This window comes from Dreissena polymorpha, chromosome 16 (genome assembly GCF_020536995.1).
Source record: "Dreissena polymorpha isolate Duluth1 chromosome 16, UMN_Dpol_1.0, whole genome shotgun sequence".
NCBI classification, from domain to species: domain Eukaryota; kingdom Metazoa; phylum Mollusca; class Bivalvia; order Myida; family Dreissenidae; genus Dreissena; species Dreissena polymorpha.
In genome coordinates, this window is record NC_068370.1 from 23373325 (window position 1) to 23495982 (window position 122658).

The 122658-nt window shown below is 36.0% G+C and overlaps 4 protein-coding genes and 3 long non-coding RNA genes across 12 annotated transcripts; 4 read left to right on the forward strand and 3 right to left on the reverse strand.

Annotated features, from left to right (window-relative positions):
• Nucleotides 1-19986: 19986 nt before the first annotated feature.
• On the reverse strand, nt 19987-46767 carry LOC127861979 (RWD domain-containing protein 3-like). 3 transcript variants are annotated; one of them, XM_052400801.1, is made up of 4 exons: nt 46555-46767; nt 25984-26480; nt 24589-24707; nt 19987-20187 (listed from the first exon to the last, which is right to left on the reverse strand). In XM_052400801.1, exons 2-4 carry the CDS (start codon nt 26443-26445, stop codon nt 20061-20063), a joined length of 708 nt encoding a protein of 235 aa, XP_052256761.1. In that variant the 5' UTR covers nt 26446-26480; nt 46555-46767; the 3' UTR covers nt 19987-20060. The 3 variants fall into 3 exon arrangements, with proteins under 3 accessions (XP_052256761.1, XP_052256760.1, XP_052256762.1); XM_052400800.1 differs by lacking the exon at nt 46555-46767 and adding an exon at nt 31765-31953; XM_052400802.1 differs by lacking the exon at nt 46555-46767 and adding an exon at nt 31765-31953 and having other exon boundaries at nt 24578-24707.
• LOC127861978 (ethanolaminephosphotransferase 1-like) lies at nt 35131-65750 on the forward strand. The gene is made up of 9 exons (XM_052400799.1): nt 35131-35287; nt 42798-42866; nt 45331-45523; nt 49004-49266; nt 51684-51789; nt 54402-54447; nt 58960-59140; nt 59381-59563; nt 62452-65750. The coding sequence occupies exons 1-9, from the start codon at nt 35231-35233 to the stop codon at nt 62509-62511; spliced, it is 1158 nt and encodes a 385-aa protein (XP_052256759.1). The 5' UTR covers nt 35131-35230; the 3' UTR covers nt 62512-65750.
• Nucleotides 65751-67014: 1264 nt separating this feature from the next.
• LOC127862655 (uncharacterized) lies at nt 67015-71015 on the forward strand. Its single transcript, XR_008040722.1, has 2 exons — nt 67015-67048; nt 70396-71015. It is a non-coding gene; the product is annotated as an uncharacterized LOC127862655 (long non-coding RNA).
• An 11561-nt stretch (nt 71016-82576) lies between these two features.
• LOC127862479 (dehydrogenase/reductase SDR family member 11-like) lies at nt 82577-91943 on the reverse strand. 2 transcript variants are annotated; one of them, XM_052401631.1, is made up of 7 exons: nt 91833-91943; nt 89514-89717; nt 88693-88787; nt 86164-86296; nt 84196-84285; nt 83417-83482; nt 82577-82824 (listed from the first exon to the last, which is right to left on the reverse strand). In XM_052401631.1, exons 1-7 carry the CDS (start codon nt 91842-91844, stop codon nt 82783-82785), a joined length of 642 nt encoding a protein of 213 aa, XP_052257591.1. In that variant the 5' UTR covers nt 91845-91943; the 3' UTR covers nt 82577-82782. The 2 variants fall into 2 exon arrangements, with proteins under 2 accessions (XP_052257591.1, XP_052257590.1); XM_052401630.1 differs by having other exon boundaries at nt 91713-91933.
• Nucleotides 91944-99122: 7179 nt separating this feature from the next.
• LOC127861413 (uncharacterized) lies at nt 99123-116629 on the reverse strand. 3 transcript variants are annotated; one of them, XM_052399880.1, is made up of 8 exons: nt 116575-116629; nt 115639-115784; nt 114468-114777; nt 113575-113874; nt 113066-113176; nt 109359-109511; nt 107519-107625; nt 99123-99426 (listed from the first exon to the last, which is right to left on the reverse strand). In XM_052399880.1, exons 1-4 carry the CDS (start codon nt 116612-116614, stop codon nt 113663-113665), a joined length of 708 nt encoding a protein of 235 aa, XP_052255840.1. In that variant the 5' UTR covers nt 116615-116629; the 3' UTR covers nt 99123-99426; nt 107519-107625; nt 109359-109511; nt 113066-113176; nt 113575-113662. The 3 variants fall into 3 exon arrangements, with proteins under 3 accessions (XP_052255840.1, XP_052255838.1, XP_052255841.1); XM_052399878.1 differs by having other exon boundaries at nt 109359-109507; nt 112947-113176; XM_052399881.1 differs by lacking the exon at nt 99123-99426 and adding an exon at nt 107310-107328 and having other exon boundaries at nt 109359-109507; nt 112947-113176.
• LOC127861415 (uncharacterized) lies at nt 107542-109626 on the forward strand. The gene is made up of 2 exons (XR_008040209.1): nt 107542-107666; nt 109336-109626. It is a non-coding gene; the product is annotated as an uncharacterized LOC127861415 (long non-coding RNA).
• LOC127861414 (uncharacterized) lies at nt 113735-115394 on the forward strand. The gene is made up of 2 exons (XR_008040208.1): nt 113735-113883; nt 114177-115394. It is a non-coding gene; the product is annotated as an uncharacterized LOC127861414 (long non-coding RNA).
• Nucleotides 116630-122658: the final 6029 nt, after the last annotated feature.

Below are 122658 nucleotides of genomic sequence, written 5' to 3' on the forward strand. Positions count from 1 at the left end.
TGTTTTATAAACATACGAGATCAAAGAACGTGTGCATTTTCACGTATGGAAAGCAGTTATGATGTATTTGATTTTAATGAGAAAAAAATCATTTGTGTATAATTTGAACAATCTTTTAGGGCGAATTTCCATTATAGTAAGAAATCTAAATGGTACCACGTTATGACCATAGTCACATGCACATATGTTAAATGTAACCGTTTACACCCAAAACATGTGGTTTTATTTCTCTAATTACTGCATGCATATGCTCTTTTACTATATCCGACCATTTTCGTTATCGCTTCTGTGTTGCATGTAAGCATTGAAAATTCGATAACGCAAGACTTTAGTGCGAGAAGCATACTCATGTCATTGAAGAAATGCTTTTCTTTGAGGTAAACATTGACTGCAGAAATCGGTAATCTGTGCACGTTTTTTTTTTATTAGATATATTGTCATATACTGATATTCTTAAAGAAGTTTTCCTTAACCTAAGAAGACAACCCTGTGTGTACTAATGATATGCGTGTATACGTATTTTAATGTCATATGACATTTAAAGGGGCCTTTTCACAGATTTTGGCATTTTTTTAACTTATTCATTAAATGCTTTATATTGATAAATGTAAACATTGGATCGTAAAAGCTCCAGTAAAAAATCAAGAAAAAAATTAAAAAAAGGAAAAGAACATAGCCCGGAGCAGGTTTCGAACCAGTGACCCCTGGAGTCCTGCCAGAGTCCTGAAGTAAAAACGCTCCAGCCTACTGAGCTATTCCGCCGAGTACACATGTTTGACGTATTTTATACCGTATATAAGCAATCTTCGTAGTTTCACAAAATTTAACGACAAAAACAGAACTCTCCAAATTATTCAATCGTTTCGCGTTGCAACGCTTTATAATTTTTAGGTTTTAAAATCGTCAAAAGATGCATATTATGGGTATATTAGAGCATGGTTAATGTTCAGTATTACTGTTTCCTCACAAATATCATAACTAAAACGAAAACTTACGAATCTGAAACAACTTTTTTCAATTTTGTCAATTTACCAAAGCGTGAAAAGATCCCTTTAAATAAACAAAAGTTACGTGTGTGTACGATTTATAATATTTTATTAATGTTATTTGTTAAAGTATTTAGTAATGCAACCCCAGCAGCGTTTTAAATCACACCTGGTTAAAGTGTGGATTGATTTAATGCTGACGTATGATGATGTTGCTTTCGATAAATTTATTATCCTCTACCATCGGCGGAGGGGTATTGTTTTGGCGTTGTTCGTCCGTCTTCCCGTCCGTCCGGAGCCATATCTTGGAAGTACTTTGACGGATTTCATTGAAACTTGGTACGAGTATATATATGGATACTAGGATGATGTACGCCAAATGGCATTGTACACCATCTGTTAATAACTGAGTTATGGCCCTTTGTATATTGAAAAAATGCTTTTTTGAGTGTCAAATATAACACTTTTGTGTCAAAAAGCATATTGGCGGGGGATATCAATTCAACGATTTTGCTTGTTATAATAAAGAAAACGTTCTGTTCATGGTAAACAGCAAGATGATGCCGTGTAACAGTTGGATTATGCAGGGCATAAATGGGCCGCTTCTGTTTCCGCATGCAGAATTAATTCACATAATTTGAGCGAGGTCAAATTTTGCAAAGTAATCAGAGGAAAATATGCGCTTGATACATTCATGTATTACGGCATTTATGTGAAAAGTACACACATGTCCCATACAGGTCTTTAAATGACGATGTATACTCGTTTTTCACGGTACCATCGACGATTGGTAGGCATATAAGCATCTCCATGTTCCTAACTTGGTATGCTTTTTTATGTTATTGCTAACACTAAATCAATTCTAAAAATGTAGGACTCATGTGAATATTTAGGAGAGCAACCGCGCATTTTGCAGGCTCCCTGCATGTGTATTGGAGATTTTTCTAACGCAATACTTATCAAACTTGAATATCTCGATTTAGAGTTACAATTTCAATGCACAATGAAACATTTGATCATTTGACTTAATTCGGTGCAAGCTTACGGAACAATTATTCACCCGTGACGATCGTCCGGGCGCACGTGGAGTACCGGTAGGTGGCGTGCAATTTGCCAAAATGCGTGGTTCCGCTTCTTAATATTCATATGAGCCATACATTTTTAAATGAATTTTATGTTTTCCCGGTGTAAGAACCCACCTTAAATGGTGAAATTGAAATTAATTCAGAATAATATAGCGCTTCACCATTTCCACGTGCAAAAATATGATACCATACATCCCCCATGTTCTAAAGCGTCCGATCGTCACGGATGAATGATTTTATCGTCGGTTTACACAGAATGTAGTCAAATGATCACATGCAAAAAAAAAAATATTCAAAATCTAACTTATAACTGAGGTATTTAAGTTTGAAAAGTGTTGCGTTTGAAAATCTCCAAGTGCATAATCTTAGTTTTCCTAAATTGGTATGATGTTTCTTAACAGTTTATAACGTTGAGTCGTCAGTGTATCAGCTATATAATTATTATTATTATGCTTCGTGATCCTATATCGGTATAAGGTTTCCCATGATTTTTGTTTTGAACGTTATTACACAGAAAGTCCCGTGACGAAAGTTTTCAGATAACTAGGCTTAGTATGTCAAACATTTAGTCGGTATGTTTTTTTCTTGTACAAGCTGTTGCATTGAGTCGTCCCGTCCACGTAAACACGAAGTAATAGTATAAGAATGTCGCGTTCTGAGAAAACTGGGCATAATGCATGCGCGAAAGGTGTCGTCACAGATTAGACTGTGCAGTCCGCACAGGCTAATCAGGGACGACACTTTCCGCTTTTATGGTATTTTTCGTTTGAAGGAAGTCCTTTCTTACCGAAAATCTTGTTTAGGCAGAAATTGTCGTCCCTGAATAGCCTGTGACAACACTTTATGCACATGTATTATGCCCAGTTTTCGCAGAAGATTAGATGAAATATATTGCCTCTAGAGTGGCAGTGAGCTCAAAATATACAAATACACCGGGCACAACAATGAACATGGTGCTGTACATTCGGTGATCGCGATAGCTCTACTTGTGCACTTTTTTTCCGAAAAGCATACATTGTGCAGAAATCAAATCTGTCAAATTGGAATAAAAATGAAAGTCATATTAATCACCTTAAAATGTTAGTGTAAAAATTGATTTAAATATATTATACATGATGTATTAAACGTATACAATAATTTTGTATGCTTAAACAGAGAGATTTATTTTTGATATTATAAATTGTGGTTTCAAAGAATGGAAGTCTGTGGATTTTCATTTCCTTGAAAGAATAGAATAGATCTAGTGCTTGTCTATAATATAGGAATATACAAATAATCCCAATGCTATACATTGTTATATGCATACAAATGAAAACAAGATGTGTTTGTGAAACACAATGTCCCCCTATATGACGTTTGACCTTGTAGGATGACCTTGACCTTGACCCTTTACCACTCAAAATGTGCAGCTCCATGAGATACACATGCATTTCAAATATAAAATTGCTAGCTTCAATTATGCAGAAGTGACAATACATGAGCAATTTTGACCCATATATTTGACCTTGAAGGATGACATTGACCTTGACCTTTCACCACTAAAAATGTGCAGCTCCATTAGATACACATGCATGCCAAATATCAAGTTGCTATCTTCAATATTGCAAAAGTATGCATAAAATTAGCGATTTGGGCCACATATATTTGACCTCTGACCTTGAAGGATGACCTTGACCTTGACCTTTTACCACTCAAAATGTGCAGCTCCATGAGATACACATGCATGCCAAATATCAAGTTGCTATCTTCAATATTGCAAAAGTACTCATAAAATGAGCGATTTTGGCCACATATATTTGACATCTGACCTTGAAGGATGACCTTGACCTTTCACCACTCAAATTGTGCAGCTCCATGAGATACACATGCATGCCAAATATGAAGTTGCTATCTGGAATATTGAAATACAGTCAAACCTGAATTCAGCGGTCATTCAAGGGAAATGATCAAAGTGACCGTTGTCAACAGGTGACCGTTGAATTCGGATCACAATTTTAAGATGGTTTGTCAGTTGTTAGTATTGCTACGTCGTTATCTCACCCAGTCGTTTGCATACAGTGTTAAACAAAGGCTCATTGCCGTTAACTAAGCATAATAAGAATTAATTTACGTGTGTATATTGACTTATACAGAATAATATCTTATATATTGATTTAATTTTATATTGTTAAATTAAAGCTATGTTGTTTTCAACCCTCGAGTAAATAATTCACTCATGCATTTCGCTCATTTAGTAAATAAAGCTTGTCACGTGCCGTTGACGTCACGTCCGTACAAGTCTTAAAAGCGGATTCGCTGTCATAAACCGATAGTACGGTGTAATTGTACCGTTCTAAAAAGACGCAAAAAGTTTGTTAAAATTTATTCGTACAACAAACATCACACAAAAGCATTTTTATTCAACAACCTCATATAAAACACAAACATTCACTCATTCTTCATCCAAAAAAAACATAGCGCATCATGCACAAAAAAGAAGATGACTTATCACGCAAAAAACTTAAAAACACACACAACCATTATCACTCGCAACAAACAAGACAATTCACTCCATTCATTCTTTATCCAAAAAAACAAAGCACATCATGCACCAAAAAGAAGATAACTTATCACGCAAACAAACTTAAAAACACACACAACCATTATCGCTCGCAACAAACAAAACAATTCACTTGGAATTTCATAATGGAGTCATGAAAATAAAAAAAAAACGTTTTCAATTTCAGCTTTATTTACATGAACAAATAGTCTTTCATAAATGCCTAAAGCTTGTTATAAATGTTGCAAATCATTCCATGTTTTGCCATTAAAGCTGATCACTAATCCTCTTATCGCCTTCTTATCAAAACACTCGCCAGCTTAAAGGGATCTTTTCACGCTTTGGTAAATTGACAAAATTGAAAAAAGTTGTTTCAGATTCGCAAATTTTCGTTTTAGTTATGATATTTGTGAGGAAATAGTAATACTGAACATTTACCATGGTCTAATATAGCCATTATATGCATCTTTTGACGATTTTAAAACCTAAAAATTATAAAGCGTTGCAACGCGAAACGATTGAATAATTTGGAGAGTTCTGTTTTTGTCGTTAAATTTTGTGAAACTACGAAGATTGCTTATATAAGGTATAAAATACGTCAAACATGTGTACTTGGCGGAATAGCTCAGTAGGCTAAAGCGTTTTTACTTCAGGACTCTGGCAGGACTCCAGGGGTCACTGGTTCGAAACCTGGTCCGGGCAATGTACTTTTCCTTTTTTTAATTTTATTCTTGATTTTTTACTGGAGTTTTTACGATCCAATGTTTACATTTATCGATATAAAGCATTTAATGAATAAGTTAAAAAATGCCAAAATCTGTGAAAATGTCCCTTTAATGTTGTTTTTAACACTTAATCAGCGATACAGATCAATTGACTTTGTCACGCGCTAATGCGTTATGCATGCAGACGATAATTGCTATTAATACACATTGTTATTGTTAATGTCACCTGTTTAAAGTGATATTATGGGCATCTAACAGTTTATAAAAATGCATTTGAATATCAACCGTCTTTTCGTTAACCAACTGATCATGCATGTACGATGTGAACCTAAATTTAGATTTAGTGCAGATTCGTTCATACGACACAAAGACACAATTTTGTTTTACGGATCATTTCGGCTTAGAGGAGTGGGTTAGTCATGTAAAATAACGAATATAAAATATATTTTTAATAAACAACTGGTATCAAAATGAGTTGCATATTTGCTTTTGAAGATACCCCCACAATTATCCCCGGAAAAGAAACCTTCTCAACACCTTCTTGTTTGTTTACTCGCAGCGGGCCGCTTTTATAATATCTAAGACAATTACCGCTATCAGACGCTTTGACCGCAAAATAGACGGACACATGATGTGCTGTGTTTTTAATTTTTGCGACTCAAGACGACTGACGCGTGACCGTTGATTTCAGGTCATACATGAATTTCGGAGTGGATTGTAGTGGCCGTTATGGACAGGTGGCCGTTGAATTCAAGTGTAATATCAATCTGAACGCATCGGACAGTGGGCTACACCACACCGTCTCTCTGATGTACGTAGGCGGCCGGCATTGTGTCACACCGGTCTTACTGACAATAACGTAGTGACGTCACCATTTATGTATAGAATGTAACGTAGTGACGTCACCATTTATGTATAGAATGAGGCGGCCGGCATATTGGATTTGGAACTACTTTAGAAAACAAGATGGCGGCCTCCTCGTAAAGAGGAAAAATTAAAATGTGTCTTTTAGCTCGTCTTTTTCAAGATAACATTCTTTAAGTAATAATTTAATGTAGATCTGTGAATTCCCACAACGTACCTAAAAACTTGTTAAAATTTAAAGATGCCATTACTGACATACTGATAGGAGTACTTATAGTATTGACATCGAGTAAATTTAAAATTAAATCGACTGTTTTCGTTATATTTTGAATTTTTGTGAGATACGAGGATTGCTTACATAAACATGATAAAGTATGAAACACATCACTCATTGTATGAGTATGGATGGCCGAATGGTCTAAACGGTAGACTTTTACTCCATGGGGTCAATACGCTATGGTTCAAGCCCGTTTGAGGATTACTTCTATATTTTTATTCAATTTTTTTCTTGTCTTTTTTATTGCAGCTTTTCAGATCCAATGTTTGCATTTATCAATATAGCATAGAGTCTACAGGCCCGTACCCAGGCACAGGGGCCCGGGCCCCCCCAGCTGGCTGTCGAGTTATGATTTTTTAATAATGGGCCTAATGCAAATTTTTCTCACATGAAAGGGCCCACAGTACACTTCCCCGCAATACAAATGCGCAGATGTGTTTTATTGCCCCTGATACATAAGGGGGTAAGCGCTAATTTACTCACCAGTGGAGATAAGCCCCTAGGCTATGTTTTCTTATCACCTTGTACACACATCCCCAATCTGTCAATTACCCGCTGCGCTCAATGCTTCATCCATAGATGGTTGGTGTAATACGTAATTCGCGAAGGAAAGAGAAACAGCAAATGGACGGAACTGATACAGAAGGTCGTAGGTCTGAACGATTTTAGTATTTTCTCTTTGAATTCAAATCTCCTCTAGAGTCATACTTTATGAGACATTTCTGTGAAAACTGTGTTTTAGATGATAAACATTTTAATATTAATTGACTTTGAAACTTTAGAGGAGGTTTGGTTTCAAAGAGGAAATACTAGTAGGTTAGTTACTGACATATAACAATAATAGTATTTTCTCTTTGAAATCAAACCTTCTCTAGAGTCATACTTCAGGTTACATTTCTTAATAAAGGTTTTTTTAGTTTCAAAGGTTGCTTTTCCTTCTTCATAAAACATCATACATTTCTGAAATCTTAAGCTTTAAACATGTGTGTGAATTTCGGGGTACGGACGTAAGCCCTCTCGGACATTAGCCCCCATTATATATAGGAAAGATATATACGTTTTGAGATTAGGAATGGGGCCCAATTAACTATTTAGTTTTTTTTACTTTGAAAGGTGTTCATATTTTTGTTTCTTCTTTAACTACAAGATACAATGAAAATTGCATATTTAAAGTAAAACACGGTTTTATATACCTATACTAAGAGCTCTGTTTGTTACTAAACATCTTATAATGTCATCTTGATATGTATATCACTTTCTACCTTTTAATTGCATTTCATTTTAAAAAAGATAAAATTAAATGCCTAAAAAATGAATTTAAAAATAGTTAGGGGCTTTTGTCCAAAGGGGCAAATGTTCTAGGGGGCTAATGTCATAAGTGGCTTTTGTCCTAGGGGCTATTGTCCTATGGGCTAGGGGCTAATGTCCGAGAGGGCTAATGTCCTACACTCGTGAATTTCACACCAATGGTTAAAGCTTTAGACGTAAGAAAGGTGCTGAATTACTTGTTATATACCATAAATTTATAGCAAAAAATAAGGTTTTTATTCGCATTTAAAATCACTTTGAACAGTGCTAATAAAAAAAAATCGATTCAGGAGGGGCAACCCCTCCCACCCCCCCCCTTGGGCCCCCCCAGTCAATATTTTCTGGGTACGGCCCTGGTCTATAATGAAAAAAAATATTTGGGGAGTTCTTATGTTATAGTTAGATTTTGTGACTTATCAATTTAAAGTATTTAATAACAAACTGCAATACATGTCTAATCGGTGAAAACGTCCCTTTGAAATTGCTAGTTTTCCTCTTACATGCCCTTGTATTTTAAGATAGAATACTTTCCTCTCCAGAGGAAAGAGGTATGGGTTTGAATCCCATCGGGGGCTTCAGAGGATGATCCATTTTGAGACAAATGTTAATATTTGCTTTAGTGTATCCCAAAATTAACCTAATATCAAATATATAACTGTGAAAGATAATTCAAAATAATGTTTGTTTCTATATACATTGTGATCCATGGACATGAACATTCAATTATGCAAGAAACATGTATGATTTAAGGGAAGAATACGACAGCAAACTTAGAATGGACATTTATTTTAGATTGTTAAGTAACTAAAACTATAAATGTTGTAAAGCTTGTCAAGTTGTGTATGTCGTCCTTGCTTCTGTACAGCAGAACAGTTAAGGCATAAATGATTACTCTTTTTCTTTAGAATCAACATTGATGCATTATTACTTAAGCAAAGTTGAACTTTTGAAAAACTCTATGAATTGGGAACTGAATTTTTCGTGTTTCTCTGCTTTTTATTTACCTGTCATGAACATAATGTTACTGGTGAACAAATGCCTTCTCTCTTTACACTTTACAAGGAAATGGTGTTTTTCATAAATATCCAGGTTAATTTGTATAAATACCGGGTAAGACCTCGTAACATATTTATATACATGTAAGCAATACATTTATGATGATGACATTATGTGTTTCGCTGTAAATTTACAGAGAAAATATACTACAGCCGCATTTCAACAGAGTTGTTAAAAGGGCATTTAGACAGTATTGTCCCTGACTTTTGCCCATTTTGACATATTCTTATAAACAAGAGGGCCACGATGGCCCTGTATCGCTCCACTGCTAAAAAAAGGCTAAAACAAATATTTCTCAGCATGTGCAAATACTTAAATATAGGCCCTATTTAAGCACATGAACAATTTTGTGACCCCCTGGGCTGGGTAAAATTTAACCCCAGGGGCATAATTTGAGCAAACTTTGTAGAGGACTACTATACCTCACTACTTCCAAATGTGGTAGCCCTTGGTCCTAGAGTTAAGGATAAGAATATGTTAACAGTTTTCACAAAATAAGCAAGATATAAGCGTATATAATGTTCAATTTTGTGACCCGCGGGTCAGGGTCAAATTTGACCCAAAGGTCATAATTTGAACAACCTTGGTAGAGGACTATAAGATGTTACTGCATACCAAATTTGGAAGCTGTAGTACGAATGGTTTCGACAAGAAGATTTTTAAAGATTTCACAAAATAGGCGCTTCATAAGCGTTTATTCAATTTTGTGACCCCAGGGGCAGGGTCAAAGTTCACTCCAGAGGCATTATTTGAACAAATTTGGTAGAGGTTTATTAAATGCCACTACATACCAAATTGGTAGCCCAAGGCCCAATGGTTATGAACAAAAAGATTTTAAAAGTTTTCACAAAATAGGCCCCATATAAGCGTATGTTCAGTTTTGTGACCCCCAGGCAGGGTCAAATTGGACCCAAGGGCTAAAATTTGAACAAATTTGGTAGAGGACTAAACACTGTATTATGTGAATTGGGAATAAGACATCAAACTGGGAATGGACATCATTTAGGTGATTTTCTCAAACAAGACTATTCATTTCATGATCTACATATATTTTTGTAATATATTATCTATAATTTAAGCTTAATAAGAAATTTTCCATGACTTTTTCATTGACAGTGATTGAATTTTTATCATTTAAATTGTATTTTTAAAATGTGTCCATGCGCTGCATTGACACAGTTTCATTTCATGAGGATTTTTTTTTAATTAATATAAAATCCAGTTTTGAAGAAAAATCAATTTAAATGATGCTATTATATATGCAAGTATATGTTTTAATCATAATTTGTAAAACTAGATAAATACAACAGATAAAACTGCATATTATGCACTTTTGATAAAACACAATTTATTCCCAAATTGATGTCTTATTCCCAATTCACATAATACAGTGTTACTATTAGATTTCACTACATACCAAATTTGATAGCCCTAGGCCGGATGGTTATGGAAAAGAATATATTTGAAGTTTTTACAAAATAGGCCTTGAATAAGCATATGTTCAATTTTGTTACCCCCCGGGGCAGGGTCAAATTTGACCCCAGGGATAAAATTTGAACAAATTTGGTAGAGAACTATAAGATGTCACTTCTTACAAAATTTGGTAGCCCTAGGCCAAATGTTTATGGACAAGAAGTTTTTAAAGTTTTCACAAAAAAGGCTCCATATAAGTGTATGTTCAATTTTGTGACCCCCAGGGCTGGGTCAAATTTGACCCCAGGGGCATAATTTGATCAAACTTGGTAGAGGACTATAAGATGTCACTACATACCAAATTTGGTAGCCCTAGGCCCAATGGTTATGGACAAGAAGGTTTTAAAGTTTTCACAAAAAATTAGCCATTTATAAGCATATATTCAATTTTGTGACCCCCGGGGCAGTTTCAAATTTGACCCCAGGGTCATAATTTGCACAAACTAAGAAGAGAACTATTACATGTCAATACATACCAAAATTTGGAAGCCCTATGCCATACAGTTATGGACAAGAAGTTTTTTAAGTTTTCACAAAATAGGCCTTATATAAGCATATGTTCAATGTTGTGATCCTCGGCGCAGGGTCAAACTTGGCTCAAGGGGCATAACTTGAACAAACTTGGTAGAAGACTATAAGATGTCATTACATACCAAATTTGGTAGCCCTATTTCCAATGGCTATGGACAAGAATATATTTGAAGTTTTCACAAAATAAGCACTTTATAAGCATATATTCAATTTTGTGACCCCCGGGGCAGTTTCAAATTTGACCCCATGGGCATTATTTTAACAAATTAAGAAGAGAACTATTACATGTCACTTCAAACTAAATTTGGTAGCCATATGCCATACAGTTATGGCCAAGAAGTTTTTAAAGTTTTCACAAAATAGGCCTTATATAAGCATATGTTCAATTTTGTGACCCTCGGGGCAGGGTCAAACTTGACCCCAGGGGCATAATTTGAACAAACTTGGTAGAGGACTATAAGATGTCATTACATACCAAATTTGATAGCCCTAGGTCCAATGGCTATGGACAAGAATATATTTGAAGTTTTCACAAAATAAGCACTTTATAAGCATATATTCAATTTTTTGACCTCCGGGGCAGTTTCAAATCTGAACAAACTTGGTAGAGGACTATAAAATGTCATTACATACCAAATTTGGTAGCCCAAGGTCCAATGGCTATGGACAAGAATATATTTGTAGTTTTCACAAAATAAGCACTTTATAAGCATATATTCAATTTTGTGATCCCCGGGGCAGTTTCAAATTTGACACCATGGGCATTATTTTAACAAACTAAGAAGAGAACTATTACATTTCACTTCATACTAAATTTGGTAGCCATATGCCATACAGTTATGGCCAAGAAGTTTTTAAAGTTTTCACAAAAAAAAGCCATATATAAGCATATTTTCAATTTTGTGACCCCCGGGGCAGTGTCAAATTTGACCCCAGGGGCATAATTTGAACAAATTTGGTAGACTACTATTAAATGTCTCTACATACCATATTTTATAGCCCTAGGCCCAATGGTTATCAACGAGGAGATTTTGAAAGTTTTCACAAAATAAGCCTTAAAGAAGCAATTTTCAATTTTGTGACCCCCGGGGCAGGGTCAAATTTGACCCCAGGTGCATAATTTGAACAAATTTGGTAGAGGACTATTAGATGTCTCTACATACCAAATTTGATAGCCCTAGGCCCAATGGTTATGGACGAGAAGATTTTGAAAGTTTTCACAAAATAGGCGTTAAATAAGCAATTTTCAATTTTGTGACCTCCGGGGCAGGGTCAAATTTGACCCAGGGGCATAATTTGAACAAATTTGGCCAGTGGAGCTAAAAACTGATTCTTTGTTTAGCGTGCAACGAGGATGGAGGAACATTTGTTGGTGCCTTTTAAAAAAGTTGTTTCATTGTGTGGAAAATTGAGTTAAAAAATGTATACACAATGCCTAATATGTGGCAAATTCCAACAATGTCTGTGGTTTTTCATGTAAAAACAAGAGATGTGTTTGTCAGAAACATAATGCCCCCTATTGCACCGCTTTGAAGCCCTATATTTCAGTACTCAAAATGTACAGCTCCATGAGATACACATGTATGCCAAATATCAAGTTGCTATCTTCAATATTGCAAAGGTTATAGGAAATGTTTAAGTTTTCGGACAGACAGTTAGCACATATAAGTTGGTTTTACAAATTCACTGAGTGTAAACATTGGGCACTTATATAGCTCAAAGTGACTGGGAAACAAATTCTTGTGTTCTGATTTACATGCATGTATTTACACTTGCAAAATTCAAAGTAAAGAATGGTAATTGTTTTCTTATTGCCAACAACTGCATAAATCTTAACATTGTAAATTGGTTGTTTTGTCTTTATTACTACTTTTGTACATTCTTTTGTATTGCCCTCTTTATATTAACTTTCAACATGTATATTATATCCAGTAATTGTAGATATCAGATGTTTTGTGATGTAAATGTGTAGGGTTCTTGTTACTTTTCACACCCATTTCCATTTCATAATGCCTTAACACTGATATAGGATATTAGTGATTTTTGATTATTGTATTTATGTAAACGTATTCTTTATGCTGATGAAAGTGTCATCCTTTATTTTCACAAAGATCCTAGTATCATCAGTAGTGTTTTTTGTAAAGAACTTGAATATTGTATTAAATGGTTAGTGGATAACAAACTGCCTTGGAAAAACTGGATGTTTAGTGTTTGGTTCCAAAAGGAAATTATCTAAACTTCATTATTTTAATGTAAAATGTAATGATCACACTATTGTTTCTCAATCATCTGTTGAAAACCTTGGTTCAATATTCGAAGCTGATCTTTCTGCTACATCTATTGTTAATAATATTATTAAAAAGGTGAACTGAAGAATAAGATTCTTCAGGGGCGTAGCTAGCATTTTTTTTGAGGCCTGAATATGATATATATATATATAACCGGTATATATATTACTGTTGTTCAAATAAGTCATCAATAAAGTATTTTTACGTACATTTAAATGTGATGACAAGATAGTAGTAAACATTGTGTAACTAATGCTCTCTAATAATATATGCTAATTACTATTTGATCTCAAGACTATAGTCTCATGTTTAAATTAACGATATTTTTATGCGTATTAATGCCACCATTTTTGTACATTTTCCATCCATCTATAGGGCCCCATTGGAAATAAGTTGCAAACCTTTCATGGGACATCCTGTGATATATATATTATGTCTTGATTTAAACATCTTGTAACTACTTGTTATTTCAGATTTCTGCCAAATACACTGACTATTTACTTGTAACTGAATTTAAATGATTAACTTTGACTGTGATATTCAAAATGTGATATATCAATGCATTGTGATCCAAAACCTGTGATAATTGTTTTCCAATTGCTAAATGTTCTAAATTGACTGTATTGTGTGATCTGTACTTGTATGACATATATATACATATGCATGAATAAATCTTAATTTAGAACAGTGTGACTGACACTGTTTCCAGACATATTACAGTTAAATTACTTCATGTCAGTAATGGCAGTCAGGGATGGAAAATATCTTTTTACAATTGTTGCCTGCACTGTCGACCATATTTAGTGCTTTTGTTTCTTATCTAAAGAGTAAAGACCCAAAACCATGGGCATGCCTGTGATATGTATCTTAAACTTTCTTAAAAGATAAATAATATAAATTTTAACAACACCACTGCTCAGTTTTAACATTTCCAGTGCAGTATGTCTTATTTTGAGAGGCCATTCTGAATTGAGTTCATTTCCAAGGGCAAAGTTATGCCTTAATATATTAATATTACCAAACTGAACATTGTTACACTGTCCCTAATTTTAATGGCACTGGATTGTTTAAGGCTTTGAAAAGCTAGTTGCCTGGCCGGGGTTATAACAACATCTGGATAAATGCCTAGGATAAAATATAAACGATATCTGCCAGAAGTACTGTATGGTTGCCATCATCAAATGTACAGAAAGAATCGTTTTTGAAATTCAATCAAGCCCCACTCATTCCATTCCATGAAACCTTTCAGGTGTCTCAATACTGATAATAGCCCCACTGAGGGCCTTATGGCTATGGTCCATATACAGTTTGTGACTGCCTGGCGGGTCACTATAATGCCATTGGGACCAACGTGGAGTTTACTATTTCTTATATTACACCGAAGAGTTTACTCTGTACCATTGTACAGTGTTGTACGATTGTTTATGGTATAGAACATAAACATATTGATTAAATCTCAAAGATTGTTGCCGGCAGCCGAACATCAGCAATTTTGCAATTAATATAATTTAAGAAATACTGATTCTTTTAAGTTTGAATAATATTGTTGTTTTCACTTCAATAAACAACTAATTGGCTTTCTTAACATTTTATTAAAATTTGAAAATTTTGCATGCAATAATATCTAATTTTAAACATTAACATTAATGAATATTCTATTATATTACTCCTTAAAGATATTGGTCCTTATATATCTGTATTACCGGTTGATTTAGTGCAAATTTGTTGGTGTGTAACCCGAACTATATTTTCGGTGTAATATCTTCCGCCTAGAGGCGTTAGACATATCCTTCCACCAAATACACCCGAGAGACGATCGCCGATATGGCGGAATTGTCCGAGGTGTCCCGATTGGTGTAATATAGAGTGTTTTTCGTCGGGGGGATTCCAGACTGACCGTTGTCTGCAGGTGACCGGTAAATTCAGGTGGCCGTTAGGTCAGTTTCGACTGTAATGCAAAAGTGTACATTAAATGAGCGATTTTGACCCATATATTTGACCTTTGACCTTGAAGGATGACCTTGACCTTTCACCACTCAAAATGTGCAGCTCCATGAGATACATATGCATGCCAAATATCAAGTTCCTATCTTCAATATTGCAAAAGTTATTGCAAATGTTAAAGTTGGCGCAAACCAACCAACAGACCAACCAACAGACCAACAGACAGGGCAAAAACACTAATATAGTGGGGGACATAAAAAGAAGTGTTAAGTTGAAACTTTAGCAAGGCAAATATATATGATATATAAATAAACATTTGACATGCACAACTTAATGTCATATGCATGCATAACAAAACATCAAATTTAGATGCTTGAATTTAAAAATTTGCAGTTTACATGCATTTGCCAGATAAACAACAAGAGGGCCATCAGGCCTTAAGGCGCTCACCTGAAAGCCAAAGGAACTAGACTATTCTGAAAAAAATGCAAGCTGATATATGAAGATTATTTTGGACCCAAAAAGTGACTTTTAACATGTTTTTTTTATATTTGACCCTCTGACCTAGTTTTTGAGCTCATATGACCCAGCTTCAATCTCTGGCAAAATTTCACTGACAATTGATCTGACCAAGTTTCATGAAGATTGGCTAATAAATGTGGCTAATATAGTGTAAACAAGTTTTCACTAAACCCATATAAGGACAACTGCCCCATCCCTGGCGACCATGTTTTTCAACAAACTATAACCATTTTCAAACTCACTCAAGCTATTGTTAGAACAAATGTTCTGATCAAGTTTCATAAAGATTGGATAATAAATGTGACTTCAAGAGTGTTAACAAGGTTTTGTAGTAAATAGCCATTTAAGGAAAAATGCCACGCCCCCTTGCGGCCATGTTTTTTAACTGATCTCAACCATTTTTGAGCCCAGATATTATTAGTTCAAATATTCTGACCAAGTTTCATGAGCATTGGACCACAAATGTGACTTTTAGAGTGTTAACAAGGTTTTAGAATACAGTAAAGCTATATAAGGAAAACTGCCCCGCCCCATGGCAGCCATGTTTTTCATTCAACTGGCACCGATTTCGAACTCGTTCAAGATATTATTGGGTCACATGTTTTGACCAAGTTTCATGAAGATTGGACTAAAAATGTGACTTCTAGAGTGTTAACAAGGTTTTACTATAGCCATATAAGGAAAACTGCCACGCCCCCTGGCGGCCATGTTTTTCAACCAACCGGAACCATTTTCGATCTTGTCCAAGATATTATTGGGACACATGTTCTGACAAAGTTTCATGAAGATCGGACAATAAATGTGACTTCTAGAGTGTTAACAAGTATAATATAAGGACAAGAGGGCCATGATGGCCCTGAATCGCTCACCTGACTCATTAAGATCAGATGAAAACTATGACCTCTATTGTCTACACAATGTTTTTCTATGATTTGACCTAGTGACCTAGTTCCTGACTCTAGATGACCCAAATACAATCCCAATCCAGATTTCATCAAGATAAGCATTCTGACCAACTTTCATAAATATTGGATGAAAACTGTGACCTCTATTGTCAACACAAGGTTTTTCTATTTATTTGAACTAGATTTTTACCCCAGATGACCCAAATACAATCCCACCCAGATTTCATCAAGAATTCTGACCAAATTTCATAAAGGTTGGATGAAAACTGTGATCTCTAATGTCTACACAAGGTTTTTTCTATTATTTGACCTAGTGACCTAGTTTTTGACCCCAGATGACCCAAATAAAATCCCAACCCAGATTTCATCAAGATAAACATTCTGACCAAATTTCATAAAGATTGGATGAAAACTGTGACCTCTATTCTCTACAGAAGGTTGTTTTATTATTTGACCTAGTGACCTTGTTTTTGACCCCAGATGACCCAAATACAATCCCAAACCGGATTTCATCAAGATAAACATTTTGACCAAATTTCATCAAGATTGGATGCAAACTGTGACCTCTACTGTCTGCACAAACAAATTGTTGACGGACGGACGCACAGACACACGCAGGCACGCACAACGGACTCCGGACATCACACGATCACATAAGCTCACCGTGTCACTTCATGACAGGTGACCTAAAAATATGTGTCGGAGATAAACATGAACAGTTGTGGTTAAAATCCCATAGAAACAAGGGCTGTTTGTAAAACATGCATGCCCCCCTATATGGGCTATAAGTTGTAGTAGCAGCCATTGTGTGAATACTTTTTTTGTCACTGTGAATGGTGGTGGTGGTGGTGGTGGTGGTGTAGTAGTAGTAGTAGTAGTAGTAGTAGTAGTAGTAGTAGTAGTAGTAGTAGTAGTAGTAGTAGTAGTAATAGTAGTTGTAGTAGTAGTAGTAGTAGTAGAAGTAGTAGTAGTAGTAGTAGTAGAAGTAGTAGTAGAAGTAGTAGTAGTAGTAGTAGTAGTAGTAGTAGTAGTAGTGGTAGTAGTAGTAGTAGTAGTAGTAGTAGTGGTAAAAGTAGTAGTAGTAGTGGCAGTAGTAGTAGTAGAAGTAGTAATAGTAGACGTGGTGGTGGTGGTGGTGGTGGTGGTGGTGGTGGTGGTGGTGGTGGTAGTAGTACTAGTAGTAGTAGTACTAGTAGTAGTAGTAGTAGTAGTAGTAGTAGTAGTAGTAGTAGTAGTAGTAGTAGTAGTGGTGGTGGTAGTAGTAGTAGAAGTAGTAGTAGTAGTAGTAGTAGTAGAAGTAGTAGTAGCAGGGGTGTGATTGAGGCAAAGTCAGAGGGGAGGAAAATTCTGTTGACTGATTTTGACTACGCGAATGGCGCGCATTACGCAATGACAAACCTAAATACAGACATTAAAATAAACAACTTTTTGAACTTCATAACAATATTTCTTTATAAAAACCTGTTAAACTTCACATTTAACATACTGAGGATGCAAAGTAAACAGTTAAGTATTTATTGTGATCATTAGCAGCAGTTTTTCAATGTATTGAATTACAGTTAATAGACTAAATATAAACAAACACACTTGAGTGTTCTTCTGGTGTTAATGATGTATTAACTGAGTTAAATTAATATATTTAATTTGTTTACCTTTCAATATCTTGCTTTTCACATCTTCACTCAGTTCAAAGCTATTTCAGTTAACTGAACAGCGTGACAAACATAATAAAGCAGAATATGCATATGAATCTGATTATACACAGACCCACAGACATATAAATCAAATCATGTTTGTCTTTTTCCATGTTCGAACGATACTCTTCTAAATTGTTTTACTTCGCGAGTAGACTAAACTCCAATTTGCAAACACTGGTTTCCGTGACACAAATTCAGTGGGCACATTTCTTAACAAATTATGTGTTGCTTGTATCTAAAACGTAGTCTTTTTTTTTTGACAAACACATTTCATTATTCCTATCAGACTAGGTGATGTCAGTCGTTTATTCGATTGCTATTTGTTATTTCAATAATCTTAATTTTCTCTTCACAACGGCGCCATTTGCAAACAAATCAGCTACGTGCATTTTAAGAACACGATTTTAATTGGAAGATTGGGAAACGACAGCCAATTATATGGCTCGTTTTAAAAATGCTTAGGCAGATTCTACCAGTGTAAAATGCGGTGAGATTTTGCGGGCCGCGGATATTTCGGGCCGCTTATGAAATACGTCCGCGGAATCGGTGGTAGCCCCTCTCCCCCACATTTTTTAAAACTAATTTACGCAAATCTCAGAAGTGACATCCGGGACAACCTGATCCGCGGAAATCCGCGGATCCGCGGAAAAATCACACCCCTGAGTAGTAGTAGTAGTAGTAGTAGTAGTAGTAGTAGTAGCAGTAGCAGTAGCAGTAGCAGTAGCAGCATTACAAGATCAATACTTAAGAATGATCAAATGGGAAAAGGTAACATAGCACCAGCAGTAAATATGGGGCTCATTTACAGGTCAGATTTGGAATCTCTGCTGTAAAATGAGATTTTGAATGAATTAAAGGGAGGCAAATCTGTAATAAAAAGAACATGCATAAACCGTAGTTGTTTCCCTTGTTTGAACCATGCTAAATCCTTACAAGTTTGGAAAGAATTGGATGAAAAATTTGGACTTTATTGCATAAACACCATTTTCTCAATTCAAGGGGAGGTAATTCTGTACTTCATGGACCAATAATGCTCATTTTTTGTAGGGTTCGTGTCCTCATTGATATAAAGACACTGTGCAAATTTGGAAAGGATCGGACAAAAAATGTGGAAGATTTTTGAAAGTTTTCACAAAATAGGCAAAAACGAATAAACATGCAAAGTTCAACGAGCTCCTGCGGCCATGTTTTTTGACGAATCAAATTTCTTTGAACAACTTTTCAGGGGAGCCCTCAAAGGTCATCCCTGTGAAATTTTTTGAAAATCTGATGAGCGGTTTCTGACAAGAAGATTTTTTAAGGTTTTTACCATATATGGTCATGGCTGCCATCATGGTTATGCGATCAAATTTTTTTTAACAATTCTTTTGTCCCATGACCTAGGGATGCTCCACATGAAATTTAGTTGAAATTGGCTCAATGGTTTAGTAGAAGAAGATGTTTACAAATTGTTTACGGACGGACGGACGCCAGACGCTGAGTGATCACAATAGCTCACCTCGAGCTATCGCTCAGGTGAGCTAAAAACTGCCAAGCCCCCTGGCGGCCATGTTTTTCAATCAACCGGAACCATTTTCGAACTCGTCCAATATATTATTGGGACACATGTTCTTAGTAAGTTTCATGAATATTGGACAAAAAATGTGGCCTCTAGAGTGTTAACAAGGTAAATGTTGATGACGCACGACGCACGACAGACAAAAGGCGATCACAATAGCTCACCATGAGCACGTTGTGCTCAGGTGAGCTAAAAAGAAGGCAATTGTGAACCCAGTTTATAACATAATTGTATTGGGGATATTTTATTTCAACAAACTAACCTACATCAAATCAGAATGCATTAAACAAACAACTACACGATTACTGGTACCATTGCTTATGTAATGTAACAATATAGTTGTCATATATGCCTACAAGTCCTGCATGAGAAAACAGCTCCTTTATGTCAGCATATTTTTCCAAGTTGTAGTGAGAAAACCCTTCCAACCTGAAAAATTAAATTAAGAAAGCATTATCTTGATTAGGTACATGTTTGATGTAATGTCAAGTAATTATTATATTGACACCTTTCTTACAAAGTACATCCATGCAGTTACATTTTTATTAATTTGGAAGAAAATATTAATTAAGAATTCAATAATTACTTATTATCAACCTAAAAAGCAATTGTAACTAATTAAAGTCAGTTGATTTACTTGTTTTACCGGTTAATGCTCGTATTTTGATGATTGCCCTTTTATGAACAGTGAGAGGTATCACAAATATATTGTGCTCACAGGGCTCCTGATGCCATTTGCGATTGTTAGCAAATGTAAATGTTTTAGAAAAGAGAAAATATAATCTTTCAATTTGCTAATGCAAGTGGCGATTAAAATTAATTATTTGTGGAGAATCGCTGGTCAATAGAGAAGCCTTTGAGGAGTCAGTCTTTAATAATACAACTTAGAAATTAGAATAAATGCATTTATTGCATTGAAGTGTATGATTTAAGAATTGTTAAAAAGTGGCTCATATTTCTTAAAAGTGAAAAATAAGAGATGTGTTCGTCAGAAACACAATGCCCCCTAATGCGTCGCTTTGAAGCCATATATTTGACCTTTGACCTTGAAGGATGACCTTGACCTTTCACCACTCAAAATTTGCAGCTCCTTGAGATACACATGCATGCCAAATATCAAGTTGCTCTCTTCAATATTGCAAACTTTGACCTTTGACCTTGACCTTTGATCTTGAGGATGAACTTGACCTTGACCTTTCACCACTCAAAATGTGCAGCTCCATGAGATACACATGCATGCCAAATATCAAAACACTCTTCAATATTGCAAAATTTGACCTTTGACCTTGATGATGAACTTGACCTTGACCATTCACCACTCAAAATCTGCAGCTCCATGAGATACACATGCATGCAAAATATCAAGTTGCTCTCTTCAATATTGCAAACTTTGACCTTTGACCTTGACCTTTGACATTGAGGATGAACTTGACCTTGACCTTTCACCACTCAAAATGTGCAGCTCCATGAGATACACATGCATGCTAAATATCAAGTTGCTATCTTCAATATTGCAATATTTGACCTTTGACCTTGATCTGTCACCTTTGACATTGAGGATGAACTTGACCTTGATCTTTCATCACTCAAAATGTGAAGCTCCATGAGATACGTATGCATGCCAAATATCAAGTTGCTATCTTCAATATTGAGAAATTTGACATTTGACCTTGAAGGATGAACTTGATCTTGACCTTTCACCACTCAAAATGTGCAGCTCCATGAGAGACACATGCATGCAAAATATCAAGTTGCTATCTTCAATATTGCAAAATTTGACCTTTGACCTTTAAGGATGAACTTGACCTTTCACCACTCAAAATGTGCAGCTCCATCAGATGCACACGCATGCCAAATATCAAGTTGCTATCTTCAATATTTAAAAAGTGATGGCCAATGTTAAAGTTTTTGGACGGACGGACAGCAGCATATATTTGAAATTTGACCTTGAAGGATGACCTTACCTTCACCTTTCAAAATGTGCAGCTCCATGAGATACACACGCATGCCAAATATCAAGTTGCTATCTTCAATATTTAAAAAGTTATGGCGAATTGTAAAGTTTTTGGACGGACGGACAGACACCATATATTTGACCTTGAAGGATGACCTTGACATTCACCTTTCACCACTGAAAATGTGCAGCTCCATGAGATACACATGCATGCCAAATATCAAGTTGCTATCTTCAATATTGAAAAAGTTATGGCCAATGTTAGAGTTTTCAGACGGACGGACAGACTCCATAAATTTGACATTTGACCTTGAAGGATGACCTTCACCTTCACCTTTCACCACTCAAAATATTCAGCTCCTTGAGATACACATGCATGCCAAATATCAAGTTGCTATCTAACTTTGAAAAAGTTATGGCCAATGTTAAAGTTTTCGGACGGACAGACGCCATATATTTGACCTTTGACCTTGAAGGATGACCTTGACCTTCACCTTTCACCACTTAAAATGTGCAGCTCCATGAGATGCCAAATATCAAATTGCTATTTTCAATATTGAAAAAGTTATGGCCATTAAAGTTTTCGGACGGACGGACAGACTGACACACTGACTGACTAACTGACAGACAGTTTAACTGCTATATGCCACCCTACCGGGGGCATAGAAATTTATTACCATTTAAGTTTTCGGACGGACGGACAGACTGACATACTGACTAACTGAAGGACAGTTCAACTGCTATATGCCATCCTACTGAGGGCATACAAAACTAAAATGGCAAAAAATGGGAAGCGAAAGAAAATTTTAACCCAGCAAAAGACCTGGCTGCAACAGTACAACATGGCAATAAAATAAATAATGGACACACAGAACTTTTTTTCAAAACATGACAATTAACAATATCACATGCAACAAGCCAGCAGATGTTGAACATCAGGCATAATAATCACACATCAAAAGTATGTATTAAATAACACATGTTGCACTGTTCTATGCCCAGAGCAAAGATCTTTGCCTAGAATTATATCCTACTCACTGGTATATATGGGTGAACTGTTTTACCATTGTTCTATTATGAAATGTATTATGAAATAGACTACATGTATAGCTCCACTGTTTATATTGTGAAACAGACTACGGCTCCCGCCAACCTTAACCCTGTACCCTGCTTTCTGATGCCGCACTTCTATATTAAACGTCTAAGCAGTAGCACGTGTTGTGTTGTTATTAACATTAGTTAATGCTCATTAGAGTTGACGTTTATATAAGTCACATATACAATAGTGTCATAAACATATAACATGGTGTCAGAACAGAAATGTGTACCTCCAAAAAATCGGATAACTTAAAACAAGTGAACTTATTTGTAATAAATAACCTACTGACAATTACAAAATGGCTTTATCTGGAATAACACCACCAGTTATGGACTGGGACAGTTCAAACCTACCATCCACGCAGGAGAAATTCGAACGACACATCAAATCAATATTTTCTGGACCATTAAAAGAAAAATCAGAAGAGGAACAGATATCATTCTTGCTTGTATGGGTCGGCGAAAAAGGCCAAGATTTTTCAAAAGCATGGGCAATGACAGAAGAAGAAAAAACTCAACTAAAACATATTTTGACAAATTCCAAAAACACGTGAAACCCAAATTAAATCCGGTCTTTGCAAGATATTAATTCTACAAGGAAGAACAGAATGATGAAAACATTGAACAATTCATAACAAGGCTAAAACTTAAAATTACTGACTGTCGATTTCCAGCAATAGTGAAAGATGAAATGATATGAGATCGAATTGTGTTCGGTGTGAACAATCAAAAACTTAGAGAGAAGCTTATAAATGAAGGCGAAAATCTGACGCTAGACAAAGCGATACAGATATCTAAAAACTTCGAATACTGCAGACAACAAATGTTGCTGATCAACCAAAAAGACGTACACCTCATAAGCTCATGTGACAAAGGGCACGTACATGGCGGAAGAAGAGGTCGAGAACGTGATCGATACCCAGCACAGAGGGAAGTTCAGCAAAAAGCCGATCAAGACCAACCATCGTATAGGAGAGCACAGCAAACAGCCCCTAATCGTGGAAATGGACGCGATCGACGGTGCGTGCACTGCGGAATCCCGCCGCACAAAGAACGGACACAATGCCCCGCATGGGGAGAGACATGCAACAGGTGTCACTAGAAAAACCATTGGAGCCGAGTGTGTAAATCAAAATACTTTTACTTTGTCGATAATAGCGACAGTGATAGTGAAAATACACAGGATGATTAGTGATTGACAACTGTAAATATGCAGGAAATGAATGGACGAAATAGAGAAAATTAAAATCTCACAAAAGAAAGGCATCTGAATCAATAGTTTGATTATAAACTAACATTTATGATTCGTCAATATTTTGTTGAAAACTCTGATTTATGATCAACGTTTTGATATTATCATACCATATGTATTATACAAACATGTAACGTATTATAACAACATAATTATATTTGGTTTTGCTTTTTAGAAAAAGAGGAGGATGTTCTATTATGAAATATTCTATTATGAAATAGACTATAGCTCCACTGTTTATATTGTGAAACAGACTACGGCTCCCGCCAACCTTAACCCTGTACCCTGCTTTCTGATGCCGCACTTCTATATTAAACGTCTAAGCAGTAGCACGTGTTGTGTTGTATTAACATTAGTTAATGCTCATTAGAGTTGACGTTTATATAAGGCACATACACAATAGTGTCATAAACATATAACAACCATCTAAAAAATTACTGCTACAAACATGTATCACTTAAGCTGTTAAAAAAAAAAAAAATGCATTTGGTTTAAAAATAGTATGCTTTAAATACCTAGATACTACCTTAGGTAAATCTGAGCTTCTATACTTTCTTCGCAAAGAACTGTCAGCATTCGTTCCTTACATGGGTGCCCAGTGGAGTCTACATCAACGTTGGTGGTTTTTAAACGAACCATAAAACCCTGAAAGAAATAAGTAGCTGTTAAAATACTTTGAGAAAACATTTACAAATAAAACACACTTAATATATGTATATGCATGCACAATGGCATTAGAAATTAATAAAAGTATATATCCAGAAGATTTTTAACTTCTACATTATTTGTTTTTGCACAAGTTCAACTAAAACAGTGTTTTTATATTCTATGTAGTGCTTGTTAGTAGAGCTTGATTGGTCATTGTCGGCTCGGCTACTACTTAAATGTACCCCATATACAGAAAATATACCGACACATATTCGGCCAATTTAGACTGTACCCGAGTTTTATTTCTACTAAAAATCAGATGTAGTAAAACTAGCTACGGTATACGAAACAAAATTCTCTTTAAACAAAACCTGCCTCAAAATGCTTTTTGAGTAGGTGTTTCGAAAAAATATAGGCCATTTTACATTATATTGAAATAATTACAAACATAATTGATTTGAAAATAAAAATAGCTGACAACAACTAAATGCAGTGTTAGAATTCCTTGGTAGGTTTCAGTATATTCTCCCCACCCGAGATACATTAAAGTAAACTCACCCGGGATACATTTAAGTATACTTTAGGGACGGGGTACATTTAAGTAGTACATGTACCGAGCCGACAATGATCAATCTAGCTTCAGTAGAGGAACAATTAATACAAAAACACATGGATGACTTGATGATACGTCATTAAAGGGATCTTTTCACGCTTTGGTAAATTGACAAAATTGAAAAAAGTTGTTTCAGATTCGCAAATTTTCGTTTTAGTTATGATATTTGTGAGGAAACAGTAATACTGAACATTTACCATGGTCTAATATAGCCATTATATGCATCTTTTGACGATTTTAAAACCTAAAAATTATAAAGCGTTGCAACGCGAAACGATTGAATAATTTGGAGAGTTCTGTTTTTGTCGTTAAATTCTGTGAAACTACGAAGATTGCTTATATAAGGTATAAAATACGTCAAGTAAGTGTACTCGGCGGAATAGCTCAGTAGGCTAAAGCGTTTTTACTTCAGGACTCTGGCAGGACTCCAGGGGTCACTGGTTCGAAACCTGGTCCGGGCAATGTTCTTTTCCTTTTTTAAATTTTATTCTTGATTTTCTACTGGAGCTTTTACGATCCAATGTTTACATTTATCGATATAAAGCATTTAATGAATAAGTTAAAAAATGCCAAAATCTTTGAAAAGGCACCTTTAATCTTGACAATTACATACACAACATTTAAATTAATACTACAAAATGTAAGCACAATTATACTTACACTTATCTGTTCTTTTTCTCCAATCAGTAATATTAGTATAAGTTTATTGCAAAATATAAGACATCCATGCAATGCGAGATCAGTTACCCATCTGTCAATAAATTTACAGTACTTTGACTTTGATCTCATATGGTCAATTCTTATCAAGCACAATATCTTTTCACTACACAGTGTTTGAGTGGTTTTCATTTGACTGGAAGATTCTTGTTCACACTTAATCTTTTCAAACATTTCTTTGAACAGACACTCAATCTTGTCTCTGAGGAATATGGCTAGAGAGACCAGCATTGGCTGGCCAATCAAGTCTGTACAGAACTGTGCAGCTTCCATTTTCAGGGAGGTAATACATTCTTTATTGATATCTTGAGATATGATTGACAGTTCAGGCAATTTAAGTGGATACCCTGGAACTAACTGTATGTTAACTGTCGCACTGGGAGTATCCCTCTTCACTGCATTCATACTGTCAAATCTTAGATGTAAGGTTATATTGCTAGCTGAAATAAGACAATGGAGATAGAGTTTTACACTATGTTATTTTTAAGATTTAGTAATTGTAGTCAATGAAACAAAGAGATTGTTGCAAAGTGTACCACTGAAATAAAATTACAGCTTGTAATAGCAGCACATTGATACACACATCAACATTATTGACTGATTTATCATGTATCATGTTTATGACATCATGGTTAATCTTGTTTTCATGTAGAACTATACATAACTGTAAACTTAACGGCATAAAATATCTCAACCTTATCACACCCAATTGATGAATAATTTTTGCACCAAAGTGCAATAATAACTCGTGAGATATTAATAAGACAATTGATAGTTCACACCGATTTTTTTTAGCCCAATTGGGAAATGTACCGGTACCAGCCCAATTGCGAAAAATAAGCTCAAAACCCCTGAAATTTGGTAAATTCAGGTCGTGAAGTTCGATGCAATTATTCAACTCTCAGCTTTATAACCCAAAGGATCCCAGATCAGCCATAGCAAAAATCATCAAAGGCTCTGTGAGTACGTTTATATGGACTTGTCATGAAGTCTTCATATTGGGAAATAGGTGTATTTGATTTTTGCTCACAAATACTTTAAAATTGATAACTAAGTTTTGCCAAGTTGTCAATATTTCATTTACCTAGGTTTAAGCTATAGAGCTGCATTGGGAAACTTAGTTCTTCTTGAATGCTCTGAGCTTTTATGAGTACATATCGTTGCATAGTCTAAGTTCGTGGATAGCGTAAGTTCGCGGATTGTCAGTTTGGAATAACTACACGCGCTAGATTTTGACATCCTGGAGACGAAAACCTGAATTGTGTATTGCAAACTATCTTTTTACAACTGAGAACAAAATATTTGAATGAAATGTGTTCTAAACAAGCAAACAAATTAAATAATGGCCATAAGTGTATTTTACCTCCATTTTCATAATGCACAAATTTCCTTTGCCAAAAAAAACCGTAACAAAATACATAAAACCTATTTTGCTCACTTTGTTTATATACAGCTTTCTATTGTCACTGAATGTACACAGCCTCGTACTCGATTTTTAAATGCTTTTTAGGCAACGTAAAATAAGAAGTGTTTTACGGTACCTGATTCCTTATGCCTTTTTATTTAATGTGCACATGTGATTAGCGTGTGGCTTTGATATTTTATTAGAGAAAAAATGGTTTTTAATGGTAAATAATCAAATTTCAACGAAAAATCAACTTTTCTGAAAAAAAAAATTTCACTATCATAGGTATTTAACTCAAAATGACCCAAAAGCGAGGTGCATCGCTTTGAACAGCCATATCATCATCAGTTGTGCACGAACTCAGTCTTATTCAACGCAGAAATGAATTTACTTTCTGGAAATGTACATATCTTGCCAGATTTCTGCAAATGCAAGGAAATTTATTTCTGTGTAACATTTATAAGACTGAGTTTGTGAAAATCGCTGTACACTTGATGAAGTTATGCCTGTTTTCGGATGATCTTGAGTTGGATACCTTATTATAATATAAATTATGATATATATATATATATATATTTATTTGATACTATATCATAGTATGATAGTGATTTTTTTTCCAGAAAGTTGATTTTTCGTTATATTTTGATTATTTATCATTCAAAATGATTTTTTCACTAATAAATATCAAAGCCACACGCGTACTACCTGTGTTAATTTACAGGCCAAACCAACTCCATTGAAACATTAAATATTTCATAAAATAATGTTCTTTATAAATGTTCAATGTTCAGTTACATGTATTTTTTTTTTTGTTTTCATTCACGTATTAAAAAATGTTTAGAAAGCACACATTTCTACATTTGGCCTCATCAGCTGTTCTGTAGTAATGACGTCACATGTGTCATCCACGAACTTACATGAATTCAAAATGGCAGTTCATACTGATGGATGGTGTTTGTTAACTTGAATTTGGAAGACAAGATTACAATTGAATTTGATTCTTTGTTATTATTCACACAGGCGAGGATTTAAATTATGCTTAATTATATTAATTTGATCAAAATAAAAATATAATTACTGTTCTATTTGTTATATCCACGAACTTATCCGTTTTGTATATGATGATTATTGTAGTTCCTATGATCAATTACTTAGTAAAGCAAATCTACCTAGACTGTATATCAGAAGAATCAGATCTATGGCACTTGAAACTTTCAAAATTATAAATAACATGGCACCACCTGTTTTAAATGACCTAGTGTTTAAACGTGACTCTTGTTACCATTTCAGGTACACCAACTTATTAGAGATTCCCCAGGTTAAGTCATCAAAGTACGGTAGTAACAGTTTCCGGCATGCGGCTCCAGTTCTGTGGAATTCCTTTCCAGAAAGCTTCAGAAAAAGCGAGCAATTTTAATCAATTTAAGAGCTAAATTGTGCACTGGAATGGTAAAGAATGTAAATGCTCAGCATGCAATGTCACATAGGCTCGCATAGCTGGCACACAGATCTGGAGCGGCATGCCACACTGCTTCCTTTTGTTTTGTTCTTCGGCTGCTTGTGCTGTCCTTATTTCTGCTTTTGTATTTTATTTTTGCTTTTGTACTTTATGTTGCTGTAATATATTAGTTTGCCTGTGCCTGCTCATAGTTGTGTTGCTCATAGTTGTGCTGCTTTTCGCTATGTTACTAGTTTTATTGTGAGAAAGCTGCTGATCAGTTCACCCCAAATCTGATTTGAGATGATATTCGTTCTTAGATAAGTTTTATCCGGTCGCACTTTTGTGTTTCTTTTTGTGTTCAGTTTTTTATTTCCTTTTCTCTTATTGCAGTTTTTAGTCCTATCCACAGGAATAGATCAGCAGCTTCCTACACAGCTTTTAAACTCTCATATTGTTTTATTTGTGGTTGCAAATGTACGATTAATTTTGCTTTATATTGCTTCTGGTTTCCATCGATGCTTTATTACTACCTGGTCATTTTAAATAACTTCTTGCACTGACTCTGCTGCTGGTCCAGCTAATCTACATCCTTACATTGATTTGTTTGTTTTAAACATATTTCAGGGTCTTTCCCAGGCCATTTAAGCGCCACTTGCCGGGACGCTTGAATTTCGAAATCAGAGTTCCCGGGGCGCTTGAAATTTTCCGATCAGTGTATTCTTCAGTAAAAGAAAGTGGAGATTGTCAAAAAAAATCAAGGTTTCCCTATCAGTGTATCAATATTCCCTGTTTTAAAAGAGCACTCGGTACCTACTTTCACAAGTAATCGCAATAAACACCACATGGGGTAATGGATAATCCACTGATAAGAGAATAGCATGACGCGCGTATCGATTATTCTAGCCACATTACACGGTCATTTAAATGCTGACAAGGATGTATCTGGTAACTTTCCAGTCGTCAAACTGTGAAGTTCATCGTCCAATCGGTTACGCGAATGCTTATGAGGGCGGGGTTAACTATCTACCATTATTTTTTATTGACGTCGGGCATGAAGTAAGAGTTTATCGCAGCTTGATTAGCAAGAAGTTGTACCATTTGAGTAATATAAAACCGGTAATTAGTACAGTACAGAACATTAAAGACGGTTTCGGGCATCATCATCACACCTTTTTACTGTAAACAAGTGTTACCTATGACTCATAATTAATACGAGAAATTAATTGCAAGTGGTAAACAATTAATTATTATAGCGAGTAAGTTGTGCAAATGACTCCCAGTTACAATTATGTGATAACAATTAATTTAATTCCAGTACATGTATATTTCAACATGTCCATTTAGAGAACTGATTTACCTCGTTTTTCTGACATTTATTCGACACGTAATGCGCTTTAACAAATTTTCGTTGAATTAATTACGCACACTTGTAAATGTTTCGTCCGATAATCGATAGTTAGAAGCCTGATGATGGCAAACGGCCGTGATCCTCGTGGACAACGTGAATTTCATGCATAATTCCGTCAAAACATTTATTTGACTAGTAAAGTGTGTAAACAAATTATCGTTGAATTTATAACGCAACGGTTAATATTTGTTGAAATCTCAAATGGGAATAATAAAATTTGTAATCCAAAACCCATTACCGTAAGTCGATGTTAACGCGTTTTTAATCCGAAACACACTTCCGAATGTAAATGTTACCGCAACGTTAAATATTTTTGCTTCAAATTAGCAGTGCAAATTTATTTTGTGTCGAATCTTTTTCTCAATTAAAAAGAGCGCGAAAATTATGCAGCATGTACAACGTCGCGTCTATTGCATACAAATGGTGTGTATTGAGCGTTTTAACAAGCACACAACAGGTCAGGGGTTTGACGCATATTCAGAGGCAATATTTCATCAAATCTATAAATAGTCACTTAAAAAATGGCAAGGTTTGTGTTAAAGAAATAACTGAAAGCTTTTATCGTAAATATTTACCAGAAAGAGATTGATAAAAACGGAATAAACGGGATTATCGGGTAATAAATAGAAACTTGAAAAATAGTAAGTATACAGTAATAGAGTCGGGTTGAAACGGATGTATTGGGGAATCGTTTGAGTCGGGAGTTTACTATCTGTGCGGAAAAGTTTTAAAACAATTAAACAATATAAAAAATATATTTTTAAATGACTGGGGGATTTTTTTTTAAGAGTCATAGCGCACCAAATGACGTCTTTTGACGCTGTTTTTTTAGTTATAACGCACCACAGAACGTGAATTGACGCGTTAAATTTAAAAAAAAAATCAACGTCGGCAGGGGACACCCCTCCCGAACCCACCCCCGGGGCGCCTGAACAAATTCCTGGGGAAGGCACTGTATTTTACCCTGTGCGTGCCACGATGATGATAATATCATGACTTAAATTGCCCCTCCTAGTGCAACACCAGCAGGAAAGTAAGGAATATGTCTACTGTAGATTAATTTGTGTTGTATGTCTTAAACTGTATCGACTGTTTGTGTATTTGTATTTCTTATGATTATGTATTTTAATACCCAAGTAATTGTCTTTCTTTTAACTAGCTTCTTTACCCTTGTTACCGTTTACATTTGTTGTATAGTCGGTTCTAAAGCTTCACAGCTTATGTTATTTGTTATTGTCTTGCCGACTCAAAATAAAATTTATTTGATTTGATTTGATTACGATAGACCTGGATACATACAGCTCAGCAGGCCGGAGGATCAATAGCTGGGAGTTGGATTATTGCAACTAAGGGAAACTAAGCAGATGTTGCATTCCTTTTTTCCCAAAACCTTAAATTGGGATAAGGACATTTTTAGTTTTTGCAAATATCCGATAAAAGCCATCCGAAAATACATAATATTGAACGTACATAGCAATTCGCATTCGCCGGGAAGACAAAATATTGATAGTAAAGCTTCATATTCTTCATTTATCATATTCCTTCAATTATAACCGCTTTTTATTTATATATTGATGTATAATAAGCGTAAATCACACGTTTTATGTCACGGACTTGACAGAGTTAGCAGACCACTTAAACCGGAAGTTCAGATGTCGAGAGACGGGTACGACTAAACTGCGTGTATGACTCATATCCACGGATATGAATGAAAAGTGCGGATATGAATAGACAACGGCTTTTAAAATGTATTTTCCTTTATTTTTGTATTATGAAAATAGTTCTGTGACAAAAATACACGTCGCTCATGTGAAATGTTCCGATCGAATGAATTTAAAAGCGTTTTTTATTGGCATTTTAATTGAATTTGGAGTTCCAAATTCATATACGCGAATATGAACGGCCAGTCATGACACCGTTTTTATAAAATTGCTATATTTTGAGGCAGTCTTAACAGATTTTTTATCACATATTGTGAATTTTTAATTCAACAGTGATATGTTCATAAAAAAACTGCAAAAAGTGAAAAACGCATAAATATTGCCTATATTCGTTCATATTCGCACTTTTCGTTCATATCCGCGGATATGAGTCATATACGCATTTTAGACGGACCGCAACGAATACAACAACAAGGGTCGTGCTAAAAGGCGGATAAAAGAGCGGATGATATAGCGTATATAGTAAAGAGCGGATAATATAGACAAAGAAGGATTATCGGAAAGAGCGGATGATATGAACAAAGAAGGAAATAGGAGACGATATGGATTGTTATTGAACGATTGTTTTGTAATTGTTCTTGCGTTATGTTTTGGTACTGCAATATTTGATAGTAAATATTAAGTTATTTAAGTTTAAACATAAAGCACAATAGTTTTTTTAGGCTACTAAATATATATGTATTTAGTAAATAATAACTTCGTTAGATATTGACTTAAGTTTAAACAAAAAGCAAAATACTATTCAATTTCTCTCTAAATATACATGAGGTAGTTTGCCAACAAAATGAATATGTTGCCCAGCTCTTGCCACGTGGAGGCCACCACTTGTAAGCGCCAAATTTTGAAAAAAAAAGTCCGAAATCGTCAATTGTATAAACAATAAATTAAATGTTGAAGCAAGTGTAGTTAAATATATAGTACATAATATAAATACATATAATAAAAAATGAGTCATACATTGCTATTTATCCCGTATTATGTTTTAATATAATAGAAGTTATTACATGTTGCAAAAATTAGATAATTATCTATGGCGATCAGCCGCCAAAAAAATCTGTAAAGAGCGGATAATATAGACAAAGAAGGATTATCGGAAAGAGCGGATGATATGAACAAAGAAGGAAACAACGGATGATATATACAAAGAAGGAAATTGCGGACAATATGAATAATTAATAAATCTGCGGATGATATATACAAAGAACGAAACTGCGGATGATATATATAGTCTGCTAATCTTAGTATAAGTGTACAAAGTATAACGCACCAATGGCGGCCGAGCGCAAAATTTTGCGATCAGCCACCAAAAAAATCTGTAAAGAGCGGATAATATAGACAAAGAAGGATTATCGGAAAGAGCGGATGATATGAACAAAGAAGGAAACAGCGGATGAAATATACAAAGAAGGAAACTGCGGATAATATGAATAATTAATAAATCTGCGGATGATATATACAAAGGACGAAACTGCGGATGATATGTACAAAGAAGGAAACTGAGGATAATATGAATAATTAATAAATCTGAGGATAATATATACAAAGAACGAAACTGCGGATGATATATACAAAGAAGGAAACTGCGGATAATAAGAATAATTAATAAATCTGCGGATGATATATACAAAGAACGAAGACTTGGATGATCAAACAAAATTATCAATAAGCCATGCATTTTGGTGGAAATGTGAGAAAAACATCGAATTAATTAATACATTTATAAGTGAGCATATGAATTGCGATTACATCGACATATTGTGAATGTCGGTTTTTTGACTTAATTAGAACGGAAACAAACAAAAATTAAAACAACGACAAATATATTATACTTTTTTTTATTTCATGAAGTTTACATATTCATATTTGCTGCACATAATACATACAGCATTTATGTACTTTTACTTGCATGTGCAATTAGTGAAGATGTCATTAGAAAATATTTCCTTTGAAATTTGTTAAGTTTAATATTTACGTTATCTCATTCATATATTGGTAAAACCGTTATGCTACGCTTTACTGATCTGGGTAACTTGTTCTCAAGATTATTATCAGCTTATCAACAATTAGTTTAAAATAACATGCCAATTTCTTGTGTACTAGGAGCAATCGATAATCGATAATGCGTTAAATAGCTTCAGTAAGGACACTAAGGGTGCGTATTAATGATAACAATAGGGATTCTTAACAGTTGTTGTTTACTTTTTCCAGAAAAAAGATATATATATATATTATGATGCTTTTGTGGATAAAAATGTAATTCATTTTATAAATCTAACATTACTGATGTGTTTATCACCAATAAAGTAATGTCTTCTGTTAAAATTGGATGTGCAATAAAACTTGGTTTTACCAAAAAATAATAATTTTATCATCCTTTTTAATCGAATCATAGCCAAACATATTTTAAATACTAATTCTTGTTAGCCAGTCACACCATTCAGTGTAATATGGTATATTGTCTGTCCATTATCATGTCCACAGTTTCCTTATTTGTTCATATCATCCGCAGATTCATATGTCCGCAAATTTAAAAATTATTCATATATCCGCAAATCCCTTCTCTGTATATATCATCCGCTGTTTCCTTCTTTGTTCATATCATCCGCTCTCTCCGATAATCCTTGACTATATTATCTGCTCTTTAACATATACCCTATATCAAATATATCATCCGCAGATTCCTTCTTTGTATATATCATCCGCAGTTTCCTTCTTTGTTCATATCATCCGCTCTTTCCGATAATCCTTCTTTGTCTATATTATCCGCGCTTTACTATATACCCTATATCATATACCCTATATCATATACCCTATATCATATGTATATTATGATGCTTTTGTGGATAAAAATGTAATTCATTTTATAAATCTAACATTACTGATGTTTTTATTATCAATAAAGTAATGTCTTCTATTAAAATTGGATGTGCAATAAAACTTGGTTTTACAAAAAAATAATAATCTTATCATCCTTTTTCATTGAATCATAGTCAAACATATTTTAAATACTAATTCTTGTTAGCCAGTCACACCATTCAGTGTACTATGGTATATTGCCGTCTTTGTTTATCATATCATCCGCTGTTTCGTTCTTTGTTCATATCATCCGCTCTTTCCGATAATCCTTCTTTGTCTATATTATCCGCTCTTTACTATATACCCTATATCACCCGCTCTATTATCCGCTTTTTAGTACGTGCCCAACAACAACAATCATGGCGTTCCAACAAGTTCTGTCCGACAAAATATTGGCCGGGTTCGACAAATATAAGGTATTCTTCATTTTATGAAAATTGTGTAGTAAAAATTGTATAGTTTATAATTTCATTAATGGATATAGTTTCTTGTTAATCTATTTTTTATTTGATATTTTTTTACCTGTCTGCAAAACTAACATGTTTGTCTTCATAGCCAATGTTGAATGTGGCTATGAAAGTTCAAACTTTGAAATATCATAGCTAGAGGAAAATGTTCATAGCCAGAAAATTATCGGCAGCAAGTATTTAACTGTAAAAAACCAAAGCCGGTGCTCACGGGAATCGATCTTAATATGAATGATAAACACTATTACTGTTACGGTTATTTCGTAATTTAAAAGCTATTATGGTGGACGAACCAGTTATCGAACAGCTAAGAAATTACGTTAAATTTCCTTAAAATTGAAACACTTAAAATGACAAAAACATTTTGTTTTAACAAATGACTAACAGTTCAATCATTGAATGATTTATCTGTAAAGTTTTCCAGCAAACTTCCTTCAAGAATTTATAACAATGATTCCCTGGTTATTGTCACCTCTAGCAGACAAAACAAAATGGCGGCCAATGTAAACATGGCCTTTTACCCGACACTTCATAAATACTACTCCAGTATATACAAAGTCACATGACTATCACGTGACCCGGACTTGGCGAAAAAATCTGCGTCTGCTGCAATCAAAATTGCAAACGGAAATATGCTTTTTGGTGTGTAAATGCACGTTTTGATAAATGCATTCAAAAAGTAATAGCAAAAAACACATAAAACGGTGTTAATAACAATAAATGCATCCCTTTAACCTGTTTTGAGCGCATTTGTTTCAAGCTAAGTAGGCAAGTAGGTCATGGACTTCATGTGCGACCATTTGTTTATCAATGTGACGTCATGCGCACTTTTACGCATGTGCATACAGAACCAAAACAAAACGTCCGATAATAGGTGTTGTTCGATAACAGGTACTTACACAATAATAAGGCCAAACAAGAAAAATAGGTCCGTTTCTGGTCGCCCGACCGTGTCCTCCAAAACAGCGCCGACCCTTAACTTTTAAGTGGGTCGCCCCAAAATAATAAAGAAAAAAATCGTTCATTTTCGTTCATTTTGCATAACTTTCCGCTCCAATTTCGTAAATTGTGCTTTCTGGCGAATTCATTGGACAGTCTGCAAAATTAACCCATCGCCTGGGTGTCAGATCGTCAATATGATGAAATCTCGGCTCTGGCTATAGAAAAATTGTCTCATGAAAAAAATCCGAAAAGACAGTTTGGAAATAAACCGACTAATAATTAATTCACGAAAATTTGTTGGCGTGCGTGATCATTTGAGAACCAAATTAATATTCGGCATTCTTTCCCTGTTATTTTATTTATTTCTTTCCGATTTGTTAGCAGATGGCACGGACATGAACTTCAACTGACGAAATATCTTCGCTAGTTTCCGCAAATCTTACAAGTCAAATGTCCGCCGTCTTGAAATATTTAAAATGATCGATTGGTTCTGGCAACCATAACTTTTAGTGCTGAAACAATACGCCCAAAAACCGTATTGCAATATATTGTCAGTTCAAAAACCCGTATTGCAATATATTGCTAACCAGGGCTTAACACTAACTTTTTTTTCAACTAGCCCATTCGGGCTAGTAAATGCAGAACCTACTAGCCCTGACCAATCTTTCATGTGCCCCGACCAAAGTATTATCAAAACCTTTATATTTATCATTTAACTTGTATTTTCTTGTGTGTGGAGATGCGCAATTATGATTCAATCATTCTTATTAGCTTGCCTTAGGCCAAAAAAAAAAGTCTTGGTTCAGGAAACATGGCCAGAAAAATGTAGGAGGGTAGGTAGGTTTTTTCTTTTTTTTTATTTATTTTTTTTTTTTACCAGTCGACTGATTTCAGGGTGAAAAAGGGTCAGTTAAAGCACCCATGATTGTTTAAACACTGACCAAATGATTAATATTGCACATGTGGTATTTAGTCGTTGTATATTATTCAATATTCCTAGCTCTTTATGCACTTCTTCAGGGCTAGCGCTGGCCCAAAATTTCTTTTAGCCAACCATTTTTTCTTTGTCTGTCTGTGATAGTGTGACCTTCATATTCAAAAGTGAACAAGCCATCTTTATGAGTCTCTGGTGTTTGGGGTGTGACCTTCAGAATTTTTTTCATCATGAGACCTGACCTAGTCTCCGACAGGTGCTCAAGAGTCTGAATAGTGGCTGTCAAAAGGAGGGTAACCTCAGAATAGCACAAGTCTTTCTTCTGGTACATTTTTTGATAAAATGGCAATGGGTTTGAGCGCATCGCACAGGAAGTGAGCAGTGTACATAAATTTGAATGTTGCTATTGGTTTGTACAGGCTAAGGGCGTCACAGTACATTGATTTTGATTTATTATCAAAGCGAAGCCAATTGTTGTCAAGTTTCCATGACTCTTTGAATGTTCTAGTGTTTTGTGTTTTAATTATTTTTTTTTGTTATGACTCTTTTTCGTCCAACAACGCTTTAAGGTTAAAGACGCCATGTTAGCGACTTTAGAGACAAAGTGGTTACTTCCATTTTTATAGTAGTGTAGATGAAGGACTCTTCCTATGTGTTAAAAATTTGAAATGTTAATTAAAATTAAACCGCGCGTGTTTTTCACATTTTTATTTGATTAAAATACGCTGCTGTCAGTTAGCATAGTGTGCGAGTAAAACAAACAAATTAATTATCATCTTATCATTTCGATCGGAAATTGGCAGAAAGTTGTAACATCATCGACATAGAACTAATTATTTAATTATCACTTTTAAATTCAGATCAATAGACAGCTTGGAAATAATTAAAATATTGTCACGCTTCTTTTCATTTTTAATCTATAATAATACGACATTTGCGACCGGCCGCTATTTTGTTTGCAGACGACAATATTAACTGTGTATTCAAAGTGCACAGTGTCTGCGCATGAATGACCGAATATTACTCCATAGCTCCACCCATTTTTACATTTCATTTAACAACGTCATTTCATGTGTAAGCGAGCTCAATGTTGATTGGCCAGCTAGCATGCGCACTTCAATAACAATAAGGTCAAGCGATGTCTCGTATACACGTGCAGACCGGTTATTGTTCACTGTTCAAATTGCGAACATTTTCATTGAAACAAAGAGAAAAATATAGAAAACCAATCCAGGTTTAATTGGTGGCTGTTTTCAATGAAATTTTACGAGATTTTAGCATTTTCTTCATCAGATTTTTTTCCATGGACCAAAAAAATCGTTAGGGTCGGGGGCAAAAAATAGGGTCGGTCGGGTTCCCTGAACCAAGACTATTTTTTTTTTTGGCCTTACTAATGCTAATGAATTCAATATTCATCTACTGAAGACATCTATTTGTAATCTTCACACCATTTCGGGAGAAATGTCCTGATTTTTTTTCCTCATACTTTCTTTTACTTTCCTCCTTCCCTTTTCTTTTTTTTATCCAAGGAACCCCCATCCCCACCCGTAAAGCCAAACTTAAACAAAGACATGAACGTTAAAACCTTTTTACATAGATTGCAGTGGTTGCCGTTCGACAACAAACGGTTAGTGAATCTTAGGTGTTGCAAAATAACAAATAACGTGTTACGGTAGTCATAACAATTGTACAAGGTTAACTCTCTACTAAAAGCCGGGATCGACCATTAATATTAGTTTTGCTATTTGAATTGCGTAAAAAAGATTGCCAAAACACTTCTAATCGATCAAACAAATTAAAATTATTTAAATTTGATAAATAAATAAAAATTTAATATTAACTTTGTGTTTATGTCGAGTTTTATACCTTCATGGATCCCGGACAATCCTGGGAGATCCCGGCTTTTAGTTTAAAACGTATTTTTATCGAGAAAACGCGTCACTTCGAGGAAACAAATCAGAACCGTATCTATCGGAATTCCGTTTAAAAATAGGTACTGACGTGTTTAACCAGGAAACCCCCCAGGGATTTCCTTAATTGTCGGCCTCTTTTTGATTGCAATCGGGGTGTTCCAAATCTATTTCGAGTTACGATCTGTTTGTAGTCTCTGACTTCAATCTGGGATTTAATTGTCATCTGATCATACTGTATTAAGATTTTTGCATCTTTCAAAAGCTTATTTAATAAGCAGTTTATTGATATAGAACACATAATCCCGCCAAAAATACACACGACTGATCGGGCATGTTACTGGAACATTGGCTAGCCCGGACCTAATTACAGGCAGTGAATGTCGTTCGGACGTGCCTTAGTGTTAAGCCCTGCTAACTTGTACCAGAATAACTCGCCAGCTTATCACCAAAAACAAATTAATTACATGAACATGACCTTTGTACATTGTACGTTTAGGTTCTTGTTATATCCTATTGACAATTCTAATCTTTGTATGCCCCCGGATCAAAAGATCGGGGTTATATTGTTTTTGGCCTGTCTGTCTGTCTGTCATTGTGTCAGTCAGTCATTGTACATGTATGTGTGTGTCACAAAACTTTAACCTTGGTTAAACTTTTATAACTTTTGCAATATTGAAGATAGCAACTTCATATTTGGCATGCATGTGTATCTCATGGAACTGCACATTTTGAGTGGTGAAAAGTCAAGGTCAAGGTCATCCTTCTAGGTCAAAGGTCAAATATCAATGTATTTTTCGTTCTTTAAACTTTAACCTTCGTTAAAGTTTGGTCATAACTTATTGAATATTGAAGATAGCAACTTGATATTTGGCATGCATGTGTATCTCATGGAGCTGCACATTTTGAGTGGCTAAACGTCAAGTTCAAGGTCATTGTTCGAGGTCAAAGGTCAAATTTATGGCTTCAATGTGGCGCAATAGGGGGCATTGTGTTTCTGACAAATACATCTCTTGTTTACATAATGCTTTATAAACACAATTAACTCTTTTTTATGCCCCCGGATCGAAGGATCGGGGCTATATTGTTTTTGACCTGTCTGTCATTGTATGTGTCCGTGTGTGTGTGTGTCCCAAACTTTAACCAAAACTTTAACCTTCTTCATAACTTTTGCAATATTGAACGTAGTAACTTGATATTTGGCATGCATGTTCATCTCATGGAGCTGCACATTTTGAGTAGTGAAAGGGCAAGGTCAAGGTCGTCCTTCAAAGTCAAAGGTCAAAAAAAATAATTCAAAAATTTTAACCAAAACTTTAACCTTCTTCATAACTTTTGCAGTATTGAACATAGCAACTTGATATTTGGCATGCATGTGTATCTCAAGGAGCTGCACATTTTGAGTGGTGAAAGGTCAAGGTCATCTTTCATGGTCAAAGATCAAAAAACAAATTCAAAGCGGCGCATTAGGGGGCATTGTGATTCTGACAAACACATCTCTTGTTTTGGCTTTACAAAGCATTTCGTCTGCCTTTTTGAGATTCAGAACTATTATAAAAGCCGACAAGAAGAATTATAACCCGAAAGAGAATTGTGGATGTTTAAACGCCGGTCATGTAACTTATCAGAATGCTGTTACGTAATTTTTTTTTATCATTATTACCGGTACTTCTGTTTATTATTACATTAATTTACATTTTTATTATGTAAATAATTGTTTTTTTTTCGTATTTCCACAAGCTTCATCTTAAATTTAACAGTATGACATGCAAGAAAAGATATTGAGGTTTCCCATGTAACAAGGCTACTCCGTGTAATAGACTTTTTAGAATGCTCAGTTTACGTTACAATTTATTTATACTAAACACCAATTTGTTTTGTTTACCTTGATATCATTATTTCGGATGGCTTTTCTGGAAGAAATGTGGATGAATTTTTGTATAAATTTCGTACCGGTATGATGAAAATCGTATCGCAATATAATATGCAGATTGGGTATTGCGATATATACCGATATATGCCGGTATATTGTTGCAGCACTAATAACTTTAAATGTCGCTTTTTATGATTTTTGACCGGCGCGACTTTACAGTTCTCTCAATACTATATAAACTGTACGCTGAAGTTTCTTTAGCTAGTGATCGATAAGCAAAGTAAAGTAGTGCAATAGCATATTGTAAAGCGATAAGTTAACCAAATTATATATTGATTACGTATTTGATGAGTAATTAGTTTTCATTTTCTGTATAAACGATATGCACATATTATTCCATGTGCAAAAGAAAATACATCTTTTTGACAGTCTATTTCGGATACAGTTTTTTTTGCCGATCATAATTTTTTCCGACGTTCTTTATAAACAAAAATAGGATAATGAATACACATGGCGATGCGGTGATACGTCGGTTGGTCTGGTTTATAGTATTTTGCATTGTATTTACCAGAAATAGCAAACAAAGCAAATATTATACATATATTTCTCATTATAAGATATAATATCAAGCAATATAAAGAAGTGAAAAAAGTCAGCAACAAAGCATATATAATATGTACATGTATTTCTTATTACAAGCTTAAGTAGCCTTCCATTCCAGTACATGTGTAGCTGGAAGACAAATTAAAAAAAAAAAATCCCTACCTACTGACCCTGTTGTTTTTTTTCCAAGGAGACCCCAAACGGACCTATTTTTTGTTGTTGGTCAAACACACATTCAACCGTTTTACTTAATTTATAAAAACCCTCGCACTATTATTTCATTTATCGGCTTAGAATGCAAGTTCAGTTTACCAAACGCATTACGACATTTTAAATACGCAAGCCGGACTTTACACTCTATTATAACATCTAAGGGAGATCACTAATGATAGAATTCTAAAGGAAGTAACCAAGCAGTGTCACTGTAAGAATTTATCATGTAAGTACCTGTTATCGAACAGCACCTATTATCTGATGTTTTGTTTTGGTTCTGTATGCGCATGCGCTATAGTGCGCATGACGTCACATCGATAAACAAATGGTCGTACATGAAGTCCATGACCTACTTGCCTACTTAGTTTGAAACAAATGTGCCAAAAACAGGTTAAAGGAATGCATTTATTGTTATTTACACTGTTCTATGGGTTTTTTGGTATCACTTTTTGAATTCATTAATCAAAACGTGCATTTACACACCAAAAAGCATATTTCCGTTTGCAATTTTGATTGCAGCAGACGCAGATTTTTCCGCTGAGTCCAGGTCATGTGATTGTCATGTGACTTTGTATATACTGGAGTAGTATTTTTTATCCTTCTTTGAGAGCCGCAAAATATTGACCCTTTCCCTTATAGGTACATGTATTTTTTCCTGCAGAAATTTTCCGCAAAACAATGATACATGTATCTAAAAAAAAATTATATAAGTTAACCTGATTCAGTGTAGAAAGTAGAAAAATATTGGACAATTAAATTATCTGTTGCCTTGAAAATGTTTTAAAAACAGTAAAATATGTTAATTGATTATTTGAGACTTTCCTTATTTTCCCCCCCAAATCCGATGTTTCGCGCGATTTTTTTCCCCTCAAAAAAGGCCAGGCCCTTTCCCCAAAATCAGATAAAAAAAACCTGAAATACTGTTTAAGTGCTTTAGGATTGTTTATAAATGTATTACCTGAACCAGCTGTATTTTTGTTGCAGTATAGTGCAGTTGATACAAGTCCACTGTCAAATTATGTTATGCATCCATTTTGGAACGGATGTGTTAAGGTAAGTTCCAACAAATTTCTCACAAACTCAAAACACTTAAGATATGATACTGATGTTTAAATTTTTGTATATACACATGTATGTATCTGTTATGCACTAATGTTTAAATAGGGAAAAAACTTATGAAAGTTGTTGAAATGTCAATCTGTTTGAGAAGGTCCCATACACATATGAACTCATCTTGGGCAGACATGTTAAACTGTCGTTTGTCTTACTGTTATTAACCTGCTTTAGCAATAACATTACTACTAGCCAAATAACAATCTAATATACAACTGTGCTTAACAGCAAATAATTTCATTATGAAGCCGCCACATTTTAATTCTAAACAAAGATACACCATATCTTTCTGTCAGATAACATCATTTATTTTGAAGTCATAAAATTGGTAATTTGTTATTTTTTTCAAAAGAGCTTTTTTCCCCAAGAAAATTCTACGTTTATGTTTATATAAAACAAGTTCAATCAAGTGTCACCAGACTGGCCTTTAACATTGTTCTAATATTTGTGTGAATCTAATTAATTTATTCAAAAACAGTTCTTACAAAGGCCAGCTTCATCATTTGACAATTAAGGCCAGCTTCATTATTTGACAATTAAGGCATCTCTTATAATGCAATTCAAAGTTTCTCTGTAAAATAATTATTTAAATATGTGATTATTGATAAAAGCATAATTATTATCTAATCAAGATTTTGCATTGCGATTTTTGCAACAATGTCGACTTTAATCCCCTACATTCTGACCCATTATTTCACTTCTGTTGAATGCATGATACTGGTGTGAAGTACAATAACAAATACATGTAGGTTGAATAGTCGCTGTGGCAATGGTAGATGAACAAAACTGGGCTATCTTATCTATTCACCCAGTTGACCGAAATTGATGTCATCTCATGTCCTGTAGTAAGATTAATAGGTTATTAAGCTGAATGTGACAAGTACATTTTTTTAAATCCTGAAATTTATGTCAGATGTAGATCATAATGTTGAGATGTTAACATGTCGCTGTGAGACAGACTGAGGGCTTGAATGTGGCTCACTGCATGGCTAATCTCAGGGTTGAATTTAACCCATTTATGCCTAGCGTCCTGAAAAAAGGACTTTGCAAACAACGTAGACCCAGATTAGACGCCGCATGATGCGGCGTCTCATCTGGGTCTAGGCTGTTTGCTTAAAGGAATTTCAGTAAGTAAAATTCTAAATATAGAAATAAATATACTAGACATCCCTAATTTTGGAAATAAAGTGATCCAATTTAGAAGAATGGGAGAGTCCACTGGGCATAAATGGGTTAAAACTGGCAATTCCAATACCCACATGCTCACCTTGGCAATGCATAATTATTAATTATTGGCTATAAATAATCACGCATTTTTATCAGAAGGCTTCTTGAATATTGAAGGTATCTGTATAGTCAAAGCCTAAATGTTGACTTGGCACTGAATTTTATGCATGAATATCTTAAAGTACTGGTACGAATGATATATTAGTTTTCATACTGGAAGTGATTTAAATTGATTGGAGCGTACCTCACTCAGCACGCTAATATGGCCTCATTAAACCTCGCTAGAAATGTGCATGAACAAAACTGAATGCAAAGATAAGCACTACAATATGTATGCTAATGGAGTTCATGAGTGCCAGTTAAATGTTTTCAAGCTATAACTATTTTGAAGAAATTTTCAGTCATTCATGTGCGTTGTTTGTCTTAAGGTTTATCATTAACCAATTTGATTATGCAGTCATTTGCTTTTCTTTACCACTACAAATATAAAACCTTGACTGTTACATGTAAATTTGCGCTTTGATTGGCAACTGTGTACTGGTCAATAACTACTTGTAAGTCTATTGCTCTTATTAATTATATCTCGTCAAAGTTTGGAAATTATTCTTGTCTGTTGAAAAACATGGCATATGGGCAGTGTTCTCTGGAAGTACTGTCAGCCAGTGATTTCACAGGTTACTTACAATCTTGGTGCAGGCTACTGTCTTTTTTTTCAAAATATCAATTCAAAATAGAGCACGAAATGTATGTTTTATTTTATAGTCCCTGGCTACTTTGAAAATATAACTGGCTATTCAAATTTTTAAGGAGAAGTTCAGAACACTGGCAATTTTCCTTAAATGACTTTAGTGAGGCATTACCAGCTCAGGGGTCGTATTCCAGAATCCTCTTAAGTTAAATTTTATTCTTATCCTTAAATTGGGACATTTTCTTAAGTGTTTCATTTCATATTGCCATAGATTGGCATCATTATATACATTTAAATAACATCATTATGCCAATGTAATTTTAGGAATACCAAAAAACATGTGTTTCCTTATTAAGAAATTTGTAATTTTAACTTAAGTGAAATTATTTAAGAAATGACTTAAGATGTTTCTGGAATACCACCCCACAATTAAGTTCCTTTTGGTCCCAAGTGAGCACTATATAGTCTTTTGGCTTTTTGTTATTTTAGCTGGTTCCCATGTGGGTAGCGCCAAATCTCCTAACACTGACTGGTTTTCTGCTCTTGGTTGTGAATTTCCTGTTCATGATCTATTACGACATGGATTTCTATGCGTCCAGTAGAGACCAACCAGATTTTCTGCCCATTCCAAACTGGCTGTGGCTCCTGTGTGCTTTTAATAACTTCATGGGACATACTCTTGGTTAGTAAACAGGTTTAGTTTCATTAAAAAATATGATTAAAATTGTGTGTGTGCTTTATTTCTTGGTACATGTATCTCAATACACTGCAACTTAAATATATCGCGGTTGGTTGGGTTCTAAAGATCGCGAACATGATATATCTGGCGCGCGATATAAATTGTCAGTTCATGTATGCATGTATATGATTGCATTGACATTGTTTGGCAATCTCAAAACACGCTATTTACTACAGCGAATCCAAAATTTCAATTGGATCCGGATTCGAATCCAAAGGGACGGATATTGAATATCGGTTTGAATCCTAATTTGAAAGTAAAAATACGCAAAATAAATTATAATTTAAATTGCTATAACCAAAATTATGTTTTGAAACACCAGAACTTATATATTTCTTATGAAAAAAAGTAATTAACTTTTTTTATTATTATAAACTTTACAGCTTCTAATATTTATACTACTTTAGCAGCATTAGTAGATGCATCTGCAGCCGCGACAGCAGAAGTGGAAGCAGAAAAAAATGACATCAAAAACAAAAACAAATACTAAGTAGATGAAAACAAAAATAAAAATGACTAACGTTGTTCGAACAAACATTTATACCCGGGTCCAGATTCCGCAAATTTCTCAAAAACTATCAAAATCACACATATACCAAAAAGTGTAAGCATTTTAATTACAAACATTAATAATTTTATTAATTAGTTGAATTCATATTGGCTTTGTTATTGTTATTGTCTGAAGCTCAATAATAAAGCCAATATGAATTCAACTAATTAATGACAATTTTATTAAAATATTATTCACCAAGAAAAGCTTGAATTTCACTTTTGAATTACACATGTACAGGTTTTTTATATTACCGGTAAATGAAGTATGAAGTTTTGAAAAATAGCAAAATTTCTGTTCTATACAATATATTGGTGCACAGAAACAAAAGCATTTAAACTAAGTATATGACGAAAGATGCTTCCTTGACATTACATGATGCAGGAACACAATTTGACAGGTCGCGAAATTCTGCAAAATTTACCTGAATAACATTTCAGCCACACTGGATCCACTGCCGTTGTTTTAAATACAACTCGGAAAGAGGATTTAAAACTTACTTATCGCCATTAGGAATTGCATTTTTAATTTGTAAATCCTCCATGATATCGAATTAGGTTTGCTTTGGGCACTCATTGTAGTTCATTGAAAATATTTAAAGTTGTTATTTTTTTACACTCAAATATTGAACCTTACTGTTGTGGTTACACTGCACTATTGTTATTGTCAAAAAAGGGAGCTGATTATGCTTAAAGTATATTTTTAAAGATTTAAACTTTTGCACCAAAACTAAGCATACATCTTCCAAATGGTGTCCAAATTGTCGAAAGTTGAGATTCTCATATAAGGCCGATTTTTACCTGGTTTCTGATTGGCCGACCTTTTTCCGTTTTGGCCGTGTTTTTTTCATATTGGACGCATTTTTCTTGTATAAGGCGAGTTTCGAACTTTATTGGCGAGGCTCAAATTGTATTGGGCGAACAAATTGAACACATTCTCGTCTAATATTATAAATTAATAATGTCTCATATTAAACACATCTATGTCAGTCGGATATAATATGAATAACGCTGTACTTTAACAAGCAATAAACGCATCACACGCAATCTGCAATAAGTATCAATAAAATACTTCATAACGACCACTTATAAGCCAGAATTAGTATGCTGATAAAACCTGAAATGCTTCCCCACTGAGGATTTTAATTGTTAAGGTGCATCATGAATTTTCTTCTGCGCCATTTTGCACCATCGAAAACAAAAGTAGACTGTGTAGTACCATGTTTTTGTCGAAAAAGTAGCGATAATCGTGACAAACTACGTACCAGTCAGCCTTGCAAACAGACAGAAAAAAATTAACGAAAAGCATTAGGGGGAAAGAAACAATTACCGCAAAGGAAAGGTTAAACTCAAAAAAGATTCGGATTCGAAACCGATTTTACCAATCACAATTAGATATGCGAATCCCATTTTAGATCCGCGAATCTCGGATATTAAGGATATCCGTTGCAGCCCTTCTATTTACCTACCTTATTGCATTATGTGTTATATCCATATGTTATACATTGGTATAACACAAAACATATACCAATGTAAGTACACAGGTGTTAAAGTGATGTACAATGAAAGCAAATAATCTGGACAAAACTGGATTTATGAATGTCGGATAATGCAGAAAATTCAAGTGGGTGAAACAAAGGGTGAAATACTAGGTAGAATTGTTTTTTTCTCAGCAAAAATGTTCGTCAGATTTTTGGGAGCCATAGCCGATTTGCGATATCTTGGACAATGCGATAAAACGGACCGTGATATATTGGAGTTACAGTGTAGTGTGTTTTGTTGACATAAGCATGTAGAAAATTAATTATCTACACTTTTGTCTTGTTGAACTTGTTATTTTATGCAATAATAAATACCTCAGTCTTGAATTAAACAAATTCAATTTTCTTTGTGTAATTCTTCCAGATAGTAACTTGTAATGCTAGTGTTAGAAATTTTTTGAACTTAATATTTAATTAAATTAATCATTTTAGTTATATTTGCAATGACAGTTTGCTTAAGTCTTGTGATAAAAGCTCCATATAAACAAACTAGTACAACTTAACAATTTGTGAATAGTTTGTAGTAAAAAATACATATATGAACATATTTCAGTGCAAAGTAGCATCACTGAAGTTGATCAAATGAGATATTAAAACTAGAATTGGCGCGGCAGAGGCCGACGCGTATCACCACGCCGCATGTTTGACCCAGGGGCGCCCCAGGGTTGGTAATTGGACCATGCATAGTTGAGATTTTACCGTAATGTCATAAGAGAAGTTCAGTGGCCTATGTGGGTGGGGTGCCTCAGGGTTGGTATGGGGCTATGCATAGTTGAGATTGACTGTATTGTCATGCATAGTTGAGATTGACCGTATTGTCATAAGAGAATTTCAGTATCAATTTGAAGTGAATCGGTGTAGAATTCAAGAAATTAGAGTAAAAGGCAATTTTGGGTGGGTGTGGTCTATGTGGTCGGGTCCCAGGTTTGGTAATGGGGCCATGCATAGTTGAGATTGACCGTATTGTCATAAGAGAGGTTGAGTATCAATTTGAAGTAAATCGGTGTAGAAATGAAGAAGTAAATGTAAAATAACATAAAAAATGAGTGAAAATCTCTGACCCGGCCCCGCCCCAACCCCCATTACTTTTGACCCAGGGTTCAGATCAAAATTCCAAATAGTGCAGGGTCGCACATATGCTCATAGCTACCATGTGTGTTAGATTCAAGGTTCTAGTGCTTATAGTGTAGGAGGAGATAGTGGCCAGGACGGACAGACAGACGGACGGCGGAGATAACCACAATATCCGCACGCTTTTCAAAAAGCGTGGGGATAAAAACAATTCACACACAAATTTGTGATGTCATTTACTGCAGTATGAAATGATTTACAGATGGAATTGACGGGAAGCAAGCTAGACGGACAGGAACCAGTTCACCGCTTGGCGAGCTATTTGACCATGGACTGGATAGTTGGGCTTCATTCTTCCTTCCTGTTGCAATGTACTCAGTGTTTGGACGGGGTGAGCACGGAGTCGGCGTGTATAACGTGTACCTGATCCTGCTAGGAGTGAACTTCTGTTTTATGGCATCCCACTGGGAGAAGTACAACACTGGAATCCTGTTCCTCCCTTGGGGATACGACTTCTCCCAAATTGTGAGTCTAGAGGCTATGTTTTTTGTGTGAAATTTTATGAGTAATTGCATATAGAAAAGGCTTTTATGAGCTAAATGTATCTCAACCTCTATCCTAATGCAAGCATTATTTCTGTTTCAGGAGAAATAGTAAACATTGAGTGAATGAATATGTTTTAATTCAGAGCGATGACAGTGGTATCTGCTGTGCAATAATGAGACCAAGAGGGGTTATTTTGTCCCTTTGCTCAGCAAACATCTTGTTTATTGTCCCCTACCGGTTTCACCGGAGGGGACTTAAGGTTTGCGCTCTGTGTGTCCAACAGTCTGTGAGACTGTCACACTTTTCTGGATCCTGCGATAACTTTAAAAAGTCTTTTTTTCAAGAAACTTGAAATATGGATAGATGGCAATATGGACATTATGCATGTCATTTCATTTTGTTCCTACGCCAAAAATTCGGGTTGCTATGGCAACAAATAAATTTTTTCAAAATATATTTCTGACAATGGTGGAGCTTGTAGTGGAAATATATTGCTTGGCAATAGTCTTGTTAAATTTTACCCTTTCACCCATAAGAAGCAAGGTGAAAATGGCTTTTGCAACTAGCATAAAACCAGAACAGCCTGCAAATAACTCGCCGTCTGTTCAGGTTTTATTATGTTTGCTGCTCAGCATAACTAAGGGTTGGAAATAAAGCCTTTAAAACTTTAACTTAGTAAGAACGGTATTTAATTTAATGTAACTTTCTTAAGGACTACAAATGCTTCAAATTACATATATAAGTGGTAAAGGGTTCAGAAAGTGTTCTCACTCTGTAAAACATTGTTGTGAAATTTCAACAATACTTTAAGAAAGTCTTATCATGCTAACATACAAAATCGCATGTCAACGAGTTTTTACAGACATAAAAGAATGGAATTTTGGCTTCGACCTATTTTGGGATAATTATGGTTGTTTTTTTAACCAGGTTTTCCGAAGGAAAAAACTGGTAATTAGATTGGCGAATGCGGGCTGGCTGGCTGGCTGGCGGGCTGGCGGAACAAGCTTGTCCGGGCCATAACTATGTTGTTCATTGTCAGATTTTAAAATCATTTGGCACATTTGTTCACCATCATTGGACGGTGTGTCGCGCGAAATAATTACGTCTATATCTCCAAGGTCAAGGTCACACTTTGAGTTCAAAGGTCAAAAATGGCCATAAATGAGCTTGTCCGAGCCATAACTATGTCGTTCATTGTCAGATTTTAAAATCATTTGGCACATTTGTTCACCATCATTGGACGGTGTGTCGCGCGAAATAATTACGTCGATATCTCCAAGGTCAAGGTCACACTTTGAGTTCAAAGGTAAAAAATAGCCATAAATGAGCTTGTCTGGGCTATAACTATGTCATTCATTATGATATTTTAAAATCATTTGGCACATTTGTTCACCATCATGGGACGGTGTGTTGCACAAAAGAATCACGTCAATATCTCCAATGTCAAGGTCGCCACGACTAAAAATAGATTTATTTTAAAACAAACTTACAAAGGGTGTTAATTTTGTTTGTTCATTTAAAAAGTTCAGTTTGAGTTGTCTCCCTTTATCAGATTTTTTTTCACAATGAAAACCTGGTTTTGTGACAATTTTGTCCCTTGTTTTATCTACTGTAGTATATATTGTTTATTGTCCCCTACCGGTGAAACCGGAGGGGACTTATGGTTTACACTCCGTCTGTCTGTCAGTCAGTCAGTCCGTCACACTTTTCTGGATCCTGCGATAACTTAAAAAGTTATTCATATTTTTTCATGAAACTTGAGACATGGATAGATGGCAATATGGAGATTATGCACGTCATTTCATTTTGTTCCTACGTCAAAAATTCTGGTTGCTATGGCAACAAATAATTTTATTTTTTTACTGACAAATGGTGGAGTTTAACCGGTAGGGGACCATATTGCTTGGCAATCTCTTGTTAATTTTGTCTCTGGCCAAAGGTGTTTCTTGCAATCATCAGTGTCTGTGACACTTTTATAACGGTAGTTGTCTACATCAGTCACTATATTAATGCTAAGTATGCATTTCCACTTTTTACCACTTTGTTGAGACAATCAGGAAATATTGTGTTATATGTCCTGATTCCAGTTAGTTGCCTTCATCAATATTAAAATGTTGTGCAATTTAACATTGTGGCAACAGACAAAAGACAGTCCCAACTTTATGGTTAATTTTAGAGTTTTGAGTCATTTCATTTTTAGTTGGTTTAAAGACAGATATTTGATTGGTATTTGGAAACAGTAAAATTATGTTCACTCTGTTTAGTGGGCAAAATATTAAATTGTTGATATTTTCAATAATTTGACCAAAGCTAAAGGTATAATATTTATTCATGGTCGATTAAGTAACGGCCCGACTGTAAACCATAGGATGCATACATTCTGTCTCGATTTTCAGGCGATGACATGTGTCTACCTTATTACATTCATGTATGGATATGAATTTTGGAAGTTCTCTCTGTTTGGATTCACCACTGCATATATTTTTGCCATCACCATGTATGGTAAGTTTTAGGAAAGTCCAATTGGTTTGATAAGCTGATGATCCTTAATTGTGTAATAGGATTTTGATACGCAGGCAATCATATTCTTTCGTTTATTTAGACATACAGAAGATAAGAGCAACATTTACCTACATGTATATTTGTCATACTATTCAGTTTAACAGAACAGAACATGTAGAAATCTTTTAATCTCTATTGAACATCGTTTTGTTTTATTTTTGTTAATGTATACCCCCAGTGCATAATAAAAGGGTGGGTTGGGGGTGGGTACTTGAAAGGTTGAAAGGCCAATGGACATCTGTCTATCTGTTTGTAGACTGAAATGTTGTAAAGAAGTGCTTCTTCACTTTTCAACTTATAACATTCATGCTTGCAAGAATTGTATAACATGAAATGAAGTACTTATTGTGCCATTCTTATCATCCAAGATTGAACATTACAAAAGTTATGCCCCTATATAATATGTGTATTTACCTTCAATTAGCATCATCACTTGTCAACACAATATCCACAGATGTTTTATTAGGTATGCAATTTTGTGTACTAGTAATTCACTAAGTTTATTCAAATTATATTTAGGGTAATAGCTATGCTGATTGTAGTCAGAAGGTTAATAATATAAACATGTTTAGTACAATAAGTGTAAAAGTTCTTTTCTAGAAGCCACTAGGTCCAGAGGTTTAGTATTTCATATTTATAATATCATCAGGGTCCTCCACAAAATAAGCTAAAATTATGTACATGTACCTAAAGTCTGAGTCAAAACTGGCCACAGCCTAATGATTTATATTTATATTTCACAATATATGTTCAAAGCTTTTTGCTTGGAAATGACAGTGTACTATTTGGTATATAACATGGCAAAGTGCACCTGTAATGCAGTAGGGCTGCAACGAATCCAAAAAATTTGTTAAGATCCAAATCCGAATCCAAATATGGTTTCTTGCAGTTTTTCGGATCCGGATCCCTCAGATAAGAGAAAATTAGAATTTTCTGTCTAAATTAAAGTAATCATTGTTTTAGAAGTATAATTTGACTAAAAAACATTAAACATTTATTAACAAAAAACATAACACATTTCTCGTGTAACATTGTCGCGATGTCCAAATAAAACGAAACCTTAACACTTATTCACTTAATAGTATGCTCGTTAAAATACACTTTTCACTGTTCATAAGTTTGATGTTTGTTTTCACAAAAGTTAACATATCAACATTGCCCGGGTCCAGGCAAGCCCTATGAGCACTGACAGGGTCTCCTGCTGTGGAGAAGATTCTCTCACTGGGTACTGAGGTACCTTGCATCACAAGATAGCATTTAAACTTAGTATGTGACAAAATATGCTTTCTAGACAATACATTATGCAGGAACACAATTAGTTGTAATAATTCAACTCTCAGCTTAGGCTGAGAGTTGCAATGTGCTCTCTCTTGTCCATGGGTGCAAAATGTTATCAACAGTTCAAAGGTTAATTAACACTGAAACTGCAAGAGCTTATTTAAATTTACCTATCTAAACCACAAACTCATCCAAATGGTACCATTAAAGCAAGAAATAATTGATTTGTATTGACTAAGGTTTTGTTTTGTACGCTGTATCCGCCATATTGGAAAATTTACCCAATATAGGTCAGGTCGCATTACACCAATATTTTGTACGTCACGTTATGTGTTGGAGCCAACAAGTCGATAAAGATGTGGTATTCGTTACAGAATACACTGTTTCAAATTTAAACATAACAATGTCAGTGAGAAAAGTGTGTTGAAACATTGTCGTGTTTTTATCGGATGCATGCAAAGGATAACATTCTGTAGGTTTCCATTCAGGTAAATTTAACATGGTTATGAAGTTTATTCATTATTTTCCTCAATTTGTCTAGAACGAAGTCTGTAACTCTGTTTAGTGAAGCGCACGGATTCCGCGCGCTGAACTGCACCCATGTGTATAAAGGAGTGCATATGGACTCCCAGAACCGCCATAACAAAAATTCTCAAAGGTTCTGGGAGTCCGTTTATATGGACTAGAACACAATTTGACAGGTCGCGAAATTATACAAAATTTACCTGAATCAACTTAAAGCCGCACTGGATCCACTACCGTTGTTTTTAATACAACTCTAAAAGACAATAAGGATTGAAAACTTACTTAATGCCATTAGGAATTGCATTTGTAATGTGTAGATCCTCCATGATTTCGAATTAGTTTTGCACTCGGGGCTCATAACGAAATGTCTAATGACAATAAAGGATCTCGAATGATTTGCTATTTGACTGTCACTCGTCAATAAGTATCCACTATTACACGAATGATTAATCTTTTTTAACAGAACCAGTCTGTATAAAAACAATACTTTTGAAAACAGCGCTAGTTTACATACAACTGTGAAAATAAATATCCGGAACCAAAATGTTCAGGGGTGGATCCATACCCGCGAATCTGAAGTTGGATCCGATATCATCGGATATTTCGGGTACCCGTTGCAGCCCTATAATGCAGTGTTTTAAAATCAAGTTCCTGTCTTTACACCTATAAAGCTGCAATTGTCAGTCTCATTGAATTGCCTAAGTGTGATTTTGGAGTGTACAATAATGGTTTTTGTTGGATCTTTTCAGTTGGCTTTGCTGTGTCCATTCCAATTTCCTTGTGGAATATATATTTGTAAGTATAGGTCTGTTTGTTATACTTCATAACTCTAATTTTCCAATTAAATTTTGAAAATAATATGTTAATAAACATGACGATATGAAATAATCTTTGCCAACTATTCCTGTACTTTCTAGAAAATAGTCAACATGTATCATAATTGTCGCCAACCGGTGAAACCGGAGGGGACTTAAATATTTTGTGCTTTGTGTGTCTGTGAGTCTGTCACACTTTTCTGGATCCTGCGATAACTTTAAAAGTTCTTCATATTTTTTCATGAATCTTGAAACCTGGATAGATGGCAATATGGATATTATGCACGTCATTTCTTTTTTTTTCTACATCAAGAATTCTGGTTGCTAGGGCAACAAATAGACTAGAAATATTGCTGAAAATGGAAATCACCAGTAGGGGACCATATTGCTTGACAATAGTATTGTTTAAAATGAATTATAATTTGTAATGTAAAGTTTTTGAATGTTTCCTCTTAATGTATCTTTATATATTTTACCAGTTGCAAAAAAAATGAATCCAGTTTCTTTCTGTTTGTTTACGCTTCTTTTTCAAATGATATACAGTAAATTCATTGAATAATGAAATCATGTGCAATTAAAGGTATATTCGAGTAAATATGTTGATACTTGGAGGTATATTTGAGTCAATATGTTGGTTTGTCAGTCTATTGGTTGGTCCACATAGGTTTGTAGAGCTTTCTTGTTTCTTAATTTGAATCATTATCCCCACGCGTTTTGAAAAGCGTGGGGATAGTGTGGTTATCTCCGCCGTCCGTCTGTCCGTCCTGGCCACTATCTCCTCCTACACTATAAGCACTAGAACCTTGAAACTTACACACATGGTAGCTATGAGCATATGTGCAACCCTGCACTATTTGGAATTTTGATCTGACCCCTGGGTCAACAGTTATGGGGGTTGGGGCTGGGCCGGGTCATAAATTTTCACTCATTTTTATTTCCACGCTTTTTGAAAAGCGTGGGGATATTGTGGTTATCTCCGCTGTCCGTCCGTCTGTCTGTCCGTCCTGGCCACTATCTCCTCCTATACTATAAGCACTAGAACCTTGAAACTTGCACACATGGTAGCTATGAGCATATGTGCGACCCTGCACTATTTGGAATTTTGATCTGACCCCTGGGTCAAAAGTTATGGGGGTTGGGGCGGGCCGGTTCAGAGATTTTCACTCATTTTTAGCTCATCTATTTTTTGTTAAAAAAAGTTTGAGCTATTGTCATCACCTTGGCATCTGCGTCTGCGTCGGCGTCGGCGTCCGGTTAAGTTTTGCGTTTAGGTCCACTTTTCTCAGAAAGTATTAGTGCTATTGCATTCAAACTTGGTACACTTACTTACTATCATGAGGGGACTGGGCAGGCAAAGTTAGATAACTCTGGCGTGCATTTTGACAGAATTATGTGCCCTTTTTATACTTAGAAAATTGAAAATTTTGGTTAAGTTTTGTGTTTAGGTCCATTTTATTCCTTAAGTATCAAAGCTATTGCTTTCATACTTGCAACACTTACTAACTATCATAAGGGGACTGTGCAGGCAAAGTTATGTAACTCTGACTGGCATTTGGACTGAATTATGGGCCCTTTATACTTAGAAAATTGAAAATTTGGTTAAGTTTTGTGTTTTGGTCCACTTTACCCCTAAAGTATCATAGATATTGCTTTCATACTTGGAACACTCGCAAACTATCATAAGGGTACAGTAAAAGGACAAGTTGCATAACTCTGGTTGTCATTTTTACGTATTATGGCCCCTTTTTTGAATATATGGTTAAATTATGTGTTTCGATCCACTTTACTTCTAAAGTATCAAGGCTATTGCTTTCAAACTTCAAATACTTTCATGCTATCATGAGGTTACTGTACCTGGCAAGTTGAATTTTACCTTGACCTTTGAATGACCTTGACTCTCAAGGTCAAATTATTAAATGTTGCTAAAATTGCCATAACTTCTTTATTTATGATTAGATTTGATTGATACTTTGACAAAACTACTCTTACCTGACATACCACAATAGACTCCACCCAAACCATCCCCCGTGCCCTCCCTCCCCCCCCCCGAATTCCCCCCCTAATTTTTTTTAAGATCATCTCGCAAATGACCACCACACCCTTACACTATACTCCCCCCGACCCCACCCCCCCCCAATTTTTTTTAAACGGTTAAAAAACACAAATATTTATTTTTATTATTTTATGTTTGAAATACCGTCCATCCATCGCACCCAAGAATCCCATCCCCCACCCCCCCCCCCCCGAATCCCCCCCTCCCCGATTTTTTTTGGTGTCTAAGATCATCTCACAAATGACCACCACACCCTCACACTATACCCCCCACCCACCCCCACTCCCAATTTTTTATTTTTTGGAAACGGTTAAAAAACACAAATATTTATTTTTATTATTTTATGTTTGAAATACCGTCCAACCATCGCACCCAAGAATCCCCCCCCCCCCCCCCCGAATTTTTTTTTTGCATTTTTTTTCCACATTCTTGGAAGATAATGTAATAAATGTCCACACCCCCACACTATACACCCCTCTTCACTCCACCCCTCCCTCCTTTGTGATTGAAAATGAGAGTCCCTTCACCTTTAAAAAGAAAATAGATGAGCGGTCGGCACCCGCAAGGCGGTGCTCTTGTTTTATGTTATTTTACATTAACTTCTTCATTTCTGCACCGATTTACATGTACTTCAAATTGATACTGAACCTCTCTTATGACAATACGGTCAATCTCAACTATGCATGGCCCCATTACCAACCCTGGGGCGCCCTGCCCACATAGACCACACCCACTCAAAATTTCCTTTTACTATAATTTCTTCATTTCTACACCGATTCACTTCAAATTTATACTGAAATTCTCTTATGACAATACGGTCAATCTCAACTATGCATGACAATACGGTCAGTCTCACTTATGCATGGCCCCAATATCAACCCTGAGGCGCCCCACCCACATTGGCCACACCCACCTCAAATTGCCGTTTACTATAACTTCTTCATTTCTACACTGATTCACTTCTAATTGATACTGAACTTCTCTTAGACAATACGGTCAATCTCGACTATGCATGGCCCCATTACCAACCCTGGGGCGCCCCGCCCAAATAGGCCACACCCACCCAAAATTGCCTTTTGCTATAATTTCTTCATTTCTACACCGATTCACTTCTAATTGATACTGAACTATTCTTATGACAATACAGTCAATCTCAACTATGCATGGCCCCATTACCAACCCTGGGGCGCCCCGCCCACATAGGCCACACCCACCCAACATATCCTTTTACTTTACTTCTTCATTTCTACACTGATTCACTTCTAATTGATACTGAACTTCTCTTATGACAATACGGTCAATCTCAACTATGCATGGGCCCGTTAACAAATCTGGGGCGCCCCTGGGTCAAACATGCGGCGTGGGGATACGCATCGGCTTCTGCCAAGCCATTTCTAGTTTTAGGTTATTTTACTATAATTTCTTCATTTCTACACCGATTCACTTCAAATTGATACTGAACCTTTCTTATGACAATACGGTCAATCTCAGCTAAGCATTGCCCCATAACCAACCCTGGGGCACCCCGCCCACATAGGCCACGCCCACCCAAAATTGCCTTTTAATATAATTTCTTCATTTCTACACCGATTCACTTCAAATTGATACTGAACCTCTCTTATGACCATACGATTAATCTCAACTATGCATGGCTCCATTACCAACCCTGGGGCGCACCACCCACATAGGCCACGTCCACCCAAAATTGCCGTTTACTATATTTTCTTCATCTCTACACCAATTCACTTCAAATTGATACTGAACCTCTTTTATGACAATAAAGTCAATCTCAACTATGCATGGCCCTATTACCAACCATGGGGCGCCCCGCCCACATAGGCCACGCCCACCCAAAATTGCCTTTTACTATAATTTCTTTATTTTTACACCGATTTACTTCAAATTGATACTGAACCTCTCTTATGACAATACTGTCAATCTCAACTATGTATGGCCCCATTACCAACCCTGGGGCACCCCGCCCACATAGGCCATGCCCATCCAAAATTGCGTTTTACTATAATTTTCTTCATTTCTACACCAATTCACTTCTAATTGATACTGAACTTCTCTTATGACAATACGGTCAATCTCAACTATGCATGGCCCCATTACCAACCCTGGGGCGCCCCTGGGTCAAACATGCGGCGTGGGGATACGCGTCAGCCTCTGCCGCAGCATTTCTAGTTAAATATGTCATCACCATAATATGTATGCTAGACACATTTTTCATGCTCACTGATTCACACATTCCTGAATTATTTGCCCTTGAACATAGCTGACAAAGTTGTGCTTGAGTGTTAGTCACATTTCTGACAACAATCTAGTGAATTATTTTGCATCAGATAAGTTATTCCCACAAGAAGTGCATTATTATTACATGCAAATAAAATTAATGGAGCTACATAATTGATATGTTTATAAGTGTGCTTCTTACAGGGGCTACACAAATAAAACTGGGAAAATGCTGAGTTTGCATGAATCTGTTCGTCCGCTGGTTTCTACCCTGCTGCTATTTGCACTAATGCTTACTTGGGCAAATTACTCCTCCTACAACATACTTGAGCAACATCCAAGAATATTTTTCACCGTGACTGGAACAGTATTTTCAAATATTGCTGTAAGTCCCTGGTTATAATTTTAAAATGTTTTTTGTTAGAATAAGTTGCTAAAATTGCTTATTTCAATCATAATTTAATTTATTTTTTTAGTTTTAATTTTTAAGTTATAGTATATGAACATAGTATATACAAGTATTAGCTTGATGTTGCACATGCACTTCAATTTAATCATAAACATTGCTTCTGCACACGCGGTAAACATTTTTTGTGTGATCTTGGTTTTTGGCCACATCTTTCAGTGTCGGCTGATCATAGCCCAGATGAGCAATACCAGGTGTGAGCTAGTCAACTGGCTGCTGGTGCCCCTTTTCTCCATTGTGATTATCCTGTGCTTCCTGAACCTGGGAGTTTTTGAGTTCTACATTCTAACCGGCTACTGCATCTTTGCCCTAGGCTCGCATATTCATTTTGGAGTCAGTGTGGTGAGTATGAGGGGCATTCAGGGTGGTTGAAAGTTGACGAAAACTATGTGTGCCAGTTGAGTGTTTGTAAAAATTAGATTTCAGGCTCGTACATTTCTTTTTTCAAAGCCATTTTTATACGCCCGTTTTAAAAGAAACGGGAAGTATTATAGTTTCACCTTGGCGGCAGGGGGCGGGCAGTGTCCACAGCAGTTTCCGCTCTCTAATTCAAATAGTTTTTATCCGATCTTCACCAAACTTGGTCAGAAGTTTTATCTAGACAATATCTAGGTCAAGTTCGAATATGGGTCATGCCGGGTCAAAAACTAGGTCACATGGTCACTTAGTGCATTTCAAGCATTAAGCATGGTTTCCGCATTCTAATTAAAGTAGTTTTCATCCGTTCTTCACCAAACTTGGTCAGAAGTTGTATCTGGACAATATCTAGGTCAAGTTCGAATATGGGTCATGCTAAAAAAAACACTAGGTCACTGGGTCACTGAGTGCATATCAAGCATTTAGCAAGGTGTCCGCTCTCTAATAGAAATAGTTTTCATCCGATAATCACCAAACTTGACCAGAAGGTGTATCTAGAAAATATCTAGGTCAAGTTCGAAAATGGGTCATGCTGGGCAAAAAACTTGGTTACAGGAATATTTAGTGCATTTTTAGCATTTAGCATGGTGTCCGCTCTCTAATTGAAGTAGTTTTCATTTGATCTTCACCAAATCTGGTAGAAGTTGTGTCTAGACAATATCTAGGTCAAACTCAAATATAAGTCATGCCGGGTCAAAAACTAGGTCATGAGGTCACTGAGTGCATTTCAAGCATTAATCATGGTGTCCGCTCTCTAATTGAATGAGTTTTCATCTGATCTTCACCAAATTTGGTCAGAAGTTGTGTGTAGATGATATGTAGGTCAAGTTCAAATATGGGTCATGGTAAAATTATCAAGTTGTCCAAAACCTTCAAACGGGCGTATTTTGTGACAGTTTGGCACTCTTGTTAACCCTTCTGGCGAGCTCAGTTATTAGAAAGCTGGACTACGAATCTGAGGATTGTAGGTTAGATCCCTGACCCAGCAATATAAGTTGTGTGGGGAATGGTCATGCAATTCTTTCAACAGCAATTACCTCCCCCCCCCCCCCCCCTCACACACACACACCCTACCTCTGATTCAAGTAGCGCAGTTGTCAATTACTGGCATATGTATGTTCACTGAGTACTAGACACCCAGCCATCCCTGGAAAGATGTGGGTTGGTAAACTGACTTCTGTGATATGACTTAATACAATTGAAAACAACACCCCTTTCTCCATAGAGCTAAAATAGATTTACAAAATTAAAACATATCAAAATTTCTTCTCTGAATCCACAAGGGTCAGGAGTTTCTATTCGGTGTGTAACATCATCTAGCGGTCCTCTAGTAAGTTTGTGCAAATCAATGCCACTTGGGTTAAAATCTCATAGGAAATCTTTATCTTTCACACACAGGCTTGGATTGAACAAAAAATCTGCGATCAGTACATTTTTATGCTCCCTAAAAAAATTGTAAGGGGGGAGCATAAAGTCGCCGCTTCGTCTGTCCGTGCGTCCGTGTTTCCGTGTGTCCGTGCACAATTTTTGTCCGGGCTATTTCTCAGCAACTAATGACCGGAATTCAATGAAACTTCGTGGGAAGCTTCACTACCAAGAGGAGATGTGCATATTATCAGCGGGTTCTGGTCGGATGATTTTTCACAGAGTTATAGCCCTTTGAAATTTTGTATAAAAAAATGTTTGTCCCCCCAAACTTCTGTGCCCTCAAGACGTTTCCTTTTATCTGAATATATAGTGCAATATTGTGACAAAAAACAACTTTGGGGAGCATCACGCGTCTCTGACGGTTTCTCTTTATTAACATTTGCAAGAATTATCAAATTGTTTGTAACATAAGAGAATCTGTTTTTAGAGAGGCTGTTTTCGAAGAAAACCCGAGCTATTGTCATAGCCAGTTTGTCCGCCATCCGCCGTCCGACGTAGGCGTCGTGCTAAAACCTTAACATTGGCTCTTAAATCAAAATGCTTCCACCTACAACTTTGAAACTTCATATGTAGATGCACCTTGGTGAGTTCTACACGCCACACCCATTTTTGAGTCACTAGGTCAAAGGTCAAGGTCACTGTGACCTGTATTATCAAACTTTAACATAGGCTCTAAAATCAAAGTGCTTCCACCTACAACTTTGAAACTTCATATGTAGTTGCACCTTGATGAGTTCTACATGCCACACCCATTTTTTTGTGTTACAAGGTCAAAGGGTAAGGTCACTGTGACCTCATATATAAAACTTTAACAAAAACCTTAACATTGCCTCTAAAATAAAAGTGCTTCCACCTACAACTTTGAAACTTCATATGTAGATGCACCTTGATGAGTTCTACACGCCACACCCATTTTGGGTCACTAGGTCAAAGGTCAAGGTCACTGTGACCTCAAAAAAAATAATTCTGATAAGCTTTTGCAGCCGAGCGTGGCACCCGTTATGCGGTGCTCTTGTTATCCCTCGAAATAGGCGAAGGGATATTGTTTGGCGTTGTCCGTCCGTTCTTTCCTCCGTCTTTTATGTCCGTCTGTCTTTCCGTCTGTCCGGAGCTATATCTTGGAAGTGCTTTGGCGGATTTCATTTAAACTTTGTATGAGTATATGTACATAGATAAGAGGATGATGCACGCCAAATGACATTGTACACCATCTGTTAATAACGGAGTTATGGCCCTTTGTATCTTGAAAAAATGCTTGTTTGAGTGTCAAATATAACACTTTTGTGTCCAGAAGCATATTGGCGGGGGATATAAATTCAACGAATTTGCTTGTCATTAACAGTTTTGAGATATTTAGGCTGAATATCTGATTTTGTCTCTTTCAGGTGAAAGAAATGTGCAAGCACTTCAAAATCAATGCATTTTCCATTCCCAAGAAAGAATAAATGCAAAGGTGTATTGTAATCTTATGGTTGTTAAACAACAGTTAACAACTTTTGTTTACTTTTAGCTTTAGTAGTTCAACTCATTGTTCCAATTGAAATGACAGTTTGTTAAACAAACATGTAATTATACACAAATGCACTTAAAGAAAATTATCTTGTACTGATCTAAAAAAAGTTCTATTTTCATTTATAAGGCTTAAACTTTAATATTTGTAATATTGTTCAAACTGTTTTGGCTACTTGTTAAGTAAACATTTAACATAGATAGGCACCAAATAGATATTTTATTGATACAGGGTATTAATCCCATACAGTACATAATTCGGTATACGTGCTTATTCACCAAAGAACTGCTGTTATTAAGCACCATTTGTTACTGCTGAAAATGATGTGCCAGTTTGTATGTATGTTAGGTAAAATTTCTGTCCTGGCTATATAATTATGCGACAGTAAAAAGCTATCCTTACTGAATGTACAGCCTTTTGCGCCAGCAAAAAAGGGGTGCTGGTGTATTTCAATATAAACCTTTCTCCCATGTTAAGGTGTTTTATGGCAAACTGAACCATTTTCTTACAGGAAATGACAAACCGGTGTTAGCATTTATAAACTTTTTATAGAACCCACAAACCTCCTTCATTCTTATAAAAGTGCAAAAACCATTAATATGGGTAATTTGTGTAAAAACCAGAATTGTTATGCTCCCCATATATATATATATATATATATATATATATATATATATATATATATATATATATATATATGGGGAGCATATAGTTGCCAGTTTGGGGTTCCTTACTTACTTTTGTCACACTTTTGTTACCGTTTCTCATAGCGCCTTCAATATTTTACCGATCTTTACATATTTGGCATGTAGGTACCCTGCATGGACCTCTACCTTTTGATGATGTTTAAGGTCACTTGGGTCAAGGTCTAGGTCACTGAGGCTAATAATAGATTTTCCGTCACAATTTTGTTACAGTTTCTCATAGCACCTTCATTATTTTTCCGATCTCGTACACATTTGGCATGTAGGTACCCTGCATGGACCTCTACCTGTTGAGGATGTTTGATGTCACTGGGATCAAGGTCACTAAGGCTAATAATAGATTTTTCCGTCACAATTTTGTTACAGTTTCTCATACCACCTTCAATATTTTACCGATCTCTTACATATTTGGCATGTAGGTACCTTTCATGGAGCTCTATCTTTTGATGAGGTTTGAGGTCACTGGGGTCAAGGTAAAGGTCACCGAGGCTAATAATAGGTTGTTATGCCCCCGGTAGGGTGGCATATAGCAGTTGAACTGTCAGTTCGTCTGTCTGTCTGTGTGTTCGTCCGAAAACTTTAACATTTGCCATAACGTTTGCAATATTGAAAATAGCAACTTGATATTTGGCATGCATGTTTATCTCATGAAGCTGCACATTTTGAGTGGTGAACGGTCAAGGTCATCCTTCAAGGTCAAAAGTCAAAAAATACCATCCAAGGGAAGTAATCAGCTTTTAAAGGGAGATAATTTCTAAACCTGCCAAATCATATATTGAAATTTTATTTCAAAGCGGCGCAATAGGGGGCATTGTGTTTCTGACAAACACATCTCTTGTTCTGTCACAATTTTGTTACAGTTTCTCATAGCGCCTTCCATATTTTACCGATCTCTTACATATTTGGCATGTAAGAACCTTGCATGGACCTCTACCTTTTGATGAGGTTTGAGGTCACTGGGGTCAAGGTCACCGACGCTAAAAATAGATTTTTCCATCACAATTTTGTTACAGTTTCTCATAGCGCCTTCAATATCTTACCGATCTCTTACATATTTGGCATGTAGGTACCTTGCATAGACCTCTACCTTTTGATGAGGTTTGAGGTCACTGGGGTCAAGTTAAAAGTCACTGAGGCTAATAATAGATTTTCTCAAGGTCACACTTTGGTTACAGTTTCTCATAGCGCCTTCAATATTTGATAGATCTCTTATATGTTTGGGATGTAGGTACCTTGCATGGACCTCTACCTTTTTGATGAGGTTTGAGGTCACTGGGGTCAAGATTAAGTTCACTGAGGCCAATAATAGATTTTCTCAAGGTCACACTTTTTTCCACACGATTAAACCATATATTGACAAAGCATCAATGGGGAGCATCCATCAGTTTTACTGATATCCTTGTTTAATCATACATCAGTTAGTGTTTTATAATAACAATTATACAAAAAACATGTAATATACTATGCTTTATACATTATATTAGACTGTGTGTGAGAGATGTTTTTGTAATTGCTAGGCAGTTAAATGGTAAAATTATTATTCTTTAATTCTTGTATTTAAGTTATTTATTTATTTTTTACATTATGTGATTTCAATTTCATTACCATGTATGTTATTTGGTGTTTTTACTGTGTTCAATGTTGTCTGTGATTTGGTTATTTTATGATGTTGCCAATTTGTTTACTTTACATTGACACTGCCAAATTGTCCATATCTTTTTATTATTAAAAAAATATTAAATTTATGGAAAATTAAAAGGGAAAACCAACACATATTTAATGCTTGAAATAGTTTTCAATCATTTTTAATTGCAACTACATAATTTACATATATGTGTTGCTTATAGCTTTAAATGTGTTAATGATATTGTTTTTATATTAGCCAAACCCTGTAATAATATATTGTATGTTGGTAATTGGACTTGATGATGCTTTTGACAATGTCTATGTTGATATATACAAAGAAGGAATCTGCGGATGATATATTTGATATAGGGTATATATTAAAGAGCAGATAATATAGTCAAAGAAGGATTATCGGAGAGAGCGGATGATATGAACAAAGAAGGAAACAGCGGATGATATATACAAAGAAGGGATTTGCGGATATATTAATAATTTTTAAATTTGCGGACATTATGAATCTGCGGATGATATCAACAAATAAGGAAACTGTGGACATGATAATGGACAGACAATATACCATATTACACTGAATGGTGTGACTGGCTAACAAGAATCAGTATTTAAAATATGTTTGGCTATGATTCGATGAAAAAAGATGATAAGATTATTAATTTTTTGTAAAACCAAGTTTTATTGCACATCCAATTTTAATAGAAGACATTACTTTATTGGTGATAAACACATCAGTAATGTTAGATTTATAAAATGAATTACATTTTTATCCACAAAAGCATCATAATATATATATCTTTTTTCTGGAAAAAGTAAACAACAACTGTTAATACTCCCTATTGTTATCATTTATACGCACCTTTAGTGTCCTTACTGGAGCTATTTAGCCAGGGACCTATACAAACAAGTATAGGTCCCTGATTTAGCGCATTATCGATTATCGATTGCTCCTAGTACACAAGAAATTGGCATGTTATTTTAAACTAATTGACCAGTCGCCAACTCCGCCCACATTTTGTCGATCAGCCAATCAGATATCGATTTTTCACACACCCCTCAGCAACGCTTATCTGGCCGCCATTTTGTCCGACAAACAAAGCGTGTTGTACATATGGAATGGACGTAGTTTTTAGGAGTTTACACAGATTTTATATCAAATGCATGATCATTACTGTTTGATCATTATTCAAAATTGTAGGTGCTATACATACTTTATAAAAGGTTATTATTTTATCTTTATTTCTTGAACATATGAACGAGTAATGAGAAAACAAACACAATAAATAGTTTAACCACACCAGGTGTGTGTTCTATAAAACGTGTTATACCGTTTGATGCACAATATTATTAAGCAGTTTGGGCAACATAATAATTGCCACACGTGCTTATTAATCTCAGCGTAATTGTCGATGATTAATAAATTACAGTGTGTTGCGTGGATCTCAGAATAAATGAACATTAAGGCATTGTTAGGTACTGTACACAAGAAAAGAAATATTTAATTACTTAAATGATTTCCAATTATATATTTATTTTCTGTGGATCATAAACAAGGGTTATCATTATAAATTGTTAACTTAAATATTGTTTTAACTAAAGTTAAAACAACACAAAGGTGATTTCAACGCGGCTTAGCCAGCTTAAAGCGACTTCAAGTGTAAAATGTACGGCTTATAATACAACAACAACATGACTACGTGACTAATACAACATATATTGATAAGGGGAGAAATGTGAAAATTGCAATTACCATATAAGGGCCATCTTGTTAAAAATAAGCAAATGCATAATATGCTAAATGTATTCAATTCGAATGTTCGTGAAAAGCACCGATATACCAACATTTCATTTTTTGATAGTGAAATGTAACAGGTTCGCATTAAACATAAATGAAAGAAAATGCATATTAGACTATCTGTTAATGAAACCACGAAATTAGGCCTGTATTAAATTATGGTTACAATCAAAATTTAATTTATATCCAAATAAAAAAAATCGGTGTCTTTTTAAAAATAACCCAATAAAACAAAGATCTAAACATTTTTAATAAACAAAAAACCCATCATGATATGGATATGTCATTTGCATTTAATAAAAATATTTTCAAAATTATATATGAATAGCCACCGGGTTCACTGTCAGACGGTTGAAGACAAGTTCAAAATCAATGAAATAAATGCTCATTTTTACAACGGATTTTTCATCACCTCCCTATATAACATGTAGAAGAAACGTTTCTGATAGTCAGTCTGCCGTTAACTCATTTATTTTGATTACGCCATTTCTCTCTAAAGTTTTTATGAGTGTATTAACGTTTTACAAAGCAGTTTAGGTTAGTGTGCGGCTTTAATAATTTATTTTATAGAAAAGAGCATAATACATCATTACAAATATATAATTTCCCTAACGTAATCCGCTATAATTGCGATCTGCTTGTCGGAGTTTTCCAATCACTAGACCACGTGACTATGTGGGCGGAGCGATCGATAATTTGGCGACTGGTCAATTGACATGACGCCTTATCTGTGATCGCTCCGCCCACTAGAATTGATCCACCAATCAGCGATCGATTAATCGGGCGCACTCGTTAGCAACGACCTGTTCGCCATTTTCTAGACAAGCTACATGTTTAGGTTCACTTTTATTCCAACGAGTTTCTTTGGTTTTCCTCTTTAAAAAAAAACGATTAAAAATGGTTAAACGGTGTCAATGGGGATTATGTAACTCGGACAATCGATATCCTGACAGATTAGTTTGTGACATTGAATTTATTTCGAGAAATTCACGGTATGGGAATCCTCTCCCTTTCGTTGACTTCTGAAAATACGGGATTTGACGTCGATTTCATCGTTATTTCCCCTAAAATTTCGGACAGAGTCAATGTACGACTCATTAGCAAATTTTCTTCCTTGAATTCGTTGACGTAGAGAGCATCTATACGGCAAAAAATGTTCACCAAAATCATTGGGTATATCGCTTAACCGTATCATAGACATGTTCATCTGCATTACTTTACGAGAACTGAAACCCAGCATGAAGCCTAATTCATGCTGTGTTTTATTACTCTGATAGTAATGCACTTAAAGGTTATTTGAAGGTGACATGTGATATATTATCTTATTAACGGTATCTACACATTTGCAGTCATGTGGTGTCACCATTTTTAAACGAGTTTCGTTTATTTTGTTCGGATTAAAAAACGGAAATGAAATATGGCAAAAATGGTGTAAAAAGGGTTAATGCAACTCTGACATTTGGTATCCAGAAAGATAAGTTAGATGAATTAAATTTATACCATTTCCAACGCGGCAATGCGGTCTTGACAAGAGCGAGTGGAAGCTTCAAGAATTATCGAGATCCCCTTTATAGAACAATAATTTATTTCACAAACTTAAAATGTCATATAAGCAATAACTAAACATTATTAAGTATGTATTATGTCACGTGTGCATGTAAAATAATTGAGAATTTTGGTACCCATTTCGTGTAACTTTACGAAATCCCCGTTAAAAATCGCGTTTCTGTGTGTGTCAGAACCAAGTGAAAACCATTTTGTTATTATTTCAATAAAGACGTATCGATAAATGCTATTGTAAAAGAGTTATTATTACTGATATTAGTTAACCAATAAATGCGGTAACTTTGGGGAAGTCGGTACCTGCGCGAGCGTCTAATATTGGTAGCCTTATTAATTTATAATAGCCTGACCGTATTCCATTTCGTACAACGCTTATTTTTTATCAGACAATGCCCAAACTGACTGTGTTGTTTTTGCGCTTTAAATTATGGTGATTGATAAATGTCCCATAAGCTATGTTTGATATGATTAATATCACTTTTACGCAATAACATGTGGGATTGAGGTACCCACCCGGCGTCAGAAAGCGCGTAAAATTTCACCCAGTTATAAAGCGCTATTTCGTGTCAAATACACGGGTAGGAGGGAATGTTTCGGTAATAATTTTGTTAATAACACGGGTAAATACCGGTGAAGTGTTAATTTATTGCAAATACCACCATTACACATAATAACGGGTTCGATTTCGGTAAGCGCGCAAGCGTTTGAGAGCGTGTTTAATGTACCAATTTACCCGTTATAAATAGCTGATGTTCTCTTTAATCGTATATTTTTTGCATTTGCAGAATAACTAAATGGCATCAACCCCTTTACACGTGTAATATGGTGTTAAACAAGTCCATAAACTCATCCGGAATATCGCGTAAATCTATATGCAGTCTATAGGCAAAGAAGCCATTTTGGTGTTAGCTTGTCTAGGTTTTCTTCCCGCTGAGCCACGTGATTAAGTGGGCGGAGCGATCACTGATAAGGCGTCATGTCAATTGACCAGTCGCCAACTCCGCCCACATTTTGTCGATCAGCCAATCAGATATCGATTTTTCACACACCCCTCAGCAACGCTTATCTGGCCGCCATTTTGTCCGACAAACAAAGCGTGTTGTACATATGGAATGAACATAATTTTTAAGAGTTTACACAGATTTTATATCAAATGCATGATCATTACTGTTCGATCATTATTCAAAATTGTAGGTGCTATACATACTTTATAAAAGGTTATTATTTTATCTTTTTTTCTTGAACATATGAACGAGTAATGAGAAAACAAACACAATAAATAGTTTAACCACACCAGGTGTGTGTTCTATAAAACGTGTTATACCGTTTGATGCACAATATTTTTAAGCAGTTTGGGCAACATAATAATTGCCACACGTGCTTATTAATCTCAGCGTAATTGTCGATGATTAATAAATAACAGTATGTTGCGTGGATCTCAGAATGAAGGAACATTAAGGCATTGTTAGGTACTGTACACAAGAAAAGAAAACTATTTAATTACTTAAATGATTTCCAATTATATATTTATTTTCTGTGGATCATAAACAAGGGAAATCATTATAAATTGTTAACTTAAATATTGTTTTAACTAAAGTAAAAACAACAAAAAGGTGATTTCAACGCGGCTTAGCCAGCTTAAAGCGACTTCAAGTGTAAAATGTACGGCTTATATTACAACAACAACATTTCTAATACAACATACATTGTCACTGGAGAAATGTGAAAATTGCAATTAACATATAAGGGCCATCTTGTTATAAATAAGCAAATGCATAATATGCTAAATGTATTCAATTCGAATGTTCGTGAACAGCACCGTAATACCAACATTTCATTTTTTGATAGTGAAATGTAACAGGTTCGCATTAAACATAAATGTAATAAAATGCATATTAGACTATCTGTTAATGAAACCACGAAATTAGGCCTGTATTAAATTATGGTTACAATCAAAATTTAATTTATATCCAAATAAAAAAAATCGGTGTCTTTTTAAAAATAACCCAATAAAACAAAGATCTAAACATTTTTAATAAACAAAAAACCCATCATGATATGGATATGTCATTTGAATTTAATAAAAATATTTTCAAAATTATATATGAATAGCCACCAGGTTCACTGTCAGACGGTTGAATACAAGTTCAAAATCAATATGAAATAAATGCTCATTTTTACGACGGATTTTTCATCACCTCCCTATATAATATGTATAAGAAACGTTTCTGATAGTCAGTCTGCCGTTAACTCATTTATTTTGATTACGCCATTTCTCTATAAAGTTTTTATAATTGTATTAACGTTTTACAAAGCAGTTTAGTTTAGTGTGCGGCTTTAATAATTTATTTTATAGAAAAGAGCATAATACATCATTACAGATATAGAATTTCCCTCACGTAATCCGCTATAATTGCGATCTGCTTGTCGGAGTTTTCTAATCACTAGACCACGTGACTATGTGGGCGGAGCGATCGATAATTTGGCGACTGGTCAATTGTTGATAAGCTGATAATAATCTTGAGAACAAGTCACCCAGATCATTAAAGCGTACCATAACGGTTTTACCAATATATGAATGAGATAACGTAAATATTAAACTTAACAAATTTCAAAGGAAATATTTTCTAATGACATCTTCACTAATTGCACATGCAAGTAAAAGTACATGAATGCTGTATGTATTATGTGCAGCAAATATGAATATGTAAACTTCATGAAATAAAAAAAAGTATAATATATTTGTCGTTGTTTTAATTTTTGTTTGGTTCCGTTCTAATTAAGTAAAAAAAAAAAACGACATTCACAATATGTCAATGTAATCGCAATTCATATGCTCACTTATAAATGAATTAATTAATTCGATGTTTTTCTCACATTTCCACCAAAATGCATGGCTTATTGATAATTTTGTTTGATCATCCAAGCCTTACAACTTACCAGTTAATAAGTAAGGAACAATTAATTTGTTAAGAGGCAACTGTAGACAAATACTCAACATATCAAATGTGATAAGGTACCATGGCTGTTAAACGTTTGTAATTATTCACAGATTGATACTTGGATTTGTTGTGATCTGCTATAATGATTGACAGTTTTACCTTTAATTTTCATTAACAATTTTATGATTAAAGCCGCATATCACACCTTTAACAAACAGTAATGATTGTCAGTAAGTTGTACCGGTTAAGTTCCACTAACAAGTATATGATCAAAGCCACAGGTCACACCTTTATCAAACTGTAATGATCGTCAGTCAGTTGTACCTTTAATTTACATTAACAAGTATATGGTCAAAGCCACATGTCAAACCTTTTACCAGCTGTAATGATAGAGTAAATGTCGACTGCGTATATATATTTCAAAATCATCAAGTTTTTTTACAAACCTTTACAGCATATCTATAGTATAGTGAGCATTACACAGTGTTTTTTTTGTAATAAATATTTATTATTAAAGCGTGTGTCTTTGTGTGTGTGTGTGCAGAAATAGCGTCATTATGGCCATGATAATTGGACACTCACAGACTAAGTATCTTAAGTCGAGCACTTTGTGCCCATTGTTCCCAAACCCTGGATTTAAAGTGAAAGATTTCATGCGCGGTCACCTGGAATTTTACAAGCAATTGTGCCAGAAATCGGTGAGTTCATTTTATAGTAATAGTTTTGTACACATTATCCGCAGCTTCATTTCTTATTTGCATCAGATCATTATTATTTATTTAAAGTGCATTTCTATAGTGATAGTTTTTTACACATTAGCCCCGTTTCATAAAAGAAAATCCGAGCGTTTCATAAAAAAAAACTTACGCAACCACCTGCTACGAATTCGTAAGTTCCAACGTTAAAGTTACGCATGGTCTAGGCTGTCGTAGCGTTCGCAAATATGGCCGCCTTAGCTATTTCACGTCTTCACAAATTTTCCAAAATAATAAAAACGATTTTAAGCGCATTTTCGACAAAAGAAGCGTGACTTTTCTCTTGAAAATGACAAAATCGGTAAATTGTGGTACATTTATCTTTATGAAGTTCATTAAAGAGAGCACAGTTGTTTCCCTTGTTTGCGAAATCGCGAGGAAAAAAACAATTTCAAATGTAAACAAAGTTGAATGGATTTTTGTTTTAAATTACCTCTGGTCATGCTTTGTATTACGGGATAAGCATTGTGTAAATACAGAAGAGAGGATTGTTGCAGAAGTAAATTGTATATGAAAGTTTGGTTAGATCTATGTCAAACTGGAATGTATATTTACAGAGTGCAGGGACCTATACAAGTATCCCTTTGTATAGGTCCCTGTTCTGAGATAACGCCTCCCAATAATAGGAGTACGTGTATTTAAGTAGAATTATAATCCTGCGGCGTGAAAAACCTGCTGACCAAATCAATTCAACTATTTTAACTACTTCAGTGCTGGAACCGAATTTTGTAGGCCTTTGCAAACAGTTTGGATCCAGATGAGACGCCACAGAAGTGGCGTCTCATCAGGATCTAAACTGTTTGCTATTCTGATAGAAATTCAGCAGACGACATTTTAGCATACGGCAAATTTCCCATCATGCAAAGGGTTAAGGAAGATGTGTGTAGATAAGAAGTTTATTTACAGGTCGTCTCTGAGTCTTCACAAGAACTTTTTAAGTACGGACCTCATGCCATTCAGGGGAAACATGTAATGTTGAGCCAATGTAGCTCAAATTTACCCCGGCTGCCCGGGTGTCACCCCGCCCCCCCCCCCAAAAAAAAAACAACAACATCTTTAAGTTAAACTTTATTTTATCGATTTAGTATATATGCCACAACACAACCCATCTTCCTTAAAATAGGTTGTGTGGTGGCATATATTCGAGATAAATACAAGAAAGTTTAACGGCTCGTTCAAGTAATATTGTTTATGAATTTAAGATACTTCATGACAAATGTCGATCTTGTGCTGATACGAACCAGGGTTCCCGCTGTCGATCGCCATTGGCGCCTATTGCGACAAAATAAAAAATCTGGCGACAAAATTTCGTAAATGGCGATTTTAAAAAAATCGGCATTTTTCTGCGTTCATATTTTCTTAAAATGACAAAAGACGCTGTGTTTAACAGCCGCTTTACGGCAGTCGTAATACTATAGATTTCCATGGTGTAAGCGATACAGCTGTAATCAATGGAGCGTGGTGCTGATTGCCGACTACCGCAAAGTGGAATGTTATGGTGATAATTGCGATTATCTGGGGTGTTGTTGCAAGTTATCTTAATTGGTCGGCAGTTTTATTGCTTCAGAGATAAGGCAATATTGAAATATACCGACTTTGCGCTTAAATGTGAAACAACAGGTCCCACCTATAGGAAAATATATCTCAGCGAGCTGGCGGATCTGGTTGCTGAGATAATAAAGGACCAGAAAAGGCCCACTGGGAGTCGAGTTATATCTTACATTTATAATAAAATTGATTCTCGATTCAAAAATTGCAGAGAATCAATAACAAAGGTTATCCCCCCTGATAAAATTTTAACTAATAAAATCCATTCTGGAACTGGGGATCCTCCAATAGTAGTAGCAGATCCAGTATGCCCCCCCCCCCCCCCCCCGGCCAGCGGTACCCTCCCCGCAAATAAGAAACACGTTCGGCTTGCCAGGACCCCCGCGAAACTCAAAGGGGCCTGTGCAGGCCACAAACTAGGAGTTAAATCTCCTCACCACTCAATTAATCAGATTAAACGCAAGTTAATTTCGCACCACTATGGACAGTAGCCTGCAAATAATATCATTCAATGTTGGTGGTCTTTCCGCCAACAAATTAACTGAATTAAAATATTTTATTGACTGCAACCCTAATACCCATATCATATGTTTACAGGAAACTAAATTTTCAAATATTTCTGTAAAACAAATACCAGGGTATAACTGCGAATTTAAGAATTATGTTACTTCAAACCAAAATATTGCTGGTGGTCTTGCCATATATATTAAAAATACAATTAATTATGAACACCTGGGAGTGAACAACCAATTTAAATCTGATGGTAGCACTGCTATTGAGGCATTAGCAATTAAATTGGTTATTGACAAGAACCGGCCTCTTATCCTGGTCAACTTATATTCAAGAGGATGTGATCTTGAAACCCTGAACGGCCTCTTTAAGGAATTAAGGACCATTAAAGGACCCTTTGATGTAATATTCACAGGCGACTTTAATGCACATCACCCTGCTTGGGGTTCCATAAATTCAGATGCAGAAGGTCGGGCGGTAATAGAATGGTTGGACGAGCAAGATCTTATACTGCTCAATGACGGTTCTCCAACCAGGCTTAACCCCACTGGTTTAAACTCCCACATTGACCTTACTGCTGTTAATGCCAGGATAGCAAGTGCGTCTGCATGGGCAACTGTTAAAGATACCATGGGATCTGATCACCTCCCACAACAGGTTACCCTGCTCAACTATATTGCACAGGGAACTGAGGCCCAATGCTCAGGGGAGCAAAAGTTTTTATTGGATAAAGCTAATTGGGCTCAGTTTAGGGACCTCTGCTCAGATCTCTCCCTTGCAGATGTTCACTCCCAGGATCCAAATCTGTTTTGTATTAACTTAACCAGCAGGATACTGTCCATGGCGGAATGTAGCATACCGGTCTCCTCCGGCAAGGTCAAAGCCAGAAATAGGGTCCCGTGGTGGAATGAGGCGTGCTCCAATGCGGTACAGGATCGTAAAAATGCTTTAAAAATTCTTAAAAAGAACCCCGCTGAGCATAATCTTCTTAATTATAGGTCCCTCGAAAATCAGGCAAAGCGGGTTATTTTGGACGCAAAAACTCAAAATTGGAAAGAATTCTGTGATTCAGCTATCATTAATAAGAAAAATACTAGGGATTTTTGGCAAAAAATTCACAGAATTAAAGGAAATTCATTCACCCCTGTACCGCTACTTAAATACAAAGGCGAAATTGCCACTACCCCAAGGGACAAGGCTCAATTTTTGGTACGACATTTCCAATCTGTCTCCAGTGACTCAAACCTTCCCGTTGAAACTCTGAATTATCAAAAGCGGTTTGAGACTGAGCACCGAAATATTTTAAATGAGCCTGGGGATAATAGCACGCCTCTCAATTTACCTTTCACTATTACAGAATTATTAAGTGCCATTAACAGCAGGAGCAACACCGCCACGGGGCCTGACAAAATAGCATATTTAATGTTCAAAAATATGCCAGCCATAACTCTAAAAATCCGGCTTAACCTATTCAATCAGGTGTATAGGACAGGCAGGATACCACCCGAGTGGAAGCAGGCCACAGTGATTCCAATTCCTAAACCTGGTAAAGACAAAAATGATCCAAACTCATATCGACCAATAAGTCTAACATCACATGCAGGTAAATTACTAGAAATAATGGTCAAAAATAGATTAGAACACTTATTGGAATCAAATAACATACTAAACCCCTTCCAGTCTGGCTTTAGGAAGGGGCGATCTACTCTTGATCAGCTAGCTAGATTACAACATGATATTCTTTCTGCAAAAAATCAAGGGCAATCAGTATTAGCAATTTTTTTGGACCTTCAGGCCGCCTTTGATTTAACATGGACCTTCGGCATACTAAAAAAGCTAGCTGACTATGGAATCACTGGATACTGTTTCCACTACCTCAGAGCATTCCTAGAGGGCCGTAAAATCCAGGTCAGGGTCGATGGGGAGTTATCAGAGGTAGCCATAACTGATCGCGGAACCCCTCAGGGGTCCGTAATATCCCCAACTCTGTTCTCCCTCATCGTAAACGGTCTACCTGATGCCATAAAAGACTCAGGAATGGTTATCTCCCAGTTTGCCGATGACTCAGGCACTTGGTTAAAGGGGTCTAACATGTTACGCCTGCAAAAGAGAGCTCAAGCAGGCTTAGACTCCATATGGAAATGGGCAATTGAATGGGGATTCAAAATTTCTCCAACCAAAACAGTAGGAGTACTATTTGGCGAACAATTCCAGCACTCTTTGGACTTAAATTTAGGCGGCACCAAAATTATCTTTGAAAAAGTGGTGAAATTTCTAGGTATGTACCTAGATAAACAGTTAACTTTTACTCACCACTTTAAATATTTGGCAGAAAGGTGCGAAAGGGACCTAAATTTAATGAGAATGTTAAGAGGCACAGGTTTCGGATCAGATAAAAATAGCCTCTTAACACTCTACAAGTCCCTTATACGTCCAAAGCTAGATTATGGAGCCCAAATCTATGCATGTGCTAAGCCAAACGCCCTAAAAATGGTTGATGCCATTCAACACAAGGCCCTAAGGATAGCTCTGAGAGCCCTAAACTGTACACCGGGTGCACTGCTAGAGGAGGAGGCCGGTGTGTTGCCTCTTGACTTGCGTAGAAAACAACAGTCCCTCAATTTCTGGGCCAGGGTTAAGTCTCGGCATGGTTCAAACCCCGTAAACAAACTTGTCGGGACTGGCACCTTCGTCAAGCGGAAAATACTTAAGCGTAAGCATGTCGCCCTACCTTTTGGTGCGAGTATTAGGACCCTGGTTGAGGATGCCGGTCTCGACAAGGTACATGTAGCAGACCTGAGGCCCTCCAAGGCCCCCCCCTGGACGCTTGGACCCATTGATGTTGACCTATCACTCTCTAATAAAATAACGAAAACTGACTTGCCACAACTCATCAAGTCAGAAGCTCTCTCTCTTATAGATAATATGTATGCTGAGCATCTAAAAATCTACACTGACGGCTCCAAATGCCCCAACTCTGGTTTGGTAGCCAACTCTTTTGTAATCCCTTCAAAAAACATTAGTAAAACGCACAGGCTCAGCAACAATCTCTCTATTTTTACAGCAGAACTTTTGGCAATTAAATTCTCTCTGTGCTGGATATTGGTCAATAAACCTACTAAAACTGCTATTTTATCAGACTCAATGTCATCTCATGAGTCCATAAAAAACAGAAATAGCAGATCTAGGCCTGATATTTTAGCTAGCATTTTGGAACTTCATCAACAGTGCCTAGATAAATCTTTAAAGGTCACATTAGTATGGTGTCCAGCACATGTCAACATCAGTGGGAATGAACAGGCCGACAAAGAAATTTGTTTTGGGCGAGTGGAATCTCCGGACCGACAATTTGTCTTCCCGTCGACATACTTTTACTAGACCTGCGAAAACCCTCAGGCCGCCTGACAGATACTCGGCAAGCATTGTGCTTGACAGAGCCATCACGCGCCTGAGGATGGGAACCACCCTTTTACCCGGTGGCGCAGGAAAGTATGTCCTCGGTATAGAACCTGCATGTCCTAGGTGCCAGGAACCTCTCACTGCGCCCCACATGCTGCTACACTGTCCTAACCATAAGGCGCAGAGGGACCACCTTGAAGCTGCATTGCACTCCCATGGACTAGTTTTTAACCTTACCAACGTGCTAGACCCCAAGGGAGCAGCTAGGGGCCCGGTCTTATCTGCCCTTGCCAAATACTTACTAGATTGTCAAATAACTGACAAAATCTAGGTCATTGGGGGAGGGAGAGCAGCCAACACCCACCTTATTATACAGTCTTGTGACTGTTTTCTTTTAAAAATGTGTAATCTCTGCACAAACCTGATGTAATCAAATAATTGTGTTGGATTTGTGTCGCTTTTACACAACCTTTATTTTAGTTTTTAATGGGTTTATTGTTCTACCCCGCCCTTTCTAAATCAGGCCAATGGCATTGACCTGGTCTTCTTTATTTTAATACATTTTTTATGAGAGCATGACGTTAGTCCACCATTTACATTTTTCAGTTTTTTAATATAATCATATTTTATGGCATCTCTTACTTCAAGAAAGGACGAGGCTGTCCAGTAACCTGGGATTGTTGGCTGCATTGCACCCCCTCCCTTCCTCTTTGACACCCTACCCTTTCCCCTTCAAACTCGAAGAACCATGTCGGACTGGAGTGCACGGTGCAGGGCCTTATACCATTATAAACACCTATTTAGCCCTATCTAGGACAAAGTATTGTCGACCTTGCTGAAAGTACTAATCTTGTACCTTGGAGCACATTAAGGATTATTATAACTGCTATATTGTGTAGCAATTTCCTTATTTTTGTGAAAACTGCTATTTTATATAGCAAATTGCCTTAATTTTATTATTATTGCATTAACTCATGTTTAAATTGCTACTTTTATAGCAAATATCCTAATTTTTTATATTAAATTGCTATTTTATATAGCTATTCCTTTTCTCTCTACTCCTTAAAAAAACAATACAAAGAATAACATACAATAACAACATCATATGAATGATATAAATTAATAATAAGTACAGTAACGTAACAAAAACATAGTAATCTAATACTAAAAAACAACTCCAAGTTCTTTTGGATTAACTCATTCTTGTTCTTTCATTTATATTTTTGCATATAAACCATTATTGTTTACTTTTTCTTAAAAGTACAAAGTCAGCCGTGGGAAAATCTATTTTAAAACGGATTGACCTACTGGCAATCCTTAATAAGAAATTTCGGCCAATCAGCGCCATCGTTATATAAACGCATCAACCAATTAAAACGCCGCTTTTTAACCGCGTTAGGCCTATTCACTGTATAGCACTGCGTCTTTTTAACGCTTCATATAAAGGTTATATATTTTTAAACCAATAGATTTTTATTAAGGCACCGCACCAACACTGCAAAGTTTTATATTTATACCAATGGTACAGCCCAGTAAAATCGGGCTGTCCATTTTATGGCCGTTTTCGGCTTTTTATGCAGAGTTCTATGTTAAGCAGTGTGCTCGGGCAATGGTTTTTAACCGAAGTCCCGAGGGTAAATAACCCCAATAGTCAGTCAGTTAAATGTGAAGTGTTTGTCACAGTGTTCGAAGCAGATTCAAAACCGTTAAATTGACAACAATGACAATCAAAAAGGTAAGTATCGATTGTTTTTAGAAAAATCGGTGTAATAATAGAAAATAGTAAAACATTTTACATCTATTGGTTCTATTTAAACGGTGACATATTGCTGTTTCACTCGTCAAAATGGCAAGTTCAGAGTGTAAAACGACTTTTAGAAAGTGAACATTAGATGCTGCTTATTTTGAGACTCATTCAAAATGCAAACGTTCCTACCGCTATTGTTCACCAGCTAACAAACAAAAACCAAACAAAACAGTTGTTTATCAGAATTTCATTTCCTTCAATATGATATCCAACACACAATCTATGCTGTGTGAACTCTTTATATCCTCAACACTTATCAATTCATTCACTACCGGATGTACCTTAAAAAAATATGCTAAACATAGTTTAGCACATGGAAATCAATTTGACATTTGATATACACAAATGCTTATTTTATTTGACTGTTGTGTTAAGGGCTCTATGTAGTAGATCATATGCTAGCACACATTTATATTATTTATATACTTCACATTCATTGATTATTATTAGTATTATATTAATATTATATTTCCCTTTTTGTATTTTCAGAATACCACAAAGCTTCTGAAGCACCAAAACTGGCAACATATTCAGGCTGCTAAGAAGGTGTCAATCAACAAGAGTTACAACTGATTGAATGTGCCTAAATATTTAATTAACAATGTTAAATGTGTTGTTATTATTAATACTACTGTTATTAAATCAATTCCTTTAACATACTGTAAATGCTCAGTTTTTGTTTGTATTATAATAACATGATCTTCATTGCCCAAATGTAGCCCCAGTGTGGCGACAACTTTTTAAATTTGGCGAAAGTAAGTGGCGACAACTTTTGAAAGCCCAGAGGGAACCCTGCGAACACATATTTTAATCTGTTTACGGTCGTTTAAAATTATGCACGTTTCATAGAACGATAATAACTGCATCATTAAGTTGCAGTATATGTTATTACGAACTTAAAAATAGTGGAGGACCGACATACTATTCACCATTCATGGACCACATGAGTTTAAATATGAAGAATATGCAAGAAAAAAATCCTTCCCGAGACGGCATAAAACATCACATAAAGACACGTGTCACTGATCCGAACAAAAATACGGGCGGCTGATGTTTGTAGTTTTATAATAAATATATTCGTTATGCACTGGACATATTCACATATACTTAAGATTAGTAGGTAATGTTAGGAACCAAATAAATAACCGATCTAGATTAACCAATACGCTGTTTTCTCAATGCAATTAAGTGTCTCAAATGATATGCATTCACACAAGTTTCAAAGAAAAATAAAATACATGCATATACTGATCACTTCTACATATCTTGTTTTGTATTTGCACAACTCTTTCTATCCACTACACTTTTTTTATTATATGTACGTATGCATTTCTTTTGATCTTGCAGTCAAGGATAACCCACGAAAGTGCAAGCACTTATTTCCAATGGGGTCCTTTGGGGGTTTTTGCTGAAGAGACAGCAAGCAGAAGAGACAGTATTGAGATATAAGGAATCCGGGTGCGATACCCTACCTCTTTGCGAATAGATCCCTTGGTTCTTTTACGTGCTCAGTGTATAGCACCGATACACGCGAGAATTACCTGGGTACGATATAGATACGATAATATAATTTGGCAATAAATTTATTACTGAAATGCATCGGTTCAGTTCCAGCTAACTTAACTAAATGCAGTCAGCTCCCGTTTACGCATGCCCGCCCCCCCCCCAGTTTTTGGTGGACATTAAACAAGTGTTTGAAGTTTGCAATTCATATTTTACTTATAAACTTTGCGCAAAAATGTTAAGTCAGCTACGCCGAAACATAATTTTGTTCTTATTTAGTCTACTTGTATCAAAATGTGCCTTATTTTACCACGGCATGCTCTTTTTATGCCCCCGTAGGAGGGCATATAGTGATTGAAGTGTCCGTCCGTCTGACCATCACACTTTGCGTTGAGGTTAAGAACAAGAGCTGTCAGAGGACATCGCGCTCAACTATTCCAGTGCTTGACAGTATAACATAAGCAATCATGGGGAAATTATTCATATTTAATAAGGTCAATGTAATATAGTCATATTCTAAGTGGAAGATGACCAAAATTGAAACATATTGATCGCTTATGTTTTAAAGAAGTTGTACTTTATAGACGATTCTGAGTTCAGGTATATTTTCCACAATCTCTTGAACATCTGTAAGACATAAAACAAACTAATAAGATTTTATTTCAAGTTTGATAGCAATAGCTTGGATGGGATGGTTGGACGATCCTTCAAAAATAAAGTAAATAAGTATTTGTGTTTTTTTTAACCTTGTTACAAAGAAAAATAAATATTTTTGGGGTGTGTGGGGAGGGGGTATAATGTGGCGGTGTGGTCATTTATTAGATGATCTTTCAAAAATAAAAAAAAGGAAAACAATTAATTTGGGTGGGGGATGGTTTGGGTGGAGTCGATTGTGGTTTGTCAGGTAAGTGTTGTTATGTCAAATGATGAATCAAATCTGATCATAAATAAAGAAGTTATGGCAATTTAATTAAAATTGTATTAATTTGACCTTGAGAGTCAAGGTCATTCAAAGGTCAAGGTCAAATTCAACTTGCCAGGTACAGTACCCTCATGATAGTAAGAAAGTATTTGAAGTTTGAAAGCAATAGCCTTGATGCTTAAGAAGTAAAGTGGATCTAAACACAAAATTTAACAAAATATTCAAAGTTACTAAGACAAAAAAGGGCCATTATTCCGTTAAAATGCCAACCAAAGCTATGCAACTTGCCCTGTACAGTCCCCTTACGATAGTTAGTAAGTGTTGCAAGTATGAAAGCAATAGCTTTGATCTTTAAGGATTGAAGTGGACCTAAACACAAAACTTAACCAAATTCTCAATTTTCTAAGTATAAAAAGGGAACATAATTCTTACAAAATGCTTGATACAGTTGTCTGCTCTTGTTTATAGATTGTGGTCATGTTGGTAAAGACTAAAGAAGTATGCAAAATATAAAAGCAATATAGGAAATATTTGAGGTGGTACGCAAACTTTAACATTCTAACGCTAACGCCGGGGTGAGTAGGATAGCTCTACTATATATATATTTCATATATAATAGTCGAGCTAAAAATGCTCATAACTTCTATGTCGCTTCAGATGTAACCTTCATATTTGGTATGCATGTGTAAATAGACAAGGCCTTTCCAAGCGCACACACATTTTGACCCCTTTGACCTTGACCTTGAACTTAGGGTCTGCGTTTAGGTTTCGAAATCTGCATTTTGGTTTCGAAAAATGCTCATATCTTCTATCAAAGCGGGGGCATATGTCATCCTATGGAGTCAGCTCTTATTTAATAAACTTTCTTAACTAACATGTTTGCTTGACAAGAATGTCACAATGCTAACTACATATTTAGAATACTTAATTTATTATTCGCATATTTGATAACATTTATACAGCAGACTGCCGACTGGCGAAAAATTAATTACAGATAATAGAAAAATCACATATTTAGAACACACCACTATAGAGGGCAAGTACGGAAATGATATTGCAACATCATTATAATATACTGCATGTAGATTATAATTAAAATGTAGTTTACTGCATCCGTATGTTAAGTCGTCCCCTCAGTTGGTCGTATAAGTATATCGTGGACCTGAAATATGTGACAATATAAGTGTGTGAAAATAATACGCTTTAAGATTACGTAAAATATTACTTTTACGTCGTGCGCTGGAAGACGGACGGTTCAATTGACATGTTTGTTTATATAGTGATAAAGTATTTAAATTTTGAAGAGAACACGTGTCATATAACTAACTCTTTGGCAAGGTGGTACTTGGGCAAATGCTTTACGAGCGAAGAAGGATATGCACGGGTTGATTAGCACATGCGAGAATCAATAAGAGTCCCCAGCTAAATCCCCATGTTCTGTAAACAAACATTTTCTTACAAAAAGATAACAATTAAAGGTTGAAGGTTGAGGCGCGTTATTGCAAAACCCATCGCCCCAATCAACACTGTACATACCGCCAACGCTACAATTTATTGCCCCATTCGTGCACAAAGGTGCCATGTGCCTTATAATTTCAATGTCACATGGTACCTTTTTTTCACCAAGGGGGCGATATAGAAGCATAGCGTATTTGAGCTAGCGCCAGTTCCGGCGATGTAGAAAACCGGAAAATAACGTTCGTTAAGACCCGCCTCTGGTACCTGTAACACCATGGCAACAAGCAACAACTTGCCTGAACTCTAGGTGGGGCAGACAGGGCATAGATCAGACTGTCCGTGATGTCTTCTGCAGTCATTGTCTGAAAATCAATTCAAACAAGAAATGTAAGTCGGAGTTGAAAATCATTAAATTGCATTTATGTCCGGATTATGATAAAAGAGGCGAGAAATTAGAATTTGTGAATTGTTCAACCCCATCGTTCGGTCGTTACAGAGGTGACAGGAGGCCGATCTCGATTTTGTTTGTCATAAGAATTGAGATGTAATATGCAACAGTAAATTGTTTACCTGAAATCAGTGGTGTAAGTTTATAGTCCGTACAAAATATTTAATTTGTACATTTCTTTATGCTGATAATTTCATCGTGCACAAGTAATACTGTATTGCAATAAATCTGGGTCAAAACTTATCAAAATCTTCTACGATAGAGCCGATTTGAATGTAATCCCCCACAAATGAATTGAGTAGTATGACTTATGTATCAGACTTATTATTATTACATCGAAGCCTATTGTTTTGACCACGAAAAGATCAGTATTAAGTTCCAGCAGTGATTGGACTAACTTAATAAACTGAATTGTCATAAACTGTTAGCATGTTTCATTTTACAAAGAGAATCACATTTTCAAAAAATTGCATTTCAAATACTAGTTAAACTACCAAATGAAATATTCAAGTTGAATCAACCGACATGGACATACAATGCGAGCGCTACCAGAAATCAAGGGAGATAAACGATGAATTACGGGATATCCCGATTCAATCCCGAGACGCCTCGCATGATGTACCTTACCTCAAACCGTGAGTACACTTGGTCTGCGAGCGAAGAGTCTTGTAGATGGCGGTACATGAACTCTGTCTTCGCAAGTCCTGGACTTATGGACTGAAACAAACAATGACGTTTTTTTAAACTCTGCCTTTGCAGACCCGGGCTTTAGATCTATCGACCAAAGACAAATAATGATGTACATAACATTAATTATGTCTCCGTAAACCCGAGCTTATCGACTAAAGAAGCAAGGAGGTCAATTACATCTGTCTCGCAAACCCAGGAGTAATCAACAGATGTAAACAATTATTCCATTTTATTAAAGTATGCCTACGCAAACCCGGGTTATGGAATAAACCAATGGCGTTATGAAAATAAACTCTCTGTCATATACATGAACTCGGGGCATTACGACTGAAATAAACAATGATGTCGTATACATAAACTGAATTTTCTAGCGCGGGACCTATCGACTAAATCAAATAATTATGTAAATTACACGGAACTATGTAATCGCAAACCATTGGCTTGTCTCCTTTTTAAAAACAAGCAATTATGAAATATGCGCATATATACGGGGACGCAGCAAACTTCTCGCTGTATTTACATCTGCATGCAGAATAACGGACATTTAGCTCACAAGTAAATACTTTTAAATCTAGATTTAGTAAAAAACGTTTATTAGGGTTTACATATGCATGTTAAAACTGAAATAAACAAGAGCACCGCATAACGGGTACCAACGCTCGACTGCGAAAGCTTGTCAGAATATTTTTTTTTAGAGGTCACGGTGACCTTGACCTTTACCCTAGTGACCCAGTGTGGCGTGTAGAACTCATCAAGGTGCATCTACTTATGAAGTTTCAAAGTTGTAGGTGGAAGCACTTTGATTTTAGAGCCAATGTTAAGGCTTTAGCACGACGCCTACGGCGGACGTTGGACGGCGGACGACGAGCTGGCTATGACAATACCTCGGGTTTTCCCCGAAAACAGCCGAACTTAAAATAATACAGTTTTTAAATAACATGCAATGACAATGAAAGTTAATGACAATGTTAAGGTTTTAGCACGACGCCTACGGCGGACCGCGGACGACGAGCTGGCTATGCCAATACCTCGGGTTTTCTCCGAAAACACCCAAGCTAAAAATGGGTGTGGCGTGTAGAAATGAGGAAGGTGAATGTACATAAGAAGTTTAAAAGTTGTAGGTCGAAGCACTTTTATTGTAGAGGCTATGTTAAAATTTTATATTAGAGGTCACAGCGACTTTGACCTAGTGACCCAAAAATGGGTGTGGCGTGTAGAACTCATCAAGGTGCATGTACATATGAAGTTTCAAAGTTGTAGGTGGAAGCACTTTGATTTTAGAGCGAATGTAAAGGTTTGTGTTCAAGTTTTATATTAGAGGTCACAGTGACCTTGACCTTTGCCCTCGTGACCCAAAAATGGGTTTTGCGTGTAGAACTCATCAAGGTGCATCTACATGTGAAGGTTCAAAGTTGTAGGTGGAAGCACTTTGATTTTAGAGCCAATGTTAAGGCTTTAGCACGACGCCTACGGCGGACGTTGGACGGCGGACGACGAGCTGGCTATGACAATACCTCGGGTTTTCCCCGAAAACAGCCGAGCTTAAAAAAATACAGTTTTTAAATAACATGCAATGACAATGAAATTTGAATAGACTATCACCGCATGATGTATAACGGAGGCATGAATATGGTAGAGCTTTTCTCGGAAACAGTGATATTTCTGCACGGAGGTTGCGCGTTGATTTATATATGTCTTCGGTAGCAACATACTTATCTCGTTATCTCGTAAGAACGACGAATAAACTAAGCGAGTCGTAACGACATACATAAATCGTGGATGCGGCGCACGCAACGTTTATTTATTTATTTCCATTCCATTTTATCCATTTCGTCTTTCAGATTTGTCTGAAACATTAACAATCGTTTTGCTACCTTAATCTGTGTTTGGCATGAAATCACTTACTGTCACTCGTATATGGGTTTTGGCCGCCAAAAGCTCGTTTCTCAGCCCCTCAGTAATGGCTCTGACAGCAAACTTTGTGGCGGCATAACAGTGGATTCCGGGGGAGTTGGGTACCAGCCTGTGTCCTGACATACTGCAAGTATACAGGTCTATTGAAATCTTTGGCAGCGTTTAAGGACTAGTTTAATCCTTAACAATCTGTAAGAATTAGCTGAGTCGTTCGCAATACATGTATTCATAGCCTAGCCTTGTCATTTGATATGTTTAATAAAGGTCATGTTTTATTATTCTCTACGTTTAAAGGGGCCTTTTCACAGATTTTGGCATTTTTTAACTTATTCATTAAATGCTTTATATCGATAAATGTAAACATTGGATCGTAAAAGCTCCAGTAAAAAATCGAGAATAAAATTAAAAAAAGGAAAAGAACATTGCCCGGACCAGGTTTCGAACCAGTGACCCCTGGAGTCCTGCCAGAGTCCTGAAGTAAAAACGCTTTAGCCTACTGAGCTATTCCGCCGAGTACATATACTAGAAGTATTTTATACCTTATTTAAGCAATCTTCGTAGTTTCACAAAATTTAACGACAAAAACAGAACTCTCCAAATTATTCAATCGTTTCGCGTTGCAACGCTTTATAATTTTTAGGTTTTAAAATCGTCAAAAGATGCATATAATGGCTATGTTAGACCATGGTAAATGTTCAGTATTACTGTTTCCTCACAAATATCATAACTAAAACGAAAATTTGCGAATCTGAAACAACTTTTTTCAATTTTGTCAATTTACCAAAGCGTGAAAAGATCCCTTTGAAGCCTAGCTTAGTCCTTCAAAATGTGTAATGAATGGAAAGTTTTATCATTCGCTAGGTTAAAGGTCTAGCTTCGTTCTTCGTCAAGTTTAATTATGGTCATGTTTAATTTTTAGTTGGTCGCGTTAGCGGACAACTAAATTTACAGAGCATATTTTGCAAATCAGTATGTGCTAGCTACGCTTAGGACCGTAACTGCAAGAAGGAACGATTACCAGTGCCTGTTTATACTTAACTGGTACACTGCAGCAGACGACAGCCTGTAATTATGTAAACAATAGGTTTAAGAGGTTGTAGGACATATTGGCCAGTCTAGTGTTTATAACAGCTTGTGCGACGAAATTGGTAAGTTTATCATTGAAATCTGTACATATTGGCTGCTTTCAGGGAAAACGGGGCTTAATGCTGCATTAAAAGTCTGTCATGTGGGCAAAATTGTTTCTCAATAATTTATAAAGAAAATAGATAAAGTATTAGATACACATATCACAACATGTCCATGATTATAGGCTTGTTATTCTTTAGCAAGGAAACCACAATTCTAAAGATGGTTGCCAGTGCAGCAATCAATTGTGAAAAAAGACATATTTAAGGTCTGCGTTGATCCTTCGCAATCTGGAAGGCCAAGTTTTACCCTGCCCAATATTTGACGTTCGCACGTTCACCTTCGCATTAACGCTTAGTTAAATAATTCTTGCCAATTTGATCTAACACTCTTTATAAAGCTGTGTTGTCTCGTGTATTTGCACTCATTGTGGACCCAAGACAGCGAGTCGTGTCAGCTGATATAAACATTTTTACTCTTATTTAAAACAAACATCAAGAAAACGACGTTGAATCTTCGACAATTTTTGTTTAAAATTATCAACTTGCCAAACTTTAAACAAGCCTCGCTAATTTAAAAACAAACAGCAGATGCTAACGCGACTGTATCTCTGGAATTTCGTATATTATACATGTAGTTTAATGTTTTAATCTTTAACAACTTTGTGCTATTAGTTACACTGTAAGTAACTGATGGTGTATGGGATATACACCCTCAGTAATTTCATACCATTCGAGAGCGAAGCTCGAGTGTGGTATGCAAGTAAGGAGGGTGTATATCCCATACACTTTCAGTTACTATCTGTGTAACAATTATATCTCAACCGACTACTCGATCACTCGTGGTGTATGGACATTAATTGGGCTCGATTGGTCATTGTCGGCTCGGGTATTAGTTACTTGTACCCCGAGTACTCCTAAGTATACTTACATATACCCCGGGTACGGTAAATATACTTAATAGTACCCGGTCGATATTAGACTGTACCCGAGTTGTCTTCCCGCCCAAAATCCGATGTCTTAAAACGCGCTACCGATTATCTTAAACAAAATTCTCTTAAAAAAACTGCATCAACAGGCTTTTTGAGTATGAGTTTCGATATTATAGAGGCCATTTTACAGAAAATTGATATAAATGTGAACATAATTAATATAAAGAAATAGCCGACAACGACCGATTTAGCGTTAAATTTCCCGGGTACGTTTTAGTATATTTACCGTACCCGAGGTACATGTAAGTATACTTAAGAGTAACCTGGGTACATGTAAGAAGTACCCGAGCCGACAATGACCAATCGAGCATTACTCGGGGTGTATGGAAAATACACCATGTGCACGTGACCGCTCTAAGCCAATCGGATTAGGTCTCATAAGTGAGATATATGCCAATAACCTGTTCATGAGGAAGATGTGTCCATCATCAACTTCTCTCTCTTGCATGGACTTGAATGCTTCCCTCGAGCACACCAGCAGCCCTATCACGTTTACCTGAATTTATGTAAGCCCGCGTAGATAAACTGGTATAACTGTGAATGACAAATCTGCGACGACTTTGTGTAGCTTACCGAGTAACATTTCTCTAAGCGTTGTTTCAAGATTATGCCTCAGCAAATGGGGTCTTAAATGAAAGTAGCGACTCAAAAGCACGTTTAACGAAGATTGACGTTGAATCAAGTACTACCGGTACTTCAGTGTTGAACGGAACGCAAACACAGGCAGCAGTATCATAAATCTACCCCCCCCCCCGAGCTTACCCCAGGGGTTCTAGATTGTTAAATGTACACCTATTGTGTATGGTTTGACTTTTCAACAACGAATATTGACAAAAAATACATAGTTTGAAAAATAACCCTCGTATTTGTATTATATGTATATACAAGAGTTATTTTTTCAAACTGTGTAATTTTTGTCAATATTCGTTGTTGAAAAGTCAAACCATACACAATTGGTGTACATTTAACAATCTGGAACCCCTGGGCTAAGCTGGGGGGTGGGGGTTAGGGTCCGGGGGGATTTATGATACTGCTGCCTGTGAACGCAAACTATGTTGTAAAATGGAGTATACTTGTGTATATGTGTACATTTTATTTGTCGGATGTCACTTTAAACTGGCTTTGGTAAAAATTACACCAAGAGCACTGCTTGTGAAAATTTCAGTCATGAATTCCTTATAATTTTGTCTGAGCTTATTAATATGGAGAAACCCAACGGTACCTCAAACATGTTCCGCCATTGTTCCGTTTCCCCTGACAATAGCGGTGCATTGTGGGACAGTCCTGCATTGTTGACACAAACGTCTACACCGCCATATTTGTTCTTGATCTCGCTAAACATCGCGATAATCTCGTCCTCTTTCGCGACGTCACACGTAATGGCTTCCAATGTACCCCTTGCATGTTTCAAACTTTCGGCTAAGACCTACATGATGAAAACAACCGACCGTTATTGTGGCTGATTTCAATAATACATCTCATAATAACGGTTAAGAGGGGCCTTAACTTCACAACAGAACAAGACAGAACGAAAAAATACGCACAGACACGTCGACTACTACTACGACTGCTATTGCTTTTACAACTGATACTACTGCTGCTAGTAATGCTGCTAACACTACTCCTAATGCCACTTCTACTACTACTTCTATTACTGTTACTACTATTACTACTACTACTACTACTACTACTACTACTACTACTACTACTACTACTACTACTTCTACTACTACTACTACTACTACTACTACTACTACTACTACTACTAATCCTACTACTTCTACTACTACTACTACTACTACTACTACTACTACTACTACTACTACTACTACTTCTACTACTTCTACTACTACTACTACAACTACTACTACTACTACTACTACAACTACTACTACTACTACTACTACTACTACTACTACTACTACTACTACTACTACTACTATTACTACTACTACTATTACTACTACTTCTACTACTACTACTATTACTACTAATCCTACTACTGCTACTACTACTTCTACTACTACTACTACTACTTCTACTTCTACTACTACTACTACTACTACTACTACTACTACTACTACTGCTACTGCTACTGCTACTTCTACTACTGCTACTACTGTTACTACTACTACTACTACTACTACTACTGCTACTACCGGTACTACTACTGCTACTGCTACTGCTACTTCTACTACTACTACTACTACTACTTCTACTACTACTACTACTACTACTACTACTACTACTACTACTACTATTACTTCTACTACTACTCAGGCCTTTTTCTGTCTTTTTTGGGAAAAAGTACCTAGCAAAATTGGGATTTTTCGAGTCGCGAAATCTTCCAAATTCTGAATAATTTTCATCGACAAAAGCATTATTTAGGTAGGAAGTTTTCCAGTCATTTTGGATAAAATTCATATAAATTATTGTTATATATTTTGTAGGTTGTTTACAAAATAAAATTGAGATATAGAGTCTAATAATCATAAGTCATAAGACACTTCTTTCTAAAAAAAAAATAAATAAATAAATTGGGATTTTTTTTTAGAATTGGGAAAAAATATGCATATTTGGCATTGGGAATGGGTCCGACTATCGGACCCGTGCGATAGGCAGAAAAAGGCATGCTACTACTACTACTACTACTACTACTACTACTACTACTACTACTACTACTACTACTACTTTTCTACTACTACTACTGATACTACTACTACTACTACTACTACTTTTCTACTACTACTACTACTACTACTACTACTACTACTACTACTACTACTTCTACTACTTCTACTACTCTACTACTACTACTACTACTACTACTACTACTACTACTACTACTACTACTACTACTACTACTTCTACAACAACAACAACTACTACTACTACTACTACTACTACTACTACTACTACTACTACTACTACTACTTCTACTACTACTACTACTTCTACTACTCTTACTACTACTACTACTACTACTACTACTACTACTACTACTTCTACTACTACTGTTATTTCTGCTGCTGCTGAAGCCGCCCGCCTCAACCACCAATAACACTTATAATACATATAATACTGCTTTTAGTACTACTTTTACCTATGCCACTTATATAGTGTAATAAAGCTTAAACACCAATTTAACAACTATACTACTGTACAGTGGAAAGTATCAATAAATTGTACAATACTTAAAAATGTACATTGAATACATCTTATCGGCGGCGTTAGAATAACTGACTGGTTTCACAGGTTCAAATATAACAGCTCAACCTGAAAGTTTCAATAACCAAGTGTCAATTCTCCAATAGCCACATTAAAATACAAATAATATAAAAACAAAATGCTCACACAGAACTACCCATATGAATAATCTACCCTCACAACATGAAGGTCAAAATCTAGGACGCAAACAAACCCGAATTTTCTCCACATTCCGTGCGCATCCTATTACTTTCATTCCACACTCTGCCAGACGCCTTGCAATCGCTTCCCCGAACCCCGAAGAAGCGCCAGTCACCAATGCGACGCGACCTACCCAGCGTTCCATGTCGGTTTCAGAGATGATATAGCAACCGGAGTACAATACTATGGGACTAGTACTATATTATCATTGAACGGTGACCACGCAATTAACTCCAATAATGATATATCCGTATGTGGGTTTAAACGGATATACATTACGATGGGGCGAATCGACGACTAGCCTAATAAAGTATTTACAACATAGTTGAATATTTCGGTAATATTTAATGAAACTCATATGATTTCGTACCAAAATAATTAAGCAAATCAATACGTTTTAATGATGTAAACGTTGATACCGTGATATCTTTCACCCGTGGGAAAGTTCGTAGGAGCGATTCGAATGTGAGTGTGATTTTAAATAAGGTGCATCTGGAATGTGCGGTTAAGTAATTTATCCTTTTATGTTAGTGTCAACCTCGCTAATAAAACACCGAGCTCGCTTCGTTTGTCAGTTCAGAGATATTTTCCAAATTTACAATACATATCCTGCATGTCCTGACTAGTATGACAAGCGGTTCGGCGCATAATCCCAAGAAACTAGGTTTCTCATGAGGACCTAGGTTGTCAGAATGAGAACCTAGTATTTCATGAGAACTATGGTTCCCAAATGAAATCTTGGGTTCTCATGAAAACCTAGGTTATCAGAGAGAACGACGCGAAAAGCTGTCGAGAACCTAGGTTCTTGTGAAAACCATGGATATCAAACGAGAACTTAAGTTCTCAGAATGAGATCCTAGGTTCTCATGAAAACCTAGTTTCTCATGAAAACCTACGTTCTATGTGTCTATGAGAGCCAAGGTTCTCATGAAAAACCTAGTTTCTCGTGAGAACCTAGGTTTTCTAGCGTAAACTAAGGTTTTCAAATGAGAACCTAGGTTCTCGTGAAAAACCTGGTTTCTTGGGATTTCATAAACCTAGTTTCTCATGAGAACCTAGATTCTCATGAAAATCTAGGTTTGCATGAGAACCTAGGTTCTCATGAAAAACCTGGTTTATTGGGATTTCATAAACCTAGTTTCTCATGAGAACCTAGGTTCTCATAAGAAACCCTAGTTTCTTTGGATTATGCGTCGAACCGCTTGCCATAATTAACCTCCAGTTGTCTCCCATTGCTTGGTACACGCTGGCGGCATATGTGTAGAATGCAGAGGCCTGTTGGTCCACGGTCGCCCAAATCATTTTGGCCAATCAGAACACTGATCTTGAATCAGGGGAGAGGATAGGCTATAGTAAGTGGTGGTGATCTCCCTTTCTGTTTTGAACTTGTTTAACAAGGGTTTTTAGAGAGTCCAGAGAATTTTATTCTCGTCAGTATTTTAACGTTATACTGACCAAAGCTTACATACTATAAAACAGCTGTTGTTGACCAGAGACTACGTTGCAGTTTAAGAGAACCGCGTTGCGTGACATTTAATCGTTTGAAAGTGCTCGTTTAGAATTTGTAATTTGATTTCGCGACGTTACCTATTTAAAAACTGACGTTGTTAAACTTGTTTGGAAAATCCAGGTTCGGATTGTATTTGAATTCGGGCGTTTGTTTGTTGTCGTGTTGTATTTTGAGTTTTTAAACTTCCCCAGGGTTCGTGGAACGATGTCCTTTGTTATCCTCATACCGACAATAAATAAATTTTGATTTGATTTGATTCGGGAAGCCTTTTGTTTATTCTGGAATCCGGAGAACTGCCCCCTTATTTTAAAGGTGGCGGAGAGGTGCCCCCCCAGCAAATCGGTAGGGGCGGAGAACTGCCCCCCCCCTGTCAGAATTTAGTAGGCGGATATCTGCCCCCCCCCCCCATCAAATCTGTAGGGGCGGAGAACTGCCCCCCCCCCCCCCCCCCGGTGTCATATTAGTTATTAGTTACGTAGTGAAAACAATACTTACGGGTAATTTTACGTTATCGGCGTACACATTTTATCCGGTAACAAATTAATTTAAGTACAAGTATATTGCCATTTATCGAACTGAATAACACAAATTGTCTAGAGGCATGTGATAATACTGTTTAAGGCCCTTGGTACGCATCTTCACCACTCACTATACATGAATGCCATGTAAAAGTCGTGTTTTAATAAGAGCGCGAAACATAGTCGAGATCCACACAGGAAACGCATGCATGTTAATACTGGCCATGTGTCGCAACTATATATAGACGTGCAACTCAGTACTTATGGAGGAAAAGTTACATCGGAATTAATTTACATTATAAAGATAGTATTGACCCATGGAAAAAAAAAACGTAACTAAACGTATAAAAAAGTAAATTAATAGGCAAAGCAAAGGCAATAATTTAGCTGACTTGAAGAAAAAAGTAAAGTGAAGTCGAATTAATAATCAATTTATTTATGTTGTTTAGTTAATTCATGTGAAATACAAAATAACATACATAAATACACACATTACATGCATACATACATTCACAGTTACAATCATACATACATACATTCAGACATACATTAAAAAATATATACATGCTTACATAAACGTTCAAAACATACATTCATACATACATACAATCTGCAACAGTTAGCATTTTGAGCAGATCATGTCGACATGCCAAACAAACAAAATCGGTAACAGTTGCTTTAATTAGCAGCTAATTAGGCAGGCAGAAAACTTGTTACCGTTAACGATAAGCACCGCGATCTTTTAATTGGTAGACCGGACCGACCTTAATTGTTAAGAACTTGTTAGCTTTGAATAAAGCGGCATACGGGTTTATTATATTGAACCGTCCAAATCCGTAATTGGCGAAAACAAACAAATAAATTATTGTTTTCAGCTTGCATACGGATGGATTAAATTGCATGCTAATTGTTTGTTTTGATTACGGGGAAAATATCAAATAATTCAGCCGCGAAAACTTTTTATTAGCAAAAAGTGATTTGTTTTTCTTTGTTAACATAGACGAAAATCACGTGATTATCAAGATGGCGACGTCCATGCCGAGGCAGGTATTTTTTTGCCGTTTTATAACTTTAATACTTGTACAACTTTATATTACTTTTGAAATTTCACTCAATTTCCAGACATAATAGCAAGAAAGTTACTGGCGTTATTGTCATTATAATACTCGTTTTATATATAGCCGCGAAATTTCTTTAATTAGGGGGCACTTCTCCGGGTCATCAATTCTGACAGGGGGGCAGTTCTCCGCCCCTTATTAATCAGCAGGGGGGCAGTTCTCCGCCCTATAAAAAAAGAGTGAGGGGGCAGTTATCCGCCCAGTGAAAAATCTTTGGGGGGGGGGGGGCAGTTCTCCGGGGGGCACTTCTCCTAGAGCCGTTTATTCTGTTTCAGGTGAAGAACATGTCTGGTGCAGCAGCGATGTTCGTGTTCTTATTGCCGGGGATTCCAATGTCCATCGTTTGAAGTCTGCATGTCCTCCAAATGCAAGGATTGACTTTCTGCCCGTATCTGGTGAATAATTTTTAACTGTTTATAGTTGAGTGTGAGACCCAACATGTTTCTGTGGCATGCTGCTTTATATTACCCCTTTTACTGTCTTAAATAGTCTATATAAATTGCCGCCATAATCTTTTGATGATTTTTGCGTTGGCATAATTATTTTAGCTACTGTCTTATACTGCAGTGGGGACGATTGAACTTTACCGGTACGCAACACTTAACATCAAACAGCGTACTCTAACCCTTAACACCTAACACATAACAACTTACGCAACACCTTATTATCCTTTTATCCTATATATTTCTTTAGTATCGGGGGCTACTGCCCCCAAACCCCCGCTTTGTCGATGGTTGTAAACAACTGCGTACCGGTAAAGTTCAATCTAGCCCTGCAGTGTTTGTTGCTGCCTTTGGAAAAAAGGTTGCTAATTTTAATATTTATTTGAAGCTTTGTGTACCAAATAATTGTTTTTATGCCCCCGGTAGGGTGGCATATAGCAGTTGAACTGTCAGTCTGTCCGTCCGTCCGAACACTTTAATGGTCATAACTTTTTCAATATTTAACATAGCACCGTTATATTTGGCATGCATGTGCATCTCATTGAGCTGCACATTTTGAGTGGTGAAAGGTGAAGGTCAAGGTCATCCTTCAAGGTCAAAGGTCTTATATATGGCATATGTCCATCCGTCCGAAAACTAACATTGGTCATAACTTTTTCACTATTGACGATAGCAATTTGATATTTGGCATGTATGTGTATCTCCTGAGGCTGAACATTTTGAGTGGTGAAAGGTGAAGGTCAAATGTCTAATATATGGCGTCTGTCCGTCCATCCGAAAACTTTAACATTGGCCATAACTTGTTCACTATTGATGATAGCAACTTGATATTTGGCATGCATGGGTATCTCCTGGAGCTGAACATTTTGAGTGATGAAAGGTGAAGGTCAAGGTCATTCTTCAAGGTCAAATGTCAAATATTCCGTCCGTCCGAAAACTTTAACATTGGCCATAACTTTTTAAATATTGAAGATAGCAACTTGATTTTTTTTTTTATGCATGTGTATCTCTTGGAGCTGAATATTTTGAGTGGTAAAAGGTGAAAATCAAGGTCATTCTTCAAGGTCAAATGTCAAATATTCCGTCCGTCTGAAAATTTTAACATTGGCCATAACTTTTTAAATATTGAAGATAGCAACTTGATATTTGGCATGCATGTATATCTCATGGAGCTGCACATTTTGAGTGATGAAAGGTCAAGGTCATCCTTCAAGGTCAAAGGTCAAAATTTGTAATATTGAAGATAGCAACTAGATATTTGGCATGCATGTGTATCTCATGGAGCTGCACATTTTTGAGTGGTGAAAGGTCAAGGTCATCCTTCAAGGTCAAAGTTTGAATACATGTACATGGCTTCAAAGCGGTGCAATAGGGGGCATTGTGTTTCCAACAAACGCATCTCTTGTTTTTAAAGAAATGCTTAAAACTCCACTGAATATTGCTTCAATACCCAAAAAGATATTTTACCCTAACAGTTTCATGGTATTTACATGTACACGTCATGTATATTATTACACTGATAAAACATGTATTATGGAATCAAGCAAAATACCCTTTCTGCTGTAACCAAAATGGGGAAAAAGATTGCAAATCCAGAAATTTGACGCAACATAGAACAAGTGAGATAAATATTAACAAAGATAAGCTTGCTTGTCTCGAACATAGCAATGATGACTATTTTTCATAATATTCAATAACAAATGACAACTCAAGAAAAATTATTGCAAATGAAAACCAATTCCAAATGGAAGATCTTATTTTACTATGCAGGTGCAAAGTATGTGTCTGACCGGAAGGGCTTTAGAAAGCTGCTGCATCAAGAGCTGATGTCAGGTTGTTACGACATATTGTACCTGCATCTTGGCTCTAACGATGTTTGCTGCAAGGATAGCAATTTCTACCGGTATGTTGAACAGTAATTTTTCAGTTTTAGTTTTTATTTAACCTTTTTACCTTAGCTTTATTGCAGGGAACGCACTATGCTTATTGAGACACTCGAGTCTGTTCCTGGGAAGAACCAGAACTTGGTGTTTATGGAGAAGATAATGAGAACCTCCTAACTCCCTATCACTAGGCGGACACCACATCCACTACACCATTATGCTTTTACATTGGCCTGTGTTATTGAATGTCCACACCAACCCCCTAACTAGAAACCCTGGATCCGCCACTGAACAGCTTAGCAGCATGAATAAAAATGAGCTTGATCAACTTAGTATCACTTTCTTATTAGATTTTTTTGGATTGGCATTTTAATGAAATAAAATAAGTTAGTTTCTCAAATATTTTTGTAGTTGTTTGTAACTTTTTATGCCCCCGGTAGGGTTGCACATAGAAGTTGAACTGTCCGTCAGTCAGTATGTGTGTCAGTCTGTCCGTCCGTCGGGAAAAAAAACTTCAACGTTGGCCATAACTTTTGCATTATTAAAGATAGAAACTTGATATTTGGCATGCGTGTGTACCTCATGGAGCTGAACATTTTTAATTGGTGAAAGGTCATCCTTCAAGGTCAAATGTCAAATATATGGCGTCTGTCCGTCTGAAAACTTTAACATTGGCCATAACTTTTTCAATATTGAAGATAGCAACTTGATATTTGGTGTGCACGTGTATCTCATGAAGCTGCACATTTTGAGTGGTGGAGGTTCAAGGTCATCCTTCAAGGTCAAAGGTAAAAAAATAAATACAAAGCGGCGCAATATGGGGCATTGTGTTTCTGACGAACACATCTCTATTTAATAATTGTTTGTGATGGGAAGATAATACAATGAGCAACTAATACCATTACCTTATTATCCCTTGCCATAGGAGGATGGATATTGTTTTGGGGTTGTCTGTCCGTCTGTCTTTCCATCTGTCCGTCCAGCACTTTTGTGTCCAGAGCCATATCTTGGAAGTGCTTTGGCGGATTTCATTGAAACTTGGTATGAGTATATATATGGATAAGAGGATGCTGCAGGCCAAATGGCATCGTACACCATCTGTTAATAGCAGAGTTATGGCCCTTTGTTTCTTAAAAAATGCTTCTTTAGTGTCAAATATAACACTTTTTTGTCCAGAAGCATATTGGCAGGGTATATCAATTCAATGAATTTGCTTGTTATTTTTAGTTGTGTGACTGAGATCCTTGATGTTGTATTCAGTGTGTGCACTGAAATACACGTGGTGCTTTGCGTGATTCTTCCACGTGATTTTGATGTGAGAATGTATCCCCGATGGCCACTCTCAGGGGCACAGTTGAGGAACTACTGCCAGTGGATAAGGAGCGCAAACAGCATGCTGTGGGAACTGAGTCACCATGTGCCTTCTGTGAGATACATGGACTATGCAGCAACTTAACAGGTATAGGGAAAGATCTAGAGTGAAATAGGAAGTTTCTCAGCAACTGTTGCATGGAATTTCATCATCATGAAACTTAAAATAAATATATGCATCATTATACTGCGGTGGACCAATCCCAAATTCTGTTCAGACATCCTTCTTTGGTCAAGAGATATGCCTCCTTAATTGGTGAAAATTGACTCATTGAGCAGTTTTGTTGCAATTACTGGTTTCTTAATAACTTTTACATGAAATATCATGAATTTTAAAATAGATGTATTACTTTGTGGTGGTACACTTGCACGTTTTGTTGGTTTCAGCTCTAGAAGTAAAGCCCCATAATTAAAGATATCTGCCTGTGCTGTAATATGGAAGTTAATGAAATGTATTATCATTTTTTTAGAAGTTCTTGTATAAGTTTTGTCAGGATGATCATTTTGGTCAGTTCAGAGTTGTACACTCTAATTGATTGAAACTAAAATATTTTTTCATTCGTTGAGGGAAACCAGTTCATTTAATTTGCTGCTTTAATATCTTAGTTATGTTTAAAACAAATTAGTACGGTAACTATCAATAATCAAAATTTAATTTTAAGAAGTCCCTGTACTTGTCCCATGATGGACTACATCTGAGTGCTGAAGGGGCTAGGAGGTGTTTAGCATCCATACATGACGACCTGCCAAACCAGCTGTGTGTGGAGGCTGCTGTTCAAGATCCTACAGAATGGCCAGCTCTCTCAGCCACGGAAGTACCGGTTCAGGAGCATGACAGCACCATAGCACTCTTTTCGGATATTGTGCAGACTGTGAGTTTAGTGCTACAACAAAGTGGACTGCATTTATGAGCCATAAGCAAATGTGATTTATGCACAAAACTGCAATTCTGCGTCAGGCTAAAACCTTAACATTGACTCTAAAATCAAAGCGCTTCCACCTACAAATATTCCTAACAATTTGATTTTGCTGTAATGTTTATATTTTTGATTAAAATAAGCCGTTTAAAAAAAGTATAATACCTGTATTATGGTTAAATAAATTGTAGGGAGCTCAACCAGAGATTCAAGACAAGGTGGATGCAAGTGAAGTACCAGTTCCCAGGGACATTAAGCCTCAGACACATAAAATAACGGTAACTTTTCTATGCATTTAATCGTACAGATATTTCATCATTCTTAATGAACATTTATAAAGTGATTGCAATCCAGTATTGATTGCTCATATGGCTTGTTACAGCCTATAAATTAATGTTATGTCTAGAGCCGTAAAGCTGGGCACCCTGTCATGTCTCTTTTTTAGCCTCGCCTTTTTGCCTCTGATCAGCACCATAATGCCCTTCATTATTGGTAGCTGTAAGGCAATAGTTGGACTGCAGGTCCTATACTTTTAAAGCAATGCCTTTAATCATCAAAGAGCATTGTTTGTCATTAAGTGGTAAACATAAAAAGTTCAACAGATGTCTTTGTGTGAAAGCCAGACCATAGAGTTGATGTCATAACCATTCAGTTATATCAGAACATAACATTCTGTAATTGTATAAAAAATAAACTAGTTAGTTTATATAATTTTGTTTTCCATATTTTCACACACACAATTCATTCTCAGGTTGTCACAGCCAGAGCTAAGAGGTCTGCAACCAGAAATGTCAAAAGATATGGAAAGAAGGTAAAAAATACTGTTAATTTCAGATAACCCTCACTGTTTCATTGTGGAAATGTCCTACTAATTCTTAAAACAAGTTTTTTTTTGTTGAAAAAAAACCCACAACCAAACCTATTTTGAAAGTAAAATATAAGTAAAAGACCATATTAGTGTTATTATTTTGAGGACATCTTTCCTTTCTGTTGTCTTCTGCATATTATTATATAATTGTTGTTATTTTTCAAAATAGTCAACTTTGGTGGATGAGGTTTTGCACTTATGCCATGCCTGTACATGCATGTGTAAATTGTTTCAGTTGGCAAAGAAATGCCACACAAGGTATATAAAGCTTGATTGGTGCATTTGTTATTGTTGAAATTTTTGTTTGCATGTACATGCATGTGTTAATTGTTTCAGTTAACAAAGAAATGCCACAATGTTTAATGTGCTTCATCCTATAACTTTGAAACTTTATATGTAGCTGCACCTTGATGAGTTATACATGCCACACCCTTTTTTGTGTCACTAGGTCAAAGGTCAAGATCACTGTGAACTCTTAAAAAAAAGAAACTGCACCTGCAGCCGAGCGTTGGCACCTGCTATGCGGTGCTCTTGTTTTTATTCATCATCATGTTACTGGTAGTGAAATATGTGTGAAATAAATAGCCATAAAATACCGATAGGGAAAGCACAGTAAATAAATGCAGATTTATACATGTTATCAAGGAATAGGAAGCTTGTTTGGTGCATTTTGTTTTGTTGTTTTTGCTTTCGTTGAAAAAAATCTATTTGTTAACATTTACATGTATTATATCCTTGAAGTCATTAATTTCTGGCACATCTTTTTATGCCGCCGAAGGAGGGCATATAGTCTGTCTGTCACACTTTACGTTTAGGTTTCGAAAAATGCTCATAACTTCTATGTCGCTTCAGATAGCAACTTCATATTTGGCATGCATGTGTATATTGACAAAGCCTTTCCATGCGCACACAAATTTTGACCCCTGTGACCTTGACCTTGAACTTAGGGTCTGCGTTTAGGTTTCGAAATCTGTGTTTAAGTTTCGAAAAAAGCTCATAACTTCTATCAAGCGTTTATAGGGGGCATAAGTCATCCTATGGTGACAGCTGTTGTTTACCTATATATACATAAATGTAATGCATTCTTAAGTAGTTTCATAAAAATCACCTTTCTTAATGGAATTACATACAACATAAACATATGCCAACATAAGGCACTCATTGTTGCTTTATTTTTAGACACCCCAACAATATTTATTAGCGAGGCTGTTTTTGGAGAAAACCCGAGGTATTGTCATAGCCTGCTCGTCGTCCACCGGCGTCGTGCTAAAACCTTATCATTGGCTCTAAAATCAAAGTGCTTCCACCTTCAACTTTGAAACTTCATATGTATATGCACCTTGATGAGTTCTACACACCACACCCATTTTGGGTCACTAGGTCAAAGATCAAGATCACTCTGACAAGCTTTTGCAGCCGAGCATGGCACCCGTTATGCGGTGCTCTTGTTTTATATTAAAACTTGCTGCATGAATGCTATTACTGCAGTAACTCTCTTGTTAGTTTCATGTCAAATAGGTTTAATCGTTTTGTTAGTTTTATATTGACGGTCATTGGAATTAGTGGTCGTCCAATATTGTCCGGGACAACAAAAATATAGTTCAGACATAGTTTCCCTTTTTTACTGGATGGCAATTTTTAGCCTGAATGAATATTAATTTTACATGATTATGCATTCACAGACACTGCATTAATGATCCTGTTTTTTCGTCATGCATTAAAGGTCATGCTGCAGTGGATTTGTTTACCTTGACATTACTGAAGATGTGGCTGTTTTCCTGCCTGCATACAAGTTGAATGGCTTATGCTTGGTACTAATTTTATGACGATATGCTCCATACTTTTTAACACTTTCCATCTTGACAATTTACATAAATATTTCTTTCATAGGTATTTTCATTACTTTGATTTTAATATAAATCAGCAGAATGTGTGTTTGATTCATCTGTGTCCTATTTGTATGTATCATAATATAGTAATTGGTTCAAGCATGAAAGACAATGATTGCCCTGTTTATATGACAATATATTTGTAGCATGCCAATTGATCTGATAGCATGGCACAATGCTATAAACAAATTTTATGTTTTCATTAAAAAGAATGAATTTAATGAAAGAGATGTATTCACATTATTTCAAATCATCTTCAAAGGTATACGCTTTTCAAATTATATAACCGGTAGTAATTTGTAAATATATATAATGAAAAAAAAATCCAAAAAAATCTGATAATGGTGGAACCTGTAGGGGACATACATTGCTTGGCAATAGTCTTGTTTGTCTAGTAAGTATTGTATTAAAGGAAGGGTTATTCTATTATAGGAAGATGAAATCAACGTGCCATCCAACATCCATTGCCACCGAGACACTGAAGAGACGCCCCAACAAGATGACAACGCCGCAAATGAAGATAAAGTCAATGTGCCATCCCACTTCTTTTTCCAACGAGACACTGACGAGACGCCCCAACAAGATGTAGACACTTCACAGCTTCTTCTTATTCTTTCAAATGACGTTGAACTTAACCCTGGACCGGTGAGATATTCCTGCCTTATAATAAACAATATTAGTGGGCAAGTTCCTTAATCAGAGGAATTTTAACCTTGTTAATGTTCTATAAATAAATAAATATATATATATATATATATATATATATATATATATATATTATATGTGTGGTTAGGGTAATTTGAGGAAGGTGCTAGTTTGAAATTATTATCTTATATATTGACCATTTTCTATTTGTATGCCCCAAGATCAAATGATCGGAATATATTGTTTTTGGCCTGTCTGGTTGGTTATAAGAGAAATATAAGTACTTTACTAAATTCGAAGGTTTGTAGGCACTTAAACTTATTTAAATCATATACTCACATGTGGGAAGATTTAATTCATACAAATATTGATAACAATGATGATGAAGAACAGCAGTTATTTGATGACAATATTGATGATGAAATGCCTGTTTCGGTTACATTAAGTACTGCTGCATACAATAACTTCAATGAGGAATCTGGACTTTGGAATTTTAAGTGTAGAAGTAAACATTCTCCCAGACTTAAAGACAATAATGAGTTAAGGAAAAATATCATAAAACGTGATCAGTGGAATGATTCTAACCTTGTTCGATGTTCAGATGGCTGCCTAAAAGGACCTGTATTATTTCCAGATATTCCAGACAATACCGGTCCCTGTGGAAGCGGTTGGCTCAAGCGAGAAGATGACGATAATTACAGTGAAAATGGACTGACCATACACGAAAGACAAAGGACATTAAATATTTACACAAATTTTGCACCTGTAAAATGTGACATTCATATACGTGAATGCTATAATTCAATTAGTAAGCCATGCAGAATTCTTTGGGATGAAGGGGACTTAGATTGTTTACATGTATTAAGTAGGGATACAGCAGCAGGAGATGAAATAGGGTGGGAATTTGTATCTATGGTTATGAATTCTAGTTGCACTTTTTCCTCTTACTGCCAGTTTAAAAATGAGATGTATAAAACTCGCCACAATAAGGCTAGGTTTATGGATCAAACAGTTTTTTTTAAATTTTGGTTCAGTTGGGCTTCAAACATGAAAATAGATTATTCTAAAGTTGAAACTTCTGCTCGAGGAACATCAACATTATTTCTTTGGTTCTGTGCAGACCATGGACATTGCTATGGTTTCCACATGACTGGGGCAGAAGGAAGAAAAGATCCCGCATTATCACTCTACAGCTATTTAGAAACCCCTCCACAAGACGTGTTTTATGACTTTGCATGTAATTTACAAGAATATTGCCTAAACAGAGAAAGTGGATACTATAAAAATGAACTTTTTTTTCATGACATTTTCCATGGCTACTCCCACAAATGTTCTAGTGCTTTTACAGCTAGCAGACTTCAAGGCTTTGAATCTGTAAAATCTGAAATATGTGAACAATTCAACAGCTTTATACAGTGCATTAAAAGGTTGGCCCGTCAGATGTCACAGTCACACTTTTGCTTTTACCTACAATTCTTTTTAAATGAATGGAATAAGAAGAAAAAGTTATCATATGAAAAAAGATAAGAATTGCTTTAGCTGGGTTAGTTTAATGTGATACTTAAATGATCTATAATTTTAAGTTCATCTGAACTTTGAATACTTACTATTGCATCTTTTGATGCTTTTTTCTATTTAAAGACTGAGCGAGTAAACACATACTATGTATTATTATGCAATAATTGTTTTGTGTTTATATCTCAACTGAGCATAAAGTGCTCAGGGTGAGCTATTGTGAATGGTCTTGGTCCGTCATGGGTCAACATTTTTTACTTAAACAACATCTAACCTCTGTGCCAATCTTAATGAAACATGGCACGAGTTTTCTTTCATGAACCTCTTTCAAAGTTGTTAAATGAAATGCATTCCATGCATAAATCTGGTTGCAATGGCAACCAAAAGGAAAGCTTATATATTTGGCATAAAACATCGTCTGGTTGACCTCCTTCGTGAATTTCAAAATATGCTATACCCAACTCACAGGCAAATTTGTCCTTATTTGCTCATAGTGAACACTTCTTTTAAATGGCCAGGAAGAGAGTTCAAGTTTATAGACAAGAACAACAGTCAGATGAGCGATATAGTGTCATCATGGCACCTTTATAGCTGAATCATTTATGAAAAATTGTCAATTATATGTTCTGTGACTTGTATGATTTGCAGTATTCATTTCGCTGTCTTCATGCACCTTACAAAAGCCATTTTATTATCAGTGTTCCTGATTCTGTTGTAGCATTTATTCTTGAAATTCGTTATTTTTCATATTTTTCCTAATTGTTATGCTCCCGAAATACAATTTCGCCGGAGCATATAGTTTCCAGTTTGTCCTTCCTCACTAGTTTCCCATAGCACCTTCAATTCTTTACCGATCTCTTTCATATTAGGCATGTAGGTACCTTGCATGGACCTTAACCTTTTGATGAGGTCACTGGGGTCAAGGTCACCAAGGCTAATAATAGATTTTTCCGTCACACTTTTGTCACAGTTTCTCATAGCACATTCAATACTTTAACGATCTCTTTCATATTTGGCACGTAGGTACCTTGCATGACCTCTTCCTTTTGATGAGGTTTGAGGTCACTGGGGTCAATGTCACCGAGGCTAATAATAGAATTTTTTAAGGTGGTTATTAACACATAGATTGACATAGCGCATCATCGGGGAGCATCCATCAGTTTCACTGATATTCTTGTTGTATGTTATATACGTGATCATAGATACTGTAAATTTTGTCTTATGCGACATGTTTATAATGTAGAAGATGAGTACCCTGTGTTTATGCAGTGCCCATTATATAACACAGATATGATTTGTTTATTCCGCTGTGTTTGAATGAAATGGAAACTTTGGTTTGTTCAATATGTTAATGGCCGATGAAAATGACAAGCACATATTTTTGATTGCAAAATGTGTGTATGTGCATGCTAATATATAACAACTACGTAATTATCATGCAAATTAGCTGTCATTTTAATTCTGCATGCTTGTATTGCATTGTTTATTTATATCTGATAAAAAATACTGATTCTTAGGTTACTTTATAAGTATGTTACTATTTTGCATGCTTACATGTTATAGGTAGTTAATTATAAAGTAATCCTTGTTTTGGTGGTATTATAATGTATAGCAGCATTTGTTCTACGAAAGTGCATGCGTGTTGCATCATATGACTTTGTTTTCTTTAACTATTCAGGTTATTTTATATAATTATGAAATTAAACTATGTATTATGGCCCTGTGGCCTGACTGCAAATAAATATTCGTATTTGTATACAGTTTTTGTAATGTGATGTATGGTGGTATCATGTTGTTTCACTTTTTGATCAATATAACTATTATGCATACAATGTGTTATTATTCTTACCTCAAAGGAGCCATATCAATACAAATTACAACTTTCCTTCAAGTGAACAGGTTGACACGAGTGACTGGTGTATCGGGCATATCTAGGTTTTAAAAATGACAATGAGATTTACTATACGGTTAAACATTGTTATAACTGGTGACACGATTACAAGCGGTACATTTACCGGTAGTTTCATACAAATGTTACATAAATTCATGTGCCATATCAAGTACAAGCGGCACGTACATCGATAGTTCGCATACCCATGTTCAAGTAATATCTATTACAAGAGACAATTGTACCTTAGTTGGCATAGTCATGTTCAAGTGAACAATGTCGCATGCGTGATATCATTCAAGCGTCACGTGTATCGGTGGTTTATATACGCATATTCAAGAGATCCATGTCGCATGCGTGACATAACAAGCGCCACGTGTACCAGTAGTTTGTATACCCATGTTCAAGATACATAACGCACGTGTGATATCAATTACAAGCGGTACATGTACTAGTACTTTGATATAAATGACGAGCGTCACTTGTAACGGCGGTTGACATACGCATGCCCAAGAGATCCATGTCGCCTGAGTGATGTTCATGGCAAGCGTCACGTGTACCGTTAGTTGACATACGCATGCTCAAGAGATCCATGTCGCCTGCGTGATGTTCATGACAAGCGTCAAGTGTACCGATAGTTGACATACGCACGCACAAGAGATCCATGTCGCCTGCGTGATGTTCATGGCAAGCGTCACGTGTACCGTTAGTTGACATACGCATGCTCAAGAGATCCATGTTGCATGCGTGATATTAAAGGGGCCTTTTCACAGATTTCGGCATTTTTTTACGTATTCATTAAATGCTTTATATCGATAAATGTTAACATTGGATCGTAAAAGCTCCAGTAAAAAATCAAGAATAAAATTTAAAAAAGGAAAAGAACATTGCCCGGACCAGGTTTCGAACCAGTGACCCCTGGAGTCCTGAAGTAAAAACGCTTTAGCCTACTGAGCTATTCCGCCGAGTACATATTCGTAAAGTATTTTATACCTAATATAAGCAATCTTCGTAGTTTCGCCAAATTTAAAAGAAATATTTCTTAGTGGCCTAGGACCTTTGACCTGAAAGTATAAATTCAGCATATAACCTGATTGTAGCGAGTTGTTGAATGAGCTTTCTTGCATATATACTGGTATGTGAAAATTGAGTATTAAGTGTGACTTTGACCATGAGACGAGTTATTCCAAACCTAAGCTTTCCATTTTGGCTCGTTATGCATTTATACTTCACATTGCACCCTCTTTCAATTACCTTGAAGACTCTCGTCACACCTTGGGGAGGTTGCTGCTGGGAGATAATTTTTAGGTCCAGGAAGCGCTCGGAAGCAGTCAATATAGCAGTAAGCATCTTCCAGCACCCTGTTATGGAGAGAAGAGTATTGGGGTTTATGGTGAGAACTGTGAGTGTCATTCTTTTGTACAGTTGTAGTGGCAGCCATTGTGTGAATACTCATGTAATCACTCTCACTTAAGTATCAATAGCTAATTATATATATATATATATCATTCGGAAACCATTTTACTGCTTCAGGTCACTGTGACCTTGACCTTTGACCTAGAGACCTGGAAATCAAAAGGGGTCTTCTACCAGTCATGATCAATGTACCTATGAAGTTTCATGATCCTAGGCTTAAACTTTCTTGAGTTATCATCCGCAAACCATTTTACCGTTTCGAGTCACTGTGACCTTGACCTTTGACCTAGTGAACTGATAATTGAAGGGGTCATTTGCCAGTCATGATTAATGTACCTATGCGTTCTTGAGTTATCATCCGGAAACCATTTGATGGACGGTCTGACCGACATGTGCAAAACAATTAACCCCCTCTTTTTCGAAGGAGGGCATAATAAATTAATTTTGTTCAATCTATCTATTTATCCATTAAAAAGTTCACACTTTCAAAACAAATATAATACAAACTTGGTCATCAACATTAATAAAATACCCCTGCTGTCCCTGTGAATGTTAATGAGCGAGGATCAAGGAATCAAGACCATTACTCTTGGATGTGAAATCAATGCAAATAAAAATTGTGTTTTGAAAATCTTCTTTTCATGCTGATCACATATTTACAAGTTTGAATGGATAGACAAATCCACAACAGACCAACCAACATACAGACTCCAATATACCAGGAATAACCCCACATACCGCATTGACACAGAATATTTTGCATGCTGTCTTCACAAGATAAGAAAAACATATTTACATGTTTGGCGATTTTAAGAGTTATTATGCAATTGTGACCTTGACCTCAGAGATATCGACAATTCTTTGGCATGACACACCGTTCAATGATGGTAAACAAATGTGCATTTTTTTTGTTTAATCTCACAATGAATGACATAGTTATGGCCCAGATAAACTCACAACCAAACTTAGATAGATATTCAGTCACTATTTATTCCAAAAAATTGTGTTGAAAACCTGTCGACAGGTGTCGCAAGCCAGTGTTATAGGACCTAAAGTCAAAATCAATGTGACCTAATTTTTCGGCCCGGCATGGCCCACGTTTGAAGTTGGCCTAGAGATCATCTAGATTAAACTTTTGACCAAGTTTGGAGAAGATCGGATGAAAACTACTTGAATTAGAGAGCAGATACCATACTGAATGCTAAAAAACGCACAAAGTGACCCTGTGACCTAGTTTTTAGTCCGGCATTGCCCATGTTAAAACTTGGCCTAGAGATCATCTAGATAAAATTCTAACCAAGTTTGGTGAAGATTGGATGAAAACTACTTAAATTACAGAGCGGACAGCATGATGAATGTTTTAAACGCACTAAGTGACCCCGTGACCTAGTTTTTGACCCGGCATGACCTATATTCAAACTTGACCTAGACATCATCTACATACAACTTATGACCAAGTTTGGTGAAGATCCAATAAACACATTGAATTAGAGAGGGGACACTTAATACAGAGCCATCGACAGACAGACAAGGTCACTCCTATATACCCCACTATACTATGTTTCTGGGGATATAATAGCAAATAATCAAGAAATATAAAACAAGATAATCTTGATAATAATAATTAATACTCAAGCAACAAACATATGAACCAGGTATCGCATTGTGGAGCACTAACCAGTTTTTACTGCGGAAGACGACAAGCTTCATTCTGTGTGTGATGGGCGGTTGGGAACCATACCCTTCAATATGAAAACTTGCCAGCTTCTAAGTGTTCCACACAGAGGTCAGCACCTTCACTGTCTCCAGCTCAATCTCTAGGTACACCTACCTATATATGCAAAAATCAATTGAGTGAAACCACTAGTTTGATTATCCATTAGATGCATTCTTGATCAAACATTAGAGCAGTAGTACCCGTGTGATTTACAATATGGGTATTTTTACTGGATGCTGTAAAAATAACAGTTTGCTTTTGTTCACGTCAATGACCATGATAACACATTAATGGCTATAAAAGAAATAATGAAATTAGCTGAACAAACGCGAGTTATCAACAACCTATGGCATAACTAGCAAAACCATCAGTACAGTTTACAAAAAAAAATGCTTCTTTTGAAAAATGGGTTGTTTGTACAGTAACTGTAACACTATTTACTTACTTACAGTTTCGTTTCACATTCATATGCATTTTCTAAATTTTGGCATTTAAATTACATAAAAAATATGAGTGAAAATAGTTTCATTCATCGTCAGTTTTAAACAAGAGTGCCAAACTGTCACAAGATATGCCCTTTCGAAGGTTTTGGACACCATGCTCAATGCTTGAAATGCACTAAGTGACCTCGAGACCTAGTTATTGACCCGGCATGACCCATATTTAAACTTGACCTAGATATCATTTAGTATAACATCTGACTAAATTTGGTGAAGATCATATGAAAACTACTTCAATAAGAGAGCGGACACCATGCTAAATACTTGAAATGCAATATGTGACCTTGTGACCTCGTTTTTGACCCTGCATGACCCATATTCCAACTTGACCTACATATCATCTAGACACAACTTCTGACCAAATTTGGTGAAGATCGGGTGAAATCTACTTCAATTAGAAAGCAGACACCATGCTAAATCCTTGAAATGCACTAAGTGACCTCGTGACCTAGTTTTTGACCCGGCATGACCCATATTTTAACATGACATAGATATTGTCTAGACACAACTTCTGACCAAGTTTGGTGAAGATCGGATGAAAACTATTTAAATTAGAGAGCGGACACTGCTGTGGACGCCGTCCGCCAAGGGTGAAACTATAATACGTCCCGTTTTTAAAAACGGGCGTATAAAAAAAGGAGAGCATAAGATTTGGCTGTGTGAGAGGGTGTTTTGCTGCGTAAATGCGCGACTCTCACGCTGAATGCCCGATACTTGACAGGCGCATGAATGTTGATGCAAACTACTTCAATTAGAGAGCAGACACCATGCTAAATCCTTGAAATGCACTAAGTGACCCCGTGACCTAGTTTTTGACCCGGCATGACCCAAATTCGAACTTGACCTAGATATTGTCTAGACACAACTTCTGACCAAGTTTGGTAAAGATCGAATGAAAATTATTTGAATTAGAAAGCGGACACGAAAAGTGTGACAGACTGACAGACAGTGCGAAAACTATATACCCCCTTTTCTTCGAAAGGGGGCATAAAAATAACTTATCCATAGACATCGGATGTATTTTGTAATGGGAATGCTTTGGAGATTACCATAACATTCTGTGCACACGTAAAACCTTTATGAAGAATCCTCAACATTAAAGATTTATTAATATTTTTGAAAATTAAGCAAACATTCATTTTTTTCCATGAAAGCATTACAATTATGGCTTTTTATAAGTATAATATGATGTATGAAATAGTTTTTTTCTTTTTAATTTTAAGTTAATGTTGAACCATTCAATCACTTTAAAAACATTGCAAGTTATTGCATTTCCACAAAGCAAATGAATCTTAGCAGGTAAATTCAATGAATTTATCATTGGTACCCCCAGCTGATAATTTTAAAAATCTGTATAGAAGTTCACCAGATGATGTTTTATGCAAAATATGTATGTTCGCACTGCAGTTTTTGAGAAGAATATTTTTAAGTGTTCATTATATATATATTATAGAAGGAAAACAAATTTGATCCGAGGGTGGGGCAAATATGATCCAATGATACTTGAACAATCTTGGTGAAGGTCCACAAGATGAACTTTCATGCCAAATATCTTTGCTCTAGGCCTTGTGATTTATGAGAAAATTTTTGTTTTTGAGGTTTTTTAATATACTAATAAGGAAATTACATTTCCCTCCCCAGTGGGGCAATTTTGACCCCAGGAACATAGTTTGAACAATCATGGTACAAGTCCCACCAATTAACCTTTGAACTCTTAAGTGTAATCTTGAGTTTGGAGATTTTGACGTAATTCATTCTTATGACACACCGTCGAGTGATGGTGAACAAATGTGCTTAATGATTTTAAAATCTTACAATGAATGACACAGTTATGGCCCGGACAAGCTCATTTATGGCCATTTTTTACTTTTGAACTAAAAGTGTGACCTTGACCTTCGAGATTTCGACATTATTCCTTCCCATGCAACACCGTCAAATTATGGTGACACATGATTTTAAATTGAATTTAATTCTGACAATGAATGACATAATAATGGCCCAGACAAGGTCATTTATGGCCATTTTTGACATTTGAACTCAAAGTGTGACCTTGACCTTTGAGATATTGACGTTTTCTTGAGCAGTGACCGGCCGTGTCATGATTGTGAACATTTATTGTAAGTTATTTGAAATTCCTCCAATCAATAACAGACTTACGCTCCAGACAAGCCTAACCCGGACTTTCATACTGACGGACTGATCCACATACACCAAACCGCCAACTGTGACAAATATGTCGAGCTCTCCATAAGTGGGCTCGACAAAAAATCGACTTGCCCACAGGTAAAGGTCCACCACACAATGTTTCATGCTAAATATCTCAGCCCAAGGCCTTGCAGTTTCAGAGTAGATTTTGTAAGTTTTTTCTTTTGGTTGCCAGGGCAACAAGGATTTCATGGAAAACAATTCTTGGAGCAACATTGAAGGAGCTTCATGCCAGGAATTTTCCTGCCAGTTTCATCAAGCTTTGTCCAAAGGTTTAGTAGGAGATATTGTTTAAGTAAAAATGTTGACATATAGACACACATCGCAAAACAGACAAAGACCAGCAACAATAACTCAAGTTGAGCTATAAAGGGTACATCTCTGAAATGACTAAATCATCCTGATGACTCTTATGCAAGAACCACTGAAAAATGATAACAAATTTGATCTAATTTGAATTTCACTAAATTCATACACCAACATATGCAGACAGAAATTTGACATTTTCAATCAATTAAGGGGCCATAACAGTTTAATTTTACAATGGCTTCAAGGCCTTTCCCCCATTTGGAATGTCAAAATGAACTTTTGCATTATAGTTTATATGTCTTCAAGGTAACAATCTGGTAAAAATATTATACATAAGACAAGTCGGTCAATTAACAGGCGAACAGCTTAGTTGTATACTTAAATAAACCCAATTTTAATGCCTATTAACTTCAAGTTTCATTCAATTCTATGCAATTGCTACTGAAAAACAACTCTGGTCTGAAAAGTAATGTAGGGTTATCTTTTCGAATCAATACTAGGCTTATTTATATTACATACCCTCAGGTTTGTATACTTGCCAGTTCAGGAGGCGTTATAGAGCGCTATCAGTTAAATGATTATTCCCCGAATATCTTTCAGGTGTGCCAGCTGGGGGCTCCTGGATCACCTTGATCGTTTTCACTACATGCTCACTCTCAGTGAAGTGGCGCTCCAGGTTTGCGTCCGTCAGGATGGCCGCACTCTCCTCTACCCTCCGAACAATCTCGCGACGGCTCTTATCCAGGCAGGTTGAGGTCAGGAAGCCTGTGAGAAGGAGATCGGCCGAAAAAAAAATAAAGCTAAACAAGCAAATTTGTTAAATTGATATCCCCCGCCAATATGCTTCTGGACACAAAAGTGTTATATTTGACACTCAAAAAAGCATTTTTTCAAGATACAAAGGGCCAAAACCCCGTAATTAACAGACTGTGTACAATGCCATTTGGCGTGCATCGTCCTCTTATCCATATATATACTCATACCAAGTTTCAATGAAATCGGCCAAAGCACTTTCAAGATATGGCTCTCGACACAAAAGTGCTGGACAGACGGAAAGATGGACGGAAGAACAGACAGAAAGACGCCAACGCCAAAACATTAATAAGTAGATGTCCAAGAAGAATGAATAATTTACATAAATCAAATCCTAAGTTTACGCTTACATTGTTCAATGTGCGGGCGTCCGCTAGACCATTCCCTCGCACCACTTCAGGAAGTTCTTGATTGCCGTTAGTGCATTCCGCACCGTCTTCAGCTGGTGAGTGGTGTTGAGGAACTGTCGTGGACCTCCATATGGCCCATCCACAACAGCATGTCACTCAACACCACTCCTTCCAAGTAGCCAGACAGGGCCAGGAACCGGTTGATCTTCATGTTGACCTCTTGTGTTTTCGACTCGTTTGCCAACCCACCTGGCCTGCTCCGCAGGAACATGTAGTCTACATATGAGTCAACGATTGAAACTGCAACAAGTATTATTGGATGATATTCTATGCTAGATGGTGAAATCGCATATAATTTAACTAACAACCAGTAATTCCAAAGTATTATAAATAAATAATATTTATCTTAAATTTTAATGTACTATATATTTCCTCACGGTTTTTAATATATACATGTAACAATAATAATGACTATCAATTGAAATGTATATAATTAAAAAAAAATCTGGGAAAACAGGGCTTAATGCACCAAGTACTGGTTCTACCCCGATAACGGACTCAAAACTTTACACTATATAAGCAATCCATATTGTTACTTGCAGCTTCTCCGACCATGCATCACCCTTGCATTGGGTTCCAGGCTCAGGCAGTATTTCGGCATTAGGAATGAAAAGTCCTCTTCCTCCTCCTCCTCATCCTCCACCTTCTCATCCTCCTATGCCGAGTCATCATGAGTGGCGAGTCTGCTGGTCACCTTTCCTGAAGTTTTCGCGTCCTGTAAATGACGTTTAAATGTAAAAGTTACAAATCGTTTGGTATGGTTTTGTATTAGACATTGATAGAAATATGAGAAATTAAATACAAAAACCACACGAACACAATTTAACACTTACTTTCCGGAAACGGCCCTCTTGTGTAAACAAAATTGAATGTCCCAGCCTCCATTTTGTGCTCCTGTTCTAGATGACGCAGCCGGTCAATCACCGACCGGTCGCACAGCCAGCAAGAGTAGTAATTCCTCGGCTTTGTCTTCTTCACTTTCCGACCGGTCTTAGCACGTGCCTCTGACATCAACGGCTTCATGGGGTCTGCTGTCAGCGCTTGCACCCAGCGAACGTGGTCTGTTACCCGGAGGTACACAGTCGTGTTGCCTTTTACCACGCAAATGGGGCATTGCCTTGGGATAGGCTTTGCGTTTGGTGTCTGAAATATTAGTTTGAAATGTGTACGAAGCAGGTGGCTATCAATATATATGATTCATTAAGAGATGATGAGATAACGGACCCAGTTAATTGATTGAAATAATGATTATGTGATTGAAGCTGTTATGCTAGGGTAAAATACCAAGGAATGTGTATAGATATTGTTAACTTTTTTTTAATGGTGTTAAAAATGAATATTTTATTGCAATATTTGCACATGCTTTGTTTTATTTTACAAAGTAATCACTATTAACCTTAAGTTTATTCTCATGAAAAAAACATACCATTAAATAGCAATACTGATTACTTTATCTATTTGAGTGACATTAAGAGTGACCATGTACATGTATATATCAATCTATACTGTCTAACCCCCCTTGCAGATATTATTGACAGGTAAATATAATATTATATACCGTCTTATAACGATTCAAGACTTGGCCAAAATAAGGCCCCATTCCCTCAACAAAAAAGTATTAATTTTTCCCCAGATAAAAATTCACCCGACACTCAAGCAAATTAATTGCCCTAGACCCAGAATTGTCAAGTTTAAAATGTTTAAAACTAAATAGAATTGTTATGTATTTAATTTGGCGGTGATTAAAAAAACATATTATATTGTTTCTCATGTTTGGTTTAAAGTCCAATTTTTTTTTAATGATGCCCTATTTCCCCCGCCTCAGGGTACAGGTATCATTAGGCATTCTGAATCAACATTTTCATCAAAAACAATGATTCTTCATTCTTTACAGGCTGGGGGATTAAATTTTTAGAAACAACAATAACCTTTCAAATCGCATACCAAACGTTAAGACTTTTTAAATGAAAATGTGGATTCAGAATGCCTAATGATTCGGAATACCTTGACAAACTGTACCGTTACCCCAAACCCTGAGGTAGCTGTGGCGTAAAGGATATGGTGTCCGCCTAGCAACCAGGAGGTCACGGGTTCGATCCCCACTGTGAAAGCGTTCTTTAGATCTTCCCTATAGACACTAAGTACTGGTTCTAGGCACCGGAAACAAAATTTACAGCTTTTTCAAATAAGTCCTATGCAATCAAACTAAAATATACAGGTTTGAACTAAACCAGAGGGAGATCTCTGCATGATGCATGTTAGTCTTATTTATAAGACGCGCGAGATACTTTACCCATATAAAAAGTAGCTTAATATTTAAGAGCGTCAAAATTTGGACTAGATGCATGTATGCAATATCCCAGTGTGACCCAAATTCGAAGGGTGTAAAGAATCGAATGTAATGGACCGAAATTCGACGATGTAACGGTTACATGAAGCAATATTTAGCAAATAATGAAAGAAATAATGAAATGTTTAATAGCAGAAAATAATAATTTTAAACTCGGCTGTATTACTTTGAAATGATTCAAAGACAATAATCATCCATTTAATCAATATAAATAGAACATCGTCGAATTTGGGGTGCGGTAGGATAATGTATGGTTTCCAGTATTTACTATGGGGAAGAACTATTGTTGGCAAAATATTTCACTTCAAGAATATGTTTGCGTATCAGATATCAAATATGTACAACACAAAACCAATACAATTGTGTTACTGTTATGAATAATACAATTTAAAAAAATGTTTTTTTTCTCCGTTTATTACTTTCACTGAATCGAAGGGTTAACAGAACCCAAGGCGAACATGATGTAGTGCGAACACAAGGCTACGGGTCGAAACCCATTAATAAAAATATATGCAATGACAACATAAGTATGGGGTCAATATACAAAAGATACCGTCTAATTATTTGGACACAAACCACAGTTTACCAACCACTCAAAATGGCGGCGACATCTACTTTCACTTTAACCATTTACTGCGCCCGCCACTGAGCATGCGCATACTTGGTTTTACATGCTATTTTTAGTTGGGCGACGGTGGACCATCGTCCATATGATGATAAGAAATAGACGTGAAACAGTGAATGTTACTCCCCAATAACATTTTTTGAACAATGTTCAGACAATGCTAAGTAATATTCAACGAAACTTGTTGGAAACTTCTTGAGGAATGAAATTAGTAAAATAATCGGTCGACATTGGTCTGAACACGTTAATAAACAATTGAACTGTTTATGTAATACATCTTTAATTGTAAATATTATTTTGAGACTAAAAATTGAAACAAATACAGATAAATCGTTACATAATTCATTGTTACAGCATTAAATGAGTTTCAGATATTCAGTTCCCTTGTTCCGGCCTCAAACGACTGTACGGTACAGTTTTCTATTTGAAGTATGTCAGTGATATAGTAAGCTATCATTAGGTATAAATAGAAGTTTAATCTCTATGTAAATTGTGTAATAATGTATTATTCAATCGTAAGATATCGGCCCACACTGCAAGAAAAACTTATGCACTTAAGACTTTGCAAACATATTTCAAAAACTTGAGATATTTGCAAAAATATAGTTCTTAACGGCGTGTCCAGCCCGTGTGTATTGATATGTGAACCCAATTGATCCTGTGTCTCGTATTCCAAACGAGCAAGTTTACGCCGTCCGACGCGTAATTCTGGAAACCTAGGTTCTCATGAGAACCTATAGTTCCCAAATGAAAACCACGGATTTAGTATTAAAGACGCGTAATTCTGAAAACCTAGGTTCTCATGAGAACTATGGTTCCCAAATGAAAACCACGGATATGGCAAACAGTTCGACGCATACTCTCAAGAAACTAGGTTTTTCATGAGAACCTAGGTTCTCATTCTGAGAACCTAGGTTCCTACCAGAACCATGGTTTTCAAATGAGAACCTAGGTTCTCATGAAAACATATGGTATCATTTGAAAAATTTGGTTCTGGAGGCCATGTGCAATCTTCAAACGAGAACCTAGGTTCTCATTCTGAGAACCTAGGTTCTCATAAGAAACCTAGTTTCTTAGGATTATGCGTCGAACCGCTTGACATAGAATAGCGCGTGACAGGAATTTAACTTTGAACCCACGATAACAACTTAATAAAGGAGGCACTCGGCAAATACAGAAATCACCCCCGTGTGAGACTCGAAACTTGAACCTCCTATTCGTAGGTCATATTTAATACACTATAAATAAGTTACGCGTTCGTAATTGGTTTACCTTTTTAAAGAATACTTCTATATCGTCGCAGCAATAATTTTCGATACATCGCTGTTTGTCCCCCGAAAACCAATAAAGGTTGAGTTCGGATCCTTTAAGCACTTACGGCACTCTCATCATTCGGAACAAGACCTGAACATGCACATTGACAGCATCGACTCTTATGTACAAACAAAAGCCGTTCTCCTGCAGTCGATTCATGGATCACCTGTCAAAGGACATCCCGGGTCTATTCATTACGTTACTGCCCATTCCTGATAGATAAGCGGAGCGTAATCAGCAGCCGTGGGTATCCGACAATGAGACACTGATAATACATTAAGATAATGAAAACATTAACTACCTTTAAATATTTTTTGATAAATATTTTTGAAATTGTGATGATAATAATTTTGTATGTAAGATATTAATATGTTGTACTCAGGTTCGAGACATTTTGGTGTTTAAATGAGTAGTTAAAACGGTAGTTGTGTTTTCATATTAAATGAAAGTTCGACGAGCATTTTGTTAGAAAAGATGACTTCATTATGAGGATATACTAACATTTTTTAGGCAAAATGTTTGTACAGTCTTTTATATCTAAGTACCCGTATACTTTAGTTTAACCTTCACACAATTGTATCGTTATTTTATTTAAATATACTAAGGCTCAAATGATGAAATGTATTTTAAATTTATTTATTATTTTAATTCGATAAAACAAACATTTAATAATAAAAATTATGAATTAGTGACACCTTTTTAAAATTAAGTGTATGTTGACTGTTTCGTAACATTTAATTGCGTAAGGAGAACGTCATTTATAAAAGTCTATAATTCTCAAGATTAAAAAATAGCAAAAACTGTCGCCACTTTCTAACCTTTTTGTAATACCTTGTCCTCTTCCGTCGTTTGTAATTAAGATAGTTTCTTTCGATAAAATAATCATTTAGAACGAATGGCAGACGTCATTCTTTATTCGTTGCACTCATGGTTGGCCGGCTTTCAGATTACTGCGATAAATACTATGACATTTCAATTTATTCGTCCCACTCAAAATACCGTGTTCAGCGCAAATGTATGTATTTGAAATCCGATTGTCAAGTTGATGCACATAGGAAATACTGCTTACAATCATACAAGCAATACTTCGAAGTTATCCAAAAAATGTTGAAGAACACAAACATTACATGCATAATTTACATTTTAACGAACTACTTCAGTATCAATGATTTACTTTACTCTTAAAAGTGAATGCGTTTAATTTTGCTTGAAAAATGTTAGATTTTTTAAATGCGATATTATTCTAAATTTATTTCAATTTCATCTTTTAAGGTGGATTCTCATAACAGAAAAACATAAAACTAAATAAAAAAATGTATGGCTCATATGAATAATTATGAGCGCAACCGTACATTCTTGCGTTGTGCAGGCTGACTACAAATGAATTGGACGACTTTTTTAACGCAACACTTTTCAAACTTGAAAATATATCTGTTATGAGTTAAGATATTGAAAACAAATATTCAAATGTGATCATTTGACTACATTCGGCGCAAGCAAACCATAAAATCATCCATCCGTTGCGATCCGACTCTTTAGCACGTGGGGTAGATAGCCTGCAATGAGCCAAAGTGCGCGGTTGCGCTTCTGAATATTGTAATAAGCCATACATTTTTTTTAATCAATTTTATGTTTTACTGGTTTAAGGATTCACCTTAAATCATAAAATTCAAATAAATTTAGAATTATTTCGCGTGTCATTATTTCAACGAATACAAATATAATACCCCACGTGCAAAAGCGTCCGATCGTAACGGATGGATGATTTAATCGTCAGCTTGTTCATAATGAAGACACATGATAATATGTAAAAATGTTAAATCAATATCTTAACTTATAACTGAGATATAAAAGTTTTAAAAGAGTTATGTTTGAAATGTCTCCAAGTGAATGTTCTAATATTTGATTAAAAATTGTGCATGTGCAATACGACGGCAAACAAATGGTCGATCGTAAATTCAGCCATGTGGAACACAATCTCGTGCCGCATGTGCAAAACATGTATTACACAAGTACTTCATCACATATATCGAACGTTTGCGCTACCATCAACATTAATCCATACAAAACAACAGCAACAACAACATTTTTACGAGTAACAAAAATTGATGTTGAGAACCGATCTTCAACCCTTTTAACCAAGGGGAACTTGAATAGACTATTCAAGAGTCTATCGACATTCAGCTGATAATAATTGGGTTTCGTTAAGATCACTTTGCCAATATTTCATTTGACCATTAAGTTGTTCGATTAAGGTTATAATTTTTTAGGAAAGTACATATTTGTAGATGTTGAGATGTTCTGACTTAATTCTGTGAATACGCCCACGTTTTGGATTGAATAATTCATGCGCCAGTAACTGTTTTCGTCATGTCTGATGATTGTCTGATAATGAGATGAAATAAATAAGTTCAGAATGTCTTAAATTATTTGTTAAGCGTAAATAATATTATTACCACTAATGTAGGCGTGCTGTTTGATTAAATATTGCGAATAAATGACGAATAACATTTTGATAATTACCAAATGAGTTAATATGTTTTGTTAGTTGAATAACTTTGACAAAGATCATCAGCCCACTCCCTTAAAAGAAGACATTCGTCTATGTGAATCGAGACTGAAAATGGTATTTAAATCAAATGTGAAATAACTGACATACCATCGTACCATATATAATCAGATTAATATGTGCTTCCAATCAGCATGTACCCGGTACTCGAACTTACAATGTTTAACAGTCACTTGATCAATTGTGATTCTTGAATAAATCATTGAGTTAATCAACACTCGTACAGTTACGACTTCTGATTCTTTAATCGATCATGGAGCTCGTAAGCATTTGTCCAGTTGTGACTACTGATTAATTAATCAAGAAATGAGTTCATCAACACTCGTCCGGTTGGGTCGTCTCATTTGTAAATCGAGGACTGGGCTGGTCAACATTGGTCAAGGTGCAAGTTATCATTCCGTAATAAAGTGGATTCAGTGGGCAAAACTTTACAAGCCGTGACTTCTCACTCCTTAATAAAAAATTCAGTCAGCAAATACTCGTCCATTTCTGACTTTTCATTCCTTAATCAAGTATTACGATGGTCAATGCTCGTCCATTTGCGCCTTTAGGTTGATTTCTTAATCAGGGACTTAGATAGTTAATACCCGCATAATTGCGATTTATCATTCCTTAATCAATGATTTAGTGAATCAACATTCGTTCGAATGCGACAAATTTCTTATGCATTAATGCAGGATTGCAATGGTCACCACTCGTCCAGTTGTGCATACCGGTGCATTTCTCTAGGATTGAATGGGTCAACACTTGCAAGGTTGTGCATTTTGATTCATATATATGATTGAATTCTTCAACAGTTGTCCAACTACTCCTTCTGATTAATTACTTCATAGTTTAGTTAGTTCAAACTCGTTCAAAACTCGTGTTTTCATTCCTTTATCGAAAATTCAGTTAATCAACTTCCGTCCAGCTGCAATGTACAAAACTGCTCAATAAACCAGGTACGAAAACTGATTCACTGCATATGGTTATATAGATATTTATCAGAAAATCAGTAGATGATGTTCATTCATTATGGCGCACTACGTGATAGTGATCAGTTTTATATAACGTCATCGAGCTTATAATTTAAACCAGTTATTTTTTTATGTTATTCTCTTAAATAAACCGATCTAAAGCAGCTTTGTTTACACATGCGGAAGAGCAAAATAAGCATATGCTTTGACAGTTTAAAATAATGTTGAGACAACTGCTGGACATATACATTGTTGCATCGCTATTTGAGACTGACCCTACATCTGATTTTAAAGCATTTTCGTTCATTTCATAATTATTCCTTATATAACATTTAATCTAAACATATACTTGCAGGTAGTATTCGACTAAACGTTGATACGTTTGTATAACTATCGCATTGTTGTCTAGATCGCTACTGAGATATCTGCAAATCGTGGTATACTATTAATTACTTGAATCTATGATTCATTCGTTTAAAAATATAGAACGTTGTTTTAGCATTATTGTATGATTTTTAAAACTGAGATTACAGTTTTACACAATGGAATCATCTTTTTTTTATTAGAAAATGGTGCAAACACTGTAATTCATGCACCCTTATTTTGTTCAACCATTAAAACGTGATTTACATTGCTAATGTGATACTTATATCAATTGTTATAATGGAAAATGCCGCACACAAATATTTTGGGTCATATTCGAAAATATATTAATGTTCTTTAACGGAGAATTTGATAATTCTATACGTTGAAGCTGCCACCTTCACTTGTCAAGATCACTTTTCTGCTTTAGAAATGGATTCGACACCGCCAACTTATTATACTTGTTACTGACTGTATGAATTACACAACCCCTATGACATCATTAAACCATTTTCATTAAAGTCGTTTAGAGAAAATGATGAAAGTCGCATGAAAAACACTGTGAACCTCGATATCAGCTTGTGGAGGAAAATGGCGGGGAAACCGATGGCAACCGGCTCCCAGATTAATTGATCGCTGATTGGTCGATATATAAGATGGCGACATGTTAATTTGATTTTACTTGTATTTCAAAAACAACAATCATGGATTATTAATATAGGGTTTCCATGTTAATATGCTTGAATCAAATTGTTATGTATGCATGTAAGAATAGCGTCGCCCTATTTTGAAAAGAAACGTTGCAAGTGCTGACTTCCCATCGGAGGTTCATTTGCTGACATGCGAA

Bases quoted from the DNA above. Each gene is read 5' to 3' on its own strand.
- LOC127861979 (XM_052400800.1), bottom strand. From the start codon at position 31,831: ATGATAAATGAAGAATATGAAGCTTTACTATCAATATTTTGTCTTCCC. The intron at 26,481-31,764 runs GTACGTTCAATA...GTCTTATTTCAG, and splicing joins CGGCGAATGCGAATTGCTAT to CTAGCAATATAACCTTACAT. The intron at 24,708-25,983 runs GTAAGTATAATT...TATTTCTTTCAG, and splicing joins GAGAAAAAGAACAGATAAGT to GGTTTTATGGTTCGTTTAAA.
- LOC127861978 (XM_052400799.1), top strand. From the start codon at position 35,231: ATGGCGTTCCAACAAGTTCTGTCCGACAAAATATTGGCCGGGTTCGAC. The intron at 42,867-45,330 runs GTAAGTTCCAAC...TTGTTATTTTAG, and splicing joins TTTGGAACGGATGTGTTAAG to CTGGTTCCCATGTGGGTAGC. The intron at 49,267-51,683 runs GTGAGTCTAGAG...CTCGATTTTCAG, and splicing joins GATACGACTTCTCCCAAATT to GCGATGACATGTGTCTACCT.
- LOC127862479 (XM_052401630.1), bottom strand. From the start codon at position 91,844: ATGGAACGCTGGGTAGGTCGCGTCGCATTGGTGACTGGCGCTTCTTCG. The intron at 88,788-89,513 runs GTACCGTTGGGT...ACATAAATTCAG, and splicing joins AATGGCGGAACATGTTTGAG to GTAAACGTGATAGGGCTGCT. The intron at 84,286-86,163 runs GTAAGTGATTTC...TGTTTGTTTCAG, and splicing joins AAACCCATATACGAGTGACA to TCCATAAGTCCAGGACTTGC.
- LOC127861413 (XM_052399880.1), bottom strand. From the start codon at position 116,614: ATGGTTAAAGTGAAAGTAGATGTCGCCGCCATTTTGAGTG. The intron at 115,785-116,574 runs GTTGGTAAACTG...TCCGGTGCCTAG, and splicing joins TGTCGCCGCCATTTTGAGTG to AACCAGTACTTAGTGTCTAT. The intron at 114,778-115,638 runs GTATTCCGAATC...CTAATATTTCAG, and splicing joins TAACGGTACAGTTTGTCAAG to ACACCAAACGCAAAGCCTAT.